The following is a 106350-nucleotide window of genomic DNA, read 5'->3' on the forward strand; positions in this document are numbered from 1 at the left end:
TTTATTATTTTGATATTTTCAAACAAACTACCAAATTTACTTTTTATATATATTTTTTCTTTTTCATTTGATATCTTATCTTGAAAACAAAATACCAAATGCCTTTTCCTTTTAAGAACATCACACCAAAAATATCATTTTTCTCCTCTAAAAAAAATTATAAAAAAGCACAAAATAAAAAAAAATAATGCCAACCACACTCTAAAGGTTTTGTAATTTGCAATATCTGACGCCTATCAATGAATAAAGATTGTCTATGTTCTAAGGAGATGATATATGATGGGGCTTTGGCCTATAAAGACAAGCAAATCATTGGAAAATGACAAAAATGACAATCTCTTTATGAAGACATGAATACACATGATAATCTCGTGACTTTAATTTAGTCCATTCAAATCGCATAATGATTATAGGGGAGGCAAAGTCTGTGTTCTAGGATATATGATGCGGGCTTTGGCCTATAAAGACAAGCAAATCATTGGAAAATGACAACAATGACAATGTTTTTATGAAGACATGAATACACATGATAATCTTGTGACTTTAATTTAGTCCATTCAAATCACATAATGAGATGATATATGATGGGGCTTTGGCCTATAAAGACAAGCAAATAATTGGAAAATGACAAAAATGACAATGTCTTTATGAAGACATGAATACACATGATAATCTCGTGACTTTAATTTAGTCCATTCAAATCACATAATGAATATAGGGGAGACAAAGTTTGTGTTCTAGGGAGATGATATATGATGCGGGCTTTGGCCTATAAAGACAAGCAGATCATTGGAAAATGACAAAAATGACAATGTCTTTATGAAGACATGAATACACATGATAATCTCGTGACTTTAATTTAGTCCATTCAAATCACATAATGAATAGAGGGGAGACGAAGCAGCATGTTTCTTCATCTTATAAATTGTTGATAATCTCATCTTGGATGGTGCTAAAGTAGGAAACATTTTGATTCACTTAAATATTCACGTTTTTTGATGCTACCAGATTTCAATTTCGTATATTCTTAGGATAATATGTCTATTTTTGACATATCAATTCAATTGTACTGTGTTAGAATAACATAATGGAACTCCAAAATAAATCCAATAAACGATATGGGATTCCAATATTAATTTCACACAACAATGTTACTTTTGACAAAATTGAGTTACTTTCACAACACCTCTTCCACTTCCATATATATGAAGCGAATCAATAACTTAACCCCATATATACCTAAGTCATATATACTCATTTGTGGCTTCACAAAGTGTTCATTTCTCTGTTAATATGCAATAAAATTTTGATAAATTAATAATTTTGGACAATAAATTTTTGTTAATTTTATAAAGTTAATCGATAGATTAATAAATTATTGATTTTGAAGATATTCCTTATTTTAGAAAACAGTATGATCACATTTATAGCATTGATTTGTCTTGATTTGTATTTATTATGTTTTATTTGAATATTAGTTAATTGTCTTACATTCATAGTAATAAGCTTATTATGGAGTTTTTATTTTTCCATGTTAAGAATGATGGTTGTACTATGGAATCCATGTTGTACAAAGAACTCAAAGTGATATTATTATTGAATAATTTCTTGTTGCAAAACAACAATACAATTAATTTTTTTTGTACATTAAGAAAATTAGATATGAGATTTAAGTCAAAATTAATTCCAAAAAGAAACTAGCAATTTTAAGAGTGTATCTTCCAAAAACCATATATACATATACTATGTCGACTTAGTTTTACATTAGGTGATTGTTAATTAATGTATAACGGGTATCCTATGGAAAAATATGGATTTTTAAAAATTATTATCTTATAGATTTTATTAAATTATTAATAGATTGGCCTAAAGTCGAAAATAACAAAAAATATTATTTAATTGAGATTAATTTATTAATATCGTACTATACTTAGTTGTTCTTTTTTCAATGCAAAATAAAATGACAGATCATATAAATGAACACTAGTAGAAAAATGGTCTTTACTGACTTTAGAATAGTGTCAGAAATTACTTTTACTGACACTTGTTAATTGTGTCAGTAATCTGGGAGTCAGAAAAATAGTGACACTTGTAAGTGGTGTCAGTGATTACTATTACTACAGTATCACCGATATTATGACACCATAGTGTTAGTAGTTATTGATATTTTATTAGTATCTATGATTATTGTTACCATGGTATCACTAGTTAATTTATTTTTTAAAAAGTAAAAAATTAAATTGGATCATTGCCTATTGATTTATTTGTAAAATTAAAAGCACCACAAAATAACAAAAAGAAATTGATTTATATCACAAAATCTTTCATTTCACATTTAAATATTATTAGTATATATTACAAATTGAACTTCAATAGCCAAAATATGAGATATCCTACTCTCATAACTAAATAATCCAAATTCAATACATAAAAATTAGTCTCTGTCCCTATCTGACCAACTTCCATCAGAATTAGCCTCATCACTTCTGCTTTCACTGTGATAATTGGAGCGCCTCCGACTCCAAGTTGTTTCATGAACTTGACGTTCATCATCATGGCTTCTGCCAGAACCACTTTTCACAATATCAGCCTCCCTTGATCTGGACCTTCTGTAATGATGCCTACATAAGAAATTACAAAACCATAAATAACCAGAAGATTTCTAACATCAGCAGAAAATACATTAACTAATGAAATTTGATCATAGTTTGGATCATAATCCCTTGTACATAAGATTGCAATGCTACATCACCAAAGGCTTCTTGTTGAATCTAATTATTTTCTTGCCATGCTTGCAACATGGTCATTACGCCACATACTAATCATACATTTTTGAAAGTGGGTTTTAAACTCGAACAATAGACCAAAAAAACCAACAGAAGAACTTTCTTTAAATCTTGCATTGTGAGAACATCTTTTCATTATTCATTGCTTCTAAGAAAACCGAGTTAGGAGACTTGAAGAAAACACAAATGAAGAGAACGATATTATGAAGAAACCTCTCAAAATCATTGGTCAAACATGGAAGTTTAAACTAAAAAATTCAAATAACAGAAAGTGAATTAAATAAACAAGAGTTCATATATACCAAGTACAATTTTTAGTGTCTATGACTAGTAATAAAAGCATACCTGTCGGCATTAGTTGAATCTATTTTGTTCCTCGTTTGTCCTGAGCGTTCTTGATTCCAGGTCCCAGATTCATCAGAATAACCAAATAAAGCAGCCATCTTTTTCACCCAATATCTCGGAGGTGGTTTATCCCAATTAGCCCATTCATAGTCTCCGCTAGGGTTGCGAAAATAGTGGATAAAATTGCAAGCCATTCCACAAGAGCATGTCTGTTAAAATATGCCCAACAAAGATAACAAGAGTGTAAAAAAAAGAAGAAAAGAAAGAAACTCATTTCATATCAAAAGCAAAATGGCAAAGAAAAAAGCAAGTGTATAAGCCGCACAATTATAACTCTGAAAAATGAGACAATTGGCTGTACCTTTAGTCTTGACTTCATATATTCCCCACATATGGCAATCTTCCATCTAGTCACATTAATAAATTCACATGTGATCTGTCAAGAAACACACAAATAAATAAACCATCACCATCCAGAAAATGACAAGCTGTAAAATTCAATAAACAGTAATGTGTTGATTACAATTTAAGCATGGAGAAAAATTTCAGATTAGACTATGTCAACAGTGTCCATAGATAGTTAAAAGATGGGAGACTGTGCTGGCGTTCACTAAGCATATAATTTTTCACAGCTTAACCCATTGCAATTTTACCAGTGTCAAGTCTAAAGGAAACTAGTCAGGAATCTTCTGTAAAGTAAATAAATAGTGAAACAACTGTTCTCATAGCAATAAAATGAAATTATTTTAATAATTTTCTTCAACTTTCAGACCAATTAAACAAGTGAAGCAATTTTAGTACAATGCACAGCAATTTAAGCTGAATGGACAATTGGAAAAATTACGGAACAACTAGACCCCAACGAATACTGCAAAAACAACCCTTAAACAATGACTTAAGAAAGTAGAAGCTTCTCCTAGATCATGCCTTTTCAATCTCCCTTTGCTAAGAAAGCTGCCCTAGTATTTAAGACTATCCAAATCCTATCAACATGTTGGGACATTTAAATACAGCCTCCAAGAAGACATGCTGTAAGCTTTACAACTGAAGTTTGTCGGATAAACCAAATCTTATACCCAATGCCAAGAGCTTTAATTCAATCCATTTTAACAGGCACCAATTACCAGGAATGCAGGCAGACAAAGAGGATCAAAATGACAGGATATCAGTATTCTGGAATTTCTATCAGAAACATGAAAAGTGGCAAGGCCTATTCACTGAGAGCCAAACATTTTTTAAATAGTAGTTACTTTATAAAAAACAAATAAATATAAAGTAGAAAGTAAGCTCCAACAATTCTTCACAAAGACCTGTTTCCCAGTAAAGTAACGACCATTGACAGAATGGTAAGCGAGAACAGCTGATTCCAGCGACTTATAGTGAACATAGACATTTCCTCTTAAGTGGGAAGAACCATTTCTACACACCTGCAAATATTTGTTAGTTAGTAAATGAAGAGCACCAACAGCATGTGTCAGTAAATAGGTGTTGTGGCAAATAATCCCAAACCTTCCAAAGTAATGACCATTGTTAGATGACCAGCTCTGACAATCGACGATATATAGTATATTCCACAAGAAACTACTAGTTGTTAAGGAGAAATTTTTAACTCAAACAGAGTTGTACAGTTATGTGACTAGTGAGAGAGAGAAAGAAAGAAAGAAATAAATAAATAACGAAAGAAAGAAAGAGAAATAAGCCAAACATATAAACAAGAAATTTCATAATAGCTAAAATCATTTGCAGCATGTAGGATACATAATAGCTCATAGCCTTCACTCTTACCCAATCAAGGCCAACACCATGAATCTCCATCATTATGAAAACATAAATTTCTGATTTCACATAGTCAAAGAAAAGAAATAAAATGTGAACTCAAAAGAACTCACCAGTGATACTATCTAGAATAGTTATAAACACATTACAATATATCAACTGGAAAAATATTTTTCTGTATAAAAAGCATCTTCTATATAGCAAGGACAATGCGTATATAAAATGATCCAACAAATTGCACAAAAGTATAGAAGTTTGGAAGAGTCCTTATCAGGATACAAGAATCAGCAATTACATACCTCGAGCCTCTCATCTTGCTCCCAAGCAAGCCCGAGACCATTATACATATTCTTGATGAGCAAAGTGCACGATTTATCAGGGTAAAAATGAACTATGTTGCATCTCTGACCAAACCGACAAGCTCCAATCTTCAAATGGAAAGGACAATAAGCTTTATCCTGCCATATATAATAAAAACATGATTGACCATGATAAATAGGCAAATATAATAGAAATGAAATATAATACAGTAATTGCAAATTGAAAATTTCAGATAGACAGATTGAAAGAAAAGGCATGCATGTTCAGTTCCAAAATTGGGCACTTGTTGAGCAACAGTCTCCAACGCCTGTTGTGCATTCTGGTGATCAACAAAGGCTTCTGATTGTGGGGGCAAAGGATTTGATGTAGGCCTATCAACATCCTGCAAAAGGAAGTAATAACGTAGAAAGTTTAATTTTTGCCATAACCAAAGAGAATGGGCATCCTGAAGTAAAGTAGAAACAAGCCTAACATAGTTGTCAATAGAGTCAAAATTACCTCCTTTTTACTTAGTGGGTTCGCATCCTTCTTCGGAACTCTGACCTTTTTCTTCTTGATAATAATCTCATTTCCTTGCCATATAATTTCTGCAGGCCCTTCTTCAACATATTCCCAATCATCATCCTCATCACATTCATTCTCCTTTTGCCTCCAAATTCGCGATGCTCCGAGAACATGCCGTAGCTGGTGAGCAAGCGGAGGATATGTTGCAAGTTCTCGGCGTCCCCACCGCCGGATGGGAGGATACGTGTCAAGATCTAGGAGGCGGAGAGAGGGGTGTTGGCCCCAACTTGCCAAATGGCATCCGGTACGTGGAGACGGATGGCAGCGGTTAGAGACATGGGAACACTTATCATGTTGGCTAGCTCCATTATGGCCAGTCTTACCTTCTTCCCGCCATCTCTGCACTCGTTATCTTCCATTACTGCTTACTGACCTTTGATTTCGCAGCACCATGCCGGCCAAACAAAAAGATAAGACCTGAGCACTTTTTGACAATTTGGATGTTAGGGATTTTTCAGATCTGGGGAGCTTAGGAGGGAACGAATGCTTTGTTAGAGGGAGTTGAAAAGTTGTATTTTGGATAAGGTAAGACTTGTGCATTTGTTTTGTTTTTATCCACTCAAAAAGTATAACTCTAAAAAAATTAAAAATAATTCGTAGCCTAGTGGTCTTTTGATTTAATGTAGAAGCTCTAGGTTTAAGAGGTCTTGGGTTCGAATTCAGACTAAAACAAAATTAAAATGATAATTTTTAATTGCTGATACCTAAGCGTCATTGATCGCTATTACTAAAGCTATTGATACTTCAGTATTAGTAATTAGTGATACATATTTGTTAAACGCGGAAAATGATCCAAATATATGTATATACTGATACTTTTAAATAAAGTGTCAGAACATAAGTATCAGTAAAGACCATTTTTCTAATAGTGGAAGCGACATGTGGCTTAGTTCAATTTCTTTCTTAATTAATTTAATGAGGATATGGTAAAAGCAAAATAAAAAGATCATTAGCTCTAAGGCCTAATTTATACAAAATGATTAATAACATAAAAGTAAGTGATCAATCATCCTAGCTGTATGTTAGGGATTCATCTTCCAATATATATGTATGTTATATTGGCAATGATTTTGCCATATATAAATGTCATTATGGACATTAGCCAAATATATCTTGATTTGGAAAGAGTCCTTTATGTGAATTCTTATCACACATTTCATATTTATTGTCGATAGAACTATAGACTATGCTATAGATGTATGAATTCATATTTCTAATAAAGTTTATATTGTTATATAGGTGTAGAGAAAAATTTTGGACGTCTGCACGAATTTAATTTCATTTGAATTTAGAAGTTCATAATATTGTGAAACTCTAAATTTGCCCAAAAATTCATGGGGACGTTCGCAGTAGAAAAGGACTCTAAATGTAATTAATATGAGTAATAATATAATCACAAACTCTTGTACAAATTTATTTCGTACAAACTGATGTGTCATGATAAAATTGATTGAATTAAGTATTTCTGGACTCACATGATCTATTTTTATTATTTTGTATTTTCATTCAACCAATGAATTAATGCCAAATCAGTTTGTACAAGATAAATTTGTACAAAAGTTTGTGGTTGTATCATCACTCAATTAACATCTGCGGCAATGCATACATTGTGTCCCATGGTTAAATTTTTATTTTATGGTTTCCACTGTGAGAAGAGAATTTTCGTCCCATAAAGAAGAGAACGAGGAAAAAGAAAAAGAAAGAAGTTCAAAACTGCAGCGTAATCAATAGAAGCTGACATAAACATTTCTACACAAGTACACACGGTAAATCTCAGATAGCAAGCCAAAGATATTAGTCTTAGTCGCTGCTATCATTTTATTCCATATTTATACAGAAGAGCCATGTCACTTTATTGATGATATTATTATTTATTATAATTTTTATATGACATGGTTCTGCAAGGCTAGTTTAGAACTATATTGGGATCGCCAGGTTTTGCTTCTTGATAGAAGAAGGCGGCAGCGGGAATGTTGTGAAGGTCCAATCAAGCACCTGATGGCTTTCTGCTCTCCCGAGCCCTGTAGATGCCGTGAAGCCAACATAGACTGAGCTTAGAACTGTTTCTGACATGACAATAGGTCTTTCAATCAACTTCTGAAGTGGGTTCCCCGCATCATATGCCACATAAACACAGAGTATTTTCGTTCATCCATCGTAATAAACTTGAACCTGGATCGGTCTTCCACTTTTGAGATCAATGCCAAAGCTGTCGAGACTCTTAGCTGGATCTGATATTAAGCTTGCTATGTCGATGCCGATATGGTTATTATCTGGATCATTTTTATTTTTGTTCTTGAATGTGTCCAGCTCCACGGCTAATATCGAACCATTGTTACCTACATATATAATTTTCATATGCATTATATATATATATATATATATATATATATATATAAAATTATCTCAAGAAGGTTTCCGCACATTATTTGGTGAGGGTTCCCCACCATATGCTACTATTACAACACCCGCCATATTAGGGGTGTTCAGAATCCAATCCGATCCGCCTAATCCGTCTGATCCGCTCAATTCGATCCGTATAAATCCAATCCGTGGATTGGTGGATTGGATATGGATTGAAAATTTAAAAATCCGCAGTCGATGGATTGGATATGGATTTACTTCTGTAAATCCGCAGAAATCCGTGAATCTGCAAAAAAAAAAAAAAAAAAAAATATATATATATATATATATATAATTAAAAATTATTATAAATTTAATTAAAAAAATTTATAAATGTGACATTACATAGTTACATAAGCACTATAACATATCTTAGCCATTACCCAACAATAATATAAAATGAAAAATAATTAAATAATCAAATATGACTTGTAAAAATTGTAAAACAAAATAAAAGCAAAGTCACACGCACTAGCAAAAGCAAAGTAACATAACGCCAAGTCACCAACAATTTGCAAAGTCACCTAAAAGCAAAGTAACATGACGGCAAGTCACCAACAATTTGCAAACAAAAAACCCTAAGCTTTCCCGCCGTCACACACACTAGCAACACTCGATACTAGTTGGATACACTCTTGACACGAATTTGAAGGACATCAGCCGCTGATTTCGGCGAGAACAAGCCATCTTCTTTCCCAAGTCCATCGAGCCACTTCACATTCACTGGTTCCAGCTGAACAATTTCACTATCACAACCTTCAAGATCGCCACCCATACGACTTCTTCTGATTCCCATCGTGGACGGCTCTGTAATCACCACTTTTCGACAGGCGCAACAACCCTGATGAAGGATCAGACTGTGTTTGGTTCCTGAAACTTCGCCATTTCAATTAATTGTGGCTTTATTCGAACAATTAATTTCGATGTTATATTAACGTATTATTGTAACTTTATTTGAACAATTAAGCTTGATGTGTTATATTTTGAAACTTTGAATGTATTATTGTAGCTTTATTTGAATAATTAGTCTCGATGTATTATATTTTGAAACTTTAAATGTATTGTTTTAGCTTTATTTAAATAATTAATTTATTTAAATTTTATTAAATTTTAAATTTAATTGGTAACAAAATTATTTTTATATTAGATTTTTTTTATTTCATTAGTTGGAGAGAACTGAAAATTTTTATTTCGAAAACTAATGCGCAAAATGGTGGATTGGATATGGATTGAGTTAAATCCGCATCCGATCCGCAGACGTATGGATTGGATATGGATCGAATCAAATCCGCATCCGATCCGCAGATGTATGGATTGGATTTGGATTGAATTTTATCAATCCGTGGATTGGATTGGCTTGGATTGAAAAATTATAATCCGCAAAATCACGGATCAGATATGAATTGATGTCCAATCCGTAAAATCCGATCCGTGAACACCCCTATGCCATATGGTATAACAACATTTCTTCATTTTAATAAAGCGTAGAACTCTCATTATATAGTTCTTATTCAATAAGGACATCTTTACTTTGTTAAAGTGAAAATATTACTAAAATATAAAAAAAAAATTTAATATATTAGATACTGTATTTTTTTATTTGTTAATATATTAAAATATATATTATGTTTGTCTATTAATGGCATCCATAGTTTATTAAAACGAGGTTGTATTCAATAATAAAACGAGGTTGTATTCAATAATAATAATATACACGCATATATATCATCATATTGTTTATCAGTACTGTCATTATATATATTATTCGCCTATGCAAGCATCAAGTATGTGTCAGTACTTTATCTGTGTTAATTCTTAATTATTCACATTTGACCATCATAGCCGATGTAGTCAGTCCAAGATTTCCGAAGCCGCTGTTTGGTGGTGAAGGGCTGCTATCGGGTGTAAGAACAAACGTCATGCCTTCTACCGAATCCGTTGTATTTGGGTAGGGTGAGATCCTAATGGTGAAGGTGGTACTAATCATAGCTGGCCATGCAGTCACAGGCTGGCTGTATAAAACCCGTCCAACCTTATTTAGCGGCAGCTGATCTGGCGATTCTGGTGAAGGGTCTGATGTGAGGCTTAAGTAGCCATAACTTGGAGTCACTGCGCCAATGCAAATTAGGCTGCCATCGCTACAACTTTTTGGGTTGAATGAGGAAAATGTGAAGCTAACAGGTTGATCCACAGGGACTGATGAAAAAGCACCGCGAAGAAAAACTGAGAGGAGTAGTAGGAAAATCATTTTTTTGTTCTGGGAGGGCTACTTCTTGAATTGCATTGCTCAGCTTCACAAGCACTTATTATATGGGGGACTTTTTTTTATTAATTTTATTATTATTGTGGTTGTTGTTATTATTACTACTATTTTGCGTGCTAGGGCGATATTTTAAAAGTCACTCTCGCCTGAAAACTATGTGTAGCACATGCATATAATTGTATGAGTAAAAAAATATATTGATAAATTGGTATGTATAAAAAGGTATTGTTGTTTGCATAAAAACTTGTAAATGATCACTGAATACAAGAAATATTTTTATTAAAAAATAAACTCTTTCACTTTATAAAGTTTTATTTTTTTTATACGAGAGTCTTCATTTTATTTGTCATGTGTAATTTTGTGTCCAAATAATATTATTCAATTTTTATCTAATGGCTTTGCTCAATTAAGAAGTACAGTCTAACATACCCACCCACAACAAATGTTTAGTCATAATGAGACTAGTGTATGACATGTGAGTAAACATAAATCTACAATCTCTTAACAAATTTGTTTCGTATAAATTGATGTAGCACAATTTAACTGGTTTGATTAAATACAGCTTGACCTACATAATTTAACTTTATTATTTTTTATTTTCATCCAATCAATAAATTTATACCACATCATTTTGCACAAAATAAATTTATACTATAATTTGTAACTTTGTCATCACTCATGAAAGTATTTGTTATGCGGTAAAAAACTAAAAAATGTAATATATATATATATACACACACACACAAATATATACATATATATATACATAAATAGGTGAGAGAGCGTCTGCACTCTGGAAATTGCAAGCTCTTCAACTAGCAACTAGCTACTAGATATGAAATAATAAAAAATTCAGACTCTTATGAGCTACAAAAATATTATATAAGTCTAAGACTCTTATGAATGAACAATGGGTTATGTACAGTCGTTGCGATATAAAAAAAATTCATGAAACTTAAAGTTTATATTTTTATATTGTAGCTTCTATTGAACAAAGGTCTCGACTTTGCTTGGTTTAAAATTCTAAATAATAAATTAGGAACTCCTCATGACCTTAATTTCCGTGAATTTTTATAAATGCTAAGTCACATGTCCATTAATGATTATGTAAAATTAATATTTAACTACTCTCATATCCTTTATCTACTAATAATCAATAATCCATGTGATTTGTTCCAAAAAAATTTCAGTTTGGAATACACCATACATCGTCAACGAAGTTTATTGACTTGCTTTGATTTAGCATGAGGTTGGTGAAGCAACTGACTGTTGCGGAAGGGATACTTAGAAAGTGTCTAAAAGATTTAAAAAGAGAGGGAAACTAATGATATTTGAAACTACAGCCTTGATGTGCAAATTTAAGATCCTAATTCCTACGACAGCCTTATAAAAGCAAAAAAAAAAAAAAAAAAATTGATGGAGAAGGCGAAGCACAGGGCGGGGAGGTTGAAGCGGACCTTATCTACCACAGGAAATATCTATAAATTAAATTTGAAAGTTATAGAGCTCATCAGGGAACAAAGTATAGAAGCCTTGGGTAGATTTTGGACAATCTTTGAATTAAATATTATAATGTATAGAGAATCATTTGTCTCATGCATAAGCACATACACAATATAAGAAACAAATTTCGTCCGTGTTTAAATATAGGACATATTTAGTTGAACAATTATAATTTAAAAATTATTGTGCTAAAGTGTTCAATAAACACTTTATGTTATGATTCTTAAGTTAAGTTGATTTTATTTCACTTTTGTATGACGAAAATATCATAATATCTTAACTATTTTTATCAAAATTATTATATAAAAATTACATTTCAGAACTATAATTTTTCTTTTCACAATTTTTATTTTATAATTATATTTGTTAAGTCACAATGCCTTAATACCAAACGGACCCTTTATTATGGCAATAATTTAAATTGACACATGGTGATTGGTATTTACCTTGTATGTCATGTATTTCGCCTCAAATTAGAATCGACATAGATATTTTATTTGTATCTAATAATCTAGTCAAGAATATTTCGATTATTATTTGACACAGTTATTGACCGTATCCTTGATCTAATATTTTCTAAAATTTCCCCATGTTTAATGGGTTTTCGGATGTGAGATTCTAAATATTTATGCTAGAAAGATCCTAAAACGTCAGATTATGTGTGGTAAAGTTACATGTACAGATAATTGAACAATTATTTATTATATAAGGGGTTGAGAATAAAATTGAAACCGGATGAAGCATAAGTGACAAGAATTTAGCTGTAATGTTGAATGGGTAAATGAAAGCTTGCACGGGACACCGGACACAGCACGGCTGGCAAATAATCCTTTACACAATTGGGTACGAAAAACGTTGGCCACAGATTCTTCTCACTCGTTTTTATCCTTCACCCATTTGTTATAAAATTCACCAACTTCAGAATGTGTTTAGTAATCAATTAATTTAAAAGACATAGTGAATGAAGAGAAGAAAGGGGGATGATAATTTGCAGTACCTGAGTTGCAATCAGCAACTATTGTTATTAAAGAAGCTGATATAATTAATCAGTATATCAAAGGGAAGCATTGGGCCATGAGGCTCTGTATTCATATATACAATCAAATCAGGAAGTGCTGATGATTCCAAATTTTTCCATGCTCCTGAAGAAACCTTGCACCAGGGGGCATGTTGATGGCAACTCTAAGCAGTGGCTGCAGCCTGCTCCTCAGCAACTTGTGCAGCTGGAAGAAGGGTGCAGATGAGGTTGCGGTCACCATACACATTGTCAACGCGTCCTGATATAGCAGTCCCGAGAAGTCCAATGTCAGTACAATCAGGCAAGGAATTAAAAGACATGTTTGTATTTCAGTGACTGCTAAAAGTCGGAAATTACCATAAGCCTATGAAGTCAAAATTGAAATAACCTACAGCGACACATGGGTTTGATGTGAAGTTTATGGCACAGAATTTTATATTGCTGTTATGTTGTTAATATTACTTTCAAATAGGTTAAAAGGAGATAAAAGATAAGATGCATTATTATAGACAAAGGACCCCTGCTCTGACATAATAAATTGTGCAGTCTCATTTTGCCTAATAAAGAGTTCGATGGTGTTAGTCTGGCTTACTGGATAAGGCAGCTAAATTAGTAGTACAACTAGAACTTAAATATGAATGATGACAATAATGTGAACAAAAAAGTTATTCAACGACTTCACGAATTGCAGATTCTGGCAATGAAGTTGAGGGTTGAGGGCACATAAGGGGTATGATGGACACGCATACCTGTAGCAGGCCAGAACTTAGCAAACCGGAGCCAGGAAGCAGGATAGGCTGCATATTCTCGAGAGTATGGTTTAGTCCATGTATCTCCCATGAGCAAAGATGGTGGATGAGGCGCCCCCTGCATTTCCAAATTTCAGATAATAAACATAAGGCTTCATAAATAAACTTTGATTCCACGGAGAACTGGATATACATATGTTAATTTCTTTCACTATGTAACTAAAGAAATAGCCATGGTGAAGAAACAAGCATGTCACCTTCAGGACATTGTTGTGGATATCTGCCTTCCCATTTTCAATCTGTGCAATTTCTTCTCTGATGGAGATGAGAGCATCACAATACCTGTCCAACTCTTCCTGCAAAAGTAGTGAATTTGGTTAGAGAAAGTAAAATTTGAAAGAAGAGATCTTCTCTGTTATGACATACCTTGCTTTCACTTTCAGTTGGTTCAATCATAAGTGTGCCTGGAACAGGCCATGACATTGTTGGTCCATGGAATCCATAATCCATAAGACGTTTGGCAACATCTTCGGGCTCTATCCCGGCAGTATTCTGAGATGAAAAAGGTTTACAATTTGTTATGGAAATAAACAGTAGATCAAGAGGAAACTAATTGAAACTTCTGTGTCATAAGAACAACCTTCAAGCCTCTTAAGTCCACAATGAATTCATGAGCAACTGTTCCATTGACACCACGGAAAAGGATGGGGTAATGTTTCTGAAAAACCAAAACAAACTTAACTAGGTCAAAATTATCCAGAATTTATAACTGCAATGGCAAGCAATATAGAAGGTAAACCAAGCATGCGTGAACAAATCATTCTTCTTCCTGAAGAAAGTTTGAGCAAAAGGTTATGTGAGCGTAGCAAGTGGAAGTTGCTTTGCTTAGACAATAAAAGTGTGACAATGTTTTATAGAAGTATAAGAACATCCGCAAAGCGATGCAACCACCAAAATGAAACTTACTTATTTTAAAGTAAAGATATTAAAGGAAAAGTCAAGAACCTCCAAACGTTTTGCCATGTAGTTTGCATTCAGAATAGCTATCTTTGAAGCCTCAGTGAGTCCTTTAGAACCCATCATAGCTATGTACGTATATGATATTGGCAGGATAAGTGCAGAGCCCCAGGGTGCAGCTGCAATTGTGCCCAGGGGTTGAGACTTTTCAGGGGCAGGAATACCACCTGTGGATACCTTCATCATGGAAATAAAATTAAAAAATTAATAACTGAATGAAAAATATCGGAGCAGCAAATACATCAGAACAATTTGTAGACTTTACTGAGCCCTATTACTAGTAGCAGATATTCAATCATTTATAGGCATTTGATTTATTAATGGTCGGAAAGATACTAATGCATAAAAGGTAGTAAATAGCTTGAACTGCATACCAAGGGCCTATCTGTGCAGAAGAGAAGGTTCCATCATAACAATTACAGAGTTTTTTTTTTTTGGGTTTTTTTGGTGGGCGGCCTAAAAGTCATCAGCAGCCATAAGCTCAATACAATGAGTCTAATAATAATAATAATATATACTATGTGTATTCATGCATGAATAATAGGTAAACATAAAATTGGTATTTCCTATAAAACTAGTGGAAAATCAAATTAAACGATGCAATATTCTCCATCTAAGCTAAAATGTAAATATATTAAAAGTAGGATGAAAAAGTATGCAAAGAACACTCGTTAAATGTACGAGCACATACCACAGGATGTGAAGGCAGAAAGGGTGCCAAGTGTTTCTTCACACCAATAGGGCCCATACCAGGACCACCACCTCCATGCGGAATGCAAAATGTTTTGTGGAGATTGAGATGGCAAACATCAGCTCCAATGTAACCAGGGCTTGTCAGACCGACCTACAAAACAAAAATTTTCTCAGACAATTTCCATTGGTGAGCTGTATGCAATGCGAAAAAATGCCTGTAAGGTTGTTCAATTTTTTGAAGAGTTGAGACATAGTTTGAAGATCAGCACTGTTAAGATGCAGAGATGCATGAAAAATAATGAACATTTAAGTGATGAAAAGCAAGAGAAGATCCTACAGCTCCACACATCTAATTGATTACAAGAAAAGATTGGTCAAGCTGAACATTATAGAAGTCTACGGCCCTAACTCAACCCAAAAGCCAGCTCCAAGTCTTATATACTTAACCCAAGTTCAATACTCAGTCGATGTGGGATATTTTCCCTAACACTCCCCGTCATGTGCAAGCCAGTTTTTTTTTACAAGTCCTTGTCACGTGTTAAGGTAGTGAGGGTCTACTCATGTGGTGAGTTTGGCTCTAATACCATATAGAAGTCTACGGGCCTAACTGAACCAAAAAGCCAGCTCAATAGTTGAGGGTTGCCCAAGTCTTATTTACTTAACTAACATCAATACTCATTCGATGTGGGATATTTTCCCTAACAAACATATGCTGAATTGCTGATGATTAACTCACCTGGCAAGTAATCCTTTTTCAAGCTCATATTACTTGTATCTACAGGTTTACATTCTGACTCCATTGACCTCAAAATCCGTTACTGCTACCCATTGAAAGATGCATATAAATCTAAATGAATCAACGTACTATTTTACATCATTCTACAATATGAGATGCTTGAGTCATCAAAATGTAAAATGATAGTTCATAGGAACATATTTAAAGAAGTAACAGACCTGAGCATTCATGTTAGCCCCGTCCATATATACTTGACCTCCATTATCGTGAATTATCTTGCATATCTCATCAATACCTTCTTCATAAACTCCATGAGTTGAAGGGTACGTTACCTGAAAGTTAAATTTAATTCATATATCAAGAGAAATTGCACAAACAAGCATTCCCAAATGTCCTAGTCATATTTAAGTTTTCTACTAATACAAAATGAATTATCAGTACATGTTGCAAAGCCTCTTTACCATAAGGGTTGATAGGTTGTCCCTATTAGCTTCTGCGGCCTTCCTTAACTCTTCAATGTTGATGTTACCCTTGGCATCAGTTCCAACAGAAACAATCTTCATTCCACACATGGCAGCAGTAGCAGGATTTGTCCCATGGGCTGACACGGGTATAATGCACACATTGCGGTGATGGTCTCCTCTTGCCTACAGTTTCCAATAACAGTCCAAGGATTGTTAAAAATGGAGGGAAAGGAGCGGGAAAGGAATCCAGGCAATATGTCTCAAGTTTTACTCCAAGTTTTTGGCTACAAGGGATAAGAGCATAGTTTGTAAACACAGTTACCACCCATTTACCTTATGATAAGCGCGGATAACCATGAGCCCAGCATACTCACCAGCTGCACCAGCATTTGGTTGCAAAGAGAAAGAGTCAAAGCCAGTAATGGTACACAGCCACTCACCCAGATTGTTAAACATTTCCTTAAGAGACAAAAAATGATCATCTATCAGGAAATAATATATGTGAAACATTTAATAGACTAATGCAGCTGTAAATTCTGTGCGCTACTGAAGATGCCTTGCTAATTACCTGATAACCCTGAGCCTGGTCAGCAGGGGCAAAAGGGTGTATGTTAGCAAAGCTAGGCCATGTCACTGGCATCATTTCAGTTGTTGCATTCAATTTCATTGTACAAGATCCCAATGGAATCATACTATGGCATAGTGAGAGCTCCTTTGATTGTAACAGATGAATGTATCTAAGCAATTCATGCTCTGTGTGGTATCTATATAATATTAAAAAACAGTATAAGTCAGAGAAGCCTCTGAGTTATGAAGTACAGGTAGTTTGAGTGATAGTATAGAGTTGTACTTGTTAAAAACAGGATGTGTCAGATACGGACTCTCCCTTGTTAATCCAGACGGAATTGCAGTCTCAACCTCTTCAGCCAGAGATGCAGCAGTGAATGGAACCTGACAGTTTAACAAAGAAGGTTCTGTTTAGAAATCAAACAATGTAATTAATACAGCGAACATCATTTGGGGAAAAAAAAAATGTAGAACGCACTGATTTGCCCCCAGCGAAAACTATGAAAAGCTTATCAACATCCTCCAAGGTGGTTGTTTCATCAAAGGAAGCAGTGACCTGAGAGACAAAAAAACTTCCTTAATCTGACAACAAAAAATCATACAGTAACCCATCAACACAACATATGAAAGACTAACTCACGGTGTTGGAATCTACAACCCGAAGATTCATTTCAATCTTGTAAGCAGCACTGGCAATGGCATGTGCATCCGCACACTTCACCTTCACAGTGTCAAAGAAGGGAAGCCCCTGGACTTCCACTGTCCCCAGCTTTTTTAACCCAAGGGCGAAAGTCCCGGCTAGTCCATGGACTCTTTGAGCAATGGTTTTAAGGCCTTCAGGTCCGTGATAAACAGCATACATAGCAGCCATGTTTGCAAGTAATGCCTACATAGATAAGTTTTATTCAACCAAAGCAAAGTCAGTTCATTGGGCATGTTTTATGGTGCAGAAAATATGAATGCATGTGTTTATGACAAAATTCTTGAGCTAGACAGGTTCTGCAGTCTTCAAACTTTCAAAAAATTAGAAAGCAGTTTTTCAATCTCTACACAGGCAGTCCTCCAAAGTAAAACAGAAACAGAACAGGAATAACAATAATCTGTTACTTGAGCGGTGCAGATGTTGCTGGTAGCCTTGTCCCTGCGGATATGCTGCTCCCTAGTCTGCATTGCCACACGCAGGGCAGGCTTCCCTGAAGAATCAATACTAACACCAACAATCCTCCCTGGCATCATCCTCTTGTACTCTTGAGAGGTAGCCAAAAATGCTGCATGAGGACCTCCATAACCCATTGGCACACCAAACCTCTGAGCAGAGCCCACAACAATATCAGCCCCCAGTTCACCTGGAGGCTTCAAAATTGTCAATGCCAACAAATCCGTTGCCATAACAACCTTAACTCCATTAGCATGAGCATTCTTAATGAAATCCCCATAATCCAAAACTTCACCCTCAGTACCTGGATACTGAACCAAAACCCCACAAACATCACCTGACTTGTAATCAATATCCTTAAGATCCGAAACAACAACTTTAATATCAAAACCATCAGCTCTAGTAATACAAATATCAATTGTCTGAGGGTGGCAGTTGCTAGCAATAATAAAAGTCTTCTTCTTTCCCTTCTGTATGTTATTGCACATAGCCATTGCCTCAGCAGCAGCAGTTCCCTCATCAAGCAATGAGGCGTTTGACATAGGCAATCCAGTAAGATCTGCAATCATGGTCTGGAAATTAAGCAAAGACTCAAGTCTCCCTTGAGCAATCTCAGCCTGGTATGGAGTGTACTGAGTGTACCAAGCTGGATTCTCCATAATGTTCCTCAAAATCACAGGGGGAACATGAGTGTTATAGTATCCCATGCCAATAAATGACTTATAAACCTTATTCATTGATGCTAGTTTCTGCATATGTTCAATCATTTGGCTCTCGGTTAACCCTTCATCAAACTTAGAGAATTTCATTGAATCAATACGGATAGATTTAGGCACAGTAGCATCAATAAGTGAATCGAGATTATCAAGACCAACTAACTCAGACATTTTGGCTTGATCCTCTGGGGTTGCAGAGTTATGGCGACGAGCAAAAGTATCACTTGGTTTTAATGCCTCAACAGAAATGCCTCGAGTCTGTGACCCGATACCATAACCATTAACATTATGATGAGACATGTTCCTAGATTGCAACAAATCTGATCTTGAATTGTTGGAGCAAACAAATGGTGCACATGACAATGAAGAGAGATACCTTGAAGGTGTGTACGTAGCAGCAGCGGCAGCTGATGATTTTGATTCACGGTGATTGCGGGACAGCTGCTTGGACTCATTAACCAGGCGTTTGAGAAATGCCCGGCTGGCCAGCCGCCTTGCACGCTCCATGAATGAAGTGAGATAGAGCTAAAACGGGCTCTTGAGTCTTGCCTCTTGCAAACTTCAAAAAAGGAAATAACTTCACAAGAAGCAAGGCAAAGCAAGGCAAATGGGGTTGTTGAGAAGATAAAAAGAGTAGTTTTTCAATAAAGTAAATATTTTTGTTACATAAGAGTCAGTGGGGGTAGGGGGTTGGTGATAAATAAACTGATGATTCATATGCTGATAATTTTGTCTATATAAACAATATATATAGAGAGAGAGAGAGAGAAGAGAGGACAATACTATCTATCTACATACACACACAGACACACGTATATTTGTGCGTGTATATATTAATAAAAAAGATTAATTCTTTTATGACTTCAAGATCTGGTGAATTTGGTGGGTGATGACTGAGCAGCCACCTACGTAGAAAAGACACTTAGGAAGTTATCATATCACAATCTGCAGGAAGTTACAACTTTCTTACAAATGTATGGAAGAAATTGAATGCAAAGAGATTGGAATTCAATGGATCACAATGCCGTTCGATTTTTATGGTGATATGAATATGATGATATCCGAGAAATAATTTAAATAATTGAATTTTTTTTTTTTTGGGGGGGTGGGAAATATGGGATTCTTTGGTGGCTGAATCTCTTTCACAATCAAGTTATCACTTTGCCTCACCTCATGTTTATAAAAACAAAAGTCTTTCATTGGGTTAGGGTTTACAGCAGATAAGTGATAAATCTCACTCATTTTTCAGTTCATGGGAACTTTCAATGAGAATTTTTTTCGTTTTTTTTCTTTTTTGGTTCGGTTGGGATTTTTTGGTTTGTTGGTTTGGTGGGTCCTGAAAATTGGGTGGAGGCTAAAATTGGGAAATTGCTGGATCATCGGAAATCTAATGTCTGTGGGCTCTTGTGTGGCCTGTGGCTGACAATTTACGTCATAAGTGGTTACCTAAAACAACTCGACAGAGTCCGATTTCTCTGGCCATTTATACTGTTGTGTGGTGTATCACACAGCCTTTTAAGTTTGAGAAGCAACGGCTGAGATTTGACCACAGTAGTTACCGTCGTGAGAAATTGGAATCTTGATGATCATTTCATAGCATCCAAGAACTGGACTCTTGACTCTTTCATAAGTACTTGACTTGTGTCTTCTGATGGAAAAAACAAAAAAAAAAAAAAAAAAGTGGGGAAAGAAAAAGTAGTTGCGGAGGGCATTATGTTACATTTCGTCACAAATAAAAATAACACCAACAATTCAAAATAAATTTCACAACCGAATAACACTTAAACTTGTTAGTGCAGTACTTGTGAGTGGGTGTCTAATTACAAAAGATTGGGCACAATGATTTGACCAATAATCCGGACGAGATGTTTTAACCAATAATTCAAGTAGAGTTGTGTTGTAATAAATGATTTTTTTTTCTATATTATAATATAATTTACAAATATTTACCGTTAGAAACCTACAAAAAAAATAATAGTTTTTAATTTTTTGTTATAAAAAACGAACGTTTAAACCGAACTTAGGTCGAATGTTGTTATACATTAGTATAAGATATTAACAAATACGAGTTAATATCACTTTTTTGAACTATAAAATTAATCAAAACAGCAACACCAATCAACAAACTCAAATTTGTTTAGACCAATTTCGTCACTTTAAAGGAAGATTTCTCACTATAAAAGGGACAAATAAAATAGTTTGATCTGTATGATACAACGACATTGTTATGAGGTTGCACTTGACACGACAGTTTAAAACAACAAACGGAAAGTTAAAGAAGAAAAATATGAAATAGAAGTAGAGAGCATTAGATATAATAATTGGGCTACCTCTTCACTTCTTATTATAGTTGTAATAGGTCATTAAAGGCTTTGTATATCTTTCTTATGTAGAGAAACCTCATATTTTTACTAATTCAATTTTGAAGTAATTGCCCACTTTTTCTTATTTAATTTTAATTAGTCATCTATATGTCTCATAATTTAATTCAGCTTGAATAATTTATATCACATCTAAATTTGATTTATTCAACTCTAATTTTTAATTAAATCAAACACAAAGAAAATTGCTCGTATTTTCCGCTAATGAGGGACATTAGTATTTTGAAATACTAATAAAATTTCTAATTCAAAAAAGTCTTATCTTTCATTATATGTTCAAAAGAGGACTTAAACCTTTGCATATAGATATAAAGAGAAAAAAAAAAAAAAAAGCTTTTGATAGACGAAATGAATGATATATGAAGGGAAAATTATATTTTTTTTTAGTTTTGATAATAATCTTAGGTAGTTCACAAGTTTCACATTTTACGTTTTGAAACTTCGCACCAAGCCACCAACCTCTTATAGTCTTAGCCTGTGGGCGCTGGTTTTTTGTTTGCGTGGCAACATAAAAGTTTGTTTGTCTTATTTTAGCGCGAGGTTAGCAAAGGCAATTGGCTGTAGGGATGGCAATGGGGAGGGGAGGGGAGGGGACCGATCTCCCCGTACCCATCCCCGATATTTTACGTATGTCCCCATCCCCTCCCCGTCCCCGTCAGAATTACTTGAGAGAATCCCCATCCCCTCCCCGAATAATAACAGGGGATCCCCGAGGATCCCCGATCCCCGAATAACTAATACATTTTTTTTTCGATTTTGAGTTAATCATATTAAAATAAAAAATTCAAATAAAAGTAAAGTTCGAAATATATCTTACATTAATATCTATTACAAAAGTCACATACATTAAATTAGTAAGTAACGCAACATACAAGAGATACAAACTTATTTTACAAACTATCATGAACAAATTAATAGTCTAATACAAAATTGTTACAAATAAAATCAAATTTAGATTCAAAATTAACTTTTTCAATGGTGGCGTGGGCACTTTATAAATGTGGACTATTCCCTTTACAACACAATAGTTAAATCGGAGCAAATCAAAAGTAAATATTAGATTAGATTAGATTAGATATTAAAATTGTGATTCGCTGTGGGCAATTATAACATCTAAAATTAAATAAAAAATAGATTTAAGTTTAAAATATTTAAAGAATATCAAAATTAAAAAAAAATTTGGCTAATAGAATCTACTCAGTCTTTTTAATGTCCTAAATAAAAATTTAGAACTTTAATTAGCTAATTAGGCCTAAAAGTTTAATAATATAAATATTTTGATATTTTTTATTTTTACCAATATTTATAATTTTATAATTTAAATTTTATAATTTATTTACTAGTAATTTTAAAAAATTAAAATTAAATTAAAAATTAAAATGGGGAAATGGGTAGGGGATGGGGATTCCACCTCATCCCCGTCCCCTCCCCGAATAAGAAATTGGGTAAAAAAATTTCCCCGTCCCCTCCCCGAATAAGAAATTGGGTATGAAATTATCCCCATACCCTCCCCGAATGGGGAAAATCCCCGAGGGTACCCGTCCCCGTGGGGATTTTTGCCATCCCTAATTGGCTGCTACGGGAGATGGCTTTCCCCCCTCGAAAGTCTTATCTATTATACGAAAAGGAAAAAGGCAAAAAATAATAATAATAATAATGAAAGTAGAAAATAAACGCATGATGATGGGGTAAACATGGCGGCCTCGGACTTAAATTAGATATTTTTATATTATAGCTTCAATTAAACTAAAATCTGAATTTTGTTGGATCTACAACCATACACGTGCGACGAATTAGAATTGTGTAATATCTAAGTTTTTACAGCTTTCAAAGATCTGCGAAGTCAGGTGTCCATTAATAATAATGTGATGGTGTGTTTACTTACTGGATTGGAAAATCAAAATTCAGAATCTGAATGATTGATAGTGTTTACTTTGCAAATATGGAGCATGAATCGGAATCGGAATCGGAATGGTAAGACCCACCACTATTTGAGAATGGGGAATGAGAGATTGATTCCCTTGGGAGGTGGGAATGAGTCTTTCATTCTCGGGATTGACCATTTTACCCTTCCCAAAATTAAAAATGCTCACTTTGTCCTCTTTTATAATTAATTAATATAATATTATAATTAATTAATTAATATATTATGATTAATTAATAAATAAATATATTATTAACTATAATTATTAAAAATTATAGTTCTTGAATAAATTTAATATATTATTATTATACTTAATTAATTAATTATTACTATTAATTAATATATTAACATATTAATAATAATAATTATTATTATTTTTGAATAAATAATCACAATAATTAATTTATTAGTATTATTATTTTAATTAATTAATTAATGTACTATTATAATAATTATTAATATAATTAATTTATATATTATTGTTAATGAATCAATATAATTATTACTATTAATTAATATATTATTAACAATAATATATTAATAATTATTTTTCTTGAATAAATAATCACAATAATTAATATTAATATTATTAATTAATTAATTAATATACTATTATAATAATTATTATAATTAATTCATATAGTATTATTAATTAAATAATATATTTATTACTAATAATTAATAGATTATTAACAATAATTATTAATAATTATATTTTTTGAATAAATAATCACAATAATTAATATATTATTATTGTAATTAATTAATTAATTAATTAATATACTATTATAATAATTATTAACAATAATTATTATAATTAATTCATATATTATAATTAATTAATTAAATTAATATTATTAAATAAATAATATAATATAATTATTACTACTAAATAATATATTAATATATTATTAACAATAATTATTAATAATTATATTTTTTGAATAAATAATCACAATAATTAATATATTATTATTGTAATTAATTAATTAATATACTATTATAATAATTATTGTTAATAACAATAATTATTATAATTAATTCATATATTATTATTATTAATTAATTAATATTATTAAATAAATAATATAATTATTACTACTAATTAATATATTAATATATTATTAACAATAATAATTATATTTTTTGAAAAATAATCACAATAATTAATATATTATTATTGTAATTAATTAATTAATATACTATTATAATAATTATTGTTAATAATTATTATAATTAATTCATATATTATTATTATTAATTAATTAATTAAATTAATATTATTAAATAAATAATATAATATAATTATTACTACTAATTAATATATTAATATATTATTAACAATAATTATAATTTTTGAACAAATAATCACAATAATTAATATATTATTTTAATTAAGTAATTAATATTAATATTATTAGTTAATATATTTTTATAATAATTTTTATTATAGTTATTATGATTAATTAAAAAATTTTACAATTAATTAATATATTAGTTAATAGTAATTATAATAATAATCCATTAAGTACTTTTTAGTAATTTGTTACAATCTAATTCATTCCGATTCCGATTCCAAGATAAAGTAAACACATTAATGGCAATTCAGCTCATTCCAATTTCGATTCATGCAATTCAAGTAAACAACTTATTTTGATTCTTATTCCCTATTCTCATTCAAGTCCATTCCCATTCATGTCCATTCTGATTCCAGCTCATTCCGATTCCAGTTTAGTAAACGCAGTATGAGATTAGAATTTTACTCTTTATGTCCCCTATTTAGTAATAACCAATTATCTACATTGAATTCTACTAAAAAATTCACGTCAAAGAGAAATTTGGTCCCTAATCCCCGCATGACATGACATAAGTTTAATGGTTTTCTTGCTTTAGCATGAGGTTGGTGAGGCAAATAACTGTGTTATGGAATGAACATTTTGACTGTGTTATGGAATTGATAAAAACGTTGTGTGGAAAAATTTCAGATTTTTAAAAAAGGAGGGGAAATAATAATATTTAGAAAAATAACCTTTGATGTACAAGTTTAATATATTCTAATTCCTACAGCAATCTTATAAAGAAAATTGAAATTTTCAAATTTGATAGGTAAGGCGAAGGTATGCTGGGGAGGCTGAACCGGATCTTGCGATACTCACCTAACACATGAATTAAATTTCAAAGTTCTAGCTAATTTGGAAATTAAATATAGAGGCGGATCAAGCCATATGGAGATTGTAGACTATCTTTGAAATTAAATATTATAATGGAAACATTTATAGAGAATCTTTTGTCGCATAAACATGGAATCTTTTGTCTTTTGCATAAAAAACTTCATATTATTCACCAATCACTAATGACCTCAAAATGTTTGATGGCCGGTGTTAATAAATATAGAACAACTGCCCAACACGCATTTTCACTTAAAAAATTATACCAACTCCGCCATTAATTAAAAAGCTAGTGGGCTTTCTAGCCCACTGATTCGCTAACCCGTGCGCACAAATATGGTGCTTGGTCTCGAGTCTCAATCTCATGTTGGGATTCTTTTTACTTTCAATTATTAATAATAGTAATATTATTATTACTATTACTATTATTATGGTAATAATATTTATGGTAGAAACATTTATTCTAAATTTTGTTTGTGAACAAATATATAATTGTAACTAAGGACATTCTTATTACAATAAAAAATAAATACATTAATGGAATACAGCTCGTTCCGATCAAGAGTATATATTAGTTATTTTTGTATTTCATTTCAATACGAAATTAGTTGTGCTTCTGAGCTATGATCAAACAATTCGATATTGCAAGGCTAAATAATCATGAGTGACCGATAGCGAAGTAGCATTGTGAGGGAAGGGCGAAAAGAAACCCCATCGAAGAGTGAAATAGAACATGAGAGCTTAAGCACCCAAGCAGTGTGAGGAGCTCGGTGCTCCAACCGCATGCCTGTTGAAGAATAAGCCAGTGACTTATACGTAGCGCCTTCGTTAAAAAGAAACGAAAGAATAATAAGCAATGACATACCGATTCTAATTTTTTATCATTGTAAGAAGGGAAATAATCTTTCTTTAATTGTTCCTTTCAATAGAATAATATGTATTTTATTTTCAAATCAAATCCAAATAAATTATTCTTTCAATGGTATAGTTCGCACCATTTTTGCAGTTCAGCGGTATGGGTCATTGGAACAAAAAATGCCCAGTTGGTCCATGCACCCTTATCCATATCTAGCTACGGATTATGGTACAGAACTGCCAATTGGGTGATTCATATACATTCTATTTACTTTAATTTTGAGTTTAGAAAAACATTATTGAATCTGAAGCCCAAGCCAAAAAAAATGATGCATAATTTGACAAAAGGCTTATATGCATGGATTGCTATCCTTCTCTTTCAGAGATAATGTTCTTTTTGCATTTTTAAGATTTGTGAGCTTGATCTTCCTGTTAAATATTTAAATACAATATACATGATTACTTCCATTGAAAATTGTTTAGTCCAATCTAATATACACATAAATTGCTTATTTTTATACTTTTGATTTTTCTATTTTTATAACTCAAGTAAATAACTTATTTTTATTCTCATTCTTCATTTTAATTTTAGTCCATTTTGATTTTAGCTCATTCTGATTCTAGCGAATTAAATGCACCATTTTCCTAACCCAACTAAATTACATGATTTTGTTATAATATATATGCACTTAAAATTACACTTCACAAATAGGATGAGAACCTTATACATATAAATAAAAAAAATTGATTAAGTGCGAACCTTATACATATGGAGAGGCTCTGTGTTGTAGACCCCAGAGACCCTCAATCATGATTTATCGTGCATGCTGTCGCACACTAAATCAGTTCTCTATAAACAAAATTAATAAAGTGAATGAATTTGTCTCGTAAACTATAAAAACATCAAAATACAAATATACATACCATTTATTCATCTTATAATGGAACTGGATTCAAAAGTTGTGCTAAATTCACTCTGAATTTTTATAAATAGACCTATAATGTAAAGAATTGGATAAAGATCATCTTGACTGATACACTTCAAAATTCAAATGCAACCCATAGGTAAAAAGGCATTCGGCGTCCTCCAAAGCCCACCAATTTGGCCATTAAAACGCTGCGTTTAATGACAGGAACCAATTGACCAACTTAATTTAACAAATGAAAATCCAATTCAGAAAAATAAAATAAAATTTGAGATCTAGAGAAACTGTAATCCACTTGAACTAGATCGACCATCTTTGTCTTTTCTCCATATATATATAACGTTTTTGTAAATTGCAGTATTAGGCTGTGTGTTGTGTGTGAGATATAAAGAGATTTATGATGGGGCTCTTGGCCTACAAACACAACCATCATGTGGCTCACTCGCAGCTGATAGCTCCCTTAGTTAATTAAGCAAGTGTATCATCGAAAAATGACAATGTCTTTATCAAGACATGGATACAACGCTATAATCTAATGACTCTTTGGTTCATTCACAAATCGCATCATGACTAGGAGTGACTCTTAGATCTCACACGTAGCATGTTTCTTCATCTTTGAAATTGTTGATCATTATATCTCATCCTGGGCATCTTAAGAAACAAAATAAATATGCACATTTATCTTGTCATAATAATAATAATAATATTAAATACCTGTGAATGTAATCACGAGATGGCATAAAGCATTCTCATTGGATGCTGCCAAGCAAGGAACGTTGTGCTTCACTTATTTTACATTCAGGTATTTTGAGGTCATTTATCAGATTTCAATTTCAATCTTTTTCTCTTTCAACAATTAGGCAAAGCCTCTAACTTTCACATAATCTTAGGACAACATTATTTTGTGGACCGTATTAATTATAATTTAGATAATGAAGATAAGCAATCTCGTAGGCCAATTATACTCTTTTCTGCATATCGATTCAGTTTGGAGATAAAAAACCGCAAAATAGCTCTAATAAATGATAAAAGTAAACGTACAGCCATGAATAATTTTGTACAAACAATATTGTACATTCTAATGTGATATATTATTATTCATTAAATTAAACATATGGTACCAAATTAGATTAATACATCTTGCCACACCAATTTATATAAGATTATTCATAAAACTATTTGTGGCTGTATAACGATTCTAAGCAGACGAGTATGGAATTGTCTTCCCCATATATGAAGCGAAAGCACAACGTAATTTGAGTCATACATGATATGCTCATACGTGGCTCCACTGAGACCTTTTATTTCTGATCCGTTGATACTTGATAGTTGGTCAAACAAAATGACAGATGAGATCATAAATAAAATGAATCGACTTGTGGCTTAGAGTATCTACTCTCTCAAGTAATTTAACTGAGGGCATGGTAAATGGAAAATGAGAAGATCACAAGAAAAGTTGATAGTAAAAGTTGTGGGGGACTAAAGAGGCTGTCACCGTCTCTTCCTGCTCAAGCAATTGATGTCTTTCTGCAAGACAAAGAGAACAACATGCTCCCACCCCATGCTTGAAAATTATTTATACTCATCTCTTTTCATATACATGTTATCTGCACAATCCTCAGAAGACTGAAATCCCCTCTCCATTCTTCTAAATATCGTTCACGGCAGAAATCATCCGGTGCATGTTATGGCAATGAAACATAGAGTATATATTTCTCTAATGTGAGGGAGAATTGTCCTCGTCGGCCGTTACTGAATTATATAAGGTTTGAGCAAGGGCAAATCCAAGATCTTATTATAAAGTGGATCAAACAAAATTTTAGAATATATATAATTGCGTGAGAAAAAATATACGGAAGTATGAAAATATTTTTAATGTTAACAATGAGAGACATTGTTGCAATAATCAGAGACTTATTTAATTGCACTTCTCTGAACTAAAATTTAATGGGATTTTGGCAAGGAACTCGAAGGACAAGTAATTTAAAGGCATGTGATGCGTAAGGCACAGCAAGTTAACAACTCAGATGCATCGAGAAACAATAGGTTTATTTGTGATCGAGTTACTCGGAAACTGGTATATAATACGAGAGATAAGCTGACATAATATATTGGGATACGTTTTGTGGTTACACTCCACAACTCCGTTTAGTTTGTCTTGTTTTTATTTGGGCGGCTACATGAAGTCGCGTGAATGACTTTCATCAGGCCTGCGCTTGCCCTTTTTCACCTTTTATAAGACTGCACGACTGCTACTATTTAGCTTCTTTTTCGCCCTCTCTTCACTGGACAAACAGCTGCTGCTATTTCTTTCTCTCTCTCTCGCCATCCATGGCTCCAATGTATTTGAACCCAGCACAGGACCACTCTGATCCTTTTCGACTTGCGGAGGCGCAAAAACGTGATCATCAACGTTTGCAGGTATTACACTCTTCATCACATAATCGACCTGCTGCTTCTGTTTCTCGCCCTATTTTTCTTAACTCATCAACTCAAGATCAAGGAATGATCAAATTGGAAGGATCACAGCAACATGATCAAAAGGCAAGAACAATAAATTCAATTACTCGAAGCAATTTATTTTTCTTGTTTAATTCTTTTGTTATCTATGCTTTCATTATTTTTTTTAAAATTTTTTACTTAAACAATTATCTTAATTTTCATGATCGTGTGCCTTTATCTATAGTGATTCTTCATCAGCAATGTTAGTAAATATAATCCATCTGTTTAATTAACTTTTCTCGGTATCGTTCATGCCCCGATCATAGCTTACATATATTTATATATAGCACAAAATCGAAGTATCTATATTCACATATATAAATTGATGCGTATGCTAGATGATATGTTTATTAATTTGATATATTAATCTGTTTGATCAGCCTTCATTTATTTGATCTTTTTCATTCTAATAAGTACGTACATATGTGTACTTAGGCATTTAGCTTTTGATTTACGTATTTTATTTTTATTTTTTGAAAATATATATATTCCTTCATCTCGAACCGATTCTTGTAAGCCGATTCTTGTTTTTATTTCCTTGTAATTAATATACGTGATCTCTTAAATATAAATAATTAACTTGATCTCAGATTGATCAGCGCATAGCTGGCGGTGGATCAAGCGATCTTCAATCTTCAATGTCTCAACCTAAGACGATGACCAATAAACTGGCCATACGTAGAAGGGAAGTGGGAGAAGGAAGCACAAGCGACAACAGTTCATATACATCATCATCATCAGGCGAATCTATGTCCTCCAAAATGAGGCTAGCGAATAAAATAATCAACTCATCATCGGTTAGCACAGGAACCCATGATGAATCAGTAAAAGTTGCAGAAAAGCTTCTGCATGAGCATGACAATATCGAAGTCCATTATTTTACTACGAACAGTAGTAACAGCAACAACACCGTTAGAATCTGCTCAGACTGCAACACGACCACAACACCCCTTTGGAGAAGCGGTCCTCGTGGTCCCAAGGTTCGTTCATTCGTTCATTGTTCTTTCTTTGTCTTTTATACTATTTTTTTTGTTCAGATTGATTTCAGAATTTCATTTTAGTTTGGCTCTTCCATAATCTGTTAGACCACTTCATGTCTGTGTATCAATAATATATACGATGGTGCGCCCATGATCGTAACATTAACCTATATTAATTTTATATATGTTGGTCCAGTCGCTGTGCAACGCTTGTGGCATTCGGCAGAGGAAGGCGAGAAAGGCTATGCAAGCAGCAGCTGAAAGTGGCACCACAACGGCCAAGGACAATTCTTCATTTTCGAAGATTAAGTTGCAAAACAATATGGAAAAGAAACCGCGGACGAGCCATGTGGCTCAGTACAAGAAAGTACAGTGCAACACTCCTGATCCTGATCCTCCTCACCATGAGTATCGGAGTCAAAGAAAGCTTTGTTTCAAAGATTTTGCTTTAAGTTTGAGCAGTAATTCTGCTCTTAAACAAGTGTTTCCACGGGATGTTGAAGAAGCTGCCATCCTGCTAATGGAACTTTCTTGTGGTTTTAGTCATACTTAGATTTCAGTCATTTGCTTTTCTTGATTTATTAACTAGGACTGGTTATTAATTCTTGTAGTTACGGACACAGTTTGTGTGCACCAGCTAATTCCATTAGTAAGATTCTTGGAATGGTGGTGTTAGGTAATTTAAGGTTCAAAAAGTGCTTGCATCAGGTAGCGACAGGGCGTTTGCACTTATATCTTAAGGGGAACGGTATGCCAAAAATGGTAACAATAGGCTGGTTATGCGTATGGGCACTAGGAGTGGCCCATTCAAAGTGGGTCTTATATAACAGAGATACAGGCAGGCAACCTGGTAAATCGGATCTAGGCCTAAAACATAAAACATATTTGACTCCATTTACGTCTCTCAGTCGCCACCATTTTTCAATTAACCTGAAATACTTTCAAAATTATCCTCACTAAAATTTTAGAAAAATATTTATTTTTTAACATTGTCCCTTCTCTGTTATCTGCAATCTCCCTCTCTCTCTCTCTCTCTCTCTCTCTTTGAATCACCATTATACTCATCTTCTGAATTGCCGTGTTTCTAATTTTTCTTAACCAACCCAAATGATTGCTTTAGTCAACTAGTTTAATATGGGCTTCTGCCTGTGACTTTTTAGACTGAAGCTGTGCTTTTTTGAGCTGAAAGTGGTTTTGTTTTGATATCTTGCTAATTGGCTTCCGCTAATTCACTTGTTCTCGTAAGAATGTTTTTCCTTTGGTTCCTTAGACTTGATGATCTGCGTATTTTTCCATTAGAATGTCATTCATTTCTTTTGACTAGCTTAATCGATTTGTTGTTCAATATCTGATAATGGATTTGATAATGATGAAAACCGACGATTCCGAATAGAGAAAGAGAAAAGGCATATGAGATAGAAAAGAAAAAATTAAAAACAAGTACTTGCCTCTTAATTTTTAATGGAGTAATTTTGAAAATAGATAAGATTAATTAAAATATAAAATTTTAATGGGGTAATTTTGAAAATAGATAAGATTAATTAAAATATAGCGGTTACTGATTAAAATTGAGGGGGTCAAATATCAACAACCCTCTAGTAAATCGGGGGCTTAAAAAATAAAATACATACTAGGAGAGAGAAAGAATTTTGACACCCTTCAACATTCCTTACAAATCCTATTTTCAATTGAAATTACTTACATAACAAAAAACTAATTAATTAACTCCTTATTTTAAATGAAAATTTAATTAAACAATTAATTGAAATTTTCTTTTAATTTTTTTTTTCACCCACCCCATTTCATAATTTATATCTATATTTTAAATTTTATTTGAGAAAATATTGATTTTTGAGAAAATTATGAGAGTTTAAGATTACAGAAATAGAAACTATTAAGAAGAAAATAGTTTAAGATTTTAAGATTTTTATGCATTTTATATAAAAACTTAAAATGTAATTTTTTTAGAGGAAATAGAAACTATTAAGAAGAAAATAGTTTAAGATTTTAAGATTTTTATGCATTTTATATAAAAACTTAAAATGTAATTTTTTTAGAGTAAAATTTTAGGTAAGATGATTGATTTTTATATATGGCTACTATTTTATAAATTTTATAATAATTTTAGAGGGTTAAAAGCTTCACTCATTAGTAGTACAAATGCTCTACTGTTATGTGATGGACAGTATTTTTTTGGGGGGGGGTGGGGGAAAGAATGACAATTTTTACACGGAGTAAAACAGACCTTATGAAAAATTTAAGAAAGAGATAAAGGATGTAGAAAGAAAAATAATTAAATAAAGATTCAATTATTTCTTTTATTAAGTTTAATTAACTAATAAAGTTTAGGTTAAATTTAGATAGACACGTGTATAGCAAAAAGTGGCCATAGAGGATAACAATTTTACTTTCAAGATGAGCAAATTGCGTTTAATCGCAACTAAATTGGCCAAAATTATATTGTAAGCCACATCGAGCTCGAATATAATAAAGTTATAGAAAAGCCTAAAATGAACGTAATATTAGAACCACGACTAATATCATAATAATAATTTTGTCTATTACGAATTTCTCTTAACTAAGAAAAAATGACTTCACACAATAAAATCTAATGATCGAACAAGAATAAATATTTGAGTTTATCCTATCTTGATACTTATAGATGCACCTTCGGTGAAAAATTTTTGTTCAAATCGAGAAAAGAATATTTATCTATACTGCACTCTAAGATGATGCTTGACATATGTTAACACTATGAAATATAGCAACATATTAGCAAGGCCCCCCCCCCCCCCCCCCCCCCAAAACATCGCAATAACAGTAGGGTTTTCCAGAAATTTTACCCTTATCATTACTTTTGTACAAAATCGAAAGTCATTTTAATTAATCCTTTGAATCAGAGTGCAAACTGCAAAGTGGTTAAGTGTAGTTGCTAAAAATCTTGGATTTTGATTTAGGACATGAACGGTGTACACTTCAAATGGGCATAACTTTGGCTACCAATGCTAGATTTAGGCGAGTAATTGTCTTGAAACTCTTATTGGGACGATAATGCTAATTTCTATCATATAATCTTCCTTAAAGTTTTGTCATAATACATTAGTTTCAAGCTTGAGTTTGCTCTTAAAGATTTTTTTGAGCAAATTAAAATCCTCTAATAATTTTAGCTGTCCTAAGTTTTTAAATATTTTATGTCGTGTGTCTGTTATTAGTAATTTACAGGCATTCAAACTACATCACAAGATAGACGAAGTTTTTACCAAATTGTAAAACAATTTCCATTTTCTTTTCCAATTATAGAAGTTTGATGTTCAAGATGCTTATCAACTAATTAAAACCAATAAAAGTACCTCACAAGCATTAAACTCGCGATTGAAAGTTTGAACCCCTAGATTAGGTTTGAATCAAAAGATTTTAAAAGTGTTTAAACACTTTAGTTTGGCTATGGAAGCACATCCGCTGACACTAATACCAAACCGATCCTTTGAAATATTATAGTAAGCGCAAGACAGCGGAGAAATAATAGAAGAGACATAATTATTATTAATTGGATTATCGGGAGATGAAACTCTTGTAAAGCAAACCCGCATTTTGGTTTGCAACATTCTGATCAAAGAAAAGATTCCTCTTTCTTATCTCTCTAGACACGCTCACATGCATATAATTGAAAAGGCAAAAATTCCTAATTGATATGTCAAGAAATGGAAATCGTGAAATTCTAACTGTGGATAAAACCACAAGATAGTTCCATTAGCAGGATAGCAGCCTCTTCCACGTCTTGCGGAAACACTTGTTTAAGAGCCGAATTTTTGCTCAAAGCTATTGCAAAATCTTTGAAACAAAGCTTTCTTTGGCTCTGGTACTGATGAGTAGGATCAGGATCAAGAATCCTGTACTGTTTCTTGTTCTGAGACACATGACTTGTGCGCGGTTTCTTATCCTTGATCTGCAACTTAATCTTCGCAAATGGAGAACCGCCGGTAGCCGCAATCGTGCCAGTTTCAACTGCTGCGGCTGCTTGCATAGCCCTTCTTGCCTTCCTCTGCCGAATACCACACGCGTTGCATAGCGACTGCACCAACATGTATATAATATATATATTGATGTTACTTTCATGCACTATCATATTATTGGTATACAGACATGAAGAGTTTGTAGATTAAGGCCAATGAAGTGGCCTAACAGATTATTGAAGGGTCAAAAGGGCGTTCTAGAATCTCAATAACAATGTCCAAAGCTGGAAAAAAGACAGTACTGGGAGAATGGGGAGAATCAATCAAACAGTACTAATGAATGAACCTTGGGACCACGAGGACCGCTTCTCCAAAGAGGTGTTGTGGTTGTGTTGCAATCTGAGCAGGCTCTCATGGTGTTGTTGCTGTTGCTGCTATTAAAAGAATTGACTTCGCTATTGTCATGCAGCTGATGATATTGAAGTTTTTGAGTTACTTTTACTGCTAATTCATGGGTTGCTGTGCTATTCGATGATGAGTTGATCATTTTATGCATTAGCCTTATCTTGGAGGACATCCATTTGCCCGATGATGATGAACCGTTTTCGCTTGTAGTTCCTTCTCCCACTTCCCTTTTACGAATGGGAAGTTTGTTATTTGTTATATTATTCATCTTCTTTGTTTGAATTGAAGAAGATGAAAATACTTGAAGATTGCTTGATCCACTATGATCAACCTGAGATCAAGTTATTAAGAGATTGTGTATTAATTAGACTGAAAAAACAACTTATTAACACATGCCACACATAAAAGAACATATAAAAGAAATAATCACTTCCTGATCATGGAAATATGGAAACAAAATCAAAAGCTAATTATACTTATGAATTTGCAATGAACGATCAGATTAATAAAGGCTGATCAGAGATCATAAACAGGTATATTATGACGATATATAATCATTTAACACACACACACACACACACACACACACACCGATCATGTGCAATATATACCAGCTATGATCATGGCATAATGGATATCGAGAAATCAAACAGCTGGATAATTGTTAATAAATACTAACAATTCTTGGATTTTCAATGATTAACGGATCAACTAAAGATGAAGGCACAAGATCAAAATTAAGATATTATATAAAAGCACATACAAAAGAATTTAACCAGAAAACTGAAATAATATACTTTTGAGTAAATTAATAAATCACGTACTCTTGCCTTTTGATCGTGTTGTTGTGATTCTTCCATTATAATCATTCTTTGGTCTTGAAAATTAGTCCAAGATACAGAAGAAGAAGCAGCTCGATTATGTGATGAAGAGTGTAAAAGGTGCAAATGTTGATCATCTTTTTGCTCCTCCGCAAGTTGAAAAGGATCAGAGTCATGCGGTGGGTTCAAATGCACTGGAGTCATGAATGGCGAGAGAGAGATGGCCGTTGTTGTTTGTCCAGCAAAGATGGGGCAATATGGGAGCTAGGGATAGGGCAAAAGAGAAGCTAAATGGTAGCAGTAAAGGAAAAGGGTAAGAAAGAGGTCTGAAAGACATTCACGTGACTTCATGTAATAGCCCAAATAAAACAAGTAAGACAAGACAAACTAAAAGGAGGTGCAGAATGCTACTACTCAACCTCCGTATGACAAAAACACCCCTATCTGCAGTGCCCTATATTATTTTACCTCTCATATTACACCGGTTTCCGAGTAATTTCATCACATATCAATTCTTTTGTTTCTTGATGCATTTAAGTTGTTGTGCCCTACTCATCACATGCCTCTATTTGTCCTTTGAGTTACAGATCAAAAGCCCATTAAATGCGCTCCAAAGTTTTACCTCAAAATATTAGTGAGCAATTCTTCTGTATGTTGCACATACAACTAATCAATAGAATGACAGTATCTGTACATTTCTTAGTTTTGTGTATATATTTTGATAAATTCTATTGGCTGATGGCACGTTCGTGAGTACGAAAGTTTTCCCAGAATTAAATATAGTACGGCATGTAGTTAAGATAGTAAGAGAGCTACGCTTCTTGCTTGTTCGCTGGCATAAATAAGATAATTCATATACCATGCATGAAAGATGTTTAGAAAAATGGAGAGGGATTTCAATCTTCAGAGGAGAGATGGGTGTAGATCATTTGCATGCAGGGGATCATGGTGTGCTTATTATAGTCTTTTCCAAAACACATCGATTGCTTGAGCGCAGGATAGGGGCAGTGACAGATTAGTCCCCACAACTTTTGAATCAACCCCTTGAATTCCCTTTTACCGATTACTGTACCCTCGATCGCAAAATAAACAGTAAGCCATATGTCACTTTCATTTCTATGATCTGTCATTTTGATTTCTCCCCCTTTGTTTTGCCCAGAGATAAGATCAAGTGACAAAATAACAACAGAAAATAAAAGGTCTCCATGGAGCCACGTATATATTTGTGTATAAATGACATAATTATGGTCATGCTTTCGCTTCATATATGTGTAACAGGTTCCTACACAAGCTAGCTAGCGGCTTGATCAATATTTTAGTTTCAAGTTTATGTAACCTTGTCTCCTATGTTTTTCAAACTCAGTTTACTGCCTAGCTCACATGGCGAAGCAATGATTACTTGATATGCAGAAAATCGATAATTTGCTGTATTCTTTTAGTAGTTTGCTCACAAGACTGCACCGTTACTGCCCTGTTTTTGTTATTTCTTCTTATTATATACTCCAAAATAATAATAACAACACCGAATAAATACATATTTTTGGGCTCACCAAAATAGCTCACAATCAGATAAAAAATCGTTAAGACCTCCGAGGTTTGATTAAATTTATACTTATATTGGCTTCAAAATGGTTAAACAAATCTCTTTTTGGGTGAGATTTTTTTTTTTTGACAAATATTCTTAGGCTTTGCGCAATCATTTCTAAAACTAAAAGATTTACATATATAAGTACATTTAAGCAATTTCAAGCAAATCTTAAAGGTTTTGGCCGCTTCCTCTCCCCCACATCCACCATCAATCATTTATATATATAATCCTAATATGCATAGATGTGCTCTTTAGAATGAAAGTTATGCCAAATAATTGAAAAGGTCAAATATTTGAAATCTTAACCTCAGAATGCTAAATAATTAATAAGTGAATCACAATAATACTAGTACTCCTTGCATTGGCACCAACCTACGAGATTGCTTCGTGTGCCATGATCGTACTGATACCAAATTCATTAATATTTATATTGACAAGATAAATGTACATATTTTTTCAGAACGGCTAGGACGATCAACAATTTCTAAGATGAAGAAACATGCAACGTGTAAGATCTAAGAGTCATTCCCAGTGATGCTATTTGAGCTAAGATTAGATTATGACGCATTTCTTGATAGAGACATTGTCATTTGTCTATGATTTGCTTGCTTAACTAAGAAGGCCATGCGATTGAGCTAGACGGTACTGTCTTTGTTTGGCCAAAGTCTCCATCATAATATGCTGTCTCTCGCTGGATCTCATGCGCGCACCCCAAATTGACTGTACTATCTCTCTTTACGAGACAAAGATTCTCTCCTAATTTAATTATATTTAAACATAAGGAATTATTATCTTACATAACCACGTAAGATACATGATTCTTCCACAGCAGTTTGATGAAAATCCAACGGTTGTAAAAATATAAGATAATAAAATAATATTATTTACAGTTGGATTTTCATCCAACGGCTGTGAAAGAATCATATATCTTACATGATCATGTAAGATAACAAAAACCTTAAACATAATATGAGGTAGTGGAACAAGGTAAATTATTTTTTAAATACAAAGGAGTGAGTGGGTGCTGTCAAAATCAGGGGACGGCCTTATAATAAAAGCAAATATCAAGCATAATGGGTTCCCTCTACATGTGTAATCACACACCGTGATTTAGAGATTTTTATATATGAAATAAAATCAATTAAGGTAAAATTCGTGAGTATTCAGTCAATAGCATTACGTAAAGCTTAATCTATACCAACGTATTGAAAAATAAATAAAAAAATAGTTGTAGCCCAGTTGAGCTCCTTCCAAACATCCCCAGTAGCAGAAACAAATTGCCGGGTACATCAAAGTTTTGGTTATAATTTAGAAAGGGTAAAGTTCGATTCATCCTTCAAATAAAATGATAATCTTCAATTTATTCTCTATAAATAAAGGGTGCATTGATGAATGTTTTATTTGTCTTCTCATCAGTAAATAGGGAATAAATTATTATTTTTACATCTTTTAGAGTAAATTGAAGATTACAATTCTAAGTAGGGAATAAATTGAACTCCATTTAAAAAATGAAATAAATTAATAATCTACACAATCGATCAATTATATCAATTTTAATTCTAATCTTATCACTGACGTCTCTTGACCTTCTCCAATACTAAGGTTTCCTTAATAGAAAATTAAGTGAACTAGTTTACCAATGTAATGTATAAGGATTAAATTACCCATAAAATATTTGTGATTTTATGAAAATTTTTAAACTTCTAAAAGGCTTAATTGTATCACGTTATATCTATATAATTATTACACACCAATTAACCTAAAAAATACATATTTTTGATAATGATATCTCATGAAATATAATATATTGTTGAAAGCTTTTCAGTTTCATTTAAAAAAATATACTTATTATTCGTCATAATTAAATAATTAAATGATTATGATACAATAATACACATTTTTGTGAGTAATTTGGTTATTTTATGTTATAAGGTTAAATTAGTTAAATTAAATTTATTTTAAGACAACCTTAGCTGTCAATAAGATCAAATCAACAAATAGTATAAATGACCCAAAAAGGGGGGAAAAAACATGATTTTTCTGTAACTTTCTTTATATATATAGGGTCCGCCTTAGTTACATTTAACGTAATTTACTGCTGACCCGCAAATATCAATTTGCCCTCTATACTCTATATTATTTATAATTTATTCATAAGTATTATAAAATTTTTTGTATTGTAAAATTTAGTTGAGCCCTTTGTACTATATTTTATTTTATTGAAACCCTTAGAGTATCAATTCGCCCCCCTATAATTTTAAATTTTCAAAATACCCTCCATTTAATTAAAAAATATAATAATTATTAAATAGATTATAATGATAATTATAATAATTATTTTATTATAAATATAATTATAATTTTTAAATGGATTATTATTATTATTAACAACAACAAGAATAAAAAGTATTATAATTAATTAATCTATTAACAACAATTAATAATAATTTTTAGTTAAAATGTCAATACTAATTAACAATAATTACTATTAATAATTAATTTTTGAATAATAATAACAATAACAATAATTAAAATACAAAATAATAATTATAATAAAATTAATTAAAGATTTTATAGTAATTTATTACAATTTAACTCATTCCGATATTTATTCTAAGACAAAGTAAATATATAAATGGTAATACAGTTCATTCTCATTACGATTCATGCAATTCAAGTAAATAAATTATTCTGATCCAATTCTTCATTTTAATTCTAGCTATTCCAATTTATTTTTACTAAATGTACTATAAAATTGTAAATCACTTTATATTCAATTAGACCACTCTATATTATTTATAATTTTTTATAAGTATTATGAATTTTATAGTGCATTCACTAAACATAAATCAAAATTAACTGAAAACATAATGAGTTAGAATCGAAATATCTAGAATCTAAATGAGGAATTAGAATCAAAATAATTTATTTACTTGAACGGCAAGAATTATAATTAGAATGAGTTGTATTACCATTTATGTGTTTGTTTTGTCTTAAAATTAAAATTAGAATAAATTAAATTGTAAAAAATTAGTATAAAATCTTTCATTAATTTTTATCATAATTATTATTTTGTATTTTAATTATTGTTATTGTTATTCTAATTATTATTCAAAAATTAATTATTAATAGTAATTATTGTTAATTATTATTATTGTTAACATTTTAACTAAAAAATTAATAGATTAATTAATTATAATACTTTTTATTCTCGTTAATAATAATAATAATAATCCATTTAAAAATTATAATAATAATAATAATAATTTATTTAATAATTATTATATTTTTTAATTAAATGTAAGGTATTTTGGAAATTTAAAATTATGGGGAATAAATTAGTACTCTAAAAATTTTATTAAAATAAAATAGAGTATAAGGAGCTCAACAAAATTTTACAATACAAAAAATTTTATCTTATTTATAAATAATATAGAGTATAGAGGGCTGAATGATATTTTGTGAGTCAGCCGTGAGTTACATTAAATGTAACTTAGGCGACCATATATATATACACACACTCAAAGTAGAGATGGATAATGAGCTAGGAGGCCATGGCCCAGCTCCTGAAATTAAGGCCCATATGTACTCGTGGCCCAGCATGGCACGACCTACTTGACAAGTGTGCCGTACCTTGCCCAGAACAAGCACAACTGACCAAGACACGACCCAACACGGCCAATATTTGACTCTTTAATATATCTCACTAGTCCCTTTTTCAATTAACCCATTAAAAAGTTTAAACTAATTTTTATATTTCAACACAACCCATCAAATCCCAAATTTACTCTTATTATAGCTTTTATCTTTTTTCCAAGCACCACCATATAAAATTTATAAAATCTATTTTGAAAAAAAAAAACTCCCATAATCATTGTAATCTCTTTCTTTCTTTTTAAAAGTTGTCTATTGTTGTTATAACAACAAATAAAAAAAAAGATTGGATACTTTTTCATCATCCTCTATTGAGTATTATAAATTAATTTCTTCCATAATTACAAAAGTAAAGTATGCAATATTTGAGAATAGATAATAATTTAAAAAGTTAAAAGAATTAGAAAATATTAATAGAAATCATCATGTGAGTACACTTAAAAGCTATTTATCCTTTTAAGTCATTTCATATAAAAATAAAACAAGTATTAGCATAAAGTGATTAGTGAGGGTTGGTGAGATATAACGAATTGGTCAAATATCACAACTCTAAATTAGCCTTTCAAGGACCACCACTTTTACCATTAAGCCACATAAATCTAATAAGAATTTGGTGAAAATAATTATACATAACTGAAAAAATAATAATATTTTTCATATATTAACAACTTTTATGAAACAAAATAGAATTAAAAAGAAAACACAACAACGATAATAATAGAAAAATATTATAATAATGATTAATAATAAAATTTTATTTCATTTGCCTTGTGATAAACATTATTAGATTTAAAGTTGTTGAATGCAATTATAGTAGAGCAATATTTTGTATTATAAAATCAAGTTAATAAATTTGAAGGACAACAACAAATTTCAACTAAATTTAATCGAATAATGAACAGTTAACAAAAAGTAACTTTATGCTTAGCAATATAACTATTAAATCCAAGTGATTAATAAGTAATTTTATAAGTTATGAAATAGATTATTCAGTGGATAAACGTCACAACTGCACTTGAGATATAAATATTTAGATATTAGTTATGTCATAGAGTTTTATTCAAAAAAATTACACATAGGACATTAGTCGATAACTAAATTTTTATTCAATTGAAAAATAGAAAAATGCAAATGGATTAGGGATGGTAATGGGGTGGGGTGGGTGTGGGGAGACCTACACCATTCCCCACAACTTTTAAAAATTTCCCTTCCATTCCCCACCCTAGCCCCCAGCAAATTTAGTGGAGTGGGAATGGAAAATCTCATGTGGAGAATGATTTCTCCATCCCCACCCCATTCTCCATGTACTTATTTTATAATAGATATAGATAAATGATTTTAGTAAATTAAAGATTAAAGACTTAAGTAAAATCATTACCATATTATAAAAGTATTTAAATTATTTTTAAAACAATATCTTCAAATAATATATTAAAACCAAAATATGTTTGAAGAGAGCAATACCATGAGAGAAAAGAAAACATAATAATATTTTAGGATTAAATAAGAATTATAATGTAGCGTTTTCTTTTAGTTATAATTTATGTATATTTGGTAAAAATAAAAAGAAAATTTATTAACCAACATTGTAATTGACAAAGCAAAAATTATTGAAACAAAACTAAAAAATATCCATATATAATGGGGAGTGGGGTGGGGAGTACAAAACTAAACCCAACCTAATTAAGAATTTGAGAATTATTTTTCCCTATTCCTCATCTCATTCTCCAAAAATTATTTAAAATTCACTACATTTGGGGTGGAGCCCCATGCCCACGGAGGATTTTGCCATCCTTAAAATGGATTGAAAGTCATTAAATTCAATTACTTTAAAAGAACATATTGTATGTATAGAAACTTGATACAACTAATTCGTGAATTAAATTGAAATGTGACAAATGTTACTTATTGGATTGACAAGTTATTGAATTAAATAACATTAAAACAATACGTTGTAATATAATTCAATTATAATTAAAGCATTGTATCATATTTGAAGTTTAACAATGAATCAATTTAATTTTAATATGATGCGAACAAATTTACAAAAATATATCTAAAAAATAAAAATAAATTAAAACAACTCCCGTGCCTAATTGGTTGGCCCATTTTACCGCGTGCCCGTGTTGTGCCCAGTCTATGGGCCAAAAACATCAGCTCAGCCTAGGCCATCAATGGGCTATGCCACGGCCATGTGCCATACCGTAGCGGGTCATGCCTTGCCACGCCAGTGGGCCCGATGGGCTAGTCGAATGGCTCACGTTTCAATTGAAAAGCCACCAACTAGGGAAGAGCATCGTTTTTGTTAGAGTGCAGCTTTTAACACACCCTCTAAGTCTCTAACATTCTTATAATACCCCTTTTGGATGTTATTCTCTTGAACACCTTCAATGTAATTGATAGAATACAAGTTTATATATTAAAATTATCCATCTTCCCATAAAATGTTTACCCATAAGAAAATTATTTATTTTTAAATTGCATATAAATCCTAAAATAGTAAGTTTATCTTAAATATTTTTCTTGTTATAATCTAATTTCATCTCCAAAACTCTAGATTCTTGTAGTTTTCTCAGCAAAAAAAAAAAAAAAAATCGATTAAAAATTAATAATAATAAATTATGAAATGAGGTGGGTGTAAAAGGCTTGTTAAACAAAAAATTTATCTAATTGTTTAATTGAATTTCTAGTCAAAACAAAAAATAAATTAATTTGTATTAGGTTATTTCAGTAATTTTAATTTTTAAAAAATGAAGAGGAACTTTAAGGGGTGTCAAAATGCTACTCTTTTATTAGGAAAGACTAGGGATTGGGCCTTCTAGGAGCACCTATTATTAAGTCTCATTGCACGTACATTTCGGGGAGCAAATTTCTTTTATTTTCTCTCATTTTGGGAAAGAAAATAAAATTACCCTCTCACATTCCATTAACATACGCATATAAACCCCTTACCTAATGACCCATAAAAGGGGAGATGATGATTAATGAGTGTAAAAAAAAAATATTTTTATTTTTATTACTTTAAGGTTTCTTATTAGTTTTAACACTAAACTTTATATAGGCGCATATTGAGAAAGAAAGTTTGGAGAACCACATTACCCTTTTTTTTTCTTTTTGAAATGGGGAGAAAAACATTACTAATTACCAAAAATTGAAAATTATGTGTAACAATGGTTGGTGAGCATTAAGCAATGCCGTCTTTAGGCGTAAAGATGACAAATGGTGAATGCATAAAATGTAGGGACTTTCTTATCTTATCTTAGAAGCCCTAATTCTAGCACAATAAAAATCTTATTGGTAATGTCACCGAAGACATAATAGAGTGGATCAAATTAATCTCCAAATTCAGCAATTTAAGTAAAAATTCATATTGTAGGTTGCGATGGCACTTTTCCTTTTGATGTATGCATTGTTCTTTATCAAATGTAAATTAGTATAAGAATTTGTGTGTGTGTGTGTGGTCTTTCTCTAGTATGGGTGTACATAGAGTTAAGATTTTAACTCTTTTAAACTATATAGTTTTATAGTTCATTTACAAATAAGTTTATTAAACTCTACGATTTAAAAATGATGTATATACACACACTTCTATTTTTAATATTTTTATAAGAAGAATTGGTATTTTCAATACTGTTGAAAGCACCAGTTAATATTACTACAAACCCAACGGCGCAAAACGACTTTAATCCTTTAGCAGTTTAAACATTAATTAAGAATTTGAAAAAAAGAAGAAGAAACATCGTTTGTGGCTCATTCACAGTTTAATTAACACAGCATACCCAATAAATAGCTTATTTCTAGTCTTCACTTCTCATCAGAAAACTGGGCATTTAATATTACAATTATGCATCATTTATTGGTCCAATAACACAAGTTTCAATCAACCTCCTAGGTAGCAGACGCTTCACATTGTAGTACCCATATCTATCCAACACAGGCCTGGCTATAGGAGCCTCTTGTTGACATCAATAATTGAGTTCGGGCAGCAACAATTACTAATTTACTATTACTATCATTTTTCTTTTGTTGCTTTTTGGAAGTCTGAACGTGGCTCTTGCCTCTGGTCCTGTAGCCCCATAAATTTCATGAGGCAGAAGCCAAGAGCCCACTGGCTGCATCTGTCAGGTGGGTGAGTGTGTTTACTTGGTGATGTGGTCACGTCTCTCATAGCTTCTTAGGCACAAATTAGGTGGATGGGCATATAGTGAGCAGTATTGAGTAGCCGTGGGGTAGGTGCTATAGTAAACCAATACTATCAATTACCTCATTAGTTCTATTTAAAAAAAAGAAAGGGAAAAAAATCTCTTAGAAACGTAAACATATTAGCCGCGGCCTAAACTTTATTTCAATTATATGTTTCTCTTGCTGTAATTTCAAGCATATCTTTTGATTTATACCCTATATCTTTAGTCAAATGAAATTGTCAGTTTTCTATCTATCAAAATCAAGATATAGTATTTATTTCCTATTATTTTCATAATAGTTAATAATCCTATTGACAATATAATTTGAAAGTACTTTCAAATGCACTTTTATTCATATTTACTAAAAATTAAATAGATCATATAAATAGAAATTAAAATAAAAATTTGATACTAAATATAAGAAATATATATATATTTTGGCATGAATAAAAAATTAATGATAATATATTTTTTAGTACTTTTTTGTTTTTTTAAACATTTTTCTTATAGTAAGTATATATTTAATATTCCTTGGATAAATTATTAAGTAAATTACTCATTTAGCCCTCTTTTCCTTTAAATTTTTTGGTGTTATGGAGATTTTTAGATATTATAAAAATAATAAGAAGATAGTTGATATATAGTATAGGATAAATTGATCATCTCCCTTTATCAAATAAACAACTTGCAAAATATGTATTTATGTGGAAGTTGTTAATTTTATTTAGAAATATTTTTATTTAGAAAGTCATTACAAGATGTTTTACAAACTAAATTATCTAGCGCCCTCTATGCAGTAGTTATTTTATAAAAAGAGTTTAAAAAAACAATAAAATACTGTCTTCAATATAATCTTTTTTTTACCACTTCATAATTTGTAATATTTTAATTTTAATTATACCATTTCAAATAGAGGAAACAAATTATTACGAGGAACTTTGATTTAGATTCAGCACTAAGTGAAGCTTCCTGACGAGTTGTTTTAATATAATGATTGATAATTATTGGATAAACAATCATATACAATATTAAATCTTAATCATACACTACTATAAATACATGCATAAAAAAAAGATCATAAAAAAAAAATTAATATAACTCAACTCACCACTAGATTCATATTTAAGGAATTTAGATTCAATGCCTTGAATTTGGATTTAGTGTTCATCTTTTAATAATCTTTTGGCACCCGTACATTTATAACTATATATGATTAAAATTTGATTACTTTCTCAAAGATTAGCACAAAAATTAAATGAGCTAGCGCTCAATCAAAATCTCTTGTAAGATAACTGTTCATTTACAAGCTGTTTAGATCAATCAACTACAAAGGGGTATTTTTTTTTTCTTTTTCTTTTTTGAAAAAAATTCATCTTGTTTCTTTGTTGGGTGAATAATGGACTTTAAAAAGAAGACCAAACCCTACTGAAGTTGAGAATACAACTTTGTGAGGAGGAGTGGGTCAAAAATTGGATATAATTATTAAACCAACAATATAGCTGGCATGTCATCGGTTTTTTTCTTGTTTTATCAAGTAAATTGATCTGACACCTTGCAATAATAGTGCTTAGCTTACCTTAATTTAGAAATTTAGACTCGCATTTTCAGGTCCGGTCATTTAATTACTCGCTAGCTAGACGACGCTCATGTCTTCGTTGGAACTCACTACTGTACTGCATGCTTTTCCATTTTCAGCATTAAGGTTTTGTTTGATTTCAAAGAATCAGAACCAGATTAAGATTTAGAGCCCTTGAAACCGGAGCCAAAATCTGTACTCTGTTATACTATCCACCAGTTCTCCCACTGCCACCTTTCTCTTATTGATTAATGTCAATTTCCTGTATTTCTTTTTTTTTTTTACGAAATGTTTGGGTGTTTCATCATTTTCTCATCTTTAATATAATTGTGTTTCACTTTGAAACTGAAGGCAATTTTACCAACAACAATTCATGGCATCATGAACTTCACATGCATGAACTGTCCGTAAATTCCAGGGCCAGTGCTTACTGCTTATTGCTTAAGGCTTATTTAGCGCAAAACAAAAATAAGATTAACTACATATGTGTTTGTATTTTCATCAGAGAAGAGGGTGCAGAGTAACTACGATGACAGAGAAACAAAAAGAAACATTTAAAAAAAAAAACACTTAAAGCTAAAAACATAGAGCCAAACAAACAGCTCCTAAGAACCTACTCTCTCATACACATGCAACTCCACCATTATTTGTACGGATTAGTTACTTGTTGTCTTAGAAGATCGTGATCGTCAAATTCATTTGCATTCTTCAAGCTCGAGTGGTGGACCCCATCTAAGAACTCTTGCCAGCCACTCATCACCAACATCCAATAAATCACATCCGTCCATTTCCTCCCCAACAGCATTATGATTATTATTACTATTACCATCCCCTCTCCCAACCATCCAAACCCCATTCTCCGCGCTCGCGATATTTCCGGTAGGCCCCACGTATTCAATTCCCGCCATCACGGTGGACCCCGAGACCGAAATAGACGCCCCACAGCTCTCACTCTTTACATCAAACGGCAGAGACGGTGGCGGTGACGGAACATTTGACGGCGGAGAGGTGGGGTTAACGTTGGTGCATGACGGGGAGGTCGATATCTCTTTGTATAACTCTCGCATTACCTCCTCTATCTTCTCTTCTTTGATGAGCAGCTCAGGAGAGAGCTCGGCTTCATCGTCGACTTCGGTCAGCAACATGGTCAAAGTTCCGACAAGGTCGCCGGAGATGCCGCTCTCATCGGGGGACTTTGAGTCTTCTTTTTTCATGTCGAGAGCAGAGCAAGAGAGACGCGTACTGAGAGTCTGAGAGTGTGAGCGTTGATATGATACGATGGAGAGGAAAAGTGTGATTTGAGTAACGTATATAGAGGGAGTAAGAGCGCTGAAAGCTGACACGCTGGCACAATGTTCTGCCACGTAGGATGGCTGGTGCATGACGATGACGTGGCTAATTTATTTTTGTTTTGTCTTTAATTGTGTAAGTAACTGTCACGCATCAGATGACGGTGTAGTAGCAGCACGGCAATCCAGCATTGACTTTTTGTCTGCATTGGCCATTGAGTTTGTGGTAAATGGGAATTTAACTTGTGCCGCTGATGTGTTCAACAGCTTCTGTTAGAAATTGGATCGAGTTCCTAATGCGGGGTAGCGTAGGGTTAAAAAAACACGTGTATGTACAGCTTGACCGTAGTTTAATATTTCTTGGATAGAAAGACAAGACGCCTCGTGAAACACATCTTTAAGTACTACTGAACCGGCGGAGATTTGTCTTGTAATCTTTAAGTTTTGTACTTTGAAGCCGCTCCACGTGTAAAAAAATTCTATTTCAAATAATAAAGTAATTACTTAATTGGTGAAATCGATAGAATAATACATCAAGCAACAACTTTAGGTTCTTTTTTTTTTTTTTTTTTTGGTTCCTTGTTGAAACACAAACACAAGCTACAACGGCAGCATGTCAGTTTACCGATCCAGTTATCACTTCACAAAAACACCATTACAATACATAATCGGTGAAGCGTTTACCCGCCAATGAAAAATAAGAGGAATTAAGTGAACAAGAGATATCTATATAGGAACATGTGCACGATAACTTAGCTTAGAGCTGTCTGAGATATGCCTCTCCAGCTCTTGCCAGTTTCTCTCTATCAGCATATTTAGTTCTTCCAAACACTACAGAAATGGATCCTCTGCGAAGATATGAGGTACCAATTAGCAAATCCGATGCGAAATTTGATGTTGCACCGAACCACAAAAGTATTTTTAAGAAAAATATTGATCATTAGATGCAGTTAATTTCCGAAGTACCGTCTATGGAAGAAGGTAACATGATACATATGCATATTTTCTAGTGTATTAATTACGATTTTTGTTACTTATTAAAACTGCTTTTACAAATTTCTAGTCATTTGTTTTTAACATCTCGTGTTCCAAAATTTATCATCGCTAGTTTTTTAATTTGGCTTTGTCTCTTGACTCGCTTTCTCCGTATTTTTCAACATTTTTTTTCAGCATTGTCGTTTTTATTGTTCCAATCATGCTATTGTTATTTTCTACATTTTTCACCACTTTAATGTTCTTATTACTTTTTGACATTTTTTTTTTCTAAACCTTTCTTTTAATTTTTGGAAAATACTAGTTATCCCGAGTCAAGCTCTAGGTCAAACCCCGAAAGTAATAAACGGCGTCATTTCAATCCCTTTTTTTTTTCTTTTATTCTTCATAAAACGACGTCGTTTTAGCTTTTTTAAGGCAAAATCAACAATAGTCCCAAATTGCTCTCTTTCTCTTCCTCTCACAACAGCCCCAAATTGCTTTCTATTTCTCTTCGTCTCACAGCCCATTTCTCCTTCTATTTCTCTGTTTCTCTTCCCATTCGTTTCATCGGCACCATCATGCATACCCAACCATCGGCACCCACCACCAAAATAAAACAACAAATTCTTTGCAAACGACTTTCTCATAAACTTGACAAGTACAAACCGTTTTAATAAGGAATATTGGCCTACATGCACAATATAGGGCATCTAGAGATGTAATTAATACTTAGTCCAACAAATTACACAATAGCCAAAATTAACAATGGCACGTGAGCATATAATTCACCAACAAATTGCACGACAATCTTCTATTCACTGCTAAAAGCTAACTAGTTTCCCTAATATATATAAGAAAAACTAATTTTGCCAAATTCAAGTAAAATTCAAGTTTCGAAAATAAGCTGCTGCCAAAGAAGATAGGACCTTAGCTATTGGGAAAGCAACGTAGAATCAAAACTCAACTTTCAAGGGTAGATGTTGAAACTCAATCTTCTGTTAGAAAATTTTCGCAGCTACCATAAATGCCGAAACTCATCCTTCAACGACAATGCCGACACTCATCCTTGTTCAAACTTCCCTTTTTGTCTTTTGGTGGTGCTGATGGTTGGGCATATGTGATGGAACCCTCTGTGATGGTGGCTGCCAGGCTAATGACTGTCAGTGTGGTGGGTGCCAATGGTTGGGTATGCGTGATGGTGGCCGTGAAACGAAGCGGAAGAGAAAGACGAAGAGAAAGAGAAAGCAATTTAGTACTGTAACAATTTAGGACTATAACAATTTAAGACTGTAACCAAGATAAAATAACATCGTTTTAGCTTGAATGAAAGGACAAAAAAAAGATTGAAACGGCGTCATTTATTGCTTTCGGGATTTAACCTAGGGGCGCCCTTAACGTTCTAACACTGATTTAATATTTCTCATTTTTTTTTGTTATACTTTTTTCATTTTCAATATTTCTCATCATTTGTGCATTCTTGTCACTTTTTTATTACTTTTTCAATATTTCTCTTGACTTTACAATCATCCTCGTTCGAAGATCAATTCTTTTTTAATCATATTTTCAAGACATTCTCATTACTTTTGCACCATTAATTTTGTATTATTTTCTCTAACATATCATATACTTTTTCAACCCTTTATCATCACATTCTATTTTCTCATCACTTTTTTCACATTCTTCAGATTTTTTATCAGCATTTACCATCACTTGTTCAACACTTTTTACGACATTCTATTTCCTCGTCACTTTCTTTACTTATGGATGACTCTCCTAACCTTTTCAATATTTTCATTTCAAGGGACATCCAAAAGCCCCTCTAGAACAAATAATGTACATCACAACACCTGGAACCAGTCCTATCAAAATTTACAGTGAAAGAACCAGCATTATACATCAGACTACTACAAATGAGCAATAACCCCTATAAACCTCTCCAAATGCATTTTCCGTACACTTAAATTGGCCAGCACCAGCAGCACCTTCTGCAAATGCGTTGATAGGTTCTGTACCATAAAAATGTTTTAAGATAGCAATAAGTGCAGCAATTAGGTATTGGAATGGAATGCTTTTAGTGGAAGACATTGCTTCTACTACAATAAGCATCAAGTAAGGCAGAAAAATCAAAAGGGACCATTCTGGATGTAGCCTTAAGAAATTCATCTCATCTGGCCTAGCAAGTGGCACGCAAGGTTTCAGTTAAAAATTATCTATCATCTGGTGGCAATGTAGGACTCTTGGAACACATACTGATATTGTGAAGCTCCTTCATTCTGATTGCTGGATTGCATAAACCTGAATATAATGATACTTCAGTCATCAGGGAGGATTCAAAAGTTAATTTTACAGAATAATTAAATTCCTGTACACTCTCTTCTTAAATTCTTAATTAAAGAATTTTAAATCCAATTCAGTCATCATAGAGGATTCAGAAGGATCAAAGAAGGTTCTAGGCTTGTGGGCTTTGTCGGTGCATGTGTGGAGGCTGTGCCACCAGAAATTGGGCTTGAGAAGTTTTGATTAAAGCAAGAAAGTAACTCTTTTACTATTCTCCGTAGCATTGTTTACTCATGAAGAACTTTCAATGGAAGCAAAGTTAATCAGCAGAAGCACTATGAGCATCAATGAATTGTTTTGGAGATGAGAGGGAGAAAAAATCAAGTGGCAGAGGACTTGCAATTAAGATGAATATGCAAGATTTCAGGGATCGTCACTGTAGCATAATGCATTGTCCAGTGTGCTTCAAACTCCCTCTAAACCATCAGCTAAATAAGTAATGTAATAGAAAATGTGAAAATATGCATAATCACCAGGCATCAAATTTGTTTTTAGGCCCCATGAGTCTCAAGCTCCTCTAATCCATCAACTTAAAAAGAAAGATAAAAATAATAAAGAAGGAACAACTTACTGAAAAAGCTATCCTGGCTATACGTGATAAAAATGCCAGACAAAAGTTTTTAAAAAGTAAACGAAATCTCTTATTGCTGAAGATGTGTTTCATTGTATTCCAGCCCACAACAAATGTTTGGGAATCTTGCAGTGAACTGGTCATCAGCATCTGAAGATTCGATGTCCAGTTGTGGACCCAGCAATTGACCACTTCAAAGTTTAGACAACATATGCAACATATTGATGGGTCCACATGTCCCCAACATTCTAAGGCACTTGGATTATTGGATGCTAGATTTCAAGAGCCAGGGTTGTGGCTCCATACAGCGGGGTTAAGATTTTGGTGGAATTGAATAACAATCAATCATGGAGAAGCGCTACCCCAGGATGCAAGCAACCTTTCTAGCATCTAGAGGATCCCTCGCTAAATGGGCTCCTTCCTCATAATCATCATCCTTATTATAATAACAATCAAATTAGGAGAAAAATTCTAAATAGGATCTGTGCTTGCAAGTTGGAATGGGCAGAGGGTCTTGTCCAGAGTGTTATAGGTAGTGTGGTTGTCGACCTTGATATCCTTGGGACAGCCATCCCACCTCGTCATATTCCTAAGGTACGTGTAAAATTTATAACATTATCATGACTTGTTATGGGCTAAAAAAACCTGTATTCGATGGGTTTAGATTTCCTTTTTCCTCTTGCTAATATCTGTAATTAACTCTGCTCGAAAATTTGAAAATTGTGCATTTCCCCTCAAGCTCAACCTTACTTCACACCATCTCATCAACTCAATGTAATACAAAATCATCACAAACCTACAGAACCCTAACAATTGGTGGTCCATCAATCTCACGACTTTTAAGAGAGACCTTCATATTTCATGTGTAAAGAATACATGATCATCAGAACTTAAACAGAAAGCATGATTTTCAAATCTTAATTTTATATGTACCGAAATCACATATCAAGATAGTTCTTTGAGAAAGCAAGAAATCTAATTACAGCAGGGCATGTGATAATAAGAAACATAATTACAGCAGGGCAAGTGATAAAAATTGTGTTACCTGAGCACTTTGGAATATCCCACACTGCTATAGATGTGGAAGTACATCTAGGATCACATATTGCTCTGTTATCTTCGTGGTGGACGTTCATAGCAAGCATCCATGACCCGATAGTTACATCCTCATTACTGAACATTCTCAAACTGAAAAGCAGAACATATCTATTAACAAAAGCATAAAAGGAAGAAAGATTACAAAATAAAACTGAAAGAGAACAGAGAAGGCATTATTACATAAACAGTAGAGCAAGTCAAATTAACATTTTGAAGGAGAAAAAATCTCAAAATGTATGCAATGAGAACTTTTTATCCCAACATCATAACAGGGAAAATATATAAAATAAATTTCATCTGGACACATGAAATTTTAGCTTTTCGTTGGTTCTAATGGATATTTTCAGTCATTTGTCAGTACAATCTTAAACTAATAGGTAAAAGAAGATAAGCAAATGTGAATGTATGAAGACCAATGAAAACTTTATCCAAAAGCACACCTGTTATTTCTTGCAGCAGCTAATGAAGCCACCACATATGCAGACAGAACATATATAGGACCATAAGCATGCAAGAAGTATTCATTTCCAATAAGGTGCCCTGATTTTTCATACCTGAAATTTTCAAAATTATAAATAAACTAATAAAATAATTAAAAAAATGAAGAAAAAAAATATAAGATATCTGAAAGATAACAGTTTTAATAAGCAAAACCCATATACCACTTCATTTTAGGGTCAGTGATCACATGTCCTTTCTTCATACAACCAATGCAAGTCAGCGGATTGCTACGTTCCTTGGCAAGAAGAGTTGCAAGGCGATCTGAAGAAGCTGAAAGAAAATAAATTTATAATGTCACAACACATTTATAAGAGTCACAGAATGCATGATGCATATCTTCATTATTTCAGATACCAAGGCGCAAATAAATGTCATCATCAGCTTTGACGTAATAAGCTGCTTCAAAAAGCAGGAAAGCTGCTCTAAAATAAGCCAACCTAACAATAGCAAAAATGAAGAAACCAAATTACCAAAGAAGCCACCGTTTTTTTAGATCGAAATAACAAAGAGAACTTCACCTCTTACGTTTTATAAGGAAACTTTAAATATTCTTCCTGAACATCTATGAGTTTAAAATCTCGTACTTATCAATCTCTTTCTCAAGCTGTGCCATCTTCTTTGCATCTTTAGATTTCCCAATTACAAACCGAAATGCTATCCCGGTAGCTTGCTCTAATCTATAAAATATACGACAAATTAAACCAGCATATTCTCCCAGTTATTAAACCAACCCCCCCCCCCCCCCCCAAAAAAAATTCTTTGATAAAATAAATGAAGCATTTATACCTTAAGAGTCCATCCGGGTCAGAAGGGAACCACGTTCTTCGAAGAGCGGCCCGGCGATCAGCTGAAGCGAAGCCGGTTTGAATTCCAACAAACCCGAGAAGCTTGGGGCGATCAAGGAGAGCTCCATTATCGCGGAGTCGGATAGAGAGTAGAATGCACGGAAAGTGTCTTCGGATCTACCGCAACGGTAGACGGGTAGGGGACTGGGGCGGCGGACGGCGTTGACGGCAAAGGTTATGACAGCGAGGTCGAAGAAGATGGAGAGGAGTGAAAAGAGGAGAATGGGCAGTGATATTTTAGAATTAAGTTTATGGAGCTTTTGATCTTTGGCTGAGTAGGATGAGTTTGTGGTGGTGGAGGTGGGAAGAGCTGAGGAGTTGTGGCGGTGGGAGAAGAGTGGCATTTCGGCGAATTGTGAGTTGAGGCAGGGAAAATGTTGGGGAAACGTGATTGGTGAAAGGATTTGTCGTTGTTTCTTCTAGCTTTATACCACTGGTTTCAAAGTAGAGTTTCTTGGAAGCGACGCTCCTGAGTGAATACTGACACCGCGAGGCTGAAGCTCCCTTCCTTAATACCATTTTCAGTTCTCGTTGCATTTTTTTTAAAAGACAATTTTTTTTTTAAATTAAAAAATAGATATCATATTCACTATTCAGACAGCCTCAGATTGATTTTGACTTTTGAGTATCGGATGTTTGTCCCCTTTTTTAATTATTAAAGTAGTCTTTTTTTTAATTTAAATATATTAATATATATATATATATATATATATATATATATATATATATGAATAAGAGAAATTTATGGTGCAACTGTAGTACCGTACCACAGTTGTATTAGTCATTAGATGCCAGTGGATTCTACTAATCAAAGTGTATTCAATGATTGGATGTAGCTGCGGTACGGTACCACGGTTGCACTATAGCCTGATTCGTATGAATGACATATTTTTAAATTTTTTGAATATAAATATTAAGTTGTTTATTTTTAAAAAATAATTTTGTAGGGACATCAAAACGAATAAAATATATATATGTTCTTGATCTAGCTGGATATAAAACCGTCTTATAAAGAGAAAGGACAAAAACTCTAGAAAATAAAAGTAAGAAAGTATTTTGCCAAAGAGAGATGACCTGCCTCCAGTGGAGAGAAAGAAGCAAATGGGTACAACGTTTTCGGAAGAGAGAGCGGCGTAGTAGCTTCAAGAGAGGTCTCCCTCCGTTATTATCCATAGGGGTCGGCAGTAACCGATTTGGTTCAGTTTTTCCCTTGAATGCAGTCGAACTAAAACTGATTGGTTCATGAATAAATAAACCAAATTGAGTTCGATTCTATAATTCAGTTTCGTTTAATATTATTTAGTTTAAGAATTTTGATAATTTTTCTTTTTTTATTAGTTAAAATTTTGGACTTTTCACCTAAATTTAATTTTTTTTTCTTAATTCTATTCAATTGTGATCACTACAAATTCATGATTTATACAAAAATATTAATGTCAAATAATTTTATAATAAATAAATATTATATTTATAAACAAATATTTTTAAAAAAATTTTAAACAGCAAAGCAATCGGTTCTTTGATTTGATTCGGTTTTGAACCAAATCAAATGAGAACCAATTGATTCTCCGATTAAGTTCGATTTTAAATTGAATCAAATGAGAACCAATCGGTTCTTGAGTTCCTGAACTATTTAATTTATTTATTTTTCTTAGAAATGAATTGAACAAAATTGAGTAATTTCAGTTTAGTTTGATTCGAAAAAAATCGAACTGAATGCCTGCCCCCAATTACCCTTATCCACAACATAAGCTTCATCTGAAAAACTTGAATATAAGAGACATACACCTATTTAAAAATAAATAAATAAAAGAAAACTAGATTTAATACACATAAAAGTCATTATAAAAAAAATAATGTTAAAATTGAAACTGCCTCGAGGCATTCTCCGATATAGGGTATCATAAATGTTATTTTTTTGGCTTATATCCAATCTAAACCCCAGATTAGGAAATATGCGAGTATTGTTACTTGCATCTCAGCAATTGCATGTGCATTAATTTGTCGTTTTTAAACATTTATGATGTGTTTACTTCTTGGAATAAAGATTGTGAATCAAAACTATGTTTACTTGACAAAATTGAATTTGAGAATATGAATAAATTGTGTGGGCTCCACACACTTTGGGAATAAAGAAATTTCATTCCCATGGAGGGGTTGGGAATGAAAATGTGAGATTGGGAATGAAACATAAATTTACTTTTCTATCCTTCTAATTTTTTTATATTTCTTAAATTACCTTTGTTCAAATCACAAATAATTTTATTATTTTAAATGTCATTAATAATAATAATAATAATAATTATTATTAAATTTTATTAACTTTATTATTTTAGTTTTTATTAATTATTTTTATTTTTATTAATATTATCATTATTAACAATAAAAATAATGATAAAAATAATAATTAATAAAAATAATTAATTTATCATTATTAACAATATTATCATTATTATTGTTGTTGTTATTATTATTATTATTATTATTATTATTATTATTATATTAATAGTAATTAATAATAACTAAAATAATAAAGTTAATAAAATACAATACTAATAATGTTAATAATGATAATATTAATAAAAATAATATTAACATCAATTAATAATAACTAAAATAATAAAGTTAATAAAATATAATAATAATAAATATTAATAATGATAATATTAATAAAAATAAAAATAACAATAATTAATAATAACTAAAATAATAAAGTTAATAAAATTTAATAATTAATTATTGTTAATATTATTTTTAACAATAATAACAACAACAACAACAACAACAACAACAACAACAACAACAACAACAACAATAATGATAATATTGTTAATAATGATAAATTAATTATTTTTATTAATTATTAATACTATGAGTATTTTGGTAAATTGATTCTCATTCTCATTCTTCATTCCCATTTATTTTGTCAAGTAAACATTGAAATTTCATTTCCATTCCAGCACATTCTTATTCCCAACCCATTCTCATTCTACCACATTCTCATTCTCATGAAGTAAACGCACCATTAATGTATTTGTTTGGGTAGTTTAACTTGTGTCACTCGAGATCTCATAAAGTGCAAAAATATGAGGTACCGTACCATTTAGTAATTTCGATGCGGAATTTGATGTTGCCCCGAACCACAAAAGTAATTTTAAGAAAATAGTGATTATTAGATGCAGTTAATTTCCGAGGGACCGTCCATGGAAGAAGGTAACATGATACATATGCATATTTCCTAATGTATTACTTACGATATTTATTACTTATTAAAACTGCTTTTAATAATTTCTAGTCATTTGTTTTTAACATCTCGTGTTCCAAAATTTATCGCCAGTTTTTTTTTAATTTGTCTTTGTCTCTTGACTCTCTTTCTCCGTATTTTTCAACATTTTCTTTTCAGCGTTGTCGTTTTTATTGTTCCAATCATGCTATTCTTATTTTCAATATTTTTCACCGATTTAATGTTCTTATTACCTTTTGACATTTTTTTCTAAACCTTTATTTTAATTTTTCGGCGCACTTTAATAACATAAAAGTAAGTAATCAATAATCGTAAATTAGGAATTCATCTTCCAAATGTATATGCATGTTATATTGGGTATTAGCCAAATATATCTGCATTTAGAAAAATTCTTTGATATGGATTCTTTTCACATATTTCATATTTATTATCGATAGAACTATGGACTACGCAATAAATGTATGAATTCAGATTTCTAATAGAGTTTATATTGTCATATACATCTAGAGGCAAGTGTACGACGTTCTAAAAATCTGAGTTCCATCGCACAAAAATTCGTACAGACGTTCGCAGGAGAAAAGGACTCCACATGTAATTAATATCTATAGCGATGCATGCATTGTTTCCTATGGTTAAATTTTATGCTATGATATCCACCGTGAGAAGAGAATTTTGTTCCGATAAACTTAAAGAAGAGAACGAGGAAAAGGGAAAGAAAACATCAGAAGCTCAAAGCTGCAACGTAATCAATAGAAGCTGAATATGAGCATTTCTACATAAGCACATACAGTACATCTCAGACAGCAAGCAAACAGTATTAATCCTAGTCGCTGCTATCATTTTATTCAATATTTTAATGCAAGAGCCATGTCACTTTATTGGTGATATTAATTATTATTGATTATAATTTATGTGACATGGTTTTTCAAGGACGGTTTAGAATTATATTGGCATCACCAGGTTTTTCTCCTTGAGAGAAGGCGGCACTGGGAACGAGTTGAAGGTCCAATTTATAACCTCATGGCTTTCTAAAAAGTCCCCCGTAGCTGCTGTGAATCCAACATAGACGGGCGTTGGAATTATATCTGACAGGTTAATGGGTTTTTCAACCACCTTCACAAGTGTTTCCCCCGAATATGCCGCATAAACAGAGAGTTGTCCAAAGTCTGGATTGTAATAAATTCGAACCTGGATTGCTCGTCCACTTTTGAGATCAACGTCAAGCAGACTATTAACTGGATTTGATTCGATTCCGTTTATGTCGATGCCAATATGGTTATCATCTGGATCATTCAGGTTCTTGTTCAGGCATGTGTCCAGCTCCACGGCTAATGGAGGAAATTTATCGCCTGCATAATTTACATGCATGATCATGAATATATATGTATAAGTGTTATATATAGAACATATGATATATCATCATATTGTTTATCATTTGACTGCCATTATAAATAAAATGCGCCCATGCATGCATTTGTCAGTACTTTCAATGGTATCTGCATAAATTCTTAATTCTTCACATTGATAATCATACCTGGTGAAGACTGCAGTCCAAGATATTCGCCGACGCCCTTTGCTGATGGACCGTTTTTATCGCTTGCAAAAATGAACGTCATGCCATCTCCGGCACGATCAGTGTAATTCTGATGGCGTGAGATCTTAATGGTGATGGTGGTATCAATAAAAGATCGCTGTAAACTCAGAGGCTTGCCGTATAAAACCCGTCCAACCTTTCTGATCGGCAGGTTTGGTGGAGGGCCTGGTGTGATGCTTAAGGCGCCGGAACTTTCAATCGCTCCGTAGCAAATGAGGGTCTTATTGTCACAACTGTCTTTGGCGAATGAGGGAAATGAGAAGCTAATAGGTGTGTCTTCGGAAAGGATTGATGAAGAAGCTCCGCGAAGAAAAACGGAGAGGAGTAGTAGGAAAATCATTTTTTGTTCTGCGAGGGCTACTTATTGAATGGCATCGCTCAGCTTCACATGCACTTATTATATAGGGGACTTAGACATTTTTTTATTTATTTATTTTAATTATTTTTTTCTTGTGTGTCGGTGACATTTTTTTTTAAAGGTCACTCTCCTTTGAAAACCTTGTGTAGCACATGAATATAATTGTGAGTAAAATATATATACAAAAAAAGGTGATGTCGTTTGCATGAAAATTTGTATCATTAAAGACAAATAAAATTCATTCACTTTATAAATTTTTTACTTTTTATACAAAAATCTTCATTTTATTTGTCATGTACAATTTTTTATGCAAATAACATTACTTTTTTTTTTTATCTTAATACCTTTGTTCAATTAAGAAATACAATCTAACGTGCCCACCCCCAACAAATGTATAGTCATAATGAGACTAGTGTATGAAATGTAAGTAAATATAGATCAATAATCTCTTGATAAATTATTTTTGTATAAATTGATGTGGCACAATTTAATTGGTTAGATTAAATATGCTTGGCCTATATGATTTAACTTTATTATTGAGAGTAATCTAAACGAATAAAACTAAAGTTTTGAGCCCCTTTTATAACAAGCCCAAATATCGTGAATTTATTAAAATAATTAAATTTAAAATATAATATGATAATTAAATTCTCCTAATCAAATAAGAAATCTAAAATAAACTATATCCAAATTCGATATCTTAAAAAAAAACATAAAAATCTTTAAAAAATTAAAAAATTAAAAAAATCTTAAAATTTAAAAACGATAAAAAAACAAAAATTTTGGGCTCAAGTATAGTCCAAAATAATATAAGCAATTCTAATTTTAATTAATCTCATCATAAATTTCAATACAAAAAATATTACGTCCCAAACGGACGTCCGTGGCCTAAATTATGCTCACCGGAAGCTAAGCAGCCGTCCTACGTTACTAAGCCATTAGATAATATCCTATGTAAATTTAGTAAAGGCAAAAATGGGGGATACGTAATCGCTGATGAAAGGTAGCCGTGCACCACATTCTCTTAATTTTATGGGGAAAAAAAAAAAAAGAATAGGAGGGGTAAAAACAAAAAAGGAGTGGTTGTGTCAGTATGTGGTCTACATCTGGGCCCAGTTAAAAATATTTTACTTTTATCAATTTTCTTATTTTATTTTCCCAAACTAACTCCTGATCTCTCCTCTCTCTTTGGTACCTCACCACAGCTACAGTCTGCAAATATGCAATCCTGTTTATTTATTTATTTATTTTTCAATTTGACGTATACGTAAAGATTTTTACATAAATTTCTGTTACATAAAGGTATAAAATTCATATTTCTTTCTCACCTTGTTCTTTCAATATTTTTTCCAATAAGAACGATTTTTTTTTTTTTTGTAAATGAATACTGTTTTGAGTGATGTAGTTCCATTTATATTATAATAATAATTAACAAATTTTTTTATTAATAATTTCACTTGTGTCAAATTTACAATGATAATATGAATATTAAACAAATAATCACTAAATGCATCACACAATGGAAATAAAAAAAGCATAAAAAAATTTCACCAAATACATTTTCATTATTTTCATATTGTCAGATAAACTACCAATTGTATTTTTTTTACTTTTTTTTATTTTATATATTGTTTTGGAAACAATTTAGCAAATACCCTTTCACTTCTAAAAATATCACATTAAAAATATCGTTTTTCTTCTCTAAAACAATTATAGAAAATACTAACTAAAAAAACAAAAGACCAAACACATTGTAGACGATACCATGTTTATATGAGGGGACCTTGTCCAAGGTTGTGTGTTTATACGAGGGGACCTTGTCAAGGGTTGTGTGTGAGATGCTGAGAGATGATATATGAGGGGACCTTGGCCAAAGCAATCAAATCATTACAAAATGACAATGTCTTGACGAGACACTAATATACATGATAATCTCGTGAGTTTTATTTAGTCCATTCATATCCTATCATGAAAGTAGGAGTGACTCTATCTCTCACATCGTACCATGTTTCTTCACCTTAGAAATTGTTAGTTATCTCATTTGGAATGGTGCCAAAGCAAGGAACATTGTGATTATCTTTAGGGATGGCAATGGGAAGGGGAGGGGAGGGGAACAATCTCCTCATATATATCCCCGATATTTTATGTATGTCTTCATCCCCTCCCCATCCCCATTAAAATTATTTAAGAGAATCATCATCCTCTCTCCGAATAATAACAGGGGATCCCCGAGGGTCACCGATCTCCGAATAACTAATACATTTTTTTTGTTTTCGATTTTGAGTTAATCATATTAAAATAAACCACCTCATCCCCATCCCCTCCCCGAATAAGAAATTGGGTAAAAAAATTTCTCCGTCCCTTCCCCGAATAAGAAATTAGGTATGAAATTATCCACATACCCTCCCCGAATGGGGAAAATCCCCGAGGGTACCCGTCCTCGTGGGGATTTTTGCCATTCCTAATTATCTTATGGGTGTAACTACGATGGAATTGTTCTAAAGTAGGACATCTCTTTATAACCACACAATCAAAATTATAATGAGTTTTTTATTATTTATTACTTTACGTGTATGATGAGATTCCTACTCCACCATAAATCTATTCCAACATAGCCATATCCTTATTTTAAATATTTTATTTTTTGAGGCTACTAGATTTCAGTTTCATATATTCATAGGATAATTTAATTTTGTGGACCGTATGAACTATAATTTATAAAGTGAAGATCAGCAACCTCGTGAGCGAATTGTCTCTTTATTACATATCAATTCAATTGGGGACCAACTACTTTATCACAGTAATAAGTAACCCCTTATTTGGTCTTTTACAAAAGCTACTCTTGTAATCCAGTGGGTATAATAGAATACGTCAAATAAAACAGGTCAAGTGTTCCCGTGTCAATACTTTTCCTTCTTTCTCGATCAACATCTTCTCTTAGGCATTTTCTCTCATATTCCTTCTATATTTTTAAAAATCTATTAACATATATTACTAGTAAAATTAAATGGCTAAAATTTTAATTTAATTAATTTTTATTTACAGCTAAAACTCTCTCTTTCTACTTTGATACGAATCTGCAAATTGTTAAAAAAGGGAGGGGGGGGGGGCGCTGAACGTAATCAACGAAAAAAGCGATCGGCATAGACACTACGACAACAATATTGGAGTGGATGATGACAATGTTGCTGTTGTATCCAGAGAAGATGAAGAAGGCTCAAGCCTAATTAGTGGATGTTGTGAGTATGAACAACACCGTTGAAGAGAGCCTCAATTAAATTATTCAGATGCTAGGTTGAAAGAAACATTTCGCCTTCGCCCACCTTCAACGCTACTGCCACCAGTACTCCCAAGTCAAAACTACTGCAACTGGTGGCTATACTAAACCAAAAGGGTGCAAGTGTCATTTTGAATATTGAGGCTACCCAGACAGATCATTTTATTACAAGGAATTCTTGTAACCGCTTGCAGATAGATTGCGAATAAACATACGTGAGTTTAAATGTTTATTTAGATAAAATTAGTTAGATTAAAATCTTAACCATTTAGTTTTATAAATGACACATGTTAATGGATCTTTAAAAATGTTAGAGAACTAAGAAAAAAATATCTAGAAAAGATTCAGATTATAAAATAATTTCACAGCTTTGCCACTGTGTACACTGTACACCAAAGTTTTGTTAAAATAACAAATGCATCCCACCCGGTTAGGAAAGGACTTATGCAGCCTTATGTTATATTTTGCCGTTTAATAGATTAAATTGAAGGATAAATTTGTATTTTCAGGATTATGCATTCAAAAAATTTAAAAAAAAAACTTAATAATAAAAAACGAAAGCGGAGCCCTCTTGCACCTCATCATCTAGAGATAGCAAAAAAAATCAGGCCTAGCCTAGCCCATGCAAGACCTATCTAGATCAGCGGTATTTAGGTTCGGCCGACAATAAATGGGTCTAATTATGGACTGAAACAGTAAATGAGTTTGAATATGAGCTAGTGGAAAAAGTCCGTACTTTATATTTTAAACTAAGAAATAGAACCGCACTTTGTGCGGCTTTAAAAAAAATTTAATATTATCTTTTTTTATTACTTTTCACTTAATGAAACTGATAAAAAATATGATTTTTAAAAAAGATGACGCAGCCTTATAAAACTAATGTTATTTATGAAAGTTAATTATTTTTTTGTTAACATTAAAAATATATATTAATGTGTATAATTAAGTGTACACAACCTTTTCATTCATAAAAAGTATGTTCACACTAATCAACTTTCTATTTTTCTAGGTATTAACAGACTCCCACATCTTACAAAGCATAACCCTTATCATCTAACTATCTTTATCATTGTTTAACTCATGAAGAAAAGAGTACTCCATGAAGCACACAATAATAAAAATTTAAATAAGTCAAAAAATAAAAACACAAGAACATTTCTAAAGAGGATGTTGGTTAAATAATAAAAAAAACTCAAACATAACAAATCTTAAATGCTTAATATTTATAGAGTTTGAAGAAGCCAAAAGACACTAAATAAAAGGTTGCATAATTAAATATGGGATTATGACATTAAAATTAGGTTCTACTGGCATTGGTGAGGGAAGATGAAGGAACATTCATTCCTATATTAATTAGTTGATATATTTTAAACCACTAAAGTTTAGTTGTTGGCTTAATAAAATAAATGAATGTTTCAAAACTTATAATTAATTTATTATTAATGGTTACATATTATTGAATTTAAATAGAAATAGGAAGAGACATGTAATCTTTTGTAATCTATTAATTATTTTCTATTTTTAATATTTTGTAATGTAATTATTTTTTAATCTTAACTAATATATTAGATAATAGAGAATATAAAAAGATGAGAAATAATAATGCCACAAATCTTAAATATTTAATGTTTATAGAGCTTGAAGAAGCCAAAAGGCACTAAACAAAAGATTGAATAATTAAATATGAGATTGTGACATTAAAATTATGCTCTAATGGCATTGTTGAGGGAAGATGAAGGAATATTCTTTCCTATATTAATTAATTGATATATTTAAGCCACTAAAGTTTAATTGTTGGCATAATAAAATAAATAAATGTTTCAAGATTTATAATTAATTATTATTAATGGTTACATATTATTGAATTTAAATAGAAAGAGGAAGAGACATGTAATCTTTTATAATCTAATAATTATTTTTTATTTTTAATATTTTGTAATGTAATTATTTTTTTAATATCAACCAATTTATTAGATAATAGAGAATACAAGAAGATGAGAAATAGTGATGCCACATCACCTCCTCTAGTCCCAACTTTATATATATATATATATAGATATAGATATAGATATAGATAAATAGATAGATATAAATTTTTAATATTTTGTAATGTAATTATTTTTTAATCTCAACCAATATATTAGATAATAGAGAATAAAAAAAGATGAGAAATAATGATGCCACAAATCTTAAATATTTAATGTTTATGGAGCTTGAAGAAGCCAAAAGGCACTAAACAAAAGATTGAATAATTAAATATGAGATTATGACATTAAAATTATGCTCTAATGACATTATTGAGGGAAGATGAATGATCTATTTTAATATTTTGTAATGTAATTATTTTTTAATTTTAACTAATTTATTGGATAATGGAGAATATGAAATAATGAGAAATGGTGATGCCACATCACCTCTTGTAGTCCCAACTTTATATATATATATAGATTTTGTGTATTTAATTATTAAATTTTGTGTATTTAAAATAATTAAATTAAAAATATAATATGATAATTAAATTCTCCTAATCAAATAAGAAATCTAAAATAAACTATATCCAAATTCGATATCTTAAAAAAAATAAAAATCTTTAAAAAAACATAAAAATCTTTAAAAAATAAAAAAAATTAAAAAATCTGAAAATTTAAAAACGATAAAAAAACAAAAGTTTTGGGCTCAAGTATAGTCCAAAATAATATAAGCGATTCTAATTTTAATTAATCTCATCGTAAATTTCAATACAAAAAATATTACGTCCCAAACGGACGTCTGTGGCCTAAATTATGCTCACCGGAAGCTAAGCAGCCGTCCTACGTTACTAAGCCATTAGATAATATGTTATGTTATAATTAATATAACATACACACTCAACAACAACCACATAAATTGTGTGGACCCATTATTTGTGTGGTTGTTGTTGAGTGTATATGTACATTAATTATAACATAGAGGCTCCCATTTAGTAAGGCAAAAATGGGGGATACGTAATCGCTGATGAAAGGTAGCCGTGCACCACATTCTCTTAATTTTATGGGGAAGAAAAAAAAAAGAATAGGAGGGGTAAAAACAAAAAAGGAGTGGTTGTGTCAGTATGTGGTCTACATCTGGGCCCAGTTAAAAATATTTTACTTTTATCAATTTTCTTATTTTATTTTCCCAAACTAACTCCTGATCTCTCCTCTCTCTTTGGTACCTCACCTCAGCTACAGTCTGCAAATATGCAATCCTGTTTATTTATTTATTTATTTTTCAATTTGACGTATACGTAAAGATTTTTACATAAATTTCTGTTACATAAAGGTATAAAATTCATATTTCTTTCTCACCTTGTTCTTTCAATATTTTTTCCAATAAGAACGATTTTTTTTTTTTGTAAATGAATACTGTTTTGAGTGATGCAGTTCCATTTATATTATAATAATAATTAACAAATTTTTTTATTAATAATTTCACTTGTGTCAAATTTACAATGATAATATGAATATTAAACAAATAATCACTAAATGCATCACACAATGGAAATAAAAAAAGCATAAAAAAATTTCACCAAACACATTTTCATTATTTTCATATTGTCAGATAAACTACCAATTGTATTTTTTTACTTTTTTTTATTTTATATATTGTTTTGGAAACAATTTAGCAAATACCCTTTCACTTCTAAAAATATCACATTAAAAATATCGTTTTTCTTCTCTAAAACAATTATAGAAAATACTAACTAAAAAACAAAAGACCAAACACATTGTAGACGATACCATGTTTATATGAGGGGACCTTGTCCAAGGTTGTGTGTTTATATGAGGGGACCTTGGACAAAGCAATCAAATCATTACAAAATGACAATGTCTTTACGAAGACACTAATATACATGATAATCTCGTGCGTTTTATTTAGTCCATTCATATCCTATCATGAAAGTAGGAGTGACTCTATCTCTCACATCGTACCATGTTTCTTCACCTTAGAAATTGTTAGTTATCTCATTTGGAATGGTGCCAAAGCAAGGGACATTGTGATTATCTTTAGGGATGGCAATGGGGAGGGGAGGGGAGGGGAACAATCTCCCCATACATATCCCCGATATTTTACGTATGTCCTCATCTCCTCCCTATCCCCATTAAAATTATTTAAAAGAATTATCATCCTCTCCCCGAATAATAACAGGGAATCCCCGAGGGTCACTGATCCCTGAATAACTAATACATTTTTTTTATTTTCGATTTTGAGTTAATCATATTAAAATAAACCACCTCATCCCCGTCCCCTCCCCGAATAAGAAATTGGGTAAAAAAATTTCCCCGTCCCTTCCCCGAATAAGAAATTGAGTATGAAATTATCCACATACTCTCCCCGAATGGGGAAAATCTCCGAGGGTACCCGTCCTCGTGGGGATTTTTGCCATCCCTAATTATCTTATGGGTGTAACTACGATGGAATTGTTCTAAAGTAGGACATCTCTTTATAACCACACAATCAAAATTATAATGAATTTTTTATTATTTATTACTTTACGTGTATGATGAGATTCCTACTCCACCATAAATCTATTCCAACATAGCCATATCCTTATTTTAAATATTTTATTTTTTGAGGCTACTAGATTTCAGTTTCATATATTCATAGGATAATTTAATTTTGTGGACCGTATGAACTATAATTTATAAAGTGAAGATCAGCAACCTCGTGAGCGAATTGTCTCTTTATTACATATCAATTCAATTGTATAATGGAGATTTAGGAACCAGCTACTTTATCACAGTAATAAGCAACCCCTTATTTGGTCTTGTACAAAAGCTACTCTTGTAATACAGTCGCTATAATAGAATATGTCAAATAAAACAGGTCAAGTGTTGTTGGTGTCAATAGTTTTCCTTCTTTCTGGATCAACATCTTCTCTTAGGCATTTTCTCTCCTATTCGTTCTATATTTATAAAAATCTATTAACATGTATTACTAGTAAAATTAAACACACGTGAGTTTAAATGTTTATTTAGATAAAAATTAGTTAGAATAAAATCTTTAACCATTTAATTTTATTAATGACACATGTCAATGGATCTTTAAAAATGTCAGAGAACTAAGAAAAAAATATCTAGAAAAGATCTAGATTGTTAAATAATTTCACAGCTTTGCCACTATGTACACTGTACACCAAAGTTTTGTTAAAATAACAAATGCATCCCACCCGTTTAGGAAAGGACTTTTCAGGATTATGCGTTCAAAAATTAAAAAAAAAAACTTAATAACAAAAAATGAAAGCGGAGCCCTCTTGCACCTCATCATCTAGAGATGGTAAAAAAAACCAGGCCTAGCCTAGCCCGTGCAAGACCTATCTAGATTCGAGGGATCTAGGTCCGGCCCGCAATGAATGAGTCTAATTATCGGCTGAAACAGTAGATGAACTTGGATATGAGTTAGTGGAAAAAGCCTCCACTTTATTTTTTAAATTTTATATATTTTATATTTTGTGTATTTGATTATTAGTCTATTATATATTGTATAATCAATAAATCATTTTTAATTTAAGCATTTTTTTATTTTTTCCTATTTTAAACACTATTACAAATTCATTTTAAAATTTTTTATCTAAGCCTAGACCCGGCCCAAGCTTACTCCGAATACATAGGCTTTTGGCCTAAGCCTGACTCGTCTAAGTATGGACAGACTTTTGGAAAGTTTTGGATCTGCTGTCATCGCTATCATCATCTTCCTTGAACTGGTCAGCATCATCATTCTCCAATTGATGTTTTTCCTTTTTCTTTTTCTTTCATAACTCCAATTCTCTATAATTATATTAACTATGAAAATTGGAACCCTACAGGGCCACACCAAACTTTTGAAGCAAACGGCAATTGAAATTATAATTAATGCAAAATCCCACATCCAATCCCCTTTATTTCCAACCTTCAAATTCAAAGTCTCTCAATCCTCCACTGCAATGAACATGGCGACATTCATGTCTAATCGAATATAAATCCATTTCATTGTCAAACTACCCCACAAACAAAGCCAAAACCAAACCGAGGTTCACAAGAGTCCGTATGTCTGTACCAAGAATAAACAATTCGATTGAGTTACTGTATATTTGCAAAAATTTCGATCACATTTGTTACCAAATCATCAACTTAAAGGAAAAGAATTTGAACCCAGATGAATTTTTTTTTCTCATCTTGTTTAACAAGCACCTAGCTAAGAACGATGTTTTGGGAATTTGAGGGAATATAAATTCAAACTAAAATTCGTGAAATTGGGTTTGAGGGAACTTTAAAGTGAAATGAGGGATTGACGTAGTCAAATTCAAAAACATAGTTTATGGTAAGTGGGAGCCAGAAACATAATTTTTTAGTTCAGCCTGAACAAAATAAATAATTTTTTAGCACGATAAATTGAGATTACTGGATCAAAAAAGAAAGGATTCAGATCCTTTTTTAGGGTCTTTCTCTTCTAATCCTCCTATACTTTCGAGGAACTGTTATTAATGAAATTAAACTGCTGAGATTTTATTTTAATTAATTTTTATTTATTGAGAAATTCAAACTCACGTGATTGTTGTTAAATTCTTTCCGAGATTTTTTTTTAAGTAATGATACAGCCACAAATTCTTGTACAAATTTATTTTGTACAAACTGATGTGGCATGATAAGATTGGTTGAATTAAATATCACTTGGCCCACATGATTTATTTTTATTAATTTATATTTTCATTCAACCAATGAATTAATTCCACGTCAGTTTGTACAAAATAAATTTGTACAAGAGTTTGTGGCTGTATCATTACTCTTTTTTTTCCCTCTCATCTCTTTCTATAATGACGCCCATCTCTAGAAAACTGTAAAAAAAAAAAAAAGCACACATTGGAGAAAAGAAATTGACAATAAGGTTTGCATCTTACCTTCAATTTGTTGATTTATTTATTTTTTCTTGATGTTTGGCTTCTTTATGGATCCAGATTTCTACAATTAATTAAAACAATTGTCTTCTTTATTTATCTTATGTATCGTTACAGACTTATTATTATGGCTTTAGAATGCTTGACTGATTTGGATGGAAAGTGTAAGTTTGAAATGGAATTTGAATATGAGCAATTAGCATATGATTTCTACAATAAGTATGCATTGAAAATGGGATTTAGTATTAGTAAAGAGACATTTTCTAATAATAAGAAAACAAGTAAAATGACCTCGAGGATATTTGTTTGTTCTAAGGAGGGATTTCGTAAGAAGGATAAGAGAAATTATTAATAGATTTTTAATTTATATATTAATTACTGTTTGTGACTGATTTTGGGTCAATGAATAAAAAACCACAAAACCAAACCAAGAACAATAAATTTATATTTTGTTGGTGAGTAGGGTGCCTCGCTTGTTCGTCGCGTGCGGGCTGTTTAGATTTTTTGTGGAGTGGAGAAGGATTGAGATGTCGGTGGATATGGAGGGGGTCTGACTTCAGATGCGGAGGGCTGGTGAAACTCGCTTTAAACCTACGAAACAACTAAAAAAGAGGTCAGAGGTGGAGCCAGGGGTGGCCGGCGACCACACTCCGACACTCAAGTCAGAGTTGGGTTATCTCAGGTTAGAGAGCTTGCAAGCTCTCGGTAATGGAGGTTTTGAGGTTGAAGAAACCTTAGTTTTTGGTGGTGTGTGTGTCAACTTACTTGATAAAAATTAAACCTGAGTATTTATATGGTGTACCCTGGTCGTTGTGCCACCTGGCGCTATTTTAGTGGCGTTCCCTGCTGTCATGTCAGGAATATTCTTATTTTCATGCGTATGACGGCTTAGGTGTTTCAAAAATGTGTAGAGGGCAAGTTTGTGGCGTATTCACGTGCTGGGCGTAATGGAGTGGTCTCGTGTACCTCTGCAATTTCGCTGTAATTTTACAGGCGTAGTAAGAAAAGCCGGTGGTCCCAACTGTCATAATATCAAACTTTTTGCTAATTCGCTGGCGTGATAGGCAACTGTCTCCTCTTTTGTAGCACGAGATTTCCTCACCGATTCTTTTTTTTTTTTTTACACGTATTCAACCGATCTTTTTGAGATTTGTGGCTCACATATCTCTTGACATTTGACAAACATTTTTCCTAACCTTCTTACCCTTACTCAATGTGTCCCAGGTACCAAGTTTTGTGGGGTAGGTCGGGTACCCCGGGTGCCGAACTAATGGTGTAGGTCGGGTACCGAGTTTATAGTGTAGGTCAAGTATCTCGGGTACCTAGTTTATTGTGCAGGTTGGGTATCTTGGGTACCGAGCTAATGATGTCGGTCGAGTACCACGAGTACCGAGTTTATAGTGTAGGCCAGGTATCTCGGACACTGAGTTTATAGTGTAGGTCGAGTACCTCGGGTATCGAGTTTATAGTGTAGGTCGGGTATCTTGGGTATCGAGTTTATAGTGTAGGTCGGGTATTTCGAGTACCGAGCTTATAGTGTAGGCCGGGTATCTTGAGTATCCTTAGTACCGAATTTTATGGGGTAGGTTGGGTACCCCAGAGGATAACTAATAATTACATAACCTTTGCATCGACACATGACGCTTCATTTTCAATACTCTATTTATCCCCAAACAATTACTATCACCTTTATTTAGAGCCTGTTTGGTATGGCTTATTTAATCGTATAACCACTTTTTAAAATTTTTTATGGTGTTTGGTTATTTTTTTAGTAGAGTTTTTTTAGCTTAAATAAGCTAATTTACCTCTACTAGGAAAAGCCCAAAATTTGAGCTTTTGAGAGTAGAGGTTATAAAGCTTTTCTAAATATATATAATATAAAAAATATCACATAGTTTAATGGTTCAAATGTACTTTTTTTATTGACAACCAAACACCCAATGGCTTTTTGTCAAAAAGCTCTATTTGTATAAGCTCTATTTAATAAGCTGTACCAAACGGAGCCTTAATAGATTTTATATTATCCAACATTATTAATTTATTGAAGTGATTCTATAATCCAAATCCAATGAGAAATTAGAGTCCACCCAAACCAGCATCATTAGTTACAATTTTATACACCACTTATCAGACCATTTTTTTTTAATAATTAACATTCATTCATCGAAAAAAAAAAATATTTACATAGATTGTCTAGATTCTTATATAACAACTGATGCTATAAAATTGGAGAGGCAGGAAAAGTATAAGAAGGTCATATTGCTGAAACTGAAGGGGTTTGAGATAAGTTCCATACCTTTATAGCATGCTTACAAAAAACCAAGGCATGCAAAGTGTCGCCATACTTGAAGCCGCAATAGAAACAAGTTGTATTCAACAAATTAAAGGCGTGTTTGATGTTGTTTTTCAATTCGCATTTTCTTGAAACAAAAAAGGAAGTAAAAAGCATTACGAAGGTCCAAACGCCTAATGATGCTTCTCCTTCAACTCCAATAGCAAACCAACCAATTCGGGCAACAGCAGTGTCAATAGAACTTGAATCCCAACTGTCGCCAGAGAAATGAAATTTCTTTCTCGCTCGTTTTCCTAACTCTTCAATTCAATCATTTCTCTCCAATTGGTGGCTAAAACAAGAACCAAAAACTAGAACGCAACGTATTTCTTCCACAATCATTTTCATAATGAAAAGTGTTTTCGATAGATTTTAGGGTAGGAAAAGCCAAACCAATCTAGAATAATGAATTTGTATTTTTGGGGGAGACGGGGTACCTCATTGGTTTGTTATGTGCGGTGTGGTGTATCTAAAATCCGGGGGAGGTGAGAAGGGGAGGGGGAGTGGTAACCATGGTGAAAGGTCAGAACCAAGAGAGATGTCCTTCAAAATGAACTTCACGCCTGCAAAACTGTGAAATAGAGGTTAGAGGCGAAGCCGGGGTACCCCGACGTTCACACTCCGACGCTCAAGTTAGCAAACTCAAGCTTTTATGGTAAAAAGGGCTGGCTAGCCCTCTGTAAATTAAGGTTTAAAGTTGAAGAGAACCTATTTTTTGGAGTGTGAGTGTTAATGGTGAATGAGAGCCTCTTTTAGAATAAAACCTATGCACATTTATATATGGAGTACCTCAACTGCCACGTGGCATACCCCTTTCGGCTAACGTCTTTTTTACCTTTTATGATTTTGGGGCCATTATTTGCATGTTCGCAGCGTATCGCATCCTTTGGAGATGTGACGCAGAAAAGTGGTCCAGGGTACTTCTGCAGTTGCTGTCGGGTAGGCGGCTGAGGACCACTGTCCTTAGGACAATGTCCTTCACTTTTGGCAGAGGTAGCAGGCGGCTGTCCCCCTCTTTTAGTACGATGTTCTTGATTCTTAATTCTGACAAAATCGAATAATATCTTTTAAGAGATAGAGACGTTTCTCATGGCGGATATTTTCAGAGGATTCTCTTGCATCCGATCTGCTGGGTACCTCGAGTTACGCGGGATACCTCAATTTATGTAGGGTACCTCTAATTGTACGGGGTACCTCTAGTTGTGTGGGGTACCTCTACTTGTGCGGAGTACCTTGAATCATGCCGGGTACCTCGGATTGTGCGGGATACCTTCAATTATATGGAGTACCTCTAATTGTGCGGGGTACCTCAAATTGTGTGAGGTACCTCGGATTGTGCGGGGTACCTCAGATTATGCTGGAGTCATTCCATTTGTCGACACGTGACGCTTTATTGTCTTTCCTATTTTTCCCTCAAACAAAAAGTATACTTCATTCAAGCACAAACATTTCAAATTCACTAGTTATAATCATCGATAATTTTTGTAGGTGTCATATTCTAAAAGGTACCTAATCATGTTTCGTGTCTATCCTATCAGATAGTAGAAGTTATTCCGGTGAAATATCACCTAAGTTATTTCAAGAGAATAACATCTAAGAAAAAATTTCTCCCGAAGCTTATAAAAATGGCAAGAGGGAGAATTAGTTCTGCAATCCATTGGTTTAAGGAAGTCACGCTCAAAGGTCATACAAGTAAGGAAATACATAAGGGAGGAATAATTCTTTAAATCAAATTCACCCCCACGTGTGCAGAAATGATGGGTGATACATGTTTTTAGATTAAGGGTTCAAAGCAAAACTCTAAATCTACATCACTCATAATTTATAACTAGAGGCTCAACTCTAAGAGAAAAGAGATCTTGAGCCTCCAAAAGTATTGTTCATACTTAGAGAGTGAAAATCATTTTCTCAATCTTTCTTATTTCTTTAATCTTAATTAAACACTAACTTGAGCATCAGAGTGTTTTTTTCAAGTACTCACCGTTCGAGATTCGATGCCATTTTCAAGTACTCACCGTTCCAGATTCGATGCCAACAATCGCGACAAGTTCTTTGCAAACTACAAATACACGTGAAGGTAAAAAAAAAATCCAATACCTTGAATTTTCAATTCTATTGCCACTGATAATATATCTGCTCCGATGATTATGCAGTCTATTTATTATGCTTTGAGTAATGCGTCAAATATTGTTTCTTAATTTATTTCATAATTTGTTTTGAAGAACAGCGAAAATGTGTATGCCAAAGTGTTTTGCTTGTTATTACTATCAACTGGAGTTTGTTTTACGTGTTATTATTATTATTATTTTTAGAATTTATTCCACCGAACATGCACTTAAATTATAAAAGTAAAAAAAAAAAATAGGAACCATGCATCAATACCGAACGGGCCCTAGTGTATATGAACAACTTTACTTCGAATTGATCAATTTCGGCGCAATAAGCAGGGCATTGAAAATGAAGCGAATAAATGAAAAATAAAAATTAAAAAAATTGGTTCTCATTTGGTTGTCTTTTTTTTTTTCGTATAAATGCCACCAACCATCTTACAGATTGTTTGATGTTCACAATTGTTTTGCAATATTTCTTCCACACTAGCACAAAATGTTACAAGACAAAACCTTAACGCTGGACAAATAATATCGCTCGGTTCTTGCGCCACGGGACTTGGTGAACCACGTGCAAATCAGATGCCAAGAAACGAATTTTCTGTTTGTGAATTGTGTAGTAATTGCACTCAAATTGCACATACTTTTTTTTTTTTTAAAAGAAAGTACACCTTTCATTGCCTCAAAGAGAGAACAAATACACAATTTCAACTGGAAATTCATCCAGCCATATACATGGTTCTGACTTCCAAAGAGCTAGCTTAGCTAAATCATGAGCTAAAGTATTACAAGTCCTCCCTACATGCTGAGCTTTGAAATTCTGGAAGCTCTTCTTGGCTTCTAGAATGTCGAAGATCACCCAACAAAGCTCTGTTAAGGTGCTTTGCTTGCTGTTTATAAGCTCTATCACCCTCTTCGAGTCGGATTCTAAGATGATTGATGATGCCCCCGCCTTAATAGCTGCTTGAATTCCCCACAAAGCAGCCTTTGCTTCATACATCTCCACATCTCCAAAACTTTTGATAGTGTTTACTGCTGCAGCCACCACTTCACCTCTGTAGTTCCTGATCACAGCCCCCAAACCAGCAAGATTATTTTGCTCATCCATTGCGGCATCCACGTTAACTTTGACCCAATCTTCACTAGGAGGACTCCACTGGCTTTGCTGCATGCTTGTCAATTCCAGTGAGAAATTGTGCTCTGGTTGCTTTATTCGTTTGACACAATCTGCTGTAGACATTGATTTGGCTATCAGTCGTGATGGATCATCACACTTCCCCTGAAACAGCCAGTTGTTCCGAGCATTCCAAACGACCCACAAAAATGATGCAACTAGCTCACCATTTAGATTGGTGTGATGATGATATGAGTGATGAAGCAAAGTAATAACATCAGGGAAATTTTCAGTTTTCAGATCAATTCCCAGGGAAGAGTATCTCCACACTTTCCTCGCAAATTTACAGAACAATAAGGCATGAGCTGTGCTCTCTATCTCTTTCTTGCAGATTGGACAAGTTGCCTCTTGCATCACTTTTTTCTTCCTTAAATTTTCTGCTGTGGGAAGAAGATTATTTGCCGCTCTCCAAAGGAAGATCTTAACTTTTTCGGGGAGCAGCAACTTCCAAATGATATTCCATTGGCTGGGGTTTTGATTTGAGCAACTAGGAATGTCCTGGTGCTTTTTCTTTAAAGCTAGCTGATAGCCACTTCTAACTAAATAGTTCCCTCGCTTATCATAATGCCAAATTATAGTATCTCCATTTTGTTGTCTAGGGAGAGGGATATGAACAATTATTTCAGCATCATCTTTACCAAAATGTTGATAGATTAGCTCTTCCTTCCAGCAGTTGTTGTCATCTATAAGCTCTGCCACATAGGCTTCCTTTGGTAAATTTGGAGATGAGATGGGTTTGAAGGTTGATGGTCTAGGAATCCAGCTGCTATTATGGATATTTATCTGCTGCCCATTGCCGACCCTCCACCTGCAGCCATTCTCCAACACTTCCTTCCCCAAAGAATGCTTCTCCAAATGTAAGATGGTTTGGAACCCAAATTTGCTTTTAGGAAAGATGAATGCTTAAAATATCTTGCCTTTAGGAGTCTGGCCACTAGAGAGCCTGGATTTTGGATGATCCTCCAGCCTTGCTTAGCCACGAGGGCCTGGTTGAAACAGGAGAGATCTTTGAACCCCAAACCTCCTCTGATTTTAACTTGGCACTAGTTCTCCCACCTAGACCAGTGGATGTTTTTTTTTCTCCTTCGATGAGCCCCACCAGAACTTGGCTATTTCCTTTTGCATATCGTCACACAATCCCTGAGGAAGCTTGAAAACACTCATAGCATAAATGGGAATTGCTTGTGCCACTGCTTTAATAAGGATCTCTTTACCTCCGCATGAGAAGAAATTTTGCTGCCAGCCTGAAATCTTACTGAGCACCCTGAGCTTTATCTCGTTGAAGAAACCCTTAGTCCTTTTCCCTATCATTGATGGAAGGCCAAGATATTTTTCGTGCTTAGAGACGACATTAAGCTGAAAAATCTGTTTTATTGCTGCTACATGTTCCGGCTTTGTGTTGCTACTGAAAAACATGGATGATTTTTCCATGTTAAAAATCTGTCCCGAAGCCCTCTCATAGCATTCAAACACCCTCTTTAGATTTCTACACTCGTCAGCCGTTGCTCTAGCAAAAATCAGGCTGTCATTAGCGAACAGGAGGTGGGAGATAGTCAAATCTTTGCCGAAATTTAAACCATGGATAAACTTTTGATGCTCGGTCTGTCTAATCAGATTGGAAAAAGCTTCAGCACACATAATAAACAGGTATGGAGACAGCGGGCAGCCTTGTCTAAGTCCCCTTTGTGGATGAAAAAAATCCTTTTGCCACCCCATTTAAAATAACAGAGAAAGAGACTGTAGAAATGCAATTCATGATCAGATCAACCCATCTCTGTGAAAACCCCATTCTCAGCATAATTTGCTTCAGAAAAGGCCATTCTACCCTATCATAAGCTTTGCTGACATCTAGTTTAAGAGCCACCAGCCCATGTTTTTTCCCCTTGCTATGCCTTATCTTATGCAAGCATTCATAGCTTATAATAATGTTATCCGAGATTAATCTATTCGGGATGAATGCACTTTGGGTTGGAGCTATGACGTAGTGAAGGATGTGTTTGAGTCTGTTTGTAATTGTTTTGGCAACTATTCGGTAAATAACATTACAAAGGCTTATGGGTCGGAAATCGGTTACTCTCGAAGGTTTTGACACCTTAGGGATTAATGCAATATGTGTATGATTTAAAGGGGCAATGTCACCTCCATTGTTTAGGATATGAAGACATGTATTTATAACTCCATACCTGACCAATTGCCAATGCTTCTGATAAAAGGCCGCAGGCAGCCCATCCGATCCCGGCGCCTTTGTAGGACTCATTTGAGATAGGGTTGTGTAAATTTCCTCCGCTGAGAACGGGCTGTCCAACTGTTGATTCAGTTCATCCATGACTATTGGGGTTAACTCTCTAAGGGCAGCTAAGATGTGGTCTGAATTAGGATTGGATGTGGTGAACAGCTCGGCAAAATAATCACAAAATTGCTTGTCCACCTCTTCCTCATCTTCCACCCAACTGTTCTGCTTGTTCATAATTCCCCAAATTCTGTTTTTTTTCTTCCTTGACGAGGCTTTTGCATGAAAGAATTTGGTGTTTCTATCTCTTTCCTTCAACCATTCAACTCTTGACCTTTGTCTCCAATAAATCTCCTCATCCATCCGCAAATTCTCAATTCGCTTATCTAAATTCACCATCTCATTGTCTTCTTCATACTGCACTTGATTAAGCTTCATCTCCACCAACATTTTCTTCAGCTGCTCCACTTTTTTCTTTCTATCACCTAAATGCTGCCTATGCCATGACAATAGGCGGGCCATTGAGTCTTTTGTTGCTTTGTTGAAACATTGAACTGGATCCTTTTTATCCCAATCAATCTTCATCTCCCACTCTTCTTTAACAATACGCTTGCAATCGTCATAGGGGCTCCACATGTCCTCATAATGCAGCCTACATCTCCTTATTCGATGAAACTTCACTCCCCTGATTCTGGTTTGCACTTTCAGCATAATTGGAATGTGGTCCGAGCTCCATGTATCTAGATTATAAGCAACCAGTTCAGACAAACCAGCTTCCCACTCCTTCGACCCTAAAAATCTATCTAATTTTTCTTCAACAAAATGAGGTCCAAAACGTCTATTTGACCACGTAAAAGGGTACCCTCGACACTTAATGTCGACCAACTTGCACTCCCTCACTGCATCTCTAAACTCAGCCACCATACTTAAGCTTCTATCATTCCCACCCATTTTTTCATTGGGGTTTAATATTTCATTAAAATCTCCAAAACAAATCCACGGGTAAGTGAACAGACCTGCAAGTCTTTTAAGGAGTGTCCACGTATGTCTTTTTTGCCCGGCCTCAGGATGCCCGTAGATACCCGTCTCCATTGCTTTCCATCTACCCCTCTGACAATGGCATCAATATGATGGCTACTGTAAGAGGCAATCTCCAAGTCCAAATCCTCATTCCAAAGCATTGCCAAAACACCCCCTATGCCACTTCTACCTACAGCAAAACAATTATCTAACCCCAGCCTCTTCCCCGTATTCATCATGTGGCCATACTCCAATTTCGTTTCGCAAAGAAAAATAATTCGAGGCTGATGTTTTTGGAGATTGTCTTTTAACTTGTGGAATGTTCGGGTATTCCCTAAACCTCGAACATTCCAACTTAAGATACTCATTGCTTTCGGCGGGGCTGACCACCAGCCTCCGCCGATAATTCCTCCATAACTGGTTCGGGCACCTCCATGAGTTCCATGGTTGTTACTTCCCAGCTGAGTTTGAGAGTTTCTGAGAGGGGTTCAGTTGGGCTACCAACTAAGACTTCCTTCGCAGGGCTTGCAGGTTTGGCTTTTTTCTTTTTCGGACTAGCCCACATCACCTCGCTGCATAATCGTTTTGATACCACAGTCCCAGCTTTACTAGGTTTTTTGTTTGTGTCACGGGCTTGACTTTTCCATCTTTTCCATTTGGGCCTCGATTTTTTTTTCTCCAGCCCCTCGTCTACAACTTCTTCCTCTGAGCTCATTTGGGTTGTGTGCGTTTCATTTGCCCGTTTTTCTTCTTTGCCCACCAAGATTTCTTTCCCTTTCCATTTCCCTCTAAATTTTCCTTTTCTAGCAAAAGTCTCGCCTTTGTGTCCTGCATTCCTGTTACATCTGAAATTTCAGCTGCACCGTTCAGCTTTTTGTCATTGGGTTGCATCAATTTCTTTTTGCTTCCTTCCAAATTGTCAACAGTCACAGCACCCTTCTCCACGTGTCCCACCTTTATTAGCCCTCCTTCCCTTTCCGTGCTTTCTTTATTCAATGTGGATCCGAAATTCTGACCCATGGTTAAGTTGGGTGAACCCGGGTTTGGGATTTCTGCACTATCCGATTCTGGAACTTCTTCTCTAGATTTCTCGTGCTTTCTACTCCATTTCTCCTTTGCTCTGTTTAGCTTGGTTCTGTCTGCTAATGAAACTGCTTTTAACCATGGTCCAAACGGCAAGTTTTCTTTCTGCTGGCCTTTATACTCCATACATTCTCTGAACTGGTGTCCAATGCATCCACAACAAAAGCAAAAGTCTGGTAATCGTTCATACACCACAGGCAAAGGGATGTCCTCGTCATCTTCTTGCTTTAGGACTATAAGTTTCTTCAGAGGTTTTGTAATATTCACCGAGACTTGGATACGCACAAATTCCCCAAAGCATTCACCCTGAGCATCCATGCCTATGTCTTCCACCTTTCCAACCCTCGACCCCAGCTCTCGGATTATGCTAGTATCCATACACATCAATGGCACATTATGGATTCGAATCCAGAAGGATACATGAGAAAAGGATTGTTTTTTGATACTACCAATACCCTTTGGTTCTTGGAGAACCATCAAGGCTCTATCGAAGTGCCACGGTCCTCCATTAAAGACTCTCTTTTTATCAGCTTCTGAGAGAAACTTAAAAACAAATATGTTGCTACCCAAGCTTTCTACCTTAAAATCATGAACAGTACGCCAAGCTTGGTCCAAAGCTGTTTTGAGTCCTTCACGATTTACCCCTCTCGCTAAAAGAATTTTTCCCACAAGACAACCAGCAACAGCTTTGGAACCCTTTTCTTTCATCTGGCCTGCAAAAATAAATTTGTCTGCTTCCTCTCCTTCAAGTGTTATGGCTTGACACTTCCGTATTAACTCTTCCGTTTCCATCTCCAAGCCACTAGCCCACGATATTTATTGTAGTATTTTGGATTTTGCTTTGAAAACCCCCACCAACCCCTCCTGACCTTTCGAGGAGGATTTTCAAAAAGCAAAAGAGCAATTGAAAGCTTCACCCACCCCTTTGAGATAGGACAAAAGGAAGAAGAAGACAAAAGAATCACCTAGCACTCCTTATGAGTGATACTCAAGGCCATGAAGGCCTCATGTAGCTACCATTCTACCTTTCCTCACTTCAGAGAAAAAGGAAGAAGGAGATGTTCCATTACCCATTTGATTTGTTGCAGATCTAAACAAGCAGGAACTCAAATTGCACATACTACGCATATGAAAGTAACCTCTTCTTAGTTCTAATCCAGAATAGCAGAGCTTAACTTATTTTTCACCAACAAAATGTGTATCTTCCTACTGCTTTCGCTGATGAACAAAAAGCTGTGAGAATGTGGATGTTTTGCTTCTTGCTAGTCCACCTCCACTTGGTAAGAGAAGTAAAGCTGCTTTCATTAACATGACTTTATATATAGATATTTGATTCACTAAAGAACTTTTTAACTTTAATACTTTGCTCATCAGCAACAATCTGTATTAAGAGAGTAAATTTTCATATCTAATTATACATTATCATAATCTAAGGATACAATTTCTTGCTTCTCTCCTTGCACCTATGCTTCCCCTACTAAAGCAATTTTGTGAAAGAATTGAACAAATTTCTCTTCATGTTGCTCTGAAAACTACAAAAAAAAATTAGAGGTGGGGGAAGGAGATGAATAACCAAAAGACAATAGTCTAATAGTTTGTCAAGCCCAGATTGCAAGCAAAGACATCAATCCAGCTCCAAGAAACAGCATCAAATAAGACACTACTTGAAGCCTAAAATTGCAGCTCATCCTTTTACTGAGAAAATCTGCCGCAATTAGATCCACTAAAGCCATGTACACCAGAATGCCGGCTGATATTGAATCTAAGATTCCTTCAACAATCAGAGCACCTGGGCTGTTTGGGTTGTAAACTGAAGCAACTGCAGTACCGATGCTGATCCCTACTGGAGTTGTTAAGGCGAAAAAAACATGCCATTAACGTGGCTGATTGGGTATTGAATTGAGCTTGCCAGATGCAACCTCCAAGCGCAAATCCTTCAAAGAATTGATGGAAGGATAACGCTGCTATCAAGGGTCTTATTGTACATGGACTATGTGAAACTCCAAGCGATATCCCAATGATAATCGAGTGTGAAACAATTCCAAGTTCCAAAACCTGCAAACATAACAACAGATTTCCAATTAGGACAAATTCCATCTCATCTTTAACCACATTTAAGTCACGAGCATCTCACATTTTCGCTGCTCACTTTCTTAGAAATAGAATTTCAAACAAAAGCAAACACTTAATGCTAATGGGAAACAAATATCAATTAGTCGTATATACCTGTTATAATTGAACAAAACTTTACCATCATTTTATGAATGAAATTTCACTTGAATAAAATTGTTAAAAATTTACTTGCCAAGTCTAGTATTATTGTTTCCACAAATCACAGCCAAACTACCAAAGCAAAGTCATGGAGACATGGACTGACCGGCCCCACCCATAGCACTTCAATATCTAACGAGAAAAGAAAAGATAGACAAATAAAAAAGATAATAGGTCTCCCTTCGTACCTACGTGTCATATTCAGACTCTTTGTATAGTTACAGAGTCCAAAGCAACACAATTCGAGGCTATAAGCAAAGAGTTAAAATGCATCAAGACAAACAAAAGTTAAAAGGTAAATGTTATGTAACAATTAATGTAACATACAAACTCAACAATAACTACATAAATTATGTGGGCTTATTATTTATGTGGTTGTTATTGAGTGTGTATGTTACATTAATTATAACATAGGGACTCCCAAGTTAAAATTGTGGAAAATAAAGTACGTCTAAAGTACTTGGGAAACAACGACGTGCCAAACCCCACTTTCCTCATCCCCATCACTAAACCCGTGAGAATGCCCAAGCCTCTGTCCGTGTCCATGGCCAGCCTCCTTCACGTGCCCCTCAAAATATTAATACCATTAGAATATTTAATAAAATCTGAGTACAATTACTATTTCACTCTTGAATTCAAGGGATTTTTATTTTGCATCATAAATAATAAAATCAAATAAAAAGAATAGTAAAAAGTAAAACTATCAAAACCCAACAAACTTTTTTGTTTCAAAACAAAATCGACCAATGATTTTGGTAGACGATTGATACAAATTGCAAGCTTAGAGTAGAAAATTGAATACATTCAAAATTTGATGTTATTTTTGCTAACATGGTAAACTTAATGTGAGTGACTGACAGTTTTCCAACATCTAGCATCAGTGGTGCATCCAGAGAAATAATTTACAGGGAGCTATATTAGATAATAGTACAATGTAAAAACTAAAACCTTGAATATCTAAAAAACTTGCTAATACATTTATAATTGTTCTCAATGCGTTTTTACATTTTGAAAATATTATGCAATAGACTCATTATCAATACTATTAAATTTATTATATATCAGAATACTACAAATGAGCAGTAACCCCTATAAACCTCTCCAAATGCATTTTCTGTACACTTACATTGGCCAGCGTCAGCAGTACCTTCTGCAAATGCGTTGATAGCTTCTGTACCATAAAAATGTAATCTGACACTATTCAAGCAAGAGTCATTCTTTAAGATAGCAACAGGTGCAGCAGTAAAGTATTGGAATGGAATGCTTTTAGTGGAGGACATTGCTTCTACAACAAGCATCAACAGGGACCATTCTGGATGTAGCCTTAAGAAATTCATCTCATCTGGCCTAGCAAGTGGCATGCAAGGTTTCAGTTAAAAATTATCTATCATCTGGTGGCAATGTAGGACTCTTGGAACACATACTGATGTTGTGAAGCTCCTTCATTCTGAAGGCTGGATTGCATAAACCTGAAATATAATGATACTTCAGTCATTAGGGAGGATTCAAAAGTTAACTTTGCAGAATAATTAAATTCCTGTACACTCTCTTCTTAAACTCTTAATTAAAGAATTTTAAATCCAATTCAGTCATCATAGAGGATTCAGAAGGATCAAAGAAGGTTCTAGGCTTGTGGCCTTCGTCGGTGGATGTGTGGAGGCTGTGCCACCAGAAATTGGGCTTGAGAAGTTTTGATTAAAGCAAGAAAGTAACTCTTTTACTATTCCCCGTAGCATTGCTTACTCAGAAAGAACTTTCAATGGAAGCAAGGTTAATCAGCAGAAGCACTATGAGCATCAATGAATGTTTTGGAGATGAGAGAGAGAAAAAATAAAGTGGCAGAGGACTTGCAATTAAGATGAATATGCAAGATTTCAGGGGTCATCACTGTAGCATAATGCATTGTCCAGTGTGCTTCAAACTCCTTCTAAACCATCAGCTAAAAACGTAATATAATAGAAAATGTGAAAATATGCATAATCACCAGGCATCAAATCTGTTTTTAGGCCCCATGAATCTCAAGCTCCTCTAATCCATCAACTTAAAAAGAAAGATAAAAATAATGAAGAAGGAACAGCTTACCGAAAAAGCTATCCCGGCTATACGAGATAAAAATGCCAGACAAAAGTTGGTAAAAAGTAAACGAAATCTCTTATTGCTGAAGATGTGTTTCATTGTATTAAAGCCCACAACAAATGTTTGGGAATCTTGCAGCGAAGTTGTCATCAGCATCTGAAGATTCGATGTCCAGTAGTGGACCCAGCAACTGACCACTAAAAAGTTTAGACAACACATGCAGCATATTGATGGGTCCACATGTCCCCATGTCCCCAGCATTCTAAGGCACTTGGATTATTGGATGCTAGATTTCAAGAGCCAGGGCTGTGGCTCCATACAGCGGGGTCAAGATTTTGGTGGAATTGAACAACAATCAATCATGGAGAAGCGCTCCCCATGGATGCCAGCAACCTTTCTAGCATCTAGAGGATCCATCGCTCTACCGAATGGGCTCCTTCCTCATAATCATCATCCTTAATATAATGGCAGTCAAATAAGGAGAAAGATCTAAATAGGATAGAGGGTCTTGTACAGAGAGTGTTATAGGTAGTGTGGTTATCGACCTTGATATCCTTGGGACAGCCATCCTACCTCGTCATATTCCTAAGGTACGTGTAAAATTTATAACATTACCATGACTTGTTATGTGCAAAAATCCTGTATTCAATAGCTTACTTCGCACCATCTCATCAACTCAATGTAATACAAAATCATAACAAACCTACAGAACCCTAACAATTGGCGGTCCATCAATCTCACTACTTTTAAGAGGAACCTTCATATTTCATGTGTAACGAATACATGATCATCAGAACTTAAACAGAAAGCGGGATTTTCAAATCTTAATTTTTTATGTATCAAAATCACATATCAAGATAGTTCTTTGAGAAAGTAAGAAATACAATTACAGCAGGGCATGTGATAATAAGAAACATAGTTACCGCAGGGCAAGTTACAAAAATTGTGTTACCTGAGCACTTTGGAATATCCCACACTGCTATAGATGTGGAAGTACATCTAGGATCACATATTGCTCTGTTATCTTCGTGGTGGACGTTCATAGCAAGCATCCATGACCCGATAGTTACATCCTCAGTGCTGAACATTCTCAAACTGAAAAGCAGAACATATCTATTAACAAAAGCATAGAAGGAAGAAAGATTACAAAATAAAACTGAAAGAGAACAGACAAGGCATTGTTACATAAATAGCAGAGCAAGTCAAATTAACATTTTCAAGGGGAAAAAAATCTCAAAATGTATGCAATGAGAACTTTTGATCCCAGCATCATAAACAGGGAAAAAATATAAAATAAATTTCATCTGGACACATGAAATTTTAACTTTTCGTTGGTTCTAATGGATATTTTCAGTCATTTTTCAGTACAATCTTAAACTAATAGGTAAAAGAAGATAAGCAAATGTGAATGTATGAAGACCAATGAAAACTTTATCCAAATGCACCTGTTATTTCTTGCAGCAGCTAGTGAAGCCACCACATTTGCAGACAGAACATATATAGGACCATAAGCATGCAAGAAGTATTCATTTCCAATAAGGTGCCCTGATTTTTCATACCTGAAATTTTCAAAATTATAAATCAACTAATAAAATAATTAAAAAAATGAAGAAACATATGAAAAAATATAAGATATCTGAAAGATAACAGTTTTAATAAGCAAAACCCATATACCACTTCATTTTAGGGTCAGTGATCACATGTCCTTTCTTCATACAACCAATGTAAGTCAGCGGATTGCTACGTTCCTTGGCAAGAAGAGTTGCAAGACGATCTGAAGAAGTTGAAAGAAAATAAATTTATAATGTCACAACGCATTTATAAGAGTCACAGAATGCATGATGCCTATCTTAATTATTTCAGATACCAGGGCGCAAATAAATGTCATCATCAGCTTTGACGTAATAATCTGCTTCAAAATGCAGGAAAGCTGCTTTAAAATAAGCCAACCTAACAATAGCAAAAATGAAGAAACCAAATTACCAAACAAGCCACCTTTTTTTTTTTTTGGATCAAAATAACAAAGAGAACTTCACCTCTTACGTTTTATAAGGAAGCTTTAAATATTCTTCCTGAACATCTATGAGCATAAAATCTCTGTACTTATCAATCTCTTTCTCAAGCTGTGCCGTCTTCTTTGCATCTTTGGATTTCCCAATTACAAACCGAAATGCTATCCCGGTAGCTTGCTCTAATCTATAAAATATACGACAAATTAAACCAGCATGTTCTTTCAGTTATTAAACCACCCTCCCCCCCCCCCCAAAAATCTTTGATAAAATAAATGAAGCATTTATACCTTAAGAGTCTATCCGGGTCAGAAGGGAACCACGTGCTGCGAAGAGCGGCCCGGCGATCAGCTGAACCGAAGCCGGTTTGAATTCCGACAAACCCGAGAAGCTTGGGGCGATCAAGGAGAGCTCCATTATCGCGGAGTTTTCCAGAGTCGGATAAAGAGTAGAATGCACGGAAAGTGTCTTCGGATCTACCGCAACGGTAGACAGGTAGGGGACTGGGGCGGCGGACGGCGTTGACGGCAAAGATTATGCCAGCGAGGCCGAAGAAGATGGAGAGGAGTGAAAAGAGGAGAATGGGCAGGGATATTTTAGAATTAAGCTTATGAAGCTTTTGATCTTTGGCTGAGTAGGATGAGTTTGTGGTGGTGGAGGTGGGAAGAGCTGAGGAGTTGTGGCGGTGGGAGAAGAGTGGCATTTCGGTGATTGTGAGTTGAGACAGGGAAAATGTTGGGGAAATTGGATTGGCGAAAGGATCTGTCGTTGCTTCTTCTAGCTCTATACCACTGGTTCGGAAATGGGAAGTAGAGTTTCTCGGAAGGGACGCTCCTGGGTGAATATTGACACCGCGAGGCTGAAGCTCCCTCTTTTAATACCATTTTCAGTTCTTAAAGACAATTCATGTTGTTTTAAATTAAAAAAATACATATCATATTAAGACAACCTCTGGTCGATGGAAAATGATGTTTGCCCCGCTCAAACTCTGAAAATAAACTAAAAATAAAGTAAGGTAGTGTTTATTTTTTGGAGTGGGAGTGTGGAGTGTGGATTCTTCTCATTTTGGTGTTTACTTATCTTAAAAAAGGAGAGAGTGGGAGTGAAAATTTATGGGTCCTACTTAATTTTAGAGTGGGGAGTGGGATTCCCACTCCCATGGGGAGGTAGGAGTGAGAATCCACTCCCCTCTCTTTCCATTTTATCTTTATAATAAAATAAATAAATAATATTTAATAAAATAAATAATATCATATTTATTAAAAATAATAATTATATCATATTTATTTTATTAAATTTAATAAAATAAAAATAAATAAATATTATATTTAAATTAATAATATTAAACATTAATTTTAATAAATATTAATTATTTATTTAATTAATAATAATAAATATTTTATTCTAAAAAAATATTAATTTTGTACTATATTATCAATAATAATATTTCATTTGTGTTGCTATTATTAATAATTTTTATTCACATAATTTAAATTAAAATTAATAAAAAAATTATGATTTACATAATTAAGAATATTAGTAATTATTATTAATTTAGAAATATAATAAAATATTTATTTTATTTTCCAAATATTTTTTATTAATTTTTTAATTACAAATTATAATTCTATACATAAGGATAAAATTGTAATTTAAAATAATTTACTCTCAATCCAAGATAAAGTAAACAAATAATTAGGATTCTGATTGACAATCTATACTTTCATTTAGTCTAAGTAAACACCCTACTCCCACTCCCACTCCACACTCCTAATCCAAGGATTCCCACTCCTCATAATTCCCACTCTAATCCAAAAAGTAAACGCAGCATAAATGACGTTGTTTTGTTTATTTTTTTTAATATTTCACTCACCGTAAATGTCTTCCTCTTTGTATTTTCGTTTCACCTGAGACAGATAGAAGAATTCATTACTTTCCTGGCTGAAGAATTCGTTTCACCTGGGATTCCTTACCAAAAAAAATCGTTACTTTCCTTCCTTGACTGAGGTCCAGTCATTTGGGATCCACCACGACCGACTCACAGCCACGGTCATTGTCGTTACTTTCCTTCCCTGACCGAGGTCCAGTCATTCGGGATCCACCACGACGGACTCACAACCACGGTCACCGTCAACGCTGGTAGCCGAAACTTGTTTGCGAAATTGAACTCACGAAGCGTCAAAGTTCACAGCCTGAGCATATACGATTATACGATGTGTTTACACCAACTCACAGACTGTGATTTTTATACACCTCTGTACAGCATATACGATTCCTCCGACACAAATAGATCCAGTCCTTTAAATTGTAGAAAGTTTCTTTGCAGGATGTAATACTGGATTCGACTTGCATTCAGATCATGAGTGACTTTATATATAGGTGAACAAGGCAGTCGCCTAAGGCCCTAAATTTTAAAAAGGCCTTAATTTTTTAGTATTAGTAATAATTTTTTAGTTAATAAAATCTTTTAAAAAAATTATATGTGTGGTAGAAAAGTCTATTAGACATATCTCTAATTAATAATTATCATATAATTAATAATAATTATTATTTTATATAAAAACCTATAATTGGTTATCTTATTGTTAAAGGGATATAATTAATAATATTGTCTAACCATTAATTTATTTATTATTAGTTTTTCTAATAAAAATAAGTAAATTTTTTATCTTTTCAACTTCTTAAAAAAGCTCAATTATTCAACATTAAAATCTTTGACTTTGAGTATTTCTTTTAATTTCTACTAACAATCTTATAATCTAGAAAATTATAGATGAAAAATTTCTTGTTCTCTTCTCTACAATGAAGATTATTACATGCATTAGTTCATTCAAAAAAGAAAAAGAAAAAGAAAAAAATAGTTACTTGAAATACAAAGTCCATAACCATTATCTAACCATCAATTCATGATTTCAACTTTTTATGTGTTACTATTCTAAATATTCTATTTGAAAATAGTATTATTCTCATTTATTCATTTTCTTCTTTTTGTATAATTTCTAATGGTAAATTTTAGATTTTGTTTTTGAAAATTTTTATAATCTTCTTGATTATTTGTTGAAATTCAAGAATAAAAACTTAAATGGATTTTCAGTTATTTATTGTTTTATTGAGTATTGAAATTACTAAATAAAAAGAGGCCTCATAAAAAAAAAAAAGTTCGCCTAAGGCCCCTAATACTGTAAAGCCGGCCCTAATTCAGATAATACCAGTCCAGAGCATAAGCCACCACAGCTAACTTTTGATGTTCTCTCTAATATAGATTGAGGCAATCGAATATGTCTGCTAAAACTAACGAAAAAATGAGAGAAAAGAAGAGTGGTGACTCCTCTTTTCACAAACAGCTTTCTCGTACTAATAAACATTAGACAAAGAAGTATGAATGAGAAGGACCCTAACTAGAAGAAACACAAATCAATAAGCGTGTAGTGCCTTTAAACTCAGCTTTCAAGGACAAATTTCGCAGCCGAAACTTAGCTGCTGTTGGTCTTGTTCTTCATTCTCGATAGTTTTTTCGGTAAGGAAGAAACAAAGAAAGGAATCGCGAATCCAGCCATTCGCGATAGTTAAAGATGACGTCGTTTTGGAAATGGTAAGTGAAATGGCAACATTTTGGAGAAGCAAAAAACCAAACAAAACAAAACAAAACGACGCCATTTAGTTTATTTTCGGGGTTTGACCCAGGCCAAACATCAGTACTCTTGGTCGATTTTGAGCATTGGATGTTTGTCCCTTTTTCTTAATTATTAAAATAGTGTTTTTTTTTTCTAAATTTTGAATATATTCAAATATATATATGAATGAAATTTTTAAAATTTTTTAATATAAGTGTTAAGTTATTTTTTTAAAAAAAATAAAAGATGATTTTGTAGGGAAATCAAAACGAATAAACAAATCGAATTTGAATCGAATAGTGGACGAATTGGTCAAAATTTTGTGGATTCGATTCGATTCATTTATTAAATTAATTGAAATATCTGGATTCGAATTAATTTAGTGAAATTAAAAAATGAATTGAATTTGGATTTGGATTAGTTTACTATTTGTTTATCTTATATAATGAATTCATAACAAATCGAACTGAATATGAACTCATTTACAAAAATATAATTAATAAAGAAAAATAAAATAAAATGTAAAAAACCATCAATTTGGTATCCTACAAAAAACAAATTTATTATCATTCATAATCACTATATTAACCTTCAAATTTAAAAAAAAAATCATACATATTAATGATACATAAGTAATTTAATTAAATGAATCGATTGTGTTTGATTAATTTATGACTCATTTATTAAACAAATAAACGAATCAATACCCTCAAACCTAGATTCAATTCATTTAATTAACGAATCTAATCAAATTCACCCATTTATTAAATGGTTCAAACTTTTCAAACCAAACCAAGTTAATTCACATCGAATTGAATCAAATAAATAAATTCTGACTTAGGTTGCCACCCCTAATATTTTGACATATATACCTTTATAGATATTGTGAATACTTATATTTATTTTTAAAAAACTGATAATGTGTACATTAACAAAATACAAAAAAATAAAAAAATATATTCAACACATGTATTTTTTAACATTAATATATAATACATAACGTTATTTTTAGTATAAAATGTGATTTTTCACTTGTTAATTATGTAAGTCGGCCAAGAATTGTTTAATTATCTGAATAAATAGTATTCAAAATTTATTATAAAAATAATAATTATAAATGCAAAGATATTGACCTATTATAAAAAACATTCACCTAAAGTCTTATCATGTTTAACATTCTCATTCATGTTAAAAAATAAAAAATAAAATTGATAGTTGAATATGAATTGAACAAAGAAAATGGAAGCTGATAAATAAATAAAAAAGAAAATGATAATTTATATAATATGAAATAAATATATTTAATAGGAGTATTAATGAGAGAGAATATTAGAAATTCATTTAAATATTTTGCCATTAAGATAAAAGTCAAAATATTTTTTTTCATTCAAACCTAAACTTCACACTTCAAGTCATTTCCTTCTATTTGAAAGAGGAAAAAAAATCAAGTGCACATATAAATTAATCATTTCAATTATATAATAATTTTTTACAATCACAACTTAGGCTAAGACGCTAAATTAATAATTTTGATAAATTAATAAGATAACATTTTTGTAAAATCCTTGTAAAAATTTCGTGATTATGATATTTTATTAAATAAAATATGACTCAATTGTTACTTTTTTTCTTGAAATTTCAATCTAATATCTCATTTATAATTTTTCTTATTGTATATAGGAGCTCAGAGGTTGAATTCTCGAATTGCAACAAAAATAAGTACAATCAAATTATTTTTTTGTCAATTAAAATTATATCTTGTATATTAATTTATATTCAATTGTTTAGATAAACAAAATAAAATAAATTTTAAATTCTATTCATGTTCATTGAATTGTTATACACTGTATAAATGAATAGATTATTAATTTATTGATTAATTAGTGTCACCTTTAGTTAATAGATTTTATATGGTCCACCATTATTAATTTATTGAAGTTATTCTATAATCCAAATCCCAAGAGAAATTAGAGTCCACCCAGGCCAATTTCATCAGTTACAATTTTATAATCCAAATCCAATGAGAAATTAGAGTCCACCCAGGCCAACTTCATTAGTTACAATTTTATGCACCACTTATCAGACCATATATATATTTTGAATAATTAATATTCATTTATTAAAAAAAAATTACATACAGTGTCTGGATTCTTATATCACAACTGATGCTCTAAAATTGGGGAGACTGGAAAAGTATAAGAAAATTCATATAGCCGAAACTGAAGGGGGCTTGAGATAACTTCCATGCCTTTCTAGCATGCTTGCAACTCGAAGCCACAATAGAAACCAGCTGTATTCAACAAATTAAAGGCGTGTTTGATGTTGTATTTCAATTCTCATTTTCTTAAAATAAAACAAAAATGATATTTTGAGACACTTGGAGATCAAGGAAGTAAAAAGCATTATGAAGGTCCAAACGCCTAATTCTGCTTCTCCTTCAGTCCAATAGCAAACCAACCAATTCGGGCAACAGCAGTATCAATAGAACCTGACTCCCAACTGTCACCAGAGAAATGAAACTTCTTTCTCGCTCGTTTTCCTAACCCTTCTACTCAATCATTTCTCTCCAATTGATGGCTAAAACAAGCACCAAAAACTAAAACGCAACGTATTTCTTCCACAATCATTTTCACAATGACAAGTATATATTTCATTCAAGCACAATCATTTCCAATTCCACTACGTATAATCATCGTTAATTTTTGTAGGTGTCATGTTCTAAAAGATATCTAATCATATCACGTGTTCATATTAAATAATAAAAACTATTATAGGGAAATAACACCCAAGTTATTTTAAGAGAATAACACTTATTGATGTAAATTTTTGCTCAATATACATCGATTGATTTGTGTTTCGAACTTTCTTTTAAATCGAGTTCTGTGGCTTATTTTTTTTCCTTGAGCCGAGTGTCTCAAATTACATATCTCCTTGTTGTTAATTGTTCTACAAAAAGCAACAATTATCAAAGGATGCCAGGGTTGCCGACAATAATCTTCCGATACTCAAGTTAGCTTTTTAAATTTGATTGTAGAGAGAGAAGGACAACATTTCCTTACCCTTTTTTCTCTTACCGTCAAATGGGAAGTCTTAATCTTTATATAGGCAATTTGATCCATGAGGTGGAGGTACCATCATGACACATGGCATTGTCTTAGTGACAAGTGTATGCAAAACTCATGCATAAAGACACGTGACATTATGTGTCAAGCTTGTTCATGACAAGTCTTCTTTGAACAATTGTCTTGATTTCGAGCTCTTGGCCTTCATAAGCGTCGAGCATTTCGACTCTTATGTTGGTTCCCCATAAAGAGGATTGGTTTTGTGGTATTTCAAGTAGTGGCTGAATATCTAAAGCCATTATTTGTAAAAATATGGACATAGGTCATTCCTTATAAAGAATGGACTTAGGTCACTTTTTGTAGAAACATGTCTTTGGCGCTTTGTCGAAAACTCACTCTTTGGGTATTTTACTTAAAATAAACCTAGGTCATTCTTTATAAAGAGTAGACCTAAGTCGCTCTCTGTAGAAAAATGTCTTAGCCGTTTTGTCGAAAACTCGCCCTTTGGGCGTTTTACTTATAATAGACCTAAGTCCTTCTTCATAAATAGTGGACCTAAGTCTCTCTTTGTAGAAACACTCATTTACATTTTGTCGAAGAACGACCCTTTGGACATTTACTTAGAATGGATCTAGATCATTTTTTTTATAGAAAATGGACTTAGGTCATTCTTCATAAAGAATGAATCTAGGTCTCTCTTCGTAAATACACTCATTTACATTTTGTCAGAGAACCACCCCTTGGGCATTTACTTAGAATGGACCTAGGTCAATTCATTCTTTATAAAGAATGAGCTTTGATTGCTTTTTATTGCATTTATATTTTTCGTGAGTTTTGAGCCTTTCATAATTTGGTCTAACGACACTTAAGGAAAAATTTATCCTGGAGCTTATAAAAATGGCAAGAATGAGGAATTAGTTCTGCAATCCATTAGTTTAAGGAAATCACGCCTAAAAGTCATATGAGTAAGGAAATACACATGGGTGGAATAATTCCTTAGATCAAATTCACCTCCACTTGTATAGAAATTATGGTTGACCCATGTCGTTAGATTGAGGGTTCAAAGCAAAACTATAAATCAACATCACTCATCATCTATAAATAGAGACTCATCTCTAAGAGAAAATATGTATTGGTCCTCCAAAAGTATTGTTTATACTTAGAGAGAGAAAATCACTTCTCCATTTTTTTTTCTTTTTTTAATATTGATTAAACACTAACTTGAGTTTCGAAATGTCTTTTCCAAGTATTCACCCCTCTGAATTCGAGATCAATGATAGTGACAAGTTCTCCATAAACCACAAATACGTGTGAAGGTAAAAAAATCAAACACCTTCAATTTTCAATTCTATTGCCACTAATAATTTATCCGCTCCGATAATGACCTTGAAGAAAAGAACAAGTTCAATTTATTAAAAAAAATAAGAATAAGAATAATAATAATAAGAGGAATCAATATCGTGTATGTATAACCTGGAAAGGGAGAGAGATGAGTTGCGAGCTTGAGATAAGATTTTCAGGTGAGGGAGAGAGAAGAAAGAGTAGATGACCAGAAAAAAAAAAAAAATTTCGTGTACAGAAAAAAGTGCTATTCCGCACGCGTGAGATTCCAGAGGGTCCATTACATCCACCAACAGAGGAGAGGGTCCATCCTCCACCAACTGCTATCATCTCTGGTTCGACAACACGTACTCCACCTTCTAGACCCTATCATTAAGAAAGGCCTTGACGGCCGGAGGGCTCGGAGCTTTCTTCGATGGAGCTTCAACCTCCTTTCCTGAAAGCTCTTGCAGGAATTCTGACACCAGTCTTTAGGTATATATATATATTTTGTTTCTTAATTTATTTCATAATTGGTTTGGAAGAACGGCGAAAATCTGTATACCAAAGTGTTTTGCTTGTTATTAGTATTACTATCAACTGGAGTTTGTTTTGCGTGTTTTTACAATTTATTTTTAAAATTTATTCCACCGAACATGCACTTAAATTATAGAAGTAAAAATAAAAATAGGAACCATGCATCAATACCGAACCGGCCCTACTGTATATGAACAACTTTACTTCGAATTGATCAATTTCGGCGCAAAAGCAGGGCATTGAAAATGATGCGAATAAATGAAAAATTAAAATTAAAAAATGGGTTCTCATCTGGTTGTCTTTTTTTTTTTTTTTTCGTATAAATGCCACCAACCATCTTACGGATTTTTTTTATGTTCACAATTTTTTTGCAATATTTCTTCCACACTAGGGGTGACAATTTGATCTGACCCTAATTTTTAATCTTGATTAATTTGATACTAATTTTTTGAATTTCAGGTCGGGCTCGGGCCAAACTTTTTAGGCCTAATTAAATTTTCGGTCAGGATCGGACTTAAGTCGACCCAACCCGACTCAACCCTATATTAAAAAAATAAAATAAAATGGTTGTGATCCTTGTGAAATTGAATTGTGTGTGGAATAAATAATTGTAGAATTGAATCATGTGTTTTAAATTAAATTACATTGTGTATTTTTAATATTGGATTGTGGAATTAAATTGTAAAAAATCATTCCTATTAATTTGGTTGTTTTGTAAATTATTTTGTAATTAATTATATTGTATATTTTGCATGTTGTGTTGTGAATTATTTTAAGTCAAAAAAATTGTTTCTTTTATTTTATATTCATGGTATTGTAATTAAAAAGAGAACAAAAATTGTAAAGTAACATAAATAAAATTAAGATGTAGTTATAAAATTAAAAGATATTGATAAAATAGTACAAAAATAAATTTATGATCGGGTTGGGCCGAAACACAAATGATAGAGCTTTTCTTAAGATCGGGCTGCCAAGCCCGACCCCGACCCCGACCCGATGGATTGCCATTCCTATTCCACACTAACACAAAATGTTACAAGACAACCCCCCAACCCTGGACACAGATAATATCGCTTGGTTCTTGCGCTTTGGGATTTGGTGAACCACGTGCAAATCACATGCCAAGCAACGAATTTTCTGTTTTGCTTCTTGCTAGTCCACCTCCACTTGGTAAGAGAAGTAAAGCTGCTTTCATTAACATGACTTTATATATAGATATTTGATTCACTAAAGAACTTTTTGACTTTATTAATTTGCTCATCAGCTACAATCTGTATTAAGAGAGTAAATTTTCATACCTAATGATACATTATCACAATCTAAGGATACAATTTCTTGCTTCTCTCCTTGCACCTATGCTTCCCCTACTAAAGCAATTTTATGAAAGAATTGAACAAATTTCTCTTCATGTTGCTCTGAAAACAATAGAAAAAATTAAAGGTGGGGGAGGAGATAAATAACCAAAAGACATAGTCTAATAGTTTGTCAAGCCCAGATTGCAAGCAAAGACATCAATCCAGCTCCAAGAAACAGCATCAAATAAGACACTACTTGAAGCCTAAAATTGCAGCTCATCCTTTTACTGAGAAAATCTGCTGCAATTAGATCCACTAAAGCCATGTACACCAGAATGCCGGCTGACATTGAATCTAAGATTCCTTCAACAATCAGAGCACCTGGGCTGTTTGGGTTGTAAACTGAAGCAGCTGCAGTACCGATGCTGATCCCTACTGGAGTTGTTAAGGCGAAAAAACATGCCATTAACGTGGCTGATTGGGTCTTGAATTGAGCTTGCGAGATGCAACCTCCAAGTGCAAATCCTTCAAAGAATTGATGGAAGGATAACGCTGCTATCAAGGGTCTTATTGTACATGGACTGTGTGAAACTCCAAGCGATATCCCAATGATAATCGAGTGTGAAACAATTCCAAGTTCCAAAACCTGCAAACATAACAACAGATTTCCAATTAGGACAAACTCCATCTCATCTTTAACCACATTTAAGTCACGGGCATCCCACATTTTCGCTACTCGCTTTCTTAGCAATAGAATTTCAAACAAAAGCAAACACTTAATCCTAATGGGAAACAAATATCAATTAGTTTTATATACCAGTGCAACAACATTGCTTGTAATCTTCCACCATGTTATAAATTTGCAATAAGGCATAAAAATGTAATGTCTCTAATACAAATATTGCACTGCCAATATCACTCTACCTTGCACAAATTTGATGATCACAATATCCATCAATTCCCGTTTTGGCAAGAATAGTCCAATTCTTTTCAATCAATTTTTGGTGATGTGACATTCGTTAAACAATGATTTAAATAAATAATTGAACAAAACTTTACCATCATTTTATGAATGAAATTTCACTTGAATAAAATTGTTAAAAATTTACTTGCCAAGTCTAGTATTATTGTTTCCACAAATCACAGCCAAACTACCAAAGCAAAGTCATGGAGACATGGACTGACCCGCCCCACCCATATCACTTCAATACCCAACAAGAAAAGAAAATATAGATAAATAAAAAGATAATAGGTCTCCCTTCGTACCTATGTGCCATAATCAGACTCTTTAAATATAGTTACAGACTCCAAAGCAACACCAATTAGACGCTATAAGCAAAGAGTTAAAACGCATCAAGACAAACAAAAGTTAAATCAGTGGAAAATAAAGTACGTCGGAAGTACCTGGGAAACGACGACGTGCCGAACCCCGCTTTCCTCATCCCCATCACTAAACCCGTGAGAATGCCCATGCCCGAGCCCCTGCCCGTGTTCATGGCCAGCCTCCTTCACGTGCCCCTCACATGCGTGTTGCCCATGAGGATGATTATGTCTATGGTGAGCCGCGTGTGCATGCATCCCCACAATGTGCATGCCTCCACCTTCCTCCTCACCGAAGACCTTCACGTTCCGGTCCTTAATTTCCAGAACCGGGACAATACCCGAATCCGAGTCCTCATCCACTGACCGGACCCGACCCTGCTCCTCGGTAGCCCGGGTCAGGCCCTGTTTCCTCTCGTAATATTGTGTCCCCACGAAGTCCAGAAGCAGCGTCAGAAGCGAAGCCACCATGGCGAAAAACCCAGGGAACGGGAACTTGGACCACGGGAATTCGGGCAAACACGGGTTATCCAACGCCTCGGATCCTCCAGATAACATGTGAACAAAACCCGTAGCCAAAATGACACCGGCCGCAAACGCTTTAGTAGCGACGAACAGACTGCCGTCGGTTTTTAAGAACCGGCGGTGCTTCCCAATTAACGGAATGGCGACGCCGACGATTCCGGAAATGAGGATGGAGGCTATGGCGACGAATTTGAGATTAAAGGCCGCCGCGTCGTCACGGCAGTCTTCGCGGTCCGAGGACTCGCAGCTCGACTTCATCATCGAATCAGAAACCGCATGCAAAAAGGAACCTTTCAAAGAAAAAAAAAAAAAAGATTCTTAGGGGTTGTAACATTACAAAGCAATTGCAGTCGAAGAGTTGACAAAATTACCGGAAAAAGCTTTCGTCTTTGATCTAAAATGATCAAAAAAACGCAATCCCCAGAGATCCTGAGAAACCAAAGAAAAAACGACGGCGTATTACGAACAAATGATATTTAAATTTAGAAAAAAAAAAAAAAACAGAACCAGCGGTTAGGATCCCGAAGAGCGAATCGAACTCACCTCGATGAATGACATGGCAAGAGAAACGAGATTCTGAAAAGCTTTTTTTTTTTTTTTTAATAATTAGTATGGAAGATGGTGATGGGGTTTAATCAGCAAGCACGAGAAGGAATCGGGCCCCGTCGTAGACAAACGCAATGGTATTGGCGTCCGAAAATGAAATGAAAATGAAATGAAAATGAAAATGGCTGATGCGGATTCCGAAGCCGGGCGAAGAAACATAAAAAGGCAAAGACATAAGCAAAGAGTGTCGACATAGTTTGACGAAAGAAGGCGCGGGGGACGCAGTTTGAGAAATTTCGCTGCGGCTTTTTGCTACAGAATGAACGCGAGAGTGTCGACACTTTTTTGGGCAAAACTCATTTTAACTCTGTATTTCTTTATTATTATTATTATTATTATTATTATTTTTGTTCATGCTGGCGTCGATGGGCACATGATAGACAAATATCATCGTATATTTTATTAATTAAGAAGAGTTTTGATTTTAAGGATAATGCACGAGCCAATGGATGATCGTATTAAGTTTCGTGTGTAAGTAAAGTTAATTACGTCCGCACGCGCATTTAGAAAATCATTACGTATGCAAAAGCTCTTACTGTAAATTTTATCAAACTTGTTACTTTGTTTCTTTTCTTTCTTTTTCATTTTTTTTTTTTTTGCCCTTTTGTTTGTTTATTTTCTCCATTCATATCCTCTGATCTGGAGTGTGTGTTATTTCTCTCAAATCCTTAAAACACGTGGTGATTATGCTTTGTTTTGGTTTGTTTTTGGGTACTATGAGATATGGACAAATTCATAGTATATTATGTGGATGGATTTATATAGAAAATCCATCACGATATTCATCAATTGGGAGGACCAAATTTTTCGAAAGAATGATACTGTGAAAGAGCCATGATATCTATATCATCGTTATATATAGACACACACATACATGCATGATAATGTTGCATCATTATTAATGTCATATGTGTCAAATTTCTAAAATAAATAAATAATATGGGTCAGACCTCCTTAATTTAGAATTACATTACCCATAGTTGTGTATCTCATATAGCTAGAATTAAAATTATCCACTATGCTTATTACTTCTTTGAGGAATTTGTATATTATTTGTTTTATAAATTTTATTTAATCATTTTCTTTTTGCTTCAAATTCATATATTATGTCAGAATACGTGAAATTTGTTAGAAAAAAAAAGAGATTAAATATCGGTTTTGAACAGTTGATTTACAAAATTATCTTGCAATAATCGGGACTTGAAGAATTACATCTATAATTTTTTCTGCGCCATTACGTAATTGCCCTAATTTGTGTTACAGCCAGGTGCCGCCGACGCTTGAATTACTGGTGATAAGTTATTGTCAAAGAATCATAGTCAAAAAACAGGAATGCTGGGCGCCAGTCTTACAAGTCGCGTAGAAAATTACTTTACCTGAATTTTTTTCAAAAGAGATGTATTCTGATATCTATTACACCTTTTGACTTTTGATTTTGAGATCACCAATTGCGAGGGCAATGTCATTTTCAATATTTTCATAATCACAAAAAGGATAGTGTTTATTTATTTATTTTTATTTTTTATTTTTTTTGCCCCCTCAAAATTTTATTCTAAAACTAAAACGATAATGAAAGATTGCTTCAAACCAATTAGATAGATACATCGACGACGTACAACCACATATGTGTACGACAACCATGCCCCCCCCCATCAAATTTTAATGAACTAAAATTTCATTCGTTAACTAATCGTCATCGATTGGATGATGACATTATTACACACAGCTTCTCGAATTAAAACCCAAAATGGGACTTGTCCTTTTCTACATAGGGCGATGCCGTATGCCACTCACATGGTGCGAATGTCCACATTTATAAATTATATTCCTTTTTAATGATCACGGTTGGTGAGAAAGAACATGAAATCATTTTTACTTGTTTAAAAAATGTTTGATACGTTGTGATAAAGACAAGGGCATAGGAGGAAATCCCATGGTTTCTCTCTGTTTGCTTCTCAGGTTTTTTCAGATGCACATTCACAACCACTGCGTGACTCCAATAACATCAGGCCCGCCTCGGCACGAATGAACTCACACAACATGACACCAGGCCCATTTATGGATCTTTAAAAGAATTCAACCAAAGAGGCCCATTTGAAGTCTCGAATTTAGATGAGCTTTTAAAGCACAAGTCACGTAATAGTAAATTGTTTTCTCTCACATTGATGAGAATTAGTTTGAGCTAAATGCTAAAATAAGTAAATAAATAAATAACGTATTGTATTTACTATATTTGTGATACTGTGTAATACAGTGTGATATCATATTGTTTAACTAACTTTTATGGTATTTGTCAGATGATGTGATATAATAATGACCATCTAAGGAGCAATTTGGGATTAAGATATTGTAACTTTTAAATTATAACTGTTCTTAAAAAAAAAAAAGACTATAACTATGAGATAAAGTTAATATTATTTAGTAAAAATAATTTTTAAATAATAATTTTGACAAAATTCATAAAGATATAATAATTTTTTCATTATATAAGTGTAAAATCAAATCAATTTAATTTTCAAGTTACAGCAGCTAGTGATTTCCGAACACTTTAGTACTATAATTTTTAAATTACAACTGTCCAACATCAATCCCAAACAAACCTTAAGTCTAATTCGTCAAACTCTACTCAAAATATCTTCAATGTTGGTTCGTGATAGAAATTAGTATTGAGTAATGACGACGCTAGAAAAATCAAATAATTTGTGAAAACACTTTGACAAATAATCGCTCAATAATCATTATAAACGTTGCCATATGGCTTGGGCCCTAGCAATCTTTATAGCTCAGACCTTAATGATAAGTCTGTCTGGAGAATGGAGGGCCTCGTCTCGCAATAGATTCAGCACATTTTTCTGCCACTGGTTGTGAAAGTTACAATTCATTTCTCAATGTATTTATTATCTCATGAGATGCGGAACGTATCCATCGTGCAAGATGTTTATTAAGATAAAGAGATATAAATTTATTAGTATCTATTTAAATATTTAAAAAAAAAAAAAAACGAAACCAAAAAACCTGACTGGTATGGCAGCTATTATTAATAATTTAATACGTTGTATATATTATATACATCATCGAGTCATCAGCAAAACGCCTAAAGCAAGGATGCCCTTGGAAACCGACAACGGTACTCAGAATCTGAAGGAAATTAATAAATAATTTAAAAAAAAAAAGGGAAATTAAAGAAAGCATGGAAACGGTGTCGTTGAGAGTGAGCAGGGTGGTTCGTAATGTGTCCGAAACTCCCAATCATATTCTTTATAGGCTCAAAATTATTTATTTATTTATAAAAGCTGGAGATAATGCAATTAAATAATTATTATTTATATGTTAATTTTTTAAAAATAAATGAATAATATAATGTAATATTATTTACTTTATTATATCACTAATGTATTACCTTCAATATATTTTAAAATTTCGCCGCTGCAGCTTGCAACTACAACCTCACATTAACGCACACTCACCACTTGGGTTTTGTCAATTTCCCACTGGCCCGTCATGTGAGTACACGTGTCTCTCGAGATTCTGGAAAATGAAAATTTTCACATAATTGACCAGCCAAAATATCCACCCAAACCCTCCTTCTTCTGAGCCCTCCTCATAGAGCAATTTCACATCCCCCAATCTCTCCACTCTTTCTCTCATCAACCAAAAAAAGAAAAAGAAGGAAGGAAAAAAAAAGGAAAAAAAGGAAAATCACATAATGTTTGAAGAATCTGTATCATTTATACCTTCAATCTGGGCTTCAATGAACAGCTGGTTCACTCCCACTGTTCTTTTTGTTTTCCTTAATATCATGATTGGAACCATTGCCATCACTTCAAGCTTAGCCACACAAAAGGGCAACGACCAACAACAGCAGCAGCAGCATCAAGAGCCTTACCGTCACCCACAGCTTGTTAGAACTCCATCTGTGTTGCAGAGGCTCAAATCTATCAACTTTTACAACTACAGATCCCCTGAACCCAACACCAACTTTGCTCAAAACACACATTTCACTTCTCATCATTTCAACCAGGAACAGGAACAGGAACAACAACAAGAAGAGCCTCAGTATCAGCACCAACCGCCTCTATGGGGTAGATCCCCTTCAATGTTGCAAAAATTCAAGTCCATCAATCTTTACAACTATTTCTCACAAGAATCCACTACTTTGGACAAAAGCCAAGAAGCAGCACATACTCATTACCCACCAAATCAAGCCCGTCAACAAGAACAAGACCAAGGGCATAACCACCTGGAACCTGAACAAGAATATGAAGAAGAAGGACCAAAAGGAGGAGGAGAAGAAGAAGAAGAAGAAGAAGAAGGAGGGCCAAAAGGAGAAGAAGAAGATCATTTCCAAGATCAAGAACAGACATTTGATGAGATTTACAGCCAGCTTAAGGGAAGCAACAGCGTGGCCAGGACCAAATCTGACACCAAGCCAGCATCAGGAGAGATTCTCAAGAAGCTTCCAAAGAAAATGAAGAAATCTGCTAGCTCTAAATCTGCTTTTAACCATTTCAGAGAGGAAGATATTGTGGAAGTTGAGGCTCGCAGGCCAGCTACTGTGAAAGAATTTGGAAATGCTAAGGTGGCCCAGGTTGATGATGAGGGTGTTGATGCCAAAGCTGATGACTTTATCCACAAGTTCAAGCAGCAGCTGAAGTTGCAGAGGATGGATTCCATTATCAGGTACAATGAGATGGTCAATAGAGGATCTGGAAGATAAATTAATTCAAGACTTTTAATAACTTGTGGTTAAATTCTAAGGGGCTGTCTATTTGTTAGAATGTAACTGCAGATCTACTGCTTAGGATCTTTAATTATGCTTGAAGATTTAAGAACATTTTTTGTTCAAAGTATGCCACTACTATTTTCAGTCTCATTCTGTATGTGCTTCTTCTCTTTTGTCTTGGGGGGGTGTGATTTTGGTCAGTCATTTCACAAATTATATATCCATGCTATGTGCCTCCATGGAAATAGGGAAGCCGGCTGGCTGGGTGTGCCGCTCTTTGTCGCAGAGGTGAACTGGACGATTGGCTGTATGGAGTTTGTGTAGTTACAGAAATGCCCATGGATATTACCCTAGATACGTGGGCACTTAGGTTGCTTTGCTCCTCTCCCTGCTTTATCTGTATAATGCAGGCGCTTGGTTGTGAAGCACGTGGGTGATTTCGTTTAGGTACTACGCATTAATACCAATTGTAACGTGCATACAAAATTACCAGTAAAGCAGCAGCAGCAACAGTTTGAGTTGCAGATTTATTACTGTTCGCCAGTTGTTTAGCTTTTAATTTTGGTCATAAATTGGAGTTCGAATTAGCTGCCTTTGTGTAACGGGGTCCATTTATAAATGCTCATTACGCTTTTACTTTTGATATTATTATTTTTTTGGTGGGCACTATTTATTATATGTCTGGAGTGAAATGGGTCAAAAATTCCAACTGATCTAATACGATAAGGGTCCGCCTAAGTTACATTTAAAAAGTTACATTTAACATAACTTATGGCTGACCCACAAAATATCATTCAGTTTTTTATATTCTATATTATTTATAATTTATTTATAAATATATAAAAAAATTTATATTGTAAAATTTTATTGAGCTTTTTATACTCTGTTTTATTTTAATGAAACTTTTAGAATACTAATTTATTTCCTATAATTTTAAATTCCTAAAATATCTTACTTTTAATTAAAAAATATAATAATTATTAAATAAATTATTATTATTATTAACAAGAATAAAAAGTATTATAATTAATTTATTTATTAATTTTTTAGTTAAAATGTTAATAATAATAATAATTAACAATAATTACTATTAATAATTAATTTTTGAATAATAATTAGAATAACAATAACAATAACAATAATTAAAATACAAAATAATAATTATGATAAAAATTAATGAAAGATTTTATACTAATTTGTTATAATTTATTTTATTCTAATTTTGATTCTAAGACAAAATAAACATATAAATGGTAATACAGCTCATTCTAATTATAATTCTTGCCGTTCGAGTAAATAAATTATTTTGATTCTAATTCCTCATTTAGATTCTAGATATTTCGATTCTAACTCATTTTGTTTTCAGTTAATTTTGATTTATGTTTAGTTAATGCACTATAAAATTCATAATACTTATAAAAAATTGTAAATAATATAAAGTGGTCTAATTGAATATAAAGTGATTTACAATTTTATAGTACATTCGGTAAAAATGAATTGGAATAGCTAGAATTAAAATGAAGAATTGGATCAGAATAATTTATTTACTTGAATTGCATGAATCGTAATGAGAATGAACTGTATTACCATTTATATGTTTATTTTGTCTTAGAATAAATATCGGAATGAGTTAAATTGTAATAAATTACTATAAAATCTTTAATTAATTTTATTATAATTATTATTTTGTATTTTAATTATTGTTATTGATATTATTATTCAAATATTAATTATTAATAGTAATTATTATTGACATTTTAACTAAAAATTATTATTAATTGTTGTTAATAGATTAATTAATTATAATACTTTTTATTCTTGTTGTTGTTAATAATAATAATAATCCATTTAAAAATTATAATTATAATAAAATAATTATTATATTTTTTTAATTAAATGAAGGGTATTTTGAAATTTTAAAATTATAGGGGGTGAATTGGTACTCTAAAGATTTCAATAAAATAAAATATAGTACAAAGGGCTCAACCAAATTTTACAATACAAAAAATTTTATAATACTTATGAATAAATTATAAATAATATAGAGTATAAATGGTAAATTGATATTTTGCGGGTCAGCCGTAAGTTACGGTTAAATGTAACTTAGGCGGACCCAGATAATAATATTAGGCGGTAATAGATAGGGAATGGTCTTTTAAATTAGAAGGACAGCTGAATTCATTATTCAAGACTTTCAAGTGGTGGTGACTGCTTAAGATCTCGTTGTAATTGATGCTAGTCACTTTAAACAAACATAGCCCTCTAACCAGTAACATCGTGGGTACCAAAAGAGGAGTTCAAATTTGTGAGGCAATCCCGATTTGTCATCTCAACCAAACTTTTAAATTTAGTTGTCCGAACCAGGACCACATTTTGTTCCTATTTTTTAAGTCGCTGGGAGCCGGGTTTTGTTAATTATTTCCGCTAGTCGTGTGAAGTTGTCAAATTAGTATTACATGACCCCAGGAGTCATTATTTTTTCTGTTTTATTGAATAAGCAACATTGGGTAATAAAAACACCGAATATGCTGTCGTTGATTCAGATATTGGTGGCTTTGACAACAAAAGGGGATGCTCTAATTGTGGTGGAAGCTTGAGTCTTAAGCCTTTCTAAAATAAGGAGATATGCTTAACTTGTTTGCTGGGCTGATGCCCTGGATGTCTCATTTTTGTGGTCCAGTCTATAATTGACAGATAAATTATTTTAGTTTTAATATCGACCATCCAACCTACACATGGAGTATCTACGCACTAATACAAACTTCTTTGGGAAATAAACTGATATTGTATACATTATATTTCATCCACTTAAACGTGGACATTTTGAGTTTGGTTTGGTCCTTGATGGTTGGGATGTTCTCTATCAAATAGGTACGGGTACGAGTATTGGCATCTCCCCACAATATCCGATCCGTTCCCATATGAGTTATGCAACAGACTCATTATCAATATTATTAAATTTATTATTTTCTACACAAACAACTAAATTATCATTCATCTCATCTAATTCCAGAGATGATGCTTCATGAATTTTGTTGCTAAAATCGTTCTCTCTACTATTGTTACGGAA

The 106350-nt window shown here is 33.1% G+C and overlaps 10 protein-coding genes, 1 long non-coding RNA gene and 1 pseudogene across 24 annotated transcripts; 3 read left to right on the forward strand and 9 right to left on the reverse strand.

Annotated features, from left to right (window-relative positions):
- Positions 1 to 2306: 2306 nt before the first annotated feature.
- On the reverse strand, positions 2307 to 8991 carry LOC102619912 (zinc finger CCCH domain-containing protein 5-like). Its single transcript, XM_052438345.1, has 9 exons — positions 8827 to 8991; positions 8668 to 8719; positions 5727 to 6142; positions 5488 to 5610; positions 5195 to 5365; positions 4442 to 4675; positions 3493 to 3567; positions 3132 to 3340; positions 2307 to 2621 (listed from the first exon to the last, which is right to left on the reverse strand). Exons 1-9 carry the CDS (start codon positions 8989 to 8991, stop codon positions 2435 to 2437), a joined length of 1632 nt encoding a protein of 543 aa, XP_052294305.1. The 3' UTR covers positions 2307 to 2434.
- Positions 8992 to 10014: 1023 nt separating this feature from the next.
- Positions 10015 to 10443, reverse strand: LOC127901304 (galactose-binding lectin-like). Its single transcript, XM_052438361.1, has one exon. It carries the CDS (start codon positions 10441 to 10443, stop codon positions 10015 to 10017), a length of 429 nt encoding a protein of 142 aa, XP_052294321.1.
- Positions 10444 to 12923: 2480 nt separating this feature from the next.
- Positions 12924 to 20104, reverse strand: LOC102627653 (glycine dehydrogenase (decarboxylating), mitochondrial). Its single transcript, XM_006475868.4, has 15 exons — positions 18313 to 20104; positions 17846 to 18091; positions 17684 to 17761; positions 17489 to 17589; positions 17207 to 17402; positions 16972 to 17097; positions 16636 to 16821; positions 16393 to 16506; positions 15437 to 15589; positions 14734 to 14922; positions 14369 to 14446; positions 14155 to 14280; positions 13986 to 14084; positions 13729 to 13846; positions 12924 to 13238 (listed from the first exon to the last, which is right to left on the reverse strand). Exons 1-15 carry the CDS (start codon positions 19582 to 19584, stop codon positions 13144 to 13146), a joined length of 3177 nt encoding a protein of 1058 aa, XP_006475931.2. The 5' UTR covers positions 19585 to 20104; the 3' UTR covers positions 12924 to 13143.
- Positions 20105 to 28817: 8713 nt separating this feature from the next.
- LOC102626792 (GATA transcription factor 21) lies at positions 28818 to 31493 on the forward strand. Of its 4 annotated transcripts, none has more exons than XM_006475865.3 (3): positions 28818 to 29875; positions 30433 to 30813; positions 31010 to 31493. In XM_006475865.3, the coding sequence occupies exons 1-3, from the start codon at positions 29663 to 29665 to the stop codon at positions 31364 to 31366; spliced, it is 951 nt and encodes a 316-aa protein (XP_006475928.1). In that variant the 5' UTR covers positions 28818 to 29662; the 3' UTR covers positions 31367 to 31493. The 4 variants fall into 4 exon arrangements, with proteins under 4 accessions (XP_006475928.1, XP_006475930.1, XP_006475929.1 ...); XM_006475867.3 differs by having other exon boundaries at positions 28822 to 29752; XM_006475866.3 differs by having other exon boundaries at positions 28823 to 29752; positions 30424 to 30813.
- Positions 31494 to 34333: 2840 nt separating this feature from the next.
- On the reverse strand, positions 34334 to 36358 carry LOC102626300 (putative GATA transcription factor 22). Of its 2 annotated transcripts, none has more exons than XM_006475863.4 (3): positions 36002 to 36358; positions 35113 to 35502; positions 34334 to 34885 (listed from the first exon to the last, which is right to left on the reverse strand). In XM_006475863.4, the coding sequence occupies exons 1-3, from the start codon at positions 36194 to 36196 to the stop codon at positions 34532 to 34534; spliced, it is 939 nt and encodes a 312-aa protein (XP_006475926.2). In that variant the 5' UTR covers positions 36197 to 36358; the 3' UTR covers positions 34334 to 34531. The 2 variants fall into 2 exon arrangements, with proteins under 2 accessions (XP_006475926.2, XP_006475925.2); XM_006475862.4 differs by having other exon boundaries at positions 35996 to 36356.
- A 14669-nt stretch (positions 36359 to 51027) lies between these two features.
- On the reverse strand, positions 51028 to 55199 carry LOC102607836 (probable beta-1,3-galactosyltransferase 12; annotated as a pseudogene).
- A 3379-nt stretch (positions 55200 to 58578) lies between these two features.
- LOC102630138 (lectin) lies at positions 58579 to 59831 on the reverse strand. Its single transcript, XM_006495169.4, has 2 exons — positions 59389 to 59831; positions 58579 to 59203 (listed from the first exon to the last, which is right to left on the reverse strand). Exons 1-2 carry the CDS (start codon positions 59786 to 59788, stop codon positions 58797 to 58799), a joined length of 807 nt encoding a protein of 268 aa, XP_006495232.2. The 5' UTR covers positions 59789 to 59831; the 3' UTR covers positions 58579 to 58796.
- Positions 59832 to 79550: 19719 nt separating this feature from the next.
- LOC127901315 (uncharacterized) lies at positions 79551 to 80714 on the reverse strand. Its single transcript, XM_052438395.1, has one exon. It carries the CDS (start codon positions 80712 to 80714, stop codon positions 79551 to 79553), a length of 1164 nt encoding a protein of 387 aa, XP_052294355.1.
- A 578-nt stretch (positions 80715 to 81292) lies between these two features.
- Positions 81293 to 98831, reverse strand: LOC102625806 (zinc transporter 4, chloroplastic). Of its 2 annotated transcripts, none has more exons than XM_052442282.1 (4): positions 98495 to 98831; positions 98323 to 98380; positions 97511 to 98241; positions 81293 to 81977 (listed from the first exon to the last, which is right to left on the reverse strand). In XM_052442282.1, exons 1-4 carry the CDS (start codon positions 98507 to 98509, stop codon positions 81696 to 81698), a joined length of 1086 nt encoding a protein of 361 aa, XP_052298242.1. In that variant the 5' UTR covers positions 98510 to 98831; the 3' UTR covers positions 81293 to 81695. The 2 variants fall into 2 exon arrangements, with proteins under 2 accessions (XP_052298242.1, XP_006475924.1); XM_006475861.4 differs by lacking the exon at positions 81293 to 81977 and adding an exon at positions 96030 to 96752 and having other exon boundaries at positions 98495 to 98811.
- LOC102607538 (probable beta-1,3-galactosyltransferase 12) lies at positions 81829 to 87247 on the reverse strand. Of its 8 annotated transcripts, none has more exons than XM_052442293.1 (10): positions 86569 to 87243; positions 86313 to 86465; positions 86137 to 86219; positions 85944 to 86043; positions 85715 to 85828; positions 85222 to 85364; positions 83320 to 83662; positions 82654 to 82749; positions 82382 to 82441; positions 81829 to 81977 (listed from the first exon to the last, which is right to left on the reverse strand). In XM_052442293.1, the coding sequence occupies exons 1-7, from the start codon at positions 86979 to 86981 to the stop codon at positions 83574 to 83576; spliced, it is 1095 nt and encodes a 364-aa protein (XP_052298253.1). In that variant the 5' UTR covers positions 86982 to 87243; the 3' UTR covers positions 81829 to 81977; positions 82382 to 82441; positions 82654 to 82749; positions 83320 to 83573. The 8 variants fall into 8 exon arrangements, with proteins under 8 accessions (XP_052298253.1, XP_052298264.1, XP_052298261.1 ...); XM_052442304.1 differs by having other exon boundaries at positions 82654 to 82761; XM_052442309.1 differs by lacking the exon at positions 82382 to 82441 and having other exon boundaries at positions 81830 to 81977; positions 83320 to 83540; positions 83618 to 83662; positions 86569 to 87247.
- Positions 94020 to 95530, forward strand: LOC102626098 (uncharacterized). The gene is made up of 2 exons (XR_370419.4): positions 94020 to 94769; positions 95271 to 95530. It is a non-coding gene; the product is annotated as an uncharacterized LOC102626098 (long non-coding RNA).
- Positions 98832 to 102131: 3300 nt separating the features above from the next.
- LOC102625532 (pathogen-associated molecular patterns-induced protein A70) lies at positions 102132 to 103923 on the forward strand. Of its 2 annotated transcripts, XM_052443284.1 has the most exons (2): positions 102132 to 103237; positions 103529 to 103923. In XM_052443284.1, exons 1-2 carry the CDS (start codon positions 102264 to 102266, stop codon positions 103602 to 103604), a joined length of 1050 nt encoding a protein of 349 aa, XP_052299244.1. In that variant the 5' UTR covers positions 102132 to 102263; the 3' UTR covers positions 103605 to 103923. The 2 variants fall into 2 exon arrangements, with proteins under 2 accessions (XP_052299244.1, XP_024953497.1); XM_025097729.2 differs by having other exon boundaries at positions 102134 to 103923.
- Positions 103924 to 106350: the final 2427 nt, after the last annotated feature.

Source organism: Citrus sinensis, chromosome 1, assembly GCF_022201045.2.
Source record: "Citrus sinensis cultivar Valencia sweet orange chromosome 1, DVS_A1.0, whole genome shotgun sequence".
In the NCBI taxonomy this organism is placed as follows: Eukaryota; Viridiplantae; Streptophyta; class Magnoliopsida; order Sapindales; family Rutaceae; genus Citrus; species Citrus sinensis.

Coding starts and splice junctions, on each gene's coding strand:
- LOC102619912 (XM_052438345.1), bottom strand. CDS start 8,991: ATGGGAATCAGAAGAAGTCGTATGGGTGGCGATCTTGAAGGTTGTGAT. Junction 6,143..8,667: donor ATGTTACTTTGCTTTTGCTA/GTGCGTGTGACT, acceptor GTAATGGAAGAT/AACGAGTGCAGAGATGGCGG. Junction 5,366..5,487: donor CCAATTTTGGAACTGAACAT/GCATGCCTTTTC, acceptor TATATATGGCAG/GATAAAGCTTATTGTCCTTT.
- LOC127901304 (XM_052438361.1), bottom strand. CDS start 10,443: ATGATTTTCCTACTACTCCTCTCAGTTTTTCTTCGCGGTGCTTTTTCA.
- LOC102627653 (XM_006475868.4), bottom strand. CDS start 19,584: ATGGAGCGTGCAAGGCGGCTGGCCAGCCGGGCATTTCTCAAACGCCTG. Junction 14,923..15,436: donor TTCTGCCTTCACATCCTGTG/GTATGTGCTCGT, acceptor TCCATGATGAAG/GTATCCACAGGTGGTATTCC. Junction 14,085..14,154: donor CAACTGAAAGTGAAAGCAAG/GTATGTCATAAC, acceptor CTACTTTTGCAG/GAAGAGTTGGACAGGTATTG.
- LOC102626792 (XM_006475864.3), top strand. CDS start 29,663: ATGGCTCCAATGTATTTGAACCCAGCACAGGACCACTCTGATCCTTTT. Junction 29,876..30,423: donor CACAGCAACATGATCAAAAG/GCAAGAACAATA, acceptor ACTTGATCTCAG/ATTGATCAGCGCATAGCTGG. Junction 30,814..31,009: donor GCGGTCCTCGTGGTCCCAAG/GTTCGTTCATTC, acceptor ATGTTGGTCCAG/TCGCTGTGCAACGCTTGTGG.
- LOC102626300 (XM_006475862.4), bottom strand. CDS start 36,196: ATGACTCCAGTGCATTTGAACCCACCGCATGACTCTGATCCTTTTCAA. Junction 35,503..35,995: donor AACACGATCAAAAGGCAAGA/GTACGTGATTTA, acceptor ACTTGATCTCAG/GTTGATCATAGTGGATCAAG. Junction 34,886..35,112: donor GCGGTCCTCGTGGTCCCAAG/GTTCATTCATTA, acceptor ATGTTGGTGCAG/TCGCTATGCAACGCGTGTGG.
- LOC102630138 (XM_006495169.4), bottom strand. CDS start 59,788: ATGATTTTCCTACTACTCCTCTCCGTTTTTCTTCGCGGAGCTTCTTCA. Junction 59,204..59,388: donor TGGACTGCAGTCTTCACCAG/GTATGATTATCA, acceptor TAAATTATGCAG/GCGATAAATTTCCTCCATTA.
- LOC127901315 (XM_052438395.1), bottom strand. CDS start 80,714: ATGGAAACGGAAGAGTTAATACGGAAGTGTCAAGCCATAACACTTGAA.
- LOC102607538 (XM_052442301.1), bottom strand. CDS start 86,981: ATGCCACTCTTCTCCCACCGCCACAACTCCTCAGCTCTTCCCACCTCC. Junction 85,829..85,943: donor ACTGACCCTAAAATGAAGTG/GTATATGGGTTT, acceptor TGAAAATTTCAG/GTATGAAAAATCAGGGCACC. Junction 85,365..85,714: donor GCTGCTGCAAGAAATAACAG/GTGCATTTGGAT, acceptor TCTGCTTTTCAG/TTTGAGAATGTTCAGCACTG.
- LOC102625806 (XM_006475861.4), bottom strand. Junction 98,242..98,322: donor AAAGACGAAAGCTTTTTCCG/GTAATTTTGTCA, acceptor TTTCTTTGAAAG/GTTCCTTTTTGCATGCGGTT. Junction 96,753..97,510: donor GGCACGTCGTCGTTTCCCAG/GTACTTCCGACG, acceptor TTATGTTTGCAG/GTTTTGGAACTTGGAATTGT.
- LOC102625532 (XM_052443284.1), top strand. CDS start 102,264: ATGTTTGAAGAATCTGTATCATTTATACCTTCAATCTGGGCTTCAATG. Junction 103,238..103,528: donor AGGATGGATTCCATTATCAG/GTACAATGAGAT, acceptor CCATGGAAATAG/GGAAGCCGGCTGGCTGGGTG.